We start from the raw sequence: 144,179 nt of genomic DNA on the forward strand, positions 1-144,179 counted from the left end.
AGTCACCTTGAATAAGCAATGTCATTTTGCCCAGTAAAATTGCATTATGGAAGCTGGAGACGGTCCTGTGATTTGTGTCCTCCTGACAGGGCTTCAGTGTTCATTAGAGGCAGCAGCAAGGAGCTCTTAGACTCACTGGAACCACAGACACTTGGCAGCTCTGAGCATCCCCACCCTTCGCATAATTATGCAACTTACCTTATGAAACGTTTTTGACAAAAAAAACGTTTCATAATTCTTTTAATATATTAGAGTCTTTGATACATTAACAATGGGGCAGGACTTTTTTAGTTTTTAATATTAAATGTTTAGTTGCCATTACTCTGAACGTTAGTTCCCAGTGCAGACACCTCATAAAGCGCTTTATAAATAAAATTGCATTTTATTGAAGTCTGAACTTAGGAAGGAGTACTTTATTCATTCATTATGTTTAAATTCATTTACAGATGGATGCAATTGCTTTATATTTTCTTGGTCCAGAAAATATTTCGGTATATTTTCAGTAACAAATGAGACACATGTAACTCTTCAAATACCCTGACTGTATTTAGACACGTTTAATGACTGCCTTTTGATCAAAAGCTGCTAGATGTTTTCTATCATATCTACCATAAAAACAACATTAAAAAAAACTGTGGTTAATAAAATACAAATATTTTGCATTATTATTATTTTTTTTGTTTTAAAGAAGCTTTTATTTCGTCACTGAATTTATAGCCTTATAAATTTTTTAAAAGTGTTGATTTGCATCATCTGCCTGTTCTGACTTCCCAAATCTGTTCGTTCCCTGTTCAGCGCTGTTCTGCCACAAATAACCACAAGGCATTTTGGACAGACCTGGCCTTTTATATTTCACATGATCAACACATGCAGAGAGAAGTTTTCTATGGGATTTATGTAAGATAACCATGAAAGAATATAGATTTGTATCAGGTGGACCCTGTGCAGATTAGGCCCTATGTTTTAAATCAATATCTAACTGAAAGACAATATATTTCAGCATTTTGATAGAAGCCACCATATTTTTTTCATGTGGTGGTATTTCAAATGACATGCCATGTACTCATTACAGGTTGGCATGCAGATAGTGTTTAATAATTGTTATTAAGACTTTCTGACACCAAGATGCCTATGAATAGTGAAGAGTACTAAGCTACAATAAATAAATAACGTATGAAATAATTATTTAAATGTACCATTAATACTGCACAAAGAACCAAAGACAGCAAAGACATTAACCCAGAGTTTTAGCAAACTTGTAATAAAATGTCTAATCCTGCCCACTGAATTTGATGGGTGAAGTTTACAGGTTAAATTATGTAATGTTGTGATCCAGAACAGGAACATGAAATGATTTATTAAATCATGAAACAATTACACCTAGCCTTTAAAATAAAATCAAAACATTTAATTGAGGCACATATAATTAATTCTGTATTTATTTATTTTGTCTGTATTTATTTCTAGTTTTACAAAAATAATGACACATTTAAATAATTATTTAGTAAGTTATTTGTTTATTGTAATTTGGCACTTGTCACTCCCCGTAGTTTCCACGCTTTTCTGCTGCATCCTGCTAACTGTGTAGTTACAAGATAAATATGGTTCTTAGTCCAGATTAGTGTCCGCTAGCTAAAAGCAACATTCCTCTGTCTCAAGTCATATTTACACATTTGTAAAACAGAACATAGTTTACTTATTGGATGTTTTAATAAAATGCTTCAGGCTAGCAAAGTCAATTCTGTAGGAAATAATTATGTCTTAATGTGGTATTTCCTCAATCCTGTTGATTAAATGTTTCCAGTGAAGTTTGAAATTTTCTAGAGTTATTTAGTGTGAGTTCATGTTACTGCAATAATGTTTTTTTAAAATTATTATTTTTATCTATGGTTGAGCGCTCTACAGATTAAATAAGCACATCACGCTTAGCCATGACAGTGAATTAGTATAGAATGTTGACATAGCAAATATGTATGACGTACACATTAAGTCATTTGACAATAACATTATAGATAAGCGCACAGATGGGTGCCTGCGTCCCATTAATTGAATTTCATACTGATCCTTGTTTATTAGATTCCTTTTCACAAACCCGATTGTGAGTCAGCAGATTCAGCATTTCAGCTTGAAATAATCACCGCCTCAGAACCAATGCCAGCTCATGAAATATAGAACAAGGAGAGACTCTCTGGAAATTGAATTTTTATTTAAATAAAAACTGAGCTTTACAAAAAAAAGTGATGCTGTCTCACATCAATCTAAATGATTAAAAGGCCTGGGAGGAGAGTGTGAGGATGATTAAAGAGGTTATGAGTCTTCAGTGGGAAGTTGTCTTTTATTAGAGGATGATTATGGATGTAGTGCTGGTATCTATTAATAATCTCACTAGATGTGACTTTCTTTCTCTTTTGTCTCCAATCTGTTCTTCCCTGTTCCCTTCTTGTACTTATTTGTCTGTAATTTATCTTTCCCCTGTGTCTTTTAGCCCAGCTGATGACGGTGATTGCTGGAGACTTTGAGGGTTATCTCCTGTTGTAACTCAAGAGTGCAGCATCTCTAGATCCTCTGATAGCCACAAATCTCCATCCTTCTTCATTCAGCCCTCCAACCTACCAGGAAAGGTCAACATTTAGAGCCACTATGGAGGACACGTACAATAACAGGACTTCTCTGGTTAAGGGAGCCAAGGACATGGTCAAGGAGGCCAAGCGGCACACAGCAAAGAAAGTCAACAAGGTGGTCGACCGTGCTGCGGAGGAGTACTCATCTCATCGCAACTACACGCGATTCCAGGACGAGGAGGACGAAGACGAGGATTTCTACCGCAACCAGAAAGGACACGAAGGAGAGAGTTACCGTGACAATGAGGAGGGCTCCAGCGATGCCACAGAGGGCCATGATGACGAGGATGAGATCTATGAGGGGGAGTACCAGGGGATCCCCTCAGCCGGAGACAAGAAGCATAAGGAAGGACAGGTGGCGCTGGGACAGCCAATGTCAGATGCAACGAGGGACCACAGTGAGCTGGAGCAGGAGAGGGAGGCAGATGAAGAGGAGCTGGCCCAGCAGTATGAGCTGATCATGCAGGAGTGTGGCCATGGGAGCTTCCAGTGGCAGCTGTTCTTTGTACTGGGACTGGCACTCATGTCAGATGGTGTGGAAGTGTTTGTGGTGGGATTTGTCCTGCCCAGTGCAGAGACAGACATGTGTGTCCCAAACTCCAGCTCAGGATGGCTAGGTAAGATCCCAGTTGGTGTTTAGATTTTGCTGTTGGTATATTCTACTGATATCATCCAGGAAGGCAGGCAAATGATCCACACTGTTAAAGTACTTATGGCACTAAATGTTTTTTTCACATTTTATCACCTTAGTGTCACAAAGAGCAATGTATATTATCGGAATTATGTATTAGACCAAAGCAAATTAGTGTTACTTGTTCCCTGAAAGGAAAATAACACATCGTCTCAAGCTTATTAAATTGAAATTTGAAATGTCTGATTTGCATTTGAGGTGGCAAACAACACTGCACCTGACCAGGAGGGATGTTTATACAGCTAGTATGATTATGAATCAGGGAAATGTGTTGCATTGATCCACACTGTTGCTGGAGCTCACAGGACAACGTCCACCTGACTGAAAACAATATCAGTGCAGGTTAAATGTCAACCCAGCTGAAGATTGGCTAGAATCCTAAATGTCGTGTTGGAAGTGTTTCAGTCCAATGGTCTCTGTGTGTTTTGTGTGTATGGGTTTCTGTGTGTGTGTGCAGCTTAAGAGACAAGCTGGTATTCCCTGTGTACTCTGTGAGTTGAAGTGGAGTTTCAGCGTTCCCAGTAGCTGCAGGTGTATAATCCATCACTGCAGAGCTGTTTACATGCATTTGACTTGCTGTGTCAGAACCAGAGTAGAGAGGACATTAAATCGGACTTACAGCCCTTAGATACTAACCGCTACAGCAAGGCATGACAATGCAAAACACCTGATGCAGACAGAGTCATGGAAACGTTGAAAATCTGAGTTACAGCCAGGAAATCTATCAAAGACGGGCATGCATACTCATATTTATTTTTATTGCTTACTCTTTTTTTAAGTCAGCTTAAAGAATTTGAACACAATTTTTTAGTGTTCAAAAGAGAAACAGAACAAACTGTCATGTTTTGAATTGAAGTGACAAATGTATCTGTGCAGCAACTTTATATTTTAAAAAGTGTCTTTTGAATTATTACTGTATACTCAATTCTTGTAGCAATATAAATCTAGTAGATATTCGTATTCTCTGCCTCCCCTTGTTTGTACCTCTCTCCTTTATCCCCTGTCATCCTCCATTCAGTGTGCCTCTCTTTTCATCTTCTGTTCTCACCCATCCTTCTCATCTTTTTTCCTCTGATTGCCCCCCTAGGCCCCTCCTCTAGTGATGATCACAGTAGGTGTGTGTGCGTGTGTGTATGCGTATGTACTCACATGATTGCTGTGACCTTGTTGCTACCCATTTTATGGCTAGTTTGTTGTGCAACTGTAGCATAGTTTAATCTGCTTCATATTTTGTGAGTGTTTTAAACATTGACAGTGAACAGCTAGTTATCTTCTATATCTGTGGGTGAACATACAAAATGAACAGATTTAAATGTTTCATCAAGTGGAAACACAAACCAAGCTAAACAGGAGTTCAAACAGTAGTTATAGTAGAGATAGTTTTCACCATCTCAAAGTTTGTTTTAGCAGTTGTATTACATGATGCTTGGTTTCCATGTACCGTTTAGCAGATTTAACATTTTGTTTTTGGCACGGTATGGAAAACAACAACAGAAAAATATGGAAGCAGTGTGAAATAAGTTTTGAAAAAGCAGCTCTTTTGTTTGATGCTTTGCAAGTCTTTTCTTCCATTAACATGTCCACCGTGTCGGTTTTAGATTTTCCATGATTTAGCGTGATTTTATTGAAGTGGAAGTACTGATTATATAATAGGAAAAAAAATAAGCCGTTTCTGCAGTGTTTGTTGCTCTGTGACTGAGGGCAGTCTGGACATTTCACTGACATGGAGGGATGGTATAAAAATACACAGGCAGAGAACTTGGTGATCAATAGACAAAGCACAACAGATAAGTCTGACACAATGTAAAAACAAATAAATATCATGATTTTGTTACATTTGATTTTTTATTCTTTTAATTTAAAGTCAACCTGTAACACTGGAATAATATTCAATATAAAGTACATACCAAAGGCATTTACCTCTTTGAACTCTTTCACATTTTGTTATGTTACAACCACAAATGTATTTTACTGGGACTTTATTGCAAAATGTTGCCTAAGTAGGAGGATAATTGAAAAAGCTCAATGTTTTTCAGGATTACATAGTTTGTATTTCGGGCTTGGAAAAGGAGGCAGATGAAAAGCTATTGTTGAAGAAAGCTACAGGAAATCCTGATGAGTGCTCTCAAATATAAGCATCACAAAAAAATGTGTTCTTTCTCATGCCATAAATGTCTTTTTATTTACTGAATACAGTTAGATCTTTTTTCAGAACTATAACAGTAGACTTGTTCCCAATAATACAAACATTTCCTGGGTTTTGCTGTGCAGCCTTTATTTCTGAATAACCTGGGTTCATGCGTTTCCAACATTTACGGTGACAGATGGAAATAAGGAAGTGGAATACCATGTGTTGGAGAGCAGGAGCGTGTCTGCATGTAGAGTTAGCTGTGAAGGTAATTGACCCATGCAAGTTTACCGCAGGCAAAAAAATTTTTCCTCTGCTTACCAAAACATTAATACATTTTAAAATAAATTAGTGACTAAAAGGCGAATTATATTTTCATTTTCTGGACAAAAGCAATACAGATATTGAGAAATGTACGTTTTGAAATGCTATGATTGACTCTATCTGCACTGGTGTCGTGTGAACCTCAGTTCACCATAAAACAGTCACGCAAGCACAAGGACTCAGCTAAAATAAAAGGGATAATTCACAAAAGCCTCTGCCGTTGGCTCAGAATGCATGATGGCATGGCAGGTTTGCAGGGGGTGGATGCTGTAAATACCATAAGCAAGAATTATGGATAAGGAAAGACATAGAAGGGAAGAAGAACCATATGCAGTGCAACACGTGAAAAAACGGGGAGGGATGTAACTGGAGAGAGCTATGAAGAGGAAGAGATTACCAACTCAGGAAGGAGTAATGGGGTAGGAGGTGTAGGCGGACTGAAACGATGAGGTGGAGACTGATAGTATGTAGTACACCAACCCAGTGAGGGAGAGGCTCAGCCATTATCTTTGACACAACAGACAAAGGGATTGCATCACCCTATCATTACTGTTTTCTTCTTGTAGGCTGACTTTTTCTTCCTGAGACTCCCCTCGGCTCATTTAGTTTCGCAAACTTGACTGTTTTTATTTCCTTTCATCTTTGTCTTGTGTAAGCTGACCTCGTGTACACTTTTTGTACTCTAACTTCTCTCTTTGGCTCCATTGCAACAGCACTCGTACTATTTTTCACTTTTCGTCCCAGTGTGAAGCCTGCTGGTTGAATGTGTGGAGCTGTGTGGCCCTGGTGCAGCTGAGCATGGCTAAACTGCAGTAAGATCCCAACATCGCTGCAGAGATTAGGCTGCTTGAGTAGTGCAGCTAGCTCTGGATTTTGTGTGCATGTGTGTTGAATTAAAGTCAAAGAAATATTATTTTTTTTATCTTCAGGGTGTTGGAGGGCTGGGCATAGAGAGGGTGTATGTGACGGGACTTAGTGTGGTATCTTAAAGAAGACAGCTGATGTCTCCAGCACCTTCTGCAACAATCCTCCTGGACAGATTTTGTGGCAACCCTGAGAGTGTGAAAATCCTTAAAATGAATTCCCATTTGACTATATTTGCGCCATTTCACATAAAAAAATATATTTTTAAAATTCTGACCTTTATTCTGAATATATTTATTTGATGAAAAAAATTACTTTATGTTAGAAAATAATTTTTATTTTTTATTTTTTTCCAAATCTCCAGTGGTGCAAATTTGCTTCCCTTAAAAAACCCTTTAAAATAAATCTAACTGAAAGAATTATACTTTAGTTTACTTTTAAAGTTGAGCAGAGTTTTGCGTATTTCAGTACTATTCAATAAATGTCTTTTTTCTTGGGGCAAAACTATGACATGACACATGAGGTCCATTTTTGCTAGCCACTCTTCAAAATTGGGAAGACAAGAGATCATGCAATTCAAGTGATGTGTGTTGATCTTCATGAGTTGATAAATGGTTACAATAAAATTGCTTCTTGCTTGGACTTTCCCATATAGACAGTCAAAGAGTGTATCTTTGATCCTATGGTCTTGAGAGCACCAGATCACAGGTGGTTCAGCACCACTAAATAAATCTCCTTTCATGATATTTCAGTCCCCAGACCCAAGTCTGGTCTGAGCCACAGCATCACAAAAGTAAACGAATTAGATTTTAGGAGTCCCTGCTTTGTAAAACGTAATTGTTTTATAGGTTGAATTAAAGAAGGTACAATCTTTAGGTGATATAACAAACTTTCACAGGACGACAATGTAAACAAATGTTAAGCCTTCCTGCAAAGCTTTATAATGGATTTCTGCCTCTGTCAAACTGCCTTATTTTTCTCATTTTTAACCATGCCTGTATTTGTATCTGGAGCCTTCTGCAATGACTGGCTGAACACTTCAGTTTTGCTTTACTGAAACAAAACTGGCAGGAGGGAGAAGGGATGAATCCCATCAAAGTGGCACGATGTAGTACAAATATGATTACATGCTGCTCAGCATAAAGGAGCCGCCGATGGTGCAAAAAGCAGAGAGGAAACTAAAGCAAATACTCTAAAACAGAGAGGAGATCAGAGGAGTGTAAACTCTGTAGAGACAAGAGAAATAAGTAAAAAACAAACTGGATGAAAGAGAAAGTGTAGAAATGGAACATAAAACAGAAAGACTGACAGATACAAGTACCAAGGCGATGCCACAGGGAGTACAACGTACAAAGTTATATGAATAAAACAGGATGGTTGTTTTTGTGTGGTGCTGAAACAGTTTGTGGTGCTATGAGTGAAGAGCATCAAAGCATGAAATCATAGAGGAGGTCGTGATGCAGCTCGGTGCTCTTTCGTCTCGGAGGGCTCCTTGGTGACGGAGCAGAAAACAACGAGCGAGGGTCTGCCCTCACCCTTCTGTCATGGTTGTGCATCTTTTGCTTCTGCCTGAGAAGTCTCCAGGCTCTGACAGACCATACGGGTCTCCACCTATAAAGTCAGGTGTGTATCTTAGGAGCAGCTTCATCAATGCAGAGATATCAAAATATTGAGCTTTAATCTATAAGCTTGTCTTTTGAAAAAGACAGCAACTAAAATTCACGAACTGTGTCAGCTGACTTCTGGCTGCATGCAGTCATCAATAACACGAATGTTGTGTTAATTTTGGGGTTCTGGTAAGTTTTTGAGGTTGAACTGAGAAAACATTATATAACTATTTGTTCCTAAGTGTTCAATTAATTAGAAATTGTCTCTAATCCACACATATTCAGCTCACATCCTCAAACAGATGCAGCAATGAACTGCAGCAATGTTTGATTAAATGTCTTTTTAGTTAGAGCCGGTTGAATTGGTTCATTTCCTTTACAAAGGTATTTCCATTTATTTTAATGTAAACTATCCAACGCCAGTTTTGAGGTGAATTTGGTATGATTACTTGTTTACCAAACACTTGTCTTCAAAATGACTTAAGGTGTCGCTCAGTTCACCTAGTAAAATGAACAGTTATTACAAGTTAATATAGATTAAGTTATCATCTACATATAGGAAAATATACAGACTCCGAAAATCTAGTGGAAGTTTAGGGGGAGATGGTGCATAATATCTTTGCAGGAGTCTCATAGAACACAAACTGAATTGTGTTAGAGGATGTCTGTGCTATTTTTGGATTATATTTCACTACAGTGCAGTAGTCTCCTCTTGGTTGGTGTCAGCCCTGCTGACAACATGCTGAAAGATACTGTGGAGCTCGACTGGGACAGAACATCAATAAATTCATTATGCAATTGAGTGTCCTGTGAGCAATGTACTTACAGCTCCACTGTTTGGAGGATTCTCAGGAGTCTAAAAGTGGCAGGAAATAGATCCTTTTTTTGGTCCACTCTGTACCTCCCTAAAATGTTCACTGAATGTTACATATTGTAAATATATGATTTTTTTAATCTCACGCAAGTCTGGTGCATCTACTGAAGAGGCCTGTTGTATTTGAAATTGAATTTATGTGGACTTCTAATGGGCAACTAGAAAGATGTCACATTTTTCAGCCAGCTCAGCTAAAAGACCTGCAGTAAAACTGTCAAAAAGGTGTCTGCTCTCAGCAGAGAATACACCTGCATGAATGAAGACTGAAAGTCGATGCTTTTTTCTCCTTAATACACTGCAATTACAGTTGCTTATAAATCAACTGCAAAGAAAAAAAAAATTGTCCAAATCAGATCTCTTGAAGTTGATGAATATTAACGAAGGTAAATGCATGTTAATGTTCATTTCTAAAATATAATGTTTCTTTCTGAAAATGAAGCATCTAAAATAGAGAGAAATGCAGCTGGTGATGCTCTTAGCAGCACAAAATCACACACAATAGCAACCGAAGCAGCACTATGGCCTTTTCTCCTCAGGGCAAATTCATGATGATCACTGAAAGAAATCAATGCTGTTTTGTTGGAGCATTGATCTTGTCAGTGATGACCAAGATTAAAAGAGAGCTGAGGGCTCTTTTGTTAAACTAACCTGGATTGTAGTTCACATTTCTCTTTTTATTGTTCAAAGTCTGTTTTTTTTTTGTCCTCTTCGTTCTGTATTTGTTGTCGCACAAGAAGATACAAACACCAGCACTTTTTTCTGTGTGTTTCTGAACAAATTTTAAATGAAAAAAAAAGCTTTGCAGAAATGGGTTTGTAGTAGAAGCAATCGTAACTCCAATACAGTACCTTGAAAAAGTATTCACCGGCCTTACAATTTGCCACATTTTGTTAAATAAAATTTTGTTCAATCAATATCCCTCAAGATGCATCAACCCAGCCTCTGAGTTTTGTTTGAGAACATTTGTGAACAGCAAAACTTCGAACCTATTGAGACAGGATTGTCCACCCAAACCAACAGACAAACACATAATATGAAGGAGCTGCAAAAATCCACAGCTCAGATGGGACAATCTGTTGAAAGGTTGCAAATGGGAGTGAAAGAAAAGTATTAGAAATCCTGTTTGCAGTTTGCTACCAGACTTGTGACACGTGGAAGAAGGTTTTATGTGAAAAACTAACTCTCCCCCTGGTGGAACATAGTGTTGGCAGCATCATGGTGTGGGGATGCTTTTCTTCAGCAGGAGGAGGAAAGATGGCCAGAGTTGATGGCTGAATGCAAATCCATAAAACGCCTCTGATTTGTATATGTGTATCCTTTTATATAGCACATCTTCAGCAACAAGGCAATACATAGTGCTTTACATGACTTAAAAGGAAATACAAACAAAATAACAAACCAAAGGAAAGAGCAAAAGAAGAAAAAGAATCTAATAATGTTGATCCAAACTATGTAAACTAGATACTCCTATTGCGAGTTGCTAGATAAGTATAAGCAAATGTTCTCTGGTCTAATTCCCTTTCTGGGTTGGAAGAAAAGGAATCTAAAAAGTAGTTGCTAAGGTAGATTTTCTGGATTCTAAGTTTGTTCTAATCCCTGTTCTGGGTTAGAACAGGGGTTACATAAGTAAGATACTTACTTACTTATGTAAGTAAGTATCCTCTGGACTTTCTGAGTGTGCTCTAAATTTGTAAAAGTAATGAGTACTCCACAGTTTCTAAGTGATAGTGTTCCTGCTCTGAAAGATTTTTTTCTGGATTCTAAGTTCGTTCTAATTCCTTTTCTGGATTCCAATAATAGGAGCCTCTCTGCATAATAATCTAAAAATTAATCTAAGAAGAATAATTTTACTTTCACAGTTGTTAGCCGCCTTCTGTTGGTCTTCCAAACAGAACTAAACGACTTTTGTGGTTGCAATGTGAAAAAGTGTAAAATGGGTCAAGAAACAAAAATATTTTCGTAATATTTAATATAATATATTGAATACATGACAGGTTATAATAACAAATATAATATAGTTCAATCTGTTAGTATATGCAGTGTGTAATTTGTAAAGGGAAATAAAAACGCTGCTTCGTTTGTTCTTTTTCTAGGCAGCATTGTGTACCTGGGAATGATGGTTGGAGCTTTCTTCTGGGGAGGAATGTCTGACAAAGTGGGCCGCAGACAGTGTCTCCTCATTTGCATGTCCACGAATGGCTTCTTTGCCTTCCTGTCATCTTTTGTCCAGGGATACGGACTCTTCCTTCTCTGCCGTGTAGTCGCTGGCTTCGGGTAAGTCTGATAATGTCAAGGTTAAGACGCAATCTTGTAAAGTAGTAGACGGCGACACTAAAGAAATCTGCTTCGACGTCAGTGGGGCAACTGGCAGCTCACTGATTTCAGTCAGTCAGAGATTTAATTTGTGAGACAAATAATTTAGATGTGGGCTTCCCAACTTTTCTTCATTCTTGCGTTCAAAAATATTCAGCAAGATTCCTTTGATTATACTTTCACTTCATTCCTTATTTTTGATCCTGTGAAACTTTGCTTCAATATTTATTGGTGTATCGTGTTTTTTTTTTAGTCTTAAACAATGTTTATTTCTCAGTCCGAGCCAACTATAAAGGGTGTCTTGCACTTACATCAGACACTTGACAGATTGTGATTTAATATCTTGGCAATATTGCTGTTTGTTACAGAGCTAATTCAGTATTTGCACCTGCATCATTCTCTCCAGAGACTCTCAGAGTTATTGAAACAGTGGCCAGAAGGAGATCTGTCCCTGAATGGAGGCACATTCATATTCAGGCTTGTTTTCTGCTATGTTATATGAAAACAGGCCAAACAGTTTCACAGAAAAAAAAGCAACACTACCAAAAATAATCTTTGCAATCTGACAAATTTGAATATCAATAAACATATCATAAAACAGATGAAGCCAGTGTTGTATTTGCTGATGCAAAGATCTGTGCAAACGATGCCTTTTCAGAATTTGAATATCAGGGACAAAGGAGACAATCTAAGTCCTATTATAAGAATATCCACATATACCACTATATCCCTACACAGCCTATGTTTTCATTAAATCTTAAGCAAAGCAATCAATGGTGGACCTACCTATTTAATCACTTTTTTGTTGCTAAACGAGTTATAGAAAGTATTCAGACAGCTTGAGTATTTCCAGTACTTTGGATTAATAGATGGACACAAAGTCTACATTACCATATGATGCCCTTTATTTTGTTGCACTTTTTAAAGTAAACCTAGTAATGAACACATCATTGCCATGTTTTAATGCTTAAAAAAGAAATGAAAGAGGGGTGCTAATTGCATTGTAAAACCTAGGTATTTTAGGGAAGTTCAACAATTTTTACTGATTGGTGCAAAGTCGCTCTTTCTAAAGGGATTTTTCTCTCATTCTTGCAGGATAGGAGGTGCCGTGCCCATTGTTTTCTCCTTCTTTGCTGAGGTGTTGTCCAGAGAGAAAAGAGGAGAACACCTCAGCTGGTTGTGTATGTTCTGGATGATTGGAGAGATCTATGCATCTGCCATGGCCTGGGCCATTATACCGCACTACGGTGAGTTCACAGGTCCACCCAAATAAAGGAGTCACTTATAGATGGAAAAAATAGCTTAAAATGAAATGGTTCTGTTAGTTTCTTTTAAAGACAATCAGCTCATTAATAGTAGAAAGCACCCAGACCTAATAAATAAAATAAAAGCTGAAGTATTCTGCCGGTTATGCTTTAAAAAAGCCTTGTTTTACAGATTGAGTGTAGCAGTACACAATTTAACTTAAGTGTCTGACTACAGTTACTCATCTGGCCCTGCTCTCTCCATAATTAAAGTTTGAGGTGTTTGTTTTCTCTGCCGTGTGAATCAATCAGCCTAAAAGCGCTCAGTGTCATCCAACTGGGAAAGTTGAGAGTCAGGAGAGAAATATGTGGAGGTTATTATAAAGACAGGCTGCAGGGGCTGCAGGGATGTCTGGAGATTCCAGTTTTAAATGTGAGGTCATTTCAGAATACGGCCATATTTCATTGAACCCTGGAGACTGCTGTTAACACTTTAACAATGATTATCATGTTTGTTAATCATTGTTGTTTCATGTTTGTTGGACAACTGTAAAAAATATGGGAAATTGTGGCAGTACAGAGAATGAGAATATTGTGCTACAAAGGTGTAAATGTGGCCTTGAAACCTTAATTTAATATGTAAAGTGGGGTGTGATAACATCAAATTCAGGATGCGATGAAAACAAACTTATTGATAAAGAATGCACTGTCCTGCCAGCTACTTTACATTTATTCGTCTTTCAGTTCTGAAGGAAGTTATTATTATTATTTTTTGCTTTGTGTTCTTTACTTCACTTAAATAAAATGTTTCAATGACTTAATTCAACTGTGCAATCCTGAAATTTTTTTTTATTGCAGTGCAAGGCAGTAAAATTAGTTAAAATGTTAAAATGTGTTTTGTACTTCAATGCCAGGAAAGTGAAAATTTTACACAAGAGCTCTGATAAGGAATACATGAGGATCATTCTAATACTCTAATACTTAACAGTTTTTGTTCTCCCAGTTAAAGGGAATAATATGATTTACCAATTTCTTCAAACAAACAAAGTTTCAGGTGATCCCAAAGGCTTGTTAGATCTTTAAATTTGATGCTATTAGATTAGAAAGCATATGGACCATGTTGAAGTCAAGGTGGCAGCATGTAGTAGTAGTTCTATTGCTTTCATTCTGCTTTATTCTTTTTAAAAGCTATCATTTATTCTTTTCTTGCTAACACATTGCAGCTTTTTTGATGATTATTTCTTCTTGTTTTGGATGTTGCATAGTTGAAAGGATTTTTACTTTTGGACAGCTGTTGTGATGCGTAGCCATAGCAGCAGGGTGTTTGTTTTACATTCAGGAGCAGCTGATTAACATTTCAAAAGATCAAATAAAATCTCAACTTCAGGTCTGTTGCAGTACTGACAAAAACAGGAGTTCCTACAGCTACAACGCTTTGGAGAATGTAGGATAATATGGGTTATAACAACGTTCAATTTCCCTTCGGGATTAATAAAGAATTTTTGAATTCAATTTGACATGAACTGTATTGCGTTTCCTGCACTGAATTATCCCCTCTATCATGTTTCAATAGGATGGCAGATGTTATTTTCTGGTGATTTTACAATTATCTCTTTGTGTAGAGCATGGTTTTCACACTAGAACAGGATGATTTAAAAAATGCTGTTCTGGATTTTGTTGAATTTAAATAGCAGAATAATAATAGCTAAAACAAATATTCTGTTGAAAGAAGGGATTAAAGAGTTTAGGTTGCACGTCACCTCATTAAGAGTTAACTAATAAATGCCGGTCTATCTCCCTCCACCACGTGTTGTTTTTATTTCTTGCCTGGTTTTAAACCTGCTGTTCCTTCCTTTTACTGGATCCTATCTCCTCCTGCTTTGTTCTCTCCACAGCTCCCCTCCTTTTATTACCACTCCTCTCTCCGTCTCTGCAGAGTGTTCTTCTTGATCAAGCATAATTAGATTTTTCTCCTTGCTCTAATAGGACAAAGCTACATCTAGAAGTGATTTATGACCAGCCTATGCTTTAGCCAACCTGTGACGTCACTCAGACAGAAGCGCAGTGTGTGTGTTGTGGGTATTTGTGTGCTCATGCACTGCTACACGTTGCAATGGGGGAGATTTTACGAGTACAGCAGACACACAGGTCTTTCTCTAGGAAAGTGAAAGAAATAAAATCTGACACTGGAAGAGGTCAGTTGAGTTAAAACACACACACACACACACCCCACACGCCCACGCCCACACGCACCGAGAGAGTGAGAGAGACCGAGAGGACCACTGATAGAGTTTTAGTTGAGGGCTTGTTTTATTACATGCTATTGCCTGAGCTCTGCTACATATTCTTTCATCAGGATGGGCAGAAGCACACTGATATAGAGTTAGTACGATAGCCCTCTAAAAACAGAACTTGACCCTGTCTTTAGGAGGTCACTGTGCTGTCAGATCTTTTGTTGTCATATTATAAGGATAGTAGTTGCATCACTGTGCTCTTATTCTTAACTCAGGTACTTACGTAGATTGTCTCTAAAGAATCTATGTATATTCTGATAGGTATAAAACTGCACACAAGTCAGTCGGCACTTGCAGTTTAGTTTTTTATTGTTGTTGTGTTAGTTAAAGAACGATCTACATTCTGTACCACCAATTTAAGGAGGCGTTTAAAATTTAACCCTGCCCCCAGTACATCCAGGCTCTAGCTTAAAGGCAAATAAAGTGAAACAAAACATTTTGCAAGGAATTCTAAAGACTAAAGATATACAGTATTTCCAAGCAACAAATTTAAAGGGTATGTCAGATGAAATATGAGGTGCAATGTGTAAACCATGACTGCCTCCTTCATGACTCTGCAAGGATAAGCTTGTTAGATAATGGAGGAATGGATGGATGGATGGATAAACCATGTTAGTGGTCTTCCATGCTCACTTTATCAATATTTTGCATGTTATAAGACTGATTGGAGCTTAATATAACCTATATGTTGAGAAACTGTCTAATAGCTAGCATGACAAGATTTAAATGGCCGGGCTTAATTTGGCTTTATTTTCAATTGCACATAAAGAACCTCATCAGATATTGTTGGAAATGTATTCGAACAAACACGTTATGAAAAAAACTGTGTTGGAATTTATTTTACATTATATATTATTCTCTCTTGACACAGCACTGCTCAAACTGGATGACAAAGTTTGGATCACCTGTAGAGGTGAGGAAAATAGTTTGACCTCATATAAGACCAAAGAAAAAGAGAAATTGAGAAGAAGCTCAGCAGATAGGAAGGTGTTCACATTGTTTTACGTGATATTTTAGGGGAAACTATAGGAATTCCAAGTATGAGCTACAATCTGAGTGGAATTGTGTGACTTAATTAAAAAACTTTATTAAGCAGGATCACACAGAAACTATTATCACTAAATACTTCATTTTAAATAACTCAGATCAGTATTAAGGGGGAAAATTAAGATAATTACATGCTGAGGATGGTGCAGAACACAACTTTGCTTGTATTTAATGCGTTGAATGAAATATGTGGACGAGAATATCAGCGTAGGACTCAAGCCTGGGGAAACCCTCCGGTGGAAGGTTGTAAATTGTAAGCCATGCCTCTTTGGTCCACCAATCACAGCAATGTGACATGAATATTTACACAACCTGCGATCCTCGGGTATGAAAAGGATCCACGAAAGGGGTATTCTTGATTGTGTTTTTATTGGGGAACCATGATATGAAACAAGCTTAAGATATTTATGCTTTACATGTATTTGAACCTCAGACAGTAAGCAGATATTTCCAAGTGTCAACTTTTTCTTCCAAGACATCAGGGCCCAAAAAGACGAGGTTTCAACATATCCCGAATACAACAAAGGTACTTTCTGCATGTCTATAAATTACATAAATCCAGTCCTACATATAGCAATTTTTTTTAAAACACCCCATTAAGCCTGTAGATGTAAACTTGAGACTGTAAAGAATGGATCCATCTGCCCATCTATCTGTTCATATTTAATTCAGCTATCCGTCTCAGCCTGAGACTCGGACATCCTCAGACAATTATGTGCCTAATTCCTATAATGAGATTTCCAATAGTATGAAGGGAACACTGTCCCTTGGTGGCAGGAAGTTGTACTATATTTCTGGAGATAGCTGAATCTGTTTCTTTATCTTAATCAGATATAAATATCAAAGAACTTAAAATGCTAAGCATGAAATTCTGTTGATGCAGTCAAAAATTGGTTTTGCCTGCATAGTTTTGGTGCAAGATTTACAAAAATAGATATTTTTTGTAGTTGTAGTATTTTATTTTCAATTCAAATGTACTACCTCTCCCTCAGGATACTGCTGCAGAAGTACCTCTATAAGAACGTATCTTGCATCTCCTTTAGTTTGCTTATTTTTATTTATATGTGAACAGAATCTGTGAAAAAAAATTTTTAAACTGTCAGCACATTCATCAAAAACTCTTGCAAATGGATAAAAATTTGCTTATGCTATTTGATGTGTTTTAGGGAATGAGGCAATAATGTACACTTTAATGAAAATTATTATGAGTGTACATTACCCTGTAGTTCGAGTACTAAAAATACTACCAAGCTATTAAACGAGCATAACATGCTAATGTCTTATTTATTTATTTTTTACTTTTGCAAGCCGTTTAGTTTTTACCTTGATAACAGTTGTTTTTAGCTGCTATCGGAGCTGGATTTTAACACACTGTGGGATTATTTCCAAACAGCCGTTTTCTGGCAGAACCATTAGCATTAACCCCCTCCCTACCCTGTGGCTCCCCTCCTACGCCTGTTGATGGATAATGGTGCCGCATTCCCTTTGGAGCTGTATCTCCATGAGCCACGATCTGTGGAGAGACGTGGGAGGTCACGACGAGGATGCGGGGCCCCGATTTTTCTGCATCCTGTGTAATTTTTTAAAAAAAGTGCAGTCACGAAGAGCACTCACAAAAGTCAGCGTGTGGCAGACTGTTCATGTTGAAGTTTATTCTTGCTGCTTTTAAACCTACTCACACATTTACAAGTCCATGGATAAAATGGGTTTCAGTGTACAAAACGCAACTAAAAATGTGTGACAAGGCAGCATATGTACAAACTTAAGGGCATTACTTTGTTTGTTGCACTTGCAAAGCTCCAAATTGTTACTAAACTGGAAAAGATGCAAATGTAAAATGGTTTCATAAAATATCCTACACTTTGTGAAGTGATTTTCACAATAGACATAAAAAACATGTCTTTGAAGTTGCACAAAAACTGAAAAACAATTTATGACTTGCATATACATCTATTTGTGTTTTCGTAGGTGGAGAGTTGACATGGCATTATGGTGTGTCAGTATAATCTCTATGCGGTTATCCATCTTATTTATTTCAGTTCTGGTATTCTCTGTTAGAGTGTAAACCCACACATTTACACGCACCAGTGTGTGTGCTTTTCCCCCTGCATGTTGCAATGATTAATGAGTCTGAGAGACTGCCTGTGGGCTGAGATCAGGTGCAACAAGATTTAACTCAGCAGAAAACACTCAATTCTATTCCTACGCATTCAATTAACCCGTCCCTGTGTGTGTGTGTTTTTTTTTACTTTTTCTCTGCTTACCCTGCAGACTCATTCATCTCTGAGTGTTCCCATCACTGTGCTTAGTCAGAGAGCTATCACGTAAATGTCATTTTTATTTCAAGTCATTTCTTTTCTCAGAATTAGACTGAAACTTGTACATGAGATGGTATTTACGTAGCACTTGGTTTCAGCACATAGTAAATATTTAAAATTGTTTTGTCATCTCCATACATACAAATTTTCACTCCCCTCACCTTTGCCAGGATCCCTAGTGGTCTTCTTTCCAAGTAGCCCATTGTTAGCTTTGATCCTAACTGCATTGTTAGTTGTTTTGAATAAAAGCATCTGCCAATAGCCTAAATATAAATATTTTAAACATCTTTATTTGAGTAATTTATGTTTACCTGTTTTATATCTAGAAAACTTTCTATGGCAAAATAATTACTTCCCAAATCCTAAATATGTGACAGAAAGACCCATTTGTACATTATGTTGTTTTATTTCTTTTCTGTTCAGCACTGCTGCCCACTGAGGGAACCTAAGGTTCTTTATTGATAAGACTCGATGAGATTTAAGGTAAATAAACTGATTTTGAAAATGACTCTTTCCTACAAACTGCAGGTTGGAGCTTCAGCATGGGGTCAGCATACCAGTTTCACAGCTGGAGGGTTTTTGTCGTCGTTTGCGCCTTGCCATGTGTGTGTGCTGTGGTGGCTCTTACCTTCATGCCGGAAAGCCCCAGATACTACCTGGAGGTAATGAGCCCTTTCTGGATAACTAAAAACCTATTATTGCTGGGCTGCATATACTTTGTTAGTCATTCCTAAAAAAAATGTTGTCCACAACTGTTTAAGGGTATAGATTTTTATAAATTTATAGATTTGACCAGACTAAAACAGTGTGACTCATGCACAACTGGCCTTCTGCATGTTTGGAAAACAAAAGCATCGAGATTTCTAACAGCTGGTTGTTCTGCTGGTGGATCACTATCCTGTGAAGCGAAGTTAGTCACCTCTGTCGTGAATCACCACTGACATATCAAAGGACCGACTTCATTTACAGTAATTGCTGATGTTAAGTGGTTGCTGGAAGACGCGTCCGGTAAATGTGTCTCGTCTTTGCTGTCACTCGTTTCTCTCTCCTTCCTGACAGGTTGGGAAGCACGACGAGGGCTGGATGATCCTCAAGCAGATCCACGACACCAACATGAGAGCACGTGGGCAGCCGGAGAAAGTCTTCACTGTGAGTGTTTGCTACGGATGTTTCACAGTCTCGGCTGGGTTTTTCCTATGCTTAAGGAAGCAAAGAGGCTTATTTTCTGCCACCACAGGGACAGGTTTGGATTCTTTCACTAGACAGGATCATGTCTGAATTACGACGGGGTCTAAGAGCCGTTTCTTGTCATTCAGACTTATTTGCTGCTTGGGCTGCACTTTGGGAAAGCTGCTTAGTCAAGACAAGTTTCTTGAATTAATTCTGCACTGCATATGCCTATTTTTGACTTCACTGATATTTCACATTGAGTCACATGGAAAGAAGAAATTATACTACATAATAAGCTCACAAATTGTCTAATTAGGTACAATAGTACTGTCCAGCACTCTACTGTCTAATTAGTACATTAGAAATTGGGAAAAATGTAAAATGTTTCACAAAAAACAATTTGCAACCATAGAATATGATCTATTTGTTGGGGTTTTCCAGAATAAACTGGAAAACCCCAAGTAGGATAATTTAAATGGGTGGTGTTGAGTTGCCTTTATCCCTCTTTACTCCGAAAACCCAAAATAAAACCCAGTTCAACCAATTCAGATTCAAATTTCACTACATGTTAACTTTTAGATGCCTTAATGGCTTAATGGCACCACATTACTTAACTGGTCTGCTTCACTTTCACAATCCAATCAGCACACTTAGATCAACTCTTGCTATTAGTGGCCCCACCCATCAAGGCTAAGCAGCAGATGTTGCAAAACTTTTTCTATGGTGGACTAAAAAATCAGAGCTTCACAAACTGCAGATCAATTTAAGTCTGCTAAAACAACATTCAATTTCAGTGGCTTTTAACTCGAGTTAAGTAGTTATGTGTGTGATTATACTGCAACTTTTATTGATTACTCAGATATTTCTTTTTGCTTAGTAGTTCAACATTTATTTTAAGCACATTAGTCAACATTTGTTATTTTTTAAATATGCTATATAAATTTATTGACTCAACATTATCATATCGGATCATATTGAAATAGTTGTTCTTGTAATACTTTAATGTTGAATTGCTGTGCGCCAATTATTAAAATATATTATAAGACATTTATGCACGTGAAAAATATAAAGACACAAACCTGAACTTAACTATTGTACTGTAAATATTTATGCTACTTTTTATTACTAATTCAACAGGTAAACAGGATAAAAATCCCTAGACAACTGGATGAGTTGGTTGAAATGGAATCAGAAACTGGAAACCCAGTTTCCAAATTTTTCTTCAGGATGAAAGCTGAAATACATGGGGTAAATATATTTGCTTTTCGTCCTCCTCTACTCTAATGACTTAATCACAATATGAATGTGAAACATAATCTGATTTTTTTTCTGTTTTGTTTTTAGATTTATCTAAACCTCATGAAGTGCTTCAAGTATCCTATGCAGGAAAACATGATGCGACTGGCTATAGTGTGGTTCACGCTGTCCTTCGGGTGAGGTGTTCTTCTGATCCAATCTTTGTTATAGATAAAAACACGTTTCTTTTGGGTCAGATAATAGCTCCAGGGCCACATCACAGTTCTGTCATCTTGATCTCTCTGCTGTTGAAAAGTTGAGCAGTCCAGACATGAATCATACTCCGCGTGATGATAAGGATCCACTGGAGAGGCGGAAAGACGAACAAATAAAAACCATGAAATCACTTTTTAAAAAATGGCGTCCACTGGTCTCCTACCACCTGATTGTTTTTATTTGTTTTTTTTTTAATCAGACTGTAGTCTAACCTCAACAATATTTGGTTTTACCTGATATTTGATGTGGAGCAAGACTATTGTCTTTATCATTGCAGGTATTATGGTCTGTCTGTTTGGTTCCCTGATGTCATCAAACACCTTCAGGCAGATGAATATGCTTCCAAAGTGCAGTTCCACAATAATGAACGCATTGAAGGCTTCACCTTTAACTTCACCCTGGAGAACCAGATCCACCGAAATGGCACATTTATTCATGACCAGTAAGATGTCTGCTCAACTACATGAGTAGTAGATTCAATATCTTTAAGAAGTGTCTATATTTAAGTATAACCATACTGTATGTCCTGTAAATTTAATTATATGTTAACCGCTGTACCAATGCTGATTCATTTATTCATAATATAATGGTTCTCATTTAGGTTTGTCAACATGAAGCTGAAATCCGTCACCTTCATTGACTCCACATTTCGTTACTGCACCTTTGATGATGTAACATCGGTGGGTTCCTTGTTCAAGAATTGCACATTTATTGACACTTTCTTCTTCAACACAGGTGAGAATTTTCCTTTAAACATAAAATGCTCTACAGACTGTGTCAAAATAAGATAAAACCGCACTTTACATGCACATGATACCACACCTCATGTCATAAAACTCATGACTGACACTATCACAGTTCTAAAAAAGTCTGTCCTGGTTTAAGAAGTTGCCTCTTTCAGGAAACATTTTGCATGTTTCAATAAAACAAGTCCAAAATGTTTTCTTTTCCATGCATCGCAGAAACATTGGTTCTTCAAAAAGGCTTTGCTGGAATCAAATTCAGACAAGGACTCAGTTTTTAACACATATATTTGCTATATTTGCTTCAACTGCAATATTCCTGCTAATGATAAAATAACTGCACTAAAATTAGCATTTGCACAAAAATGGGTTTCATGTTTTATCATCGCTTGTCAGATTACTAAGTATCCATAAGATTTGCTTTGCTTTGTTCTCTCTGCAGATATCGATGAATCTAAGCTGGTAGAGGGCACAGAGGTGATTAACAGCACTTTTACCCACAACAAGACTGGCTGCCAGATGACATTTGTTGATGACTACAGTGCCTACTGGGTTTACTTCATCAACTTTCTGGGAACACTGGCTGTTCTTCCTGGCAACATTGTGTCTGCTCTTCTGATGGACAAAATCGGGCGTTTGTCTATGTTAGGTAAAATAATGGGTTGGAAGTGTCATTGATTGGCCATTTTATTTAGCACAGTTGAAACCCGATATTTACATACACTGAATAATAAGACAAAATATTTTTTCACTCTGGTTTAAATCAACCCAAACTTATTTTTAAAAGTTGGCTAGGGTTGTCAAATATTAGTATATTTTCTAAATTCCAGAATAATGAGACTCATACTTTTATTCTTTCTTCAAATTCTAAATAATTTGGAGGAATTACCTTTTAAACTTTATGACTTGGATCCTCTGTCTTTGGAATCCGTCCTCAAGCTTCTCACTAGTTTACTGGAATTTTGGCAGATTAATGTTGCTGTTACTGGTCTGACCTGCCAGCAATTTTTCTATGGGACTAAGATCAGATCTTGTTGATGTCCACACCAAAATACAGACTTTGATGTCGTTAGGACACTTTGTAAAAGACTGTTTGGTCTGTTTGACCAAAGTTTAACCCACTGGATGATGTCTTGGCATGTTTTCTTTTTCAAATGTTGCTCTTTCCATGATGCTGCCACCCCTGAACTTTATAGCTGTGTTATTTTCAAGCATGCAAGCTTCATATTTTTTCTTAAAACTCCTGGCTTGTAGTTTCCAAACACTAAGTTTGTAGTTTCCAAACACTAAGTTTCATCAGAAAATTTAACATGCACTCAGGGACATTTGCTTATTATACTCAGGCTTTTCATCTCATGTTTGGAGTAATGACTTATTCCTCTTGGAGTGGCCTTTTCGTCCAGATCCTTAACTTAAAGACTTATAATACTGGGTCTAAAACAGGGTAGGTTTATTTGATTTAATCACATATATCTGTAAACTTTCTAGTTCTTATCTTTAGGTATTGACAGTTAAATACTAAACTGGCTGAGATTAAATAAAGTGCTTTTATCTGGTCACTTCTATCAGGTGGCTCCATGATCCTGTCTGGTATCAGCTGTTTCTTCTTGTGGTTTGGCACCAGTGAGTCCATGATGATTTTCATGTTGTGCCTTTACAACGGTCTGAGCATTTCGGCCTGGAACTCCCTCGATGTGGTCACTACAGAGTCTTTCCCCACTGTCAGGAGGTGAGGAGGAATGGTGACGCATTGGTGGACAGGCAGATTAATCAAAGATATTTTTTGATCCACTGACATTTCTGATTTTTTAAATTTTCCTTTTTACCTTTGTTTCCATTAACTCTCATTTTATTCCTGATGTTTCTCTCTGCAGAGGAACAGGCTTCGGTTTCTGTAACGCCTTGTGTAAGCTTGCTGCTGTCCTGGGGAACCTGATCTTTGGCTCGCTTGTTGGCATCACCAAGGCCGTCCCCATCCTCATGGCCTCTTCGGTGCTCGTGGGAGGGGGGCTGGTCGGACTTGCGGTTGCCTGACACTCGGTCAAATGTTCTTATGTAACTCCATCAACTTTGATAAGTCCTGTGAGTTCTCAAGAAGGCCAAAAGAGCTTTTCATAGGGAGTGCAAGTGGCTTGGTTTGCCCTGAGTGTGTTAATTTTAAGAAAAATTCAGGATTCTTTCCACATACTGTCATATTATAATAAACTTTATTTAGCTAATTGGAACTTACATGACAAACTAACACAAAGAGGAAATCTGAAAATTGTGGTCTTCATGATGATGTTTGTTTACTAATGTTCATAGAGGGCAAAACAGAGCAGTTGCATTTATTTGGAGATTAAATTACACACAGGTGGACTATATTTAGCAGTGTCTACAGTCAGCTGATTGCTCTGGATTGTATTAACAAGGATCAAAGAAAAGGAACTCTGTACTTCTCAGAATTTTGAAAATTTAGAAAAATCATCCATAATTTTGTCTTTCATTTTGACTATATTCTTCTTTGTGTTGGTCTATCGCACAAAAACCCAATACAAGCATTGACGTTTGTAAGGCAAAGCGAGTGGATATGAAGCACCATGTTGCAATGTTTGGATCTAGGTAGGAGCAAAGTGCAGATAACAGGAGGCAGCAGGTGGGGTGCAGAGGCTTTATTGCTAAATCCAAAAAGACTTGTTGGCAGGGAGCCAACCAGAGAGCTTGTGAAAGGAATCGCAGAATATCACAGAATGCAACAGAAGGATCCAGTGGAGACCCGATATGTACTGAGGAAGGAGTGCAGAATAATATGACCACCAGAAGAGGTAATCATGAGTAGGGACGGTTGGGTAAGCGAGGAAAATTAGGAGATATGCATCAGTTGAGCTGAGAGACAAGCCAAGGGAAGGAGGAGCATAAGTAAGGGAGAAAATCAAACTAAACGAGAAACGATTAGCTTTTATTAGCTGTTTTTAAAGGTAACAACAGCAACAAAAGGAACACTGATCTAAGGAACCCAGATCTAATACTCAAATAATAATAAACTAAGATGTAAAAGACACAGAATAAGGAAGACCAGATCTAAGTAAATATTAATGATTAAAACTGAAAACACAAATGAAGCTAAAAGTCCAAACAGCTACAGATCATTACAACATAAGGGAGTAAAAAGTTCTCTACTAAGCAAAAAGAAAAAACATGTTTTTTTGCTCTACCATAGAACTCAATTTGTCAACCACTGAAACAATTGTTAAAATGCAGATTTAAATCCATATTTGAATTCCAGTATAATTTTGAATGATCAAGAAAACAGTTAATTAGTCAGAATTTTTGAGTTGAAAGCTGCAATATTAAAATGCTTTTTGGTCATGATTTGAAAGAAGTGACACTTTCTGCACATCTCAGGTTTCCAGATATAAGGGGCATAGAAACAAAATGCTTCCCTATGTCTAGTTCTGGAAAAGTTGGTAGTAGTAACGTGACAAAATTTGAAAATGTCTAACATTTTTTTTTATACTTTAGCAATCTGCTGTACTTCTATTAAAGCCACTCACTAGTAAATCACATCTTCACAAACCCAGAATACTTATTTGAAGGTTAACATCTGCTCAGTTTTTTTTCTTTTGACTGATTGCAGCCTCCAGGTCCAGTCACAACCTTGCATAGAGACACCTCATGATGGAAGCTTGAGGCTTTTAATATTGATACAGTCTTATTAAGATAGGCCAGATGGGGAGAAAAGTGAAAAACAAGCTGTAATGAGCACAACCAAGCTGTTGTGTGACAACATGGGAGCTCCTGATCAGACAGAGAAGACTCATTGACACCTGGCTCACCTACAGCACTCACAGTCTGAGCACTGAACATTTGCGCAGAAAGTTGCTAGATACGTAAATAGTATTAGATGAGTAAACATCTTACATATTGACACATTTTTATTAATCTCTAAACCTGCACTACTTAATATTTTAGTGCATATTTGCTCAGACTAAACCAACGTTTGAGAGTAGATCATTTATTTAGGAAACCAAGCCATTTGCATAATCTCAACCTTGAATTGAAAAGTCTATAGTATAAATTATATTTTCTTGTACCATTAAATGTAATGTTAAATATGAGGATGACACCTTTATTACCTGGTGTGTGACAGTGTAAGCTGAAAAAGTAGTCGTTTTACTCCAGATATAGATATTTTACATTCTGTTTCAGAACTTTTTTGATGTACGTTTTGTGTTGAATCCTGTCTCTGTGACTGTTCCTGCCATTTTCTTAAAAAAAAAAAAAGATAAATACTGAATGGCCTTTTTTAGGATGTGCCTCTCTTTGACAGGATCAGTCTGCCCATAGTCTTGCACTTTCCAAAGGTTATAGGAATGAGAGAAATAAACCTGAGGGTAAATGGATATACTTTATTTATTTATTTATTTATTTATTTATTTATTTATTTATTTATATTCTGTCCCATACTGTCTTGGATTATTCAATTTCCGGTAATTTGCCAAAGTGTTAATACTCTGTGATAGACCAACGCCAAGTATTGCATAATTTTGAAGTAGATAGAAATTTAAAAATGATTTTCTTTAATTTATTTTAAAACATTTTGAAAAGTGTGACTTTCATGTATATAAAGTCATCTGGATCAATTCTTTGTAACTGCCAATCAATCTTTATTGACATGTCTCTTCCAGCTCTGCACCTCGAAGATCCTGTAATTAGCTCCATCCATTCTCCCATCAACACCGACTGGCTTTTATATCCCTGCTGAAGAAAAACCTCCCCAAACAATGACCCTACCACCACTATTTTTACGGTGGGCGTGGTTTATACAAATTGTAAATTTTCTGTTACCGTTAGTATTTTACTTGTAGGTCAAAAGGTTACATTATCATTTAGCTCTGATTTGTTTCTCCCCTGGTGCATTTTATTTTGTACACAATTCCCCCGCTGCCAGACGGTCTTGGTATGGTTCCAACACTGTACCAAGACTGTCTTGGAGCCGTCTTGGAGCGGTTCATTTGTTTTGTGAATGTGATCTGACCCCAAGTCGACACAGCTGCCACCTAGGCAGTCACTACAAGCCTGAGCAAAATGCCAGTCTGCTGTTTTTCATAGAGCATAGACCCCCATTCAACTTTAAGGATGTATCCTTAAAGTACATTTGAGAATAGGTATAAACAGACTCAACATTTTTGCCTAGTTTGTAACGACAATTTTTGTTTTGCTTTGATGGTGTGAAAAAAGAAACTAAACCACAAAATAATTACAAATAAAGTCGATGAATTTGGAATAAAAATATGAAAATTACAGGTGAGAAAACATCCTAAATTACACACACAGCTTGACTAATTTCAAATTGCCAAATTCAGGTGACTTCTTAAGGGTGTGGGTTTAACTGTGATTTATTGGTACCAGAGTAAAAGGGGCTGAATACAAAAGTATGGCACACTTCAAAATATTATTTGTAAAAACATTGTAAAAACGCATAATGATTTCTCCTCCACTTCAATTATTCAAGACTTTATGTTGGTTTATCACATAAAATCCCAATACAATCCAATGAGGTTTGTGTTTTTGATGTAACAAAATGTACAAATATTGCAAGGATGAATATTTTCACAAGGTACCTGTGTGTGTTATGTGTATGTTTGCAATTTCAAAACAAAAGTTGGTAATTTCAAGTAGATTGTTGTGACAGTTTCCTATAATGTGCTTTTAAAAAAGTAACACACTTGTTAAACTCATTATGTTACAATATTTTGTTCTGTTTCCTCAATTCTGAGACCTCCAATACACTGTTGAAGAGAAAATATGAACAGAGGTAACTTTAGGCTACGTTAAGGTCATGTTGCTATTTCCATAGTTTCATAACTCCAAAATTGTATTTTCTCACACACTGTTTCTCCTTTTGTTTGTAGGGGTAAACTGATATTCTCATTCTTTTCTTTCATTCTTGTTTGTTTAGTTTGTGCCTGTGTGTTTTCTGTATTACTCTATTTCCCCACATTTCTTTGTCTTTGTGGTATGTTGACTGTAGTTGTAGAATACTCTTCACTGAAGCCTTCTTACATAGGGCCACTTAAAAAAAAACAAAAACTCCCCTCAGGCCTCACTACTGTTTGTGCAACCTTCACATTTATCTCTATTTTGTAAAATGGGTTGAAAATATATACTGAAGTATTGTGCTGTTGCTCAGCCAATCGCTGTTGAACTCTTGGTTTAATTATTCTTGAACCAAGAGCATTGCAGTCAACAAAAATATAAATACAATGCAATCATTAATACCCAGCACTGCTGACTGCTATCTGTAGCATAAGTGTGAGACAGAGCGATCTGCCTGGTTGTGGATATATTAAAGGCTCAGTGGCAGATCAGGCGGATGGGATGGTTTGAGACAAATGATCTATTACCTGTCAGGACTGAAGGATTTGGTATAAAAGCTACATGTACTGTATTCGTGTGTGTGTGTACATAGATGACTGTATTGTAAGAAAGACAGAAACTGAGCAAACTGTGTTGGCGTGTGTGTGTGTGTGTCTATGTGGATGAATGAATGTAAATATTCTGTACATATCAAAGCTAATATATGTGAATTTCTGAGTTAAATGTGTGCAAGCTTCCTCTGATTCATTTTTCTCCTGGTAATAGTCCCTTTATTGTCCTGTATCTCTGTTGTACATCTATATGTGTGTGTGTGTCTTAGGCTTTCACCTGCTATTGCTCTGTGTGTGCGTGAGCAAACTTGCATGTTCGTAGGACCAACTCCAGGGTTCATTTCTTTTTACCTTTGTGATGTTGCTGTAAATTTTCCTGGCAGAAAGTGATGGCAACATTTTGAGTTTGTTGAGGAAAAATGTGAATGTATCTCTCTTGTAAGTTGTGTTGGTCCATTTTTACTTTTTTTTTTGAAGGTAGTCAAACGTATGTGGAGAATTAAGCCGTCAATCATATTGCAAAGGCAGCCAGAGGATGACTGAGATGTGTGTTCAGGTGTTTAAAAGTGTAAAAGAAATGTGAATAAATATTTGCCAAATAACTTCGCTGTGTACGATATGAGACACTGAGTCTGCTGTCTGGGCTGCTTTTGAACATATGCAGTATAATAAAAGTTATGTTCTCTTCCAAACCATGTTGTGCTTTCATTTTACTACCTTAACTTGGTAAATCATGATGACAACATAATATTTGTTTTGATATTTGTTGTGTTTTACTTTCACTTAGCCACTTACATTTTTCACCAATATGGAGTTCTGTTTGTAGTTTGCAGAAAACACACAATATAACTGACTAATACAGTTCCTTTGTTCAACTACTGATAGGTTTTGCACATGCAAACATGTAGAAAACCTTTCTCTAATTTTTTTTAAAACTGAAACTTGAGCGAGGTTTGTTGAAAGACTTCCTCATAAAAACCTGATTTTAAAATAAGCATTCAGATCTGAAAGTTATATCAAACTCGTACATTAAATTAAGAACTTTTATATGTGAACTGCCAGATGACAGAATGATGAGACATTTTAAAGTGTTATATTTTCTGTAATAGTGTCCATTAAGCTTGAATTATGCTGCCACCTACTGGATAAAAGTTGAGTAACTAAATACAGTTAATTGCAGCAATATATTCAATGTATTCCATTTATGTGCACTGTTTAGAAACAAATCCCTTGCACTGTCTTGTAAATACAGGTAAAGTGCATAACTCTTGAATCTTGAATCCAGCTTCATTCCCAGCTGCAAGTCTTATGTATAACTTTACCACTTTTGAAAACTTAGAGACTGAAATGTTCTAAATTTTTCCTTTTAAAATAGCTTGAGCTCAGTCACATTTAGTCACAGAGCATGAACAAATTCTCAGTTGGTTTATGTTTAGGATTGTTGTCCTAAGGTCAACCTCAGCCTCAACTAAAGTCATTTTAGGCATCTTACAATTTTTTTTTAAATTAACTTGTATTTAGCTCCATCAACTCTTACCAGCTTCTGATAAAAAAAAAAAAACCGCATCACCATAGCATGATGCTACCACCACCATGTGCTTTGGCGGGAATGGTGTACATGATGATGTGTAATTAGTTTCCTGCAACATATAGTGTTGCATCACCCATGATGAACTAATCCATGATTAGTTCATGGATTGGAAAATACAAATATATTTGTATTTTTTGTAAGAAATACAACCACATTTAGAACGACTTTTTTCAACCCAACAGCTGATTAAAAACAAAAAGAAAAAGAAAATCTTGAGCGAGATTGTAATGATTCCAGCCTGGAGTTTCATTCTTTAAAGTGTTATCACACCTTTTGGCCACCAGGTGTTGCAAAGGTGCTAAATCTACATTGACTGTCCCGTCAATCATCTCATGTCAGCTCGTAGTGGAGGACAGATAACGCAACCAGGAGCACTTTGGTCAGAACTCAGACAAAAGTAGTGGCTAAGCCATGGGGGCTTAACCACAGGAGGTCGTAGCGGGCACTTTATGAAACTTTTTAGTCTTGTTCTCGGCGTATTCCCGTCCACGCTCCGCCGTCCCAGCAGCTTCTGATTCATCTCATCAGTACATCCTGAGAGAGGCGCGGCTGCTGCTGGTTGTCTGGCTGAAACGTTAGCTTCTTGGCTGAAGTTGTTTCCAGTTCAGACGAGTTTACGAGTGGAGGAAGCGAGGCAGGATGTACCATGAGGAAACCACAATGTTGCAGAGGCCACGCTATGGAAGTAAGTTGCATATTTTCTATCGGGTTTTTGGCGTTGAAACGCGTTGACTGGGGACTTTACAATGAGGCATAAATGCAGGCTAATGATAGAAGGATATGATGAGCAGCAGGTGGTTCACCTACGCCTGATGGCACTTAGCAGCTGGATGCTTTTACAATACTGCTCTCATTATCTTTTATTTAATAGGAAAACATATGAAGAAACTAATTATTTGCGATAAAAACGATATAACATTTGACATTTAATTTCTCTTCTTCCCACATGGTGTCCCTGAATGCACCACCATCATTTTTACCTGTGTATTTGGCATGTGACAACACCCAATAAATCAGCATTTCCACACAGCAGGCTTTTTCTCATAGGTTAACCATTAACTTTAGACTTCTGCTGCTTTATTGAATGATTCTTGAGAGTCATTCTTGCAGCTGACTCTCAAGAATGCAGGTTAACTGATACGATTGTTTTGAAAGCAGCAAAGTACAGCATTGTGACACTGATCAATGACCATCAATATTTTTTTCCCCTGACAGGGAATCTTTGACACAGAGTTGGTTGCATTTTACATTTTCAGAAAAAATGGGCAAAAAACACAAACAAACCAAAGTTACCTCTGTCATGTGTTTTAACTTTACAGCAGTTATTCTGGGACAAGTCACTCCTGTATATGGTGATGTCATAACCTGTAGTTTATGAGTTTCTTTTCAGCATCCCTATCTTTTCCAGGAAAAAAGAGGGGGAAAAATGATCAAAGGGAACCCACTGCAGCCAAAAAAAAAGCATTAGTCATATTGACATCCCCCTGTGATCCTTTGACATACAAAAGCATCGAACCCATCCTGATAGTTAAATATAACACTCGGTGCAGTGAGGCTCTTCCAGGAAGTGTGTGACTGAGTCACTATAGGCTGTTTATAATGGCTGCTGCCACTGCCTCAGCAGTGAGCGCTCACACACATTTTTTTTCACCCATGTCATCTGCACAGCTGGGTTGGCTAGCACAGGCAAATAATATGTTGATTTCCGTGTTGGACCTTTCAGCCAAGTGGCGGAGGCAGCCCTGCACATGCGTGGCTTGTGTCTTTCCTAACACGTGAGGATTGTATGTCAAGCCTCTGCTAAGACTTGGCAACTGGATGACTCTGCAGGTGGCTACCAGAATTTTACAGCGTGAACCTAGAGAGGTTTAAAAGATTCAGACTGACCTCAAGCAGAGTTTAGTTTACTTTCTCAGCTTTGAGAATGTTTTAATTTCCACTTCATAGTTAAAGATGTAACAACCACATACCAGATCAAAATGTAAAGCAAGAATGTAATATAAAATGCATCATCTGCTCAATTTTATTTACTTTATTTTCATTTATAGTTTTTGTTGTTGTTGAGGTAAACCAATTACCAATTTTTGAAATAGATGCTGCATATTTTGGAGTATTGTCACAGAAATTGAGTGTTCTTCATACACATCAAAGAACCGGATGGAAAAATATTTCTTTTACCAATCGTGTCATTATGAAAATATTCACATAGAAAACCTCTTAAAATTTGTCTTTATGTAAAATTATTGATCCTTCTATGTCGCAATTGGATAGATATCTAAAGAGTTTGGAGCCATAGGTTACAGGTTCCAAATCTAAACCATTCTCTTTTTGTTCCTGTTTTATTTTTATAGTTTTCTTGGTAGGCCATGAATCTGCACCCAGGTCTAAAGCCTTTGACAGCCTTTAAACAGGTTTTCTTTCAGGACTGCAGTGCATCTAGCTCCATGTTCTTCCCATCAACCATTCATATACCTACTCAATAGAAGCATCTCCACAGCATGGTGTTGCCTTCATGGGTCATCTTTAGCATGGTGTGGCCAGACGATGATGTGAAGTTTAGTTTCCTGACACGCATTCTTTTGCACAGAAGCCCAAATGTTGGATCTAGCAGACACAAAAACAACAGGTTTTTGTTTCAGCTGATTATTCCATATGAACTGTGAGTTGCCATGAAGTGGTTGCTGTTTACTGGTTAACACGCCCAGTATTTTAAGTGAACTGACATACGTTTGAGGCTGATTGTTATAAATATGGCACAATTTAAGTGTATGAATACTTTTGCCATAGTAGTATGCTCAAATTAGGTGAGCAGAGCAGCCAGTCTTCATGCGTGCCTTGACTGCTATACTGACCTACCTCAATTTGTGTATGAGCAGAAAGCAGAAAAGATATTTTTCAATACTTTTTTTTTTTCCAGATTTGCTTCTCTTAAAGGAGCTTACAGCTGGGTTGGTTTGTGTGAAGTCCTTTATTGGCAGACTAAGAAAACCCTTTTCCTACTCTTAGTCCCTGGATCTGAGGTTGTATGTGCGCTCAGTCAGAAGTAAAAGGATTTAATTGGATTAGAGTTGAGGTAAAGTGCGTCGGGGGGGAGGAGGGGATCTCATTAAGCTGCAGGTGTCAGTCAACTCCCAGCAGAAGTCACTAGGCACCCTGGGTTTCTACCCATGCTATAACTATTTGGCACACAGTTTTTCATTGCCGCTTCTAATTTAAAGCTTCAAACCCACTTTTACAGGGAAATGCTTCCATAGTTTTAGTGATCTGGTTGATCACTAAAACCAAGCAGTTTTAGTGATCAACTAAACAACAAAAATGGAGCATCAATAAATTTCTGACTGAAGCTATCATGCAAAAGGAATTTGTGATTCAATCATTATTTCCAGAGCCGGGCCAAGATAATGCAAGTTAAAGGGCTGCTTAGGCCCCAACTCTATCAGGCCCCCCAAGAGCATCTTTTGATTTTATTTTGTAGTGATGCATTAAGGTATTCACATTTTACACATCTGTTCCAAATTTACCAACAAAAGTGTTTGTCAGCAGATGTCATTCAAAATATTTAAATGAATATGCCACACTTAATTACCACTGTGCATTTCAAAATGCTAATTAATTAGAGCATCTTTGCTTGCTTGCTTCTACTGTAAGGTTAAAATAAACATCCATAATAACACCAGTATGATATAAGCTAATTACAAACAACACTAATAATAGTAGGTACATTATACACATATCATAGCGAAGGAATGATAAAATATCTGGTGTTAACATGTTGGTATGGGGGGGCCCCAAATTAAAATTTGCTAAAGCTCCAAAACGTCTTAGGCCAGCCCTGACAATTTCAGTGTAAAACTTGTTTTATTGTTTGACTGCAGTTTTAAAAAAGCTGCTAAAAGCAACAATATATCCATTGAAATTGTTTGTAGGTTTTCAGATTATTGTTAAAAATCTAGTTGTGATGTATTATAGTGTGAATGTGAAACAAATAAAGCTGACCTGCCAAAGAATAGGACAGTAATTTTTTTTTTTTGTCTGCTTGTTTTTTTCCAGCGATTGAGGATGATGAGAGGCTGTCAGCAGAGCAGATGGATGAGAGGAGGCGACAAAACATTGCCTATGAGTACCTGTGTCACCTAGAGGAGGCCAAACGGTATGACGTAATCCCTTTTGCCCTGGTTCATCCTTGGCTACAATTTTTAGATGCCTGAAAGTTCAACAGATCTGTGTGAGGCCCAGTCCGCACATCTTTTTAAAACAATGTAGCAGAGAGATTCGTTTCTATAAAATAATGTCGTCCAGACTTGATTCGTTTAAGAAAGGTTTTCAGTGTAGAGCAAAGCTAAAAGCCTATGTCGGCCAATCACGATTCCTTTGTGGACAGATCTAAAAAGACGTGTGGGAGCGAGGCGGCCTACAAACCTGACTCATCTACGTCAGGTCTGTCTGGAGGAATAGCCTAAAATTAAAGAAAACTATTGTTGGAAGCATATGAAGCTATGCAAAAAACATTTGACTCAAGTCATACAGTTTAAAATTAAATCCTACCAAATACTCAATATGTATGTATCTTTTTGAATTTTAAGAAAATGAAATGTTTTCAAAACATTCCTTCTTTATCCCAGGATTTAGGAAATTGTAATAATAATCCTCAAATTCAAGAAGCAGGTTTCTAAATCAGAAAAAGTGTAGTCTGGTTCAATGTCAGACAGTTGGGAATAAAAGTTGTCTTTTTTTGCTGTTTATTTTAAAATCTGCATGCCCATTCAAAATTTAGAGCTGCAAGCTTTCAGGAGCACAATAGTGAAGTCAGTGAGGTGTAAACCTGATAGAAAAAGTTGTCAAACTGTAACAGCAGCACTGATTACATCACAAACTTTGATTTTTTTTTTTTTTTTAAAGAATTGGGCATGCCTCTCCGATTTCAAGTCAGCATAAGTCTTGTGAGTCTTACAGGAACGCCTGAACAAAGTTTAAACAAAACCACTTCCTGCCTTCTATTCAAAAGCATCCTACTGCACAGGAAGAAACAGGCAGTCTGCTTGTGCCTCTTCTGCCATCGTGACACTCCCTTTTAGACAGATCCCCCCTCAGCTACATTGCATCTCTTTGCTGTCTAGTGGCGACTTCTTTCTCTCTACCTTTGCTCACAGACATCTGAATGCACATTGACACCCTGGGCAGTCTGGCTAACCTGGATAATCTGCTTATGTCACTTGAAAGTGACGGTTTACAAGAGATAAACTGAGCAGATTCAGACTTTCATTATGGATTATGACACTTTTTATTGTTTACTGGTTGAGCTGTAACAGAATTGCTCAAAACGGAAAGCTGTCTGATGAAATACCAAGGCTAACCAAAGAGACCACAATCAGTAGTGTCACTTTCATTCACCTGCTTCTTGAATTTAATCTCAACTGCACTGACTTTCTGGCATCTTTATAAATTGTAGAGTGGACCTTGTTCTCTTTAATGCGTGCCAAGTTGAATTGGGATTAAACAGCCCTCAACCACAGGGAACAGGGGATTAAGCTCTGCGCTCGCAAGTCTGTCCTTTAAAATAAGATTTATGGTTGGAACAGCAATTTTGTTACAGTCGCTTCTGCTGACCAATCAAATTCTTCAAGGGATTTTATTTCTTGATTTCTGTTTTGTTGTCACGAGAAGAGTAACTGTAAATAAGACATCCTAGGAAAGACGGTTCATCCTATTTACTGTTTTTTAACCCAACATTAATAGTCTCTCCTAAGATAAAGAGGCCAAAACCATAAGCTTAGTGTTGTCCAAATCTTGTACTGTCCTACTAGATTATTGGTGCCCAAAGGTGACAGATACATTCAGAAACACTCTGCCTGCTGTAGCTTCCATGGAGAGAAAAACACAGAGAGAATATAAAGTTATTGTTAGCAATCACTGCACAAATGGAGAAGAGTAGGAAAAACAACAGAGAAAGCTAAAGCTACTCTAACCAAAAACTTTAACAAAAAGAAATGCTTTAAGTCTAGTCTGAAAGATATATGGAGTGCCTGCTTCTCAGACTAAAACTAGGAGCTGGTTCCACAGGAGGGGAACCTGATGATTAAAAGCTCTTCCTCCCCTTCTACTATCAAACCCACTGGGAACCATCAGTAAACCTCCTGTCTGAGAGCGAAATGCTCTGTTAGGAACATGTGGAACAATCTGATGTTTGATGAAGACTAATTAATGAAGCAAATGAGAAGATTAAACTCAAAACACAGAGATGCACTGATCAGAGAAGTGCCAAAACCAACATTTAGCAGATTCGAATTTTTCAGTAAAAGCTATTCATAAAAGTAGTTTGAAATATGTCTTTCTATGCTTTCTGCTGTAATATAGCATCTGTAATGCATGTAAAAATACAAACATGACTTGTTAATTTTCCTGTAACTAGTGGCTTCATTATGCAGCTATAATTTCAGGATCGAGCAACAATCATTCTGCTTGATTAGTTCAGTACTGAGAGGGTATTTGGTGCCAAACTAACTCTGATACACAGCAGATGTTTGAAACACATTCACTGAAGTTTTTGTCTTACCAATTCCATCTTGGGCTGCTACTTTTGAAGTTGTTGAGTCAGACTAAGGTCACTGTTGCATCACAGAATGTGTATGTACATTTTGCAAGTATTAAAAAAAAAATTTGAGGTTGAGAATTTCATTTAAATGATGAATGATTCAGTTGAGATCTTTAACAGAAGTCATAATAACCTCCATTTTCCTGACCTGTTTTGAACTGCGTTCCTATCTCGCATAAATAACCTTGTGTAAAAATTCCATATCTTTTAGTTTTTAATTCTAATTAGATGGTTGCTTGACTGCTCATTGATCAAAACGTATCAAGAAACCGCTAAAATCTCTGTACACCATATTTACTGGGTCTAGGGTCGGAATTAGTTCAGACAAGTTTAAAAAGTAGAATTAGGTTTTAAGTAGATTGAAGTTTTAGATATAAACAAAATCATTTTAAAACAACTTCTGTATTTGGTGCCAAACTTGTGAAGTTCTCTGTGTGCAGGAATAACATTGTTAATCAGCCAGCTACAGACAGAGCACAGACTGGATATTAGTGTAGTTGCCACAACCATCTATTTTAAAGTTATTAAGTTTGATAACTTTTCTTTGCATGGTCAGGACAATTATGTGTAACTTAGTATTCCAAGAAAATCGTCGGCTGGATTTTGCAAACATATGAAATGTCAGGAACCTGCTCCAAGATGAATGGGATGTTTTTATTTTCAAACAATCTGGACAGACGAGAAGGTTGTAGAGCTGGTTGTTCTTATTGGTGGCTACTTTGTCGTAAGAATGCGTAGGAGAACACAAAGTTGCATATTAAGGTTGTTCGGATCTTTGTTAGAAGATTACTTTTATTGTTTAATGTCTTAGATCTATAACTTCATTGAAGAGTTGTTAGTTTAAAGACACACCCTCCTAAGGACCACACATGCTCTGGTTTTTAACAAGAGACTTTGTACCCTCACTGGAGAGTAAACAAGAGATGATTTACGTTCGTAGCATGTTTTGTTGGCTGGGAACCTTTATGACTTGGATCATACAGATCCACCCATGTCATCTTAAAGACATGCCCACTATACAACATGTGTTGAGTATTTCTCATGATCCTCACATGTTGGAATCATGGTCTGGATCAGGGATACTGCACAAGTACAGTCTGCCTGATGGATTTGGTTGAGCTTATGCATTTAGTTGTTTTTGCTCTGTATTATCTGACACTTTTATTCAAAGATTCCTCTTTTTACCCTGCTGATTTTATTTTAGAAGTTCTTGCAGGAAGTTGTGATCCATATTTTCAACAATTGGGCTCTTTTTTGTCAGGATGTTGGATTACTTGCTCTTTTATTTAGGTGCCAAATAGGACTTCTGTAACTGGTCAAAAGTAAGTTTTGCCTTTATTTACCTGGACATGGTGGGTCCTCTGAACTTTGTTCTGATCTTGCCTCAACCAGTTCAGGCTATGCTTGGTTCATGTGCAGAAGGAAAGACTTTCATAAACAGTTTATCTTTTTTAATACTTCAGTCTGGGAAAGGCAGATAAAACAGCAAATTAATATTGTCACTTGATACAAGGTCTTCAGATGCATCACCCCAAGGCGTACACACAACTCATGACCAGCATGATGAAGCTATGTGACGCAAGCTTTCGCAGATTTCCCTCTGTGAACAAAAATACTGCTGCTAAAAGCAAACGAGAGTCATTTACTAATAAGGTGTCAACATTTGGAAATACCTGGGCTCTCCAGAAGGTGGTGTTTTGTTTTCCACTTTGGATCGCAGCTTAGACAATGACAGGAAGGCCTGCTTTTTTGGGACTGTTGTGAACACAACAACAAGCCTGTCCTGCTTTCAGGAGACAAGTCATTCTTTGTTTTAAGTACAGGAAGTGAAGTTTAACTGGATAAATGTTTAACCCATGCAGCATGTTCCTAGGGTGTACTGTCAAGCTTCAGTCAGCTCCTTTTTTTCTTTGTGTTTTTGACTATCATCAACATTATTTATTTTATTAAATTTGTCTTCTGTAGAAGATAAAATCAGACTATATGTTTGAATTAGCTGCTGCTTATTACATCTCATCATTCTTTTGTGCTTTTAGAGTTCTTACTTGGTACTCCATTTTTTTAATATGAAAATGAACCTTTGTTAACGTGATGCTTTGCATCCTAACCTCATTATGAACTGAGTTGCATCACTGCTTTGACTACATTGGCTGTGAATATACTGCTTCTATGTGTTTGTATATTAGTTGCACCATAGATACCATATTTTTCGGACTATAAGCCGCTACTTTTTTCCCACGCTTTGAACCATGCGGCTTATAGCCCGGTGCGGCTTTTCTGTGTATTTTTCTTCAACTTTAGCAGGAAGTGAATCATTGGAAGTCAAAATTGGAAGTCAAAGAAAAAAGCGCTAACTTTCATTGAAGCACACGCTAGCAGCAGGCACGACGGAGAAATGTTTTCAAACTCATACCTCCTCATCAAGATAACACGAAGAAGTTCATATGATGTCGCTTTTAAATTAAAGGCTATCGATCTGGCAGTACAGATCGATAGCTGCTGCACGTAAGCTCGGCGTGAACGAATCCGTGGTTCGGCGTTGGAGACGCAGGGCTGCGTCCTTAATAGCAGATTTATTAAGGACACAGCCCTCTGCTGCGTCCTTGTGAAAAACCGAGAATGGTGGAGATGCTAGCGGCTTATGGCCCTGTGCGGCTTATATATGTACTCTTCCAGTTTTTTTTTTTTTTTTTTTTTTTTAACTTTGTGGATGCGGCTAATAGTGAGGTGCGCTTTATAGTCCGGAAAATACGGTACTTGTTTGCATCAGTGTTGTGTGAATGTTGAACAATATCAGATGTATATGTACTGTGCCTTTCAAAAGTATTCATATTCAATGAGATTTTTCATATTGCAACCACAAGTTCCAGTACCTGTTACTGGAATTTTAAGCACATTCTTTAGGTACGTGGAGTGCTCCCACTTTCCTGGTAGGAAATTCGACTTTGGGGGCATTCCAGTTGATTATTATTATAACTTTTCTTTTTCTTTTTTTTTTTATAGAGACACACCCAAATAGACATGTAGTGATAATTGCAATAAAGTCAGGAACAGCAAAGTATTCCGTCAGGTGGACTAATCAGAAATACATAGCACATTTTTAAGAGTTTTGCTTGTAAAAAGCTTTAAAAACTATCATCATCCATTTCCTCCCACCTCATAATGACTGCCTTGTGTTGGTCTGTTGCTCAAAATCCCAATAAGACGCATAGGAAATTGTGGCTGTAATGTCACCACAAGTTGAAAGAGTTCAAAAGGATTGAATAGTTTTGAAAGGAAATTTATTGTGATGAAACATCTTGTGAGAATTTAAATGGGAGCCAAAATTGTAAACTCTTCAGTCACCTTTTCCTTTCCAAATATTAGCCTATGACAGGAGTCGGAAAGTAAAGGTAATTGCTGAATATATTTCATGGTAGGATTACTAATATAAAAACATTCACGTTGGGTGTAGAAGACAAAAGCAGACTTTCCATTTCAGTGTGTAGTTCAATTGTGCTTTATGAGTCATCTGAACCATTGGTTATTACCATCAGGCTATTTGAACACATTATTCCTTGGGGAGCCTGATGCACATACTTCATTGACTTTGATTTGAAAGTACACCGTGCACCTTAAAATGCTGACATAGTCTGGTAAACTGCCTCTGAGCACCTGCACAGCCTTAATGAATCTAAACAAGGCGCTCTGTGTGCATGTGGGAGAGACGGCTAAAAGTGAAGGGAGGTTTGATTATCTGGCAAGAATTAAACCCATAAATGCAACATAAGCAAGTTAAGTCACCATGAACTGCTGTGTCCTTGCAGCCTCGGGGTCATGAGCAGCAAAGTAATCCCTTGGTAAGATTTAGTGTTAAAGTTATTAGGATTGAAGTAAAAGCATTGTAATAAATAATAACATCACTTCCGAGCTGAAAGATAACGTGTAACATGCTTGTACCACAATGATTCACCATGCTCACAAATCATTCACTAGTTTTTGGAATTATTTTTTTTTTCCCCTGCTGATTTCACTGGAGATAATCTGGCAGAGACTGTGTCCATAAAGCAGCTGTTAAAAGGAAATTGCATCAATTTTAAGTGACAGAAGCAACCACAAAGCACTGGTAAATCTGCTCAACATTTAGTTTTCAGTTTGAACAAATGTTGTGGATCATTTTGTAATAATAAAATAAAATTCACTTTTTGCATTTTTGTCTCTATCAAATGCAGAGAGCTCAAAGGAGTGACTGTAAAAGTGTCTGCAGCCTCCTTTCCAAAGCATGCAGGACTCTGTGTGGGTGTTGTCTGTAACAATGCCCTTTTCCTCTACACTAGTGGTTCAACACAGTGTTTAATTTTATGGAGAATGAATCATTATGGCTCTTGCAGATCTGGAAATGACCTTTTAATATACGTTCTAGGTAGTTATTTTTTTTTTAACTCTCGCAATTCAAAGGACAAACTTAAGAAATTGTACAAACATTTGTTTGTATTTTGATTTAGAATTTATTTGGCTCTGCACAATTTCTTTGACATTAGTGTTACCATCAGATTTTAGATATATTTTGTGATTTAGTTATGGATCCACATAGCAAAAAAGTATTCCGGTTTTGTTGGAACATACAGGGCAGCAGGTGCAGGAAAATTCAATATTGACTCGTTGACGACATGGAGGCATTCAGCCGCCAAGTGTCTGTGAGCTGGAATGTATGGATTTCAGATGGTTGTGTAAAAACAGAATAGTAGCTGAAGCACTGCTTGGAAAGAAGTAAAAAAAAGTTCACATCAATTTAAACACTTCCATATTTTGATACATTACAACTACAAACTTCAGTGTATTCACTTGGATTTCATGAGAAAAGAAAAACAAAGTAATACTTAACTGTGAAGAGCACAGGAAAAAAAGAAATTTTAGTTTTCACATTTTTCTCCTACTCGAGTGTTTCTAGGGGAAAAAAAAATAGTTTTTCCACTTAAGTGGAATATAAGTTTTTTTCCACTTAATTTCCCATAAGTGGAATTTTTTATTTATTTATCTGATTTGTCAATATGTGCAAAACCACTTCTTTTGAAATTTCAGCTAAATGTTCTTTGGGGATATGTTAGTGTGTCACATTAAATCTAAATAAAACACACTGTGACTTTGAAAATGTTAAATGTTCAAGGTGAGCGAATGCTTCAGGAAAGTTATGTACCTGTTTTACATAACTAACTGGGCTTTTCTTATCCTGTGGATGAATTATTTTATGATACTGTCGTTTTTCATGTCGAGAGTTTACAGTAATTAGTTCAAAGCAGGTTTACGCTGAATTTGCTTGGGTCTCTTAAAACCTTTTGCATTGGTGTTTTTCTCTGCAGGTGGATGGAGGCCTGTTTAGATGAGGGCTTGCCCCCCACCACCGAACTGGAGGAGGGACTCAGGAATGGAGTTTATTTAGGAAAACTTGCTAATTTTTTTGCCCCTAAACTGGTCTCTGCAAAAAAGATCTACGACAGAGATCAGGCTCGTTATAAGGTAAATCTTTCAACTTCTCTTAATCTGCTTCATCTAATCAGATTATAGACTGCTTGGTTTCACAATCGTTTTACACTTCCTGACAGGATTCAGCCAAACTGAAACATGCAGCTTTTATGCTGGGAACTTTTACATTTTTAACTAACACGTTGAGTGTATTCTGGCATAACTTTTACATCATCTAATAGGTTATTGCTTTTAGCTGTCTCAGATTGAAGACTAATTGAGCACATGCTTTATTTCTAGTTCTTCACTGTTATGTTTCTTTTGTCCTCAGAGCAAAGGGCTACATTTCAGACACACTGACAACACAGTGCAGTGGCTCAGAGCCATGGAGTCAGTGGGCCTTCCTAAGGTAAGAAGCTGGTTTCTTTTTAATAGGCATTTATGTGAACATAGGCTTTCAAGAAGATCGAGTTAGTTTTGTTAAAAAATTTGAGAAAATTGGAGCAGTAGATTTATAGACTGATTGATGCAGTGTGTGCCGTGATGCAAGGACTGTAGCAGTCTGTCGTTTTGAAGAGAGAGCTGAGGTGAAACATGAAGCCCTCGATTTACCTACCAGTTGATCCACATTCCTGCCCTCACCTATGGTCATGAGCAGAGCTGGACTTTATGGCCCACCATGAGTACTTACGATATGCAAAGGTCCATATCTGCAGAACATACCTGCACGTTGTGTTGTTTCAAAGATCAAAATAAAGTGTAGCAGTCTTCAAGGAAGAGAGTAACCATGTTAAAAAATGTATACACTCTTTGTCTACTCAGAGACTTTCATCTTAGGAGAGTTGGCTACAGTGTCACAATTCCTATCTTGAAAGTGGAAGAAACACTGATGGAGATGAAATTTCATTGGATCAACCCAATGTGTTTCAAGAAAATCCACCAAATGGCTGTTGTGGTAAAAAAAACAAACAAAAAAAACTAGTTCTAATCTGATTTTTTTGATCAAATTATGACAGCCCTTTGCCCATAACGTACAGACGCCTCCCTGGTGATGTGTTCTGGACATGTCTCACCTTGAGGAAAACTCAGGACCAGTTGGAGGGACTGAGAGCACCTTGAGATTTTCCCAGAAGAACTGGCCCAAGTGACTTGGGAGAGAAGTCGGGGCTGCTTTACTTAGGCTGCTGCCCCCTCGACCTGACCCCTGCTTAAGCAGAAGATAATAGATGGATGGAATCTGAGACAGAAAAACAGCATGATAACCCGTCTCCTTCCTGAATATTGTTGGAGATCTTGTATTTGTTATTCTTGTACTTTTACCTTATTATTTAAAGATTAGCTAATTTAGGTCTACAAAACCTACTGGAACATTTGTTGTTCTGTTCTTACTGGAAAGATGAACAGAGTTCCCCTGTGGCAGCATATTAATTTATAGTACCAATTATGGTTTCTTATTTCAGATATTTTATCCAGAAACCACAGATGTGTATGACCGCAAAAACATGCCCAAGGTGGTGTACTGCATACATGCACTGAGGTAAGACTGAAACAGATTCTTTTTTTTTTTTTTACACTTTTTATTCATTTCTTTGTTCTTTCAGATAAAATAGAAATTAGTTACCGAGTAGATGCAAATAAAAAGTAGTCTATTTTATGCAGCTGTTTTCTTTTTATATTTTTGGCAGTGACACTTAGTCTAAATAAGATCATGTTACCTTTACACTTTTGTTGCTGTGAAAAAAATTATTTTGGACCGTCATGAAAAGATTTTTCCATCCATAAAAACAGAGCCAAGGAATTTAAGTGTAGCCATGTTTCAATGCTGAGTTTTTGTTTTTGCTTTAAATACAACTCACAAAATAGCCTAGGATAAAGTTTTGCAAGGAGGACCTACAAAATTAGGCAAAACCTTCTGCAAATTGGCTCACTGGGGGTGTGTAGACATAAGGATCAGACTGTAGTGTAAAGTCTGATGGAATCATGGATCAGGAGTTGAGATTAGTTAGAAATACCTTTACCCATGTAAAGATAAACAGTAAGGTAACCCAAAAGTAAATAAAGATACAGTTTAAAAATACAGACCTAATAAGCACCCAGGACCTACAGAAATACAGTCTTTTCAATGTTATTTGAAAAGCAGAAATGGTGCTGGGAAGGGATATGAAACAGAAACTGAAAAAAAACTGTATTTCTGCTCTGATAACGCAATGGGTTCACTTCCTGTCTAACAGACCTTTTACAGTTTGTGGCAAATGGATACAACTCATACATGACATCATATGGAAATAGGGTTAATTTGTAATACAATTTTCTGTTTCACAGTCAGGTCACTTTCTATGTTAAACATTGTTATGAACAATAAATTAAATCTTCCAGCTGATTTAAAAAATACTTTATTCTTTATAAATTTAAATTTAAGCAGTTTATTGTTTAAGCTGCAGAACAATTCTTGTTCTTATAGTTTCATTACTTGGTTTCCTTTTTGGTGCTTAGAAATGTGTTCAAGATTAAAAATAATTCTTACTGTTGTAAGCAAATTTGTCCTCATGTAAGCCACTTACTTTTGATTTGTGAAAACCAAATTACTTACAGGATCTATTTTAGTCTTTATCCATGTGCTCATCCAATTTGAGTTTTAGGGAGTGGGTTTGTGAGCTGCCTGGATTGTTTTCTGTGTTGTAGTGCTTCGGTCAGGTCCTGGGAGAATTGGTTTCCTTCCCTCCATATTCACACACGTGCACTTCCTTCCTGCATGTCCAACTAAAGTCCTGCATAGCAGGGAGACAAAGTAAAAGCAGTAGGCGTTTCACACGTGGACTGCTGTTAAAAACTGAAGTGAAACTAAAATTCACTTGAGAAACATTGTGCATTTTGAACTCTACTCTGGGCACTAATGGAAAATGAAAAAAAACAAACAAATCCTAAAATAATAAATTGTTTGTCTGGGGAGAGGACAGTCACTCCAACCCCTGTCAGGTAAGTTTTAGAGCTGCCTTCATTACCCCGAGTCAGCTGTTAGTACCGATATCTGAACCTAAATCAGCTGCCTGTGTGTCAAAACACTACCCTTTGTATAAGCAAATTTTAAATGGGTGTTTGAACCTCCACCCCCCTCCCTTGTTCCAAGGACAGAGTACAGCGTATGTTTACTCAGACACACACAAAGTGATCAAAGGGCAGAATAGTTACAAGCTGCTGACCTACAACTCCTCTGTTTAGAGCTGTCCTGATGCCAAACCTCCACAAATATCTATAATTCATCAACACTTATCAGATACCTGAGAGAAGATGAAAGTTTAATGCAGTTTCCAGTCACCTGCCTGTTGATTTCACAGCTTTGTATCCAGTCTGCTGGCTGTCCTCAGGTAGTGCACTGTGTAACACGATCCAATGCTACCCTCCAGTGGTGTAAGGCGGGTGGACCTCAGTAGCAACAAGCATGAGAGAAAAATAAACATGGGTTGTTTAACTTTGTGTCAGTACTCCTTATTGTTGAGGCTTCTGATTGCTTTTAACCCAAGTGCTTTATGTTTGTCACGATTTGTCTCAGCTTGTACTTGTACAAACTGGGGATTGCACCACAGATCCAGGACCTGCTGGGGAAAGTCGCCTTTACAGGTAAGAGCTGTTGAAAACATAAACGGCACATAAAATATATTTTTTTTAAAAACACTAAAACAACAGAAGTATCATTTTGTAAAATACAATGTCCTTAATGACAAAAGTGAACTATTTATTACTACCTTTTCAGGTAACTGTGTTGCTGTGACTGCATTACATAGCAATTATAGGCCCGCAAACACAAATACTGGTTTGAAACATCCATTTGTAATAAGTTTCTTCAGGACAACAGTCGCATAAAGAAGTCTGATTTGTTTTATTAAACAGGCTCATATTTTCACATTTATTGATGCGTAATGATGCCCTCATTGACTAAACAGTGGAAAAATACTGAAACTATACCAATAATACAGAGAGTTTGGGGAATTTTTAAACATCAATTGGAATTCATTGTGAAAACGATCAATCTAAATTCTTATCATGATTTTTATTACAATAAACAATACAATACATTCTCACCCCTAACAGCAGCCATCATAAACTGTTACCATGCAAGAGGACAATTGTCTTTTTGATCTAGTTTTCTTTGTTTTGAAATTTATTTTAAAAACATAAATCACGGGTGCTTTCAAGCATACTTTGTGTGAGAGGGTTCATTTAAACAGCTTGTTACTATTGGCTGTATTTAACTTAGAAAATGTTCTCAATGACAAATGACTTTGGTCCTATTCTGAAAATTCGTAATAAACTCTTTAAACAGTTCTAAAAACAACCTGCTACAATTAATTCACCTAATAAAGTGAAAGTATCTGGTAGTTTAATGAAACAATTTTGAAAATAATGCGTACTGTCTCAGTTTAAATTTTTTCCCCTTATAAGGGAAGTGTAAAATGGAGCCTAATGTTTTGAGAAAACATGTTCTTAAATCTATGGTCCCTCAGGAAAACTGTAAAAGTAAAATACATATCCCTTCATATAATATATTGCAGCATTTAATACTCATATTGTGACTTTCTGTCTTGTAGAGGAGGAGATCAGTAACATGAGAAGTGAACTAGAGAAGTATGGTATTCAGATGCCAGCTTTCAGTAAAATTGGAGGTATTCTGGCCAATGAGCTTTCTGTGGATGAAGCTGCTTGTGAGTCATTGTTGCTTTTTAAGAATTTAATGACATAAATTATCTATACAACTAAGACTAAATATTTTAAATGCACTCCTGCTGTAGTACATGCTGCTGTAATTGCCATCAATGAGGCAGTCGAGAGAGGTCAGGCATCGGTGACAATGGGAGCGTTAAAAAATCCCAACGCAATGCTGAGGAATACACGGGAAGTCCTGGCTGAAGACTACCAGGATACACTGAAGCAGGATAAGGCTCGGAAGCAGGATCAGTCATCAGGAAGGGTGAGAAGACGAACCTTTTAGCTCATTTCATTGTTTTGTTTCGTAGTATTTAGGTCTTGATGTAAAAGATAGAAGTTGTAGCTCTTTTTAACTTCTTGTTTAGAAATGGCGACGCTATCACAAATGAGCCAAAATTGAATTGAACTCTAAAGTATATGAATCTGAAAAGGAAACCTGGAATTATTTTGGCTTACCAGTAGAAACAGTTTTTGTCCTGCAGTTTTTATGCTGCATGACTATGACTGGCAGTAATGTAAGAATCAGCTAACTTTTTCTCCAACATAGCCCTTTGAATGTTTGCTGACTAGTTCTAAAAAGGTTAATGTTATAAACATTTTACTCATAAGACATGTCAATTTATGCTTTATGGAACCGATTAGTTAGATTATAAAAGTAATCAGTCTGAAAACACACAAAATACACTTCTTTCTTATTAGCAGCCTGACACTATGTCTACTTTCCATGGACTGAGTGTTAATAATATGATATAAACGTAGCTTTATGGACAACATCTAGATATTTTACTCTAAAGCCAAGTCACAAAATAAAAAACTAGACAAAATTCACTGTTTAAGGCCTAACTAATTGATTTTTATTTTTTTTAATGAATTATATGAGCGATCACATAATTTAACTGAAGTAGTTTTTCACTCCACATCCTCTGTTAGCACATTCCAGTCTCTGCAGTGTCAGCTGTATTTGCCAGACTTCAGACCTCCACTGTGCCTCCCATCTCTCCTCCCACTCTCTTTACAAATATTGTACAAACAGCAACTTTGCATTTTCTTCACATGACTTCAGATGTGATATGTGAAATATGAAAGCCACGGCAGCTTCATAGGAACTACAGTTTATGGAATAAATGTATGATAAATGCGAACCAGTATATATTTTTATTTTCTGTTAGCGATCTTCAGTTGCTACAGAAGAAAGAGATGTTTATGAGGAGCTGCTGACTCAGCAGGAAATCCAGACTTGCATTGATCACGTCAACAGTAAGGATGTGCACACATGACATGCTTATTTGTTTCCCAAAGCATTCATCTTTGCATGAAGACATTATTCCCATGTATAAAATTTATCTACTTTTAAGTGAAACACAAGAAAATTGAATTGGGATTTCTTTTTTTATGTAATTGTTGAATGAAAAGTATGTTGTGCATAACGAAGTTTTGTCTCCAGCCCAGGCAGCAGTGCAGAAAGTGAATGAAGCCGTGTTGCTCCAGGATGAAGCTGCTCTGTTGGCTGCTCTCAGACTTGAAGCCCTTTCCCTGCTGGGGGTCCAGGATGCAAACGGTGGCTGGTATCTGGAACATTTTACGGCTTGCATCCAACAAAAGTCAAAGGTACAATTATTTTGAGTCTTTTGCTGAAATTATTACATTTTAAGGCTTCAGTTTTTTATTGCAGTCTTTAGGGAAACTGCAATAAAATGGTAATCAATGATTTTGATGTAGCTGGTTGATAGAAGTTCTCCACTATGACCCTGAGTAGAATCATTTGGTCAATTAAGTTAATGTTGAGATCTGCGGGGAAAAACGACAATTTTATGAATTTCACTGAGTAAATACTGATTTGCTGATTCACTGATTTGCAGACATGTCAAAAAAAATCATTAACTCTAGGGAAAAAGTGTGAAAAATTCATAGCATAAAACATTTTTTTTATTGCAGTAGCATAATATCACAGTGAAAACAGTAAATTGCTTAATATGTCTATCCATTTCTTTACCTGCTTTTTCGTGGTGGTTTTTGTGGTGGGGCGACTGGTGCCCATCTTCAATGGTTGGCTGCATTTTTTTTTTTGGTGTGGATACAAAAAAAGAGTCACTGGTACCCCTAACACTTTAAATTAAACATAATTACTGCAGATTTTTAAATTATACCTTCCTTTTTTTAACCCAAGTTTTTAGAAACCTTTAATTAGTAATCAATGACTTTCTGTGTCACTGGGGTATAAATACGACCATGAACAGAAGCACATCGCTTCTATCTACTGCCTGCTAGGCTGGATGATGATCCATGTTTGTTCTGCCATTGCATACAGTGGGAATAATGATGGGGAGCTCTGTATTAGAGAGCTGAAGCAAAGAGAGGCATCATGTCATCCCCAAGTCTCCATAGTAACCATTAGAAGTTTCCTGCACAGCTTGATATTTTTATCCAGAAAAAAAATATTCTGTTAGCACAAGTGTACATTTCTAAAGTTTGTTAAACTCTTGTGGGTCTGTGAGATTAACAGTTTGTCAGGTGACATGAAGATTAAAACACTAGATGCAAAAGGGGGACAGACCTTCTCTTGCTGATTTAACAAATGCTGAATAACTGATTGAATTGTCTTACTAATATGTTTGAACCACAGAACGGAGGGAGGTCGGTAGTCCTGGACAAAGAAGAGATTCACAGAATTATCAGCACCTGCAATGATTTTGCTGAGGCAGAAAAACGAAGTAAGTCCAGTTTACAACTTACCCACTTTATTTCCTGGTGATAAAACTTAAAGATTTTCTCAATACTTGCTAAAATACAGAAAAAGATTACTAGTAAGGTTTAGTAAAATTCCCATTAATACTTATTTTCCATTCTGTGTTTCTATGTGAGATTTAATGTTCACACTACAAGAATAAGTCCAAGTCCTTTTATTGAAAATGTATCTTTTTGCAACAATTTACTGAACAGAACTTGAGGCAGTTGCACGCATCAACACAGCCATTCGTCTAGGCAGTGCTGTGGAGACGGTGGAGGAGCTGCTGAACCCCGAGGCGCAGCTGCCAATCATCTACCAGAGTGCTGCTAACCTCTATCAGGCTGAACTGTTCAGTTTGCAGCTACAAGGAGGACGGGTGAGATTGAGTTTAATACTGCAACTCTGTGCACATATAAGTGCTAAAACACTGTTGCGTTTAATAGCTTTTTTTCCGTTTTTAATAAAAGGCACAGTGTTTTTCAGTGATGATCTGTTTGTGATTCATCACTTTGTGTCTAACAGTCCGGACTGAGTCATGAGGAGCTCAGCGTAGCTGTGGAGATGCTGTCGGCTGTTGCGGTTTTAAACGAGGTGCTGGACACTAAAGACCCGCAGGCTGTTATTGAACAGCTAACAGACTCTCCTCTGGGCTTCACAAATATAGAGCATGACAACCTCAACAGGTATGATGGATGGGAGTAAATTACTGTAAAGTTTATTTTGTCAGGAAGATTTCTTCCTGGGTGTTAGGAGTTCAGTAGAAGTTTGCCAACCCCTGGTTATAGTGGAAATTAGTGAATTTTATAAGAGGAAGGAATTATTTTATGAAAAATGTTTTGGAACCTTCATAAGGATTCAAATGCAATTCATGATTCCTGTAAGGAATCTATTTTAAATTCTATATAACTCTTCTTTATAGGTATGCTGACATGCTAATTGAAGAGCGAGCTGAGACGCTTTCCAAGAGCCAAGAGTTTCTCACTTGGAATGATGTTCAGAAATGCATTGACATGGTTAACATTCAAGTCCAAGAGGAGCATGAACGTAAGAAATACTCATTTTTGGTTCTAGTCACAAAACGGAGCATGTTTTTTTTTTTTTTAATAATTAACCTGTGTAACCCTGTGTTAACATTGCTTTTAAGCATCCAGTGATATTTAAGAGAATAGACTTTTTTTGTTTTTTTTGTCAAACTTTCAGGTATAATAGCTATTGCAGAGATTAACGAGGCCCTCAACTCAGGAGATCATCAGCAGACTCTTGCAGCTCTGCTTCTCCCTACAGCCAAGCTGACAGGAGTAAACCCAGCCACATCGAAGCACTACCATGATGTTCTTCATTATTCTAAACATCTTCTCTGCCAGGTAATAAGACAACCACCTTGATCGAAATATTTAGTTATTTAGAAACGGGCATTTGAGACCTTAAAGTGCATATGAAAGTTTTAGCTTGGTGTAGCTTAAATCAGCAGGTTTTTAAAACTTCATCCACATAACTTACTGCGCAAAACACATGTTGTGTTTTTATTAGCTGTTATCAGAAATTCATCATCAACAGAAAGCTGGAAAACATCCGTCTGTCTGCATTTAATCTATATAATGTTTTTAACTCAATTCCAGGTGCCCCCACTGGAATTGAGTTACTTAATTTAATACACTTTTTTGTAGTATTGAAATTTATTTAATATGGCTGTATTACTGGCAAAATGAAACTTTTTCATTTACAGATTTTTTTGTCACAATGATTGATATGTTTGAACTGTACAGTGGTTTTCCTCATCTCTCTTCTTTACAATATTCGAGGAAACAGTCTTTTTTTACATCCTGTTGGAGATAGAAATATCCAGTATCATGCTATAACTGCTGGCCTCTGTAGTATCCAATTACAAGAGATGAATTGTATCTCTGAGTCTCCTGTCAAGGAAAGGAGCATGCACAGGAAGGGATCCAGGCAACTGTGGAAACAGCAGAGACAAACGGCTAATCTATAGTATCCATACAGTGTGTCGTCCCCACTGGAAAACAGGCGGATGTAGTGGGCAGCATGCAGAACGCCACTGGGGAGAAAACACACCAGGAAGATGATAAAAACCACAGTGCTCACTCTGGTGAACAGTTTCCAGTCGCAGGAACTTTGCTCCAGGTGGTAAATCACTGCTATGTGGGTGTAAATACAAACCATGAACGGTAGTAAGAAGCCTAGAAAAAGTAGGATCAGTTTGTATGGCACCAGCGGTGAATGGGAGGGTTCTTCTAGAGGAAGTACATCATGGCATGTCGTGATCTCCAGCCTTCTGATGTGGTAGCTCTGCTTGACCAGCAGCTCAGGCACAATAGCTGCTCCATACAGAAGCCACACAACCACGCACATCCACACTGCCAGGCTGGTTTTAGCCATCCTTCTGTACAGAAATGGCTTGACCACAGCCAGATAGCGCTTCAAGCTGATGCACGCTATAGTCTGAGCCGAGCAGTAAACATTTCCAAAAAATAAAGCTGTAATAAGCCGACAGGAGATTTTCACCAAATATCCAGTTGTTTCCGCTTAGGTGGTAGTGAACTCGCAGAGCAAGAGACAGGACGAGCAGCAGGTCTGACAGGGCCAGGTTCAGGTACAGGACCACTGTGGATAAAGTCTTTGAAGTGAGTCTGACTCTGAGGAACGCCAGAATGTAGATGTTAGATGGGATTCCCACGAGGATCGTAAGGATGTATGATGAAGGTATGATCCAAGTGCTGATGGCCCCTGTGGTGTATACTGCTGCTGAGCCCTCAGGCTCCACATCCAGGTGAGGGTTCATGCTGGAGCGGAAAAGGTCAAGCTGCTGGTTTGTGTAGTTAGATATATCAAAGAAGCCCCTAAAACTCTTTGGTGGAGCAGTCATTCTCCCATTTCCTATATTGAAAGAAAAAAACATTTAAATAGTTTTAATTAAATTTTATGACAACAATCCTGAACTTGAAATTGTTTTTACTCCTCATAATTTCATGCCGTTTATGGTCTTTTTAAAGCATAGATACCTTAAAATTATGCACATCATTCATACTCCCGACAGGTTTAGTTGTAAAGTTGTTTTTGTTTAACTAAATATATTTCTGTAGGAAATGTATCTCTCAGAAAATAGTAAACCATGTGAAATAAATATATATATTTTTTTACGTTTTATCAAAAAACAGACAAATGATTAACACCCTTCTCAATGACAAATGAAATTCTTAACTTGAATTAGACTAACCACATGCCATTGACATATTTACTAACCAGCCTTTTCAGTGTTTTCACTGTTATTTTGATGATTTAGCTTTGATGAGTTGCTGCTGGTGAGTGTTTGTGATTGTAAGGCCTCTTTGACATCACCCTAATCTTTAATGTCTTATAGAAATTCTCCATTAGAATCAAGTTGGGACTCTGGCTTGAGCTCCAAAGCATTTTGTATTACTTTGAGTCATAAGAAACCTTGATTTAATGTGGATTACTTTAAAATAAATCTGCAACAAGTACAAATACTTTTCAATTTAACCCTAAATTTGACCCTCTGTGAAGACGTTTTGCGGTTATCTTGTTAGTAAAATCAAAATTTAATTACTTACCATCGACCTGACTGGTCTGTGCCACCACTAAACATAACAGGAGTCCCCTCAGAAAGTTAGCCATAACGCTTCCAGACTGATTTTCCACGCTTCTCAAACCTTCTGTTCTTCACTTCTCTTGATGGTGGTTCCCCTCAGCAATTCTCCACTGGTGAATTTTGCTCTTCTACATCTCTGCAGCTCAACAAGTTGAATCGGTCGTTGTTTGTTTTCCAGTTCAGCTGTTCGTTTGTATGTGTGGCGTGCTTATCTGTGTGTGATGCGAGCGCTTTTCCTACTCTGGCCTGAAAACTGAATTCCCGTCTGCCTGTGTCAGGAACTTCCCTCTGACTCACAAAGGGTGAGGAGTGGCTTTGTGGCAGCCTACCAACAACTGTGAACAATAAGCAAATGACAATTTCTTTCAGCATTTCTTTATAAGGTTTGGTTGTTTTTAAACTTTTTATTTAATTTTTTTTTTGCCATTTATTATTGTTTCTGGAATATAGAATGATTAAAAAAAAATCTTTTTGAAAGATTTAAAATTTTCCGATTAAAAGCAACAAAATTTTGAACAGTGAATTTGGATACTTGCTGATCTCGCAGCTTTTGTCTCAGTATTTAGTTTGTTAAATTCAGACAAACAGCATCTGTAGGATGTCTTGGGGTTTTATAGCAGTAACTTCCTTTCTCAGGAATCTGTGGTCAAGGAGTAACCTTTGACTCAAACAGGGGACTCTAAAATTAGCCGGAAAGGAAACGGCCTCTAAGCTGTGTAAACAAAGTTTGTACTGGTGGGGATCAACAAAGAGTCGTATTTTCTCATTTTTGAGATCCCTAAGCTGATTATCATTTAGTTACTGTGATGCACATCACTTATGCAGTCAAATATAATGTGTGTTGTGCATTAAAATGCCATACCACAGATGCACTAATCAGAATTTTGTCACTGATTTCTAATCTCTGGTTTTTGTAAAGTTTTGGCCTGCCAATACCAATTTTAGCAGATTGTTCTTTAAAAACTATTTAAAAAATTATTTATATTATTTTACTAGCATACCTGTAGTGAGCTCAAAAATTATTAAACTGAATAGCTTTCTAGTCGCCTGTTTGAAGTCTTCTACTCTATTGCTCTCTATCTTTCTGAATACACAGCAGAGATGTCTTGACATGTCAGAAAATAGTTTTTTTAAATGGCCTCTGACGTCTCCTCTGACTCAATTTTAGACACATAACCAAATGCAGAACAAGGCTAATTTTGAGTCTTCTTTCCTCAGTGACTGTGTCAATGCGTTACTCTCAACACAGCTAGTTGGTGCTCAGATGGTGTGTTCACAGACTGGAAACAAATTTGTATTTTTGAGTTTCCAACCAGCTGATCACCAGTCAAGGCCAGTTGAGCTGGAAATTGTCCGATTCACATTTCTAACTTGAACAGAAATTAATTTAGAGTTTGCAGTTTATTTGACTTAAAACATTGTAGATTTTTAATGAACTTGGTGCAGTTTGAAAACTGAAGTGACCTTTCAGCTTTTTCCTTATTGTAGAGTTCTGGAGATGAATCTGCAGTGCTCTGGTTGGACCAAATCCAAGAAGCTATCCTAACAGCCAATCAGGATGAAGAAGAAGCCCTCACAAGTATGTCCTCAATAGTTTTGGGTCCCTCATGAACATCTAAACTAGTTAATTGTTGCTTAGTTGTTTTCTGTCTGTGTCAATCACACCTGAGTGTGTACACTGAAGTTTGTTTCAATTTGGTTTTGATAAAATAACTAGCATATTTTATTGAGTTTTTGAATCTCTACAGCAGTTAACAACTTACACTACTGCTTTAAATTTTGGCATAAAATTAAATGTATTAACCTCAACTTTTCTACACTTTTGCTAAACATTTGTTGTTTTAAACCTTTTGTGTTCAGCACTTATCTTGTTTTGCTTCACCTTTAACATACCCAACCCTGCTTCCTTTAATGAATTGGTCCTTATTCATTTGACATCCTTCCTCTACATCTACCTGATCTTAAATGTTTCTAGTGGCTGGAGCTGTTGCTCATATTAACGAGACTGTGGAGGAGGGAGACTCCCAGAAGACCTTGCAAGCTTTGCAGATCCCCACTGCAGGACTGAGAGCGGTGCATCCTGACTGCGCTGACGCATACCAAGTTGAACTGGCTCAGAGACAAACAGCAAATGCTAGTAAAGGTAAAGAAGAAGGCATCATGTAGTAGAAGAAAATACACCAGATAAATTTAACTTTCACCCTCATTCCGTTAAGTTTAACTTAACCTCACATAAGAGGTGATCTATGCAGCAAAACTGTTACGTTTTGCTTCCTGCAATAAGAAGGTTCATGTAAAGAGACGCAGTTTAAGCAAAAGCAAGGATCTAACCATGAATGTTTTATTTCATGAAAACAATATATATATGGTGGTTGTGGGAAAATATCCAGGTTACAGAGTGAAAAAATGAAGTTTGAGTAATTGCATGTTGATATTTTTACATTCTCATTTTTTTATACTAAATTGATGGATTCACAGGAGATGAATTCCTCTGCTTGTAATTATATTTCATATTAATTTTAAATTCATATTTCATCAATACTACACAAAAACTCATTTAATATAGTTTTTTTCACATCTCTGGTTGAGAGCAGTCGAGTGTAAAAAGAAAAAAAATCCAAAATCAAATCCAAAACCATTTGAAATGCAAACAAAGGCTTAAATATCAAACTTAAAGTCTGGGAAAATGTTCATAAAACCTGCTAGATCATGATTTTTTAAAATTCTTCCAGAACTTATTACTACAAATTTTATTTTGTACTCTTAAGTAGCCTCATCAGTTTCATTTGACCTAGATTTGTCTGGAGACTATTTTGGGTCATCATAACATTTATTGTATTACCATGAAAGATGCTGATTGTTGGGTAAACTGATCCAGAAGCAGTGGAAATTTGTGAAATATTGAATTGTCTACTTTGCTCCAGGCAGCAGTGATGGTGTTTGGGTCAAACACAGCATCAAGGACAGATACGACTACTTCTATAATCTGGAGACTGGGCAGGGCAGCTGGGAGGAGCCTGAAGGATTTGAACAGAAGGCAGATCAACTCAGCAAAGAGGAGATTCAGGTACAACTCTATGATTTTAGCAATTAATAACATTTTACACAACCAAGTAAGGATGTTTAATTGTTACATTCACAAAGATTCAGTAGCGAGGCTCAGATTGACATTTGGTCTCACTACTTCTGGCACTGACAAAACTTGTTTTCCTGTTTCTGTCAGAGTGCAGTCAACTCTGTGACTGCAGAATATAACCGGGAACAGCTATGGTTAGCAAATGAACCCTTCGTCACCCAGCTGCAGGCGAGGATCAGAGGTCACCTGGCCAGAAAAAAGCATTTGCAGAGAATGGAGTATCTACGCCAACAAGAACCTCATGTAGTTAAAATCCAGGTAATTAAATTTCAGAAGGTAGAGCATGGACTATTTTTACTTTCATCTTTTAATGTAGTAAAGTGTTCATGGACCAGCTGATGAAGCTCACATTTCAGCTTATGTGCTGTTCAGTTTGCTATAGGGGATGATGTAATAAGAATGTCTTTGTGTTATTGTGTAGAGGGCAATACGTCTGCTATTATACAAAACTATTACATACAGTGGCAATGAAAAGCTTACAAACACTTACATGGGCATGAATTTTATACCTTTAGGTATACGCTTCAACAGTCTTTTTTGTGGGTGGAATGTTCATTCAACAAAAAAATCTACTGCTGTCTTATTTCGGCAGTAGATTGTATTGCTGTCTCGTGGCATTTTTGTCTCTGACCAAACACATGAGGTGTTTAGGTTGTTCTGTGGGCAGCTGCAAATTTAGGTCATGCTTAAATCTGTCCATTTTTGACCAAAAGATTCTGTTTTGATTTTCAGCCTTTGAGATCTATGGTGATGTAAAACTGTCCTTCCTGTGGAAACTGATGCTGATATTCCATCTTCTCCCATTTTACTATCAGCTAGAGTTATTTTCTAAGCCAGGATTCGAATGCATAAAGGCTGATTGACATTAAGTTTCTGAAAAAGCCCTGACCTTGATGATTGATAATTTATGAACTTTGCTTCAAAGTAGAATCTGTTCAAACAACCTTAAAGCAATTAATAACTTACAACTTCTGTTTAGAAGAGTGGTCATCCAAATATCCATCCAGAATTATACATACTCTGTACAATAAATTGAAATTGATTCAAGTATATTTATTGACCATTTCACCCTGAAAAACATTTGACCCATAAAGAGTGCATGTAAACCCTTTTCTGATACAGTTGAGTTGCCATCTCGGAAACGTATAAATCCTGATCCATTTTTTTTACCACACATACATTTTAGATTTATTGCATTTTAAACAGATTTGATAAATTGTGCTGGCTTTTATAGGTTTAAAAAAGACCGATAACATAAGGAGTGTTTGTCCCTTTCCAACTTTACCAGCTGATCATTTAATGCCATTTATTAAATAATTGTTTCTGTTTTTTAATGCATCTTTTTCTATTTTTAGGCTTGCTTCAGAGGTTATAGACAGAGGAAAATCTACATAGCTAGGATCAATTTGCTTCAGAAAAGTGTTGCATCTGTGGTCAAGGTAATCTTTACCTTTAATAACGTCTTATTTTTTTATTTTTAAAATACATCTGCAATTAATTATACAATTGCTAAACAAAACTATACCAGCAATATATGTATGGCATCAGATATTTATAACTTAGTAAAAGTGTATTTAAATGAATAATTTTCCAATAAACCTGACAAAATATTCTGCTGTTTTCAGATTCAATCTATTGTGAAAATGTGGAAAGCAAAACGCAAGTATAATCAAAGGCTGCAATTCTTCAGAGACCATGTGAGTAATCATAGTTCACAAATGTGTTTTTGAATTTTCTTACATTTTTCCCTCTGTTAATATCACTCTGCTCTTTCTGTATATAGGTAAAAGAAATTGTAAAAATCCAGGCTTTCCTAAAGGCAAACAAAGCAAGAGATGACTACAGAACCCTAAGTGAGTCAATAAAACATATATACTTTTTAATCACAGCACCTTGTTTACCACTGCAGCTGAGCTGTTTTGTGATGTTAGAAATACTTTATTTTTTGTCAAAGTTCTTAATTTCATATTTTCTTGGTCTAACTAAATAAACGTGAATATAAAAAATCCCAAGTAGTTCTGGATGATCTTGTAGATACTAAAGTATTTAATATACAGCTACGTATATAAAACATCTTGAGTAATTGTGAAGCAAAACCCATTCAAGGATTTTTTTTTTTTGGGGTGGGGAGGGAGGAGATTCACATGCTGGAATTGGAGCCGAAGCTTTAAGATCCAAAACATGGGACCAATTACTCAAATAAATTAATGATCAAGAATGTTCTAATGTTTTCTTACACTTGTATGTGAAAAATTCATAACAGTAGAACCACTAATAGGAAACCTACGGTTCTTGTTTTTAACATTTTAGCTGGAGCCAGTAATCCTCCGCTGTCAGTGGTCCGAAAGTTTGTCCATTTGTTGGAGCAGAGCCCCCTGGACCTGCAGGAGGAGCAAGAAGTGACTCAGCTCAGGGAAGAAGTCGTCACAAAAATCCGCTCTAACCAACAGATGGAGAAAGACTTGAATCTGATGGACATTAAGATCGGACTGCTGGTGAAGAACCGGATCACCTTGCAGGTTGAGAACCTGAAATTGTTTGGATAATTAGACTGATGTACTGGAAGTACAACATGTATTAATTTAATTTAATTTATTATACAGGATGTCATTTCACATAATAAGAAAATGAAGAACAAGAAAAATAAAACAAGCAAAGATGACCAGACCACTGGAGATGGACTTGGGATTAAAGGTCTCAATAAAGGCAAAAGAAGGAAACTAGAAGCCTACCAACATCTCTTTTATCTGCTGCAGGTATGATGGCTCTGCAGCATAAACAAATGGATTTGAATTATACAGTGGCAAAAAAGCTTACCTTTTCTGTATTCAAACAAACACTTTTTTTTTTTATCCACCACTCTGTTTCAGACGATTCCCTCCTACCTGGCTAAACTGATCTTTCAGATGCCTCAAAACAAATCGACAAAATTCATGGACACAGTGATCTTCACTTTGTATAACTATGCTTCCAACCAAAGAGAGGAGTACCTGCTGCTCAAGCTCTTCAAGACTGCACTGGAAGAAGAGATCAAGTGAGAACTTTAACTCTGGCCTAGTGGTCATAATCTCAAATTTTCAGCTAATGATCCGCATTTATTGAATGTGTGTACTAAAGAAAAAATGAGTAACTGCTCACCTTTACTCTTAATTTTTTAATTCATCTTATCTTGATGACGGTACTGTAAAACTCCACAGCAGGACTTTGATTTGATACTCAATATACATCACTGTGGAAATACAATCGGTGTGTAACAAAGATTATGCGGCGTAAATGTGGATAAATAAATGCTAAAATTGTATACTTACCTACTTGCTTGAACAGAAGGTGATCTTAGAAAAACAATCTGAGAAGGTAAATCACTCACATAGTCGTAACTTGGGAGGACACGGTTTACCATGACAGATTTCTCAAGTCATCAGTTGCTTAAGTTGATATAGTTATTCAAGACATGCCATGATGTTGTTTTGCCAAAATCTAGAGTTACATGTATAATAACTAAAGTTGCCTCTCAAACACCAGAGACTTTTAATGGAATATCTGTAATGCACATTTATACTCTGGCCATTCTGAGCAACTCCAAATGTTGTGAAACACAGGTAGATCGGATCAACAGGTGGAACTTAGGTTAGATACCCAACAACAAATGTGACATCATCTTGACCTGTGTAGGGATGCACCATGTTGCACTGGACAGTCGGGTCCAGTTTGATGCTGTGCAACATGGTGGACTGATGTGGGTCAGAAGAAAGTATGCTCTTATTTAGCATTTCTAAAGTGTGACTGTTGAATAGTTGGATATTAACACTATTAAGCAATATCTGCAGACTTTGTGTGAAAAGCTACATCATACATAACATCTATCATTTATTAGTGTCACAAAATTTGTGGGTTGGGCGCATGAAATTATGTGAACAAGTATTATCAATATCCATTTTTTCATACCTTGTGATTAGCTACTAAATTCACACAATTCCTCAATAAATAGTTTTTTTTTTTTTTAATTCTTGTTTCTGAAGCACAATTTCTATCATGGGTAAAAATTTTTTTGTTTGTCAGTTCTAAGGTGGATCAGATCCAGGACATAGTGACGGGAAATCCTACAGTCATTAAGATGGTGGTGAGCTTCAACAGAGGGGCACGAGGCCACAACACCCTCAGGCAGCTGCTGGCTCCAGTAGTCAAAGAAATTATTGATGACAAGAGTTTAGGAATCAACACCAATCCTGTGGATGTGTACAAAGCCTGGGTCAACCAGCTGGAGACGGTGACCGGAGAGGCCAGGTAGGAGCAAAGACAACGGCTCAAAATGCTTAGCTTTGATTGGGTGTAATTTGGTTTCTGCCTTTATTTCTTCTTTGAATATATACAATTTCCTATTAATGCTTATCAGGCAACCATTGTTTTTAGTCAATTAAATTCTAAAAAAAATAATAATAATGAAACATTATTAATGCTTAAACAGTTCATAAGCCTGCTTTTCATTGCTCCCCTTTAGCAAACTGCCATATGAGGTGACTCCTGAGCAGGCCATGTCCCACAAGGAAGTGCGTAACAGGCTGCAGGCCTCCAGTGTGGCTCTGCGGTCTGCAACAGATAAGATGTTGAACTCCATTGTGTCCTCGCTGGATAATATCCCGTAAGTTTCAAGATCTGGTAACCATAACTGGCGTCTTTTAACCTTTTTTGTGTGACAAATTTGCATGTTTGTGACTGTGAATCTCCATTATCTGCTGTAGTATGTGTCTGTCTTTATGAGTTAATTTTATTTCTGCTTCTGTAGCCCCTTATCTTGCTTTTGTTCAGAAGGCTCTGCTTTTTGCCAGGTCAAATTTGCCTTGTTAAATAAAATTAAGATAAAAATAAACACAATTTTCCTCCTTTTCCATTTAAAGTTTGAAAAAGTATCATCTTGCTAAACATTTGACATTTTTTCTTAGCTTTTGTTTTTATTTTAACACATTTTTTAGAATTGCAAATATTTTTGCACTTGTTGCTAAGGTCTGACCAACCTTTTAGGGAAATTATTGGGGATTTAAGAACTCTACATTGTATCTGTTCTCTAAACTTTACCACCAGGTGGTGCTGTTTCACTAATGGCAACGTAGAAGGACAAAACACTGAAACCCTTCTCATACTTGAAGACCTAATTGTAGTTTTAATGGGCCATATACTGTACCTCCTCAGTTTCCCTCTTGCTGGGCTTGTTTTACCATTTGCCTTGTTGCATGTAACTGCATGTTGTTTTGTGTTTGATGTCCTACCAATGCTTTTTTGTTTTGCATGCAGTTATGGCATGAGATACATAGCAAAGGTTTTGAAGAACAGCCTCCATGAAAAGTTTCCAGAAGCCTCAGAGGATGAGCTGCTTAAGGTAGAAGCATTAATATATTGAAATCAAATTACAGAAAAACAGTTTTGATGCTTGATTTGTGACCTATATTTTGTATTAGATTGTGGGAAACCTTCTGTACTACCGCTACATGAACCCAGCCATTGTGGCACCGGATGGCTTTGACATCATCGACATGTCAGCAGGAGGCCAGCTTCACGTCGACCAGCGACGCAACTTGGGATCCGTTGCGAAGATGCTGCAGCATTCTGCTGCAAACAAGCTGTTTGAGGGCGAGAATGAACATATGACGCCAATGAACAACTACATATCTCAGACGTATGAGAAGTTTAGGTAAGGCGGATTAGATGAATGTGCCTAACCTTGCTGTACTGGGAGAGATTTGTACGACTTTATGGCCGTATTCCAAAAAATCCTGTTAGAGGAAAAACATTAGTTGCAAAAAAAAAAAAGACCTTCCTACAAAAACAAGGTCAGGAATAATAATAATAAAAAAAAACAAACAATGTGACACAGTGGATGCAGAGGTAACCCTGGCAACAGAAATAGCTATGTGCTGCATCAGCAGATTTTAGGCAGTCATCTGTCAACATTAACTTCACTTCCAAACGGGAAAGAGAACAATGTGAGTGTGTGTGTGTGGTGCCATCTGCCCCACTTTGTAAAAGCAGCTGACTCATCTTTACTGGAAATCCACTTTCAACTCAATTTTCCGGGAATCTTTCAGTTCGAACTATTCACCCTGTCTGGAAAATAGGTCATCAGATGTTTTGTTGCTGATGATTGTTTTTTTTTTTTTATTATTCTAGTGTAATGCTGTTTACTTTAACTCTACAATATGTTAGTGTCTGAGGCAGCCTAACTATTGATCCTCTCCATCAGGTTATTTTTCCAGGCTGCATGCGACGTTCCTGAACCAGAGGAGAAGTTTAATGTTGACGAATATTCAGACATGGTGACTCTGAGCAAACCAGTCATCTACATCTCAATAGAGGAAATCATCAACACTCATTCGGTAAACCCTGACAAAACACACCGATCCTTCAAAAATTCCTGCAAAAAATCTAAGCAATTTTTAAATTGTATTTCAAATTTCATTGTACGGTTAAGAAAGGCTTAATGCAGAATCAACCTAGAGTTGTTCTGAGGATATTATTTCATCTTTTATTGTTCTGTCTTCTTCTCACTGCATCAATACTCTGCTTCCTTTGTTATTTTTCCTCACGTTTTCCTTGGAAAACAATTAATGGTGAAAAATTTGGAATAAAGCTAGCTGTGTTCTTTGTCATAAGATTTGCTCTACTTAGGAACTAAATTGATAACTGTTAAAACTGATGTTTTCTTTTCACATTAGGACAACTTCATAAAATATTCATTCACTAAAGTATTTAGGGAACAAATAAATTTGAGTGGAAACATGTATTCCCTGCATATCCATTGCTTTAACATTCATTGCTCAACTATTAAAATATTAAGTAGTTTACCTCCTTGCTGTGATCTTGATTTTTGAATTCCAGCAACCTTGGGAGCACTCTGTTTATTTTCCTGGTTCTTTATGGTTTCTCTGTTGTTTAAGTAGCGAACTCCAGGTGTGTAGAAAAAAAACACATATCTGTTTTTACACAGCTGCTTTTGGAACACCTGGAGGCCATCTCTCCAGACCAAAACGACTTGCTGCACGAGCTGCTGCAGGACCTGGGAGATGTGCCTGATGTAGAGACTTTGCTTGGTAGTGTAACCAATTCTGATTTTATTTAATCCCAGTTTGTCCACATTTTTCCTAGATTTACTAACCATACTGCTGTATTTTCAGGTGAAGGCGCCGTAGACCCAGATGACTCAAACAGAGAAGCGGCTCTGAGTCAGCTGGCAAAGACTGAGATTTCTCTAACATTAACCAGCAAGTTTGAGCTGCCAGAGGGAGACGACAAAGACCTGAAGACTCTTATGACAAAGTAAATTTATGGTTGGAACTCTGCTAGAAAAACTGAACATAATAATTTTTCAAGTACTTAAAATTATTTCATTCTGAGGCTTCAGACCTGGGACACTGCTGTGGTTATAGAACCGTTGCCATGAATCACACTTAGTCAGCACTACTCTGTTAATATTCTGTGATCCACTGACTGTATTAGCATAGTTTAGTGCGTCTTTGTGGTTGTCACTCAGTCACATATCTTTGTTGTCTTTCCTGCTCCTCTATCATGTCCTGTCACAGAGGAAGGAGTAACAAGGTTAGGAACTATCTACCCTGTAAACCTGCATCCGTTTGGACTGCTTTCTGAAAAAATCCACTGCTCTTTTCCTTGTTTGCTCAGCAATATTTAATTTTTTCTTTTACTGACTGAATACACATGCCTTTTAAAGAAAACAAAAAAGGGATATCTTACCATGTAGAATGCAAAACAAAGTATTAATTTTAACAAAGTAGCAACTTGTCATCAGCCTTGTTTTTGTTTATCTTGGAAAACAATTGTAACTAAAATACAATCTACGAAAAAGTAAAGTAATAAAGCTAAACATAATGCAGAGTGTAACTGTGATAAGAGAACACTTAAAATATTAAGTACTTTAATTAAGCAAGGCTGATCTGAGTGCTGCATTGGACAACCAACAACCAAGAAAAGCCCAGACCAAAAAGATAAAACATACACAAACACATAAGAGACATGAAACATGTTTTGAATAAAACACTAAAAAATTAATTTATAAAAATTAGGTCACAGTCAAAGCCTGAAGAATAAAAGTGAGATTTAATACAGTTCCTGTCTGACATACAATGAGCAATTCTCAGTTTTGGTTTTAAATCATTACCAAGACCATAACTTTAGTCTTGTTTTAATTCATAGTAGCATTTTGTTCAATCTAAAGTTGCTTGTTTTTTTTTTTTCTCAGGACAAAAAAGCTGATAGTTGATGTGGTTCGGATTCAGCATGGAGAGACGTTACCAGAAATACTTGAGACCCCAGCTACTGCACCACAGGTCATATGTTCTCTTATCTAAACTCCAAAGACCAACTATTGTTTACCAAAAGGAAACATTTTATGCAGTTTGCATTATTCATTCTCTCTTTCAGCATAGTGCGATAACTTTTTAGAACTTTTGTTTCTGAAGGAGTTGGAGCATACAAAGATTGTCCAGCGCAGGGCGGACCAGGATGCTCAGACACCAGAGGGACTGAAAAGCAGTCCAGCCGTGTTGGAGGACAGTCAGCTGCCTCTGGAGCAGAAGAAGAGGAAAATATTGAGGAATCTCCGTAATCTTGAGCAGGCTGGACTCGTCACCGCCAGTAACAAATACCAAGACCTTATAAACGACATAGCGAAGGTTTAAAAGCACTTAATCCTTTTTTGTCTGAAAATACCGGCTTTGTGTTCTTCCTATAACTCTGTTCTGTATCAAAATCTAAGTGAAGTCTAAATCTCTGATTGACAGGACATTCGCTACCAGAGACGTTACAGGCAAAGGAGAAAGGCAGAGCTTACGAAGCTTCAGCAGACCCTGACAGCGCTCAACTCAAAAACTGACTTCTTCCAGGAGCAGATGAACTATTATGACACCTATATCAAGACCTGCCTGGATAATCTCAACCGGAAGTGAGTGTGGATGTCCAAAATGAAAACCTTTATAAAATAAGTCTTTTTTTTTTTTTTGTAGTGTATTATTTTTGCAGAATTGTTATATTTATGGCTGTTTTGTCTTCAGGAATACACGCAGATCCATAAAACTGGACAGCAAAGGGGAAGAAAAGGGCAGTAAGAAGTGGAAGCCACAGTCTCTGAAGTACACGGCGGCCAGACTGCATGAGAAGGGAGTCATCCTGGAGATAGAAGGCCTTCAGACAAACCAGTAAGTTATCTTGTTATGGTGACATAATCAAATCTACAGTGCTTTGCAAAAGCGTTCATATAGCTAGATTTTGTCATGTTACAACTGCAAACCTTAGTGTATTAAATTGGGTTTGGTTTTATGAAATAACACAACACAAAGTAGTGCAAATTTATAAAAATGATTCATGGGTTTTATAATTTTTATAAATGAAAATCAAAAAGTGTGGTCATCCTAAATCGGTACTATATAGAAATGAACGACCTTTCATTGCCATCATGTGAAATTCCAACAAACTGCATTGAAGTTTTTGTTTTGAACTGACAATTTGTGAACAAGTTTATGAATGTGCAATATGTTAAAATGCATTGCCTTTCAAAATTGAACAACACGCTGTATTACATCTAAGAACAGGTCTGCCTGTGCATGTGGATTGAGAAAGCACTTCAAGTCTTTTTTTGTTAAATAGATCTAGTATAATGATTTAAAACTGAAAGTTAGGTCTTTATAAGCATAGTCAAACCTTGAACTACTTTCAATCTTTTCCCTGAACCAAAGGCAAAGGTGTGAAACTGAATTAAAATGATAGTGATTTGCTTTCAGCTCTTTTTTTTCATTTTGTGGAAAGAAGGTTTTTAGGATAAGCTCTCCCACCTTTTATTCTCACTGCAAAATCATTGTTTATTCAGGTGTCGCCAGAAAGGAAATGGAGAGCAATTACATATCCACTGTCAAATCTTAAATGTTCTTTACAATTTAGAACAGGTAAAACAAATGCATATTGGAGATATGTTTTATGTTTTTATTAAAATTTGAGATTTTGCCATCAAAGATGTTATTTTCCTCCTGTCATTTTCTGAATTTTCATATTTATTGTCTTTCTCACCTCCAAAGGTTCAAAAATGTCATGTTTGACATTTGCCCCACGGAAGAAGTTGGAGATTTTGAGGTGAAGGCCAAATTTATGGGGGTTGAAATGGAAAAGGTCCAGCTTCATTTCCAGGTAATTATTTTCCAAGTGTGTCTTGAGTTCCATGGAGAATAGCCAAAAAAAGACATAACTAGACCAGAATGACAATCGCACAAGTTTCCTGTTTCTGTCAGGGGACGATGGCAGGAAGGTGCGTGGAAATGAAAGCACTGTTTTTGTTTTTTAGACTCTTCTCATGAAGCAATAAAAAAATAGATAAAAAAACAACTACTTTATTTTAGTTCACGAGCCAAATGTCTTTAAATCATTCATAAGTTTTTTACTTTGTGTCCAGGACCTTCTTCAGCTGCAGTACGAGGGCGTGGCTGTCATGAAGATGTTTGACAAAGCCAAAGTAAATGTTAATTTACTAATCTTCCTCCTCAACAAGAAGTTTTATGGAAAATAAACGTGGAAGAGAAAGCAGGAGAACTGTTGAGAGGAAACTACTTGTGCCTTCACTAAACATCTCGTTGTTTCATCTGCTTTTAATTTAATGGATCACATCCAAATGAAATGTCAATTTATTGTCTGTCCAGTTTTTTTCTGTCTTGATTGTAAATGTAATGTACTTTTAAAAATGAAATTGTAATGATATTCATGTTTTATATGTAAAAGACACACGCCTTCCAGAAACCTTGCATTTTGAGAAAACTGTCATGGTTTTATGAACGTTATAGAAAAAAGCCGCAGCACCATCAGGTGAAAAGTGATGTTGCAACCTAAAAATATGTAATTCTACAGTTTATCAGTGCCTTTAAAATATCTAAATAAAATATTTTAATTCAACATTAAAGCTACAGAAGATCTATTTTAATGTTGCTATTATTACTTTATAATTATTTCTCAATCTTTGACCAATGTCCAGAATAAATTACATTTGTGAATAATTTTTATTTATTCAACCCAAATACCTAAATTGGTATTTAGTTTTCTAAAGTTAATTCAAGGTTGGCTTATTATAAGGCCATTTCAATAATAAAGAATTGAGGAAATGGTGCATTTCAAAGCTTTTGCCATTTCAGGAGAAAAATATTTTTGGTCTCTGATTGATGCTTCCTTTCTAAAGGGGAGGAGATCTATGGGGCTGAGAAGGAGGAGGATCCTCATGACTCTCTAATTTGCTAAATGCTCACAGACAAAAACACTTTAGAAACTCATCTGGGAAACTGATCATTTCAGTTCACTGGTTATTTGGAGGATGTACAGCAACAGCATGTTCCCTCTAGCATTCGGCTTGCTGGTTTTGTCTTTAACTCAAAGCTCAGCACATTCAGAAAATGGTGAGTACTTCTCTTAAACCGCCTGACATAATGAGAGCATAATGTGTGCAGATTTAACATTCAAACTTTCATTCTTTGTATAGAGCGATCCTTAAAAATGAGTTAAGTTAACCAAAATGACATTTTTCTTTGTAAAATAGCATTGTCAAAATGAGAATAATGTACCTCAAATGTCAGTTTCCATTCACTACTGGTTGGTCAATTTGGACTGAAAATGAAGGTGAATTCAAGAAAAACAGTACATTTTATATAATGTATTGCAGGAATGTAACTTTCTGGTGCAGAAAGAATCCATTTTGAATTATTCTACAGAACCGTATGATTCTGTGTAGTTAAAAAAAAACAACAACTTAACATAATTCAAACGTTTAGCCAAAGTCCACTGTAATTCCCTTATTGTTTTTTGTGTAAACCATGCCCATCTGTTTATGTGGTGTAAATGTGATGGGACATGGAGAGCCATTTTCATTTAGTTTTTAGCAGTGCTCACTTGTATTCATCTTACTGTTTAAACCTCATTTTTTAAATGAATGTCTTCATCTTGGGGTCGCTAACAACCATTAAACAATGTTGGCACAAGCAGGTTGTATAGGAGGGACGAGAGCAAATCTGTTTCTGTCCTACCATCGTGAACTGTTTTTGCCAAATTGAGATTAAAAATTGTATGTGGAAAAGCATCAGATGCCCACTACTGCAGTAGAAAGTATTCACCCCTTTGTCAAATAAGTCAACATTTGGGTTATTTGACAAATTTTGCAACAAAAATTTTTATGTCAAAATGAAAACTGATTTCTAGAAAATCATGTTTAAATAAAAAAAGTTTACCTCCTTTAAAGTGATTGACCTAATTCAACAGAAGTCCAGCCAGGTGGTGCTAGAAGACTCAGTGAGTGGGACATCATTTGAATGCAGTGACAGTAGCACTTGACTTTCAGACATCTGTGTTTGGAAGTAAGCTACCATTTCCATTGTACCATTAAATATGACATTTTTAAAAATATATATATTTAGCATTTTCCAGCAGGATACAATCTAACCATTTCACCCGATCCCAACCAAATCCGACTTTCAGTATGATTGAATTCAGAGAGTATTTAGAAGTTGTTTATGCTAGCCAAATTGCACTCAAGTGACAGTGATGTATTTATACTTGAATAAATACATCTAAAACAGGTTGACGGTTATTTCATTATCGCTTTGTGTCTCTCTAAAGGCTCCATGTTGCTGCCTCGGACTTTCTCAGGTCGCTTTGTCCTGGTGACTGAAGAACCCATGGAATACATTGACCTGTCTGCGTTGGACAGTTTGAGTGATACTGTTGATGATGACGGCTCAGGTTCTGAGACGGAGCAGAAACTGTTGAAGAAACACGGCCAGCACGATCGCTTGCAAAAGCACCTTGTCGTCTCTGAGGAGGCCAAAGAGTTTCTCCAGGGTCACCTCGCGACGGCATTCGTCCCCACTGTTTACATCCTGGTCTTCATCACTAGCGTGCCTCTCAACCTTCTGGCCATGGTGATGTTTGTCCACCGAATCCGTCCCAGAAAGCCTGCAGTGATCTACATGCTGAACCTGGCTTGTGCTGACCTTCTGTTTGGCCTGCTCCTCCCCTTTAAAGTCGCCTACCATTATAATGGCAACAACTGGATCTACGGGTCCTTCATGTGCAGGGTGGTGACAGCAGCTTTCCACTGCAACATGTACTGCTCCGTGCTGCTCGTCATGTGCATCAGTGTGGACCGGTTCCTGGCCGTGGTTTACCCCATGAACTCCCTGATGTGGCGAAGCCCTCAGACTGCTGCAGCCGTCTGTGCAGCCATGTGGCTCCTCTCCCTGGGAGGAACGTCCCCCCTCCTGATCTCAGAACAGACACTATATTTATCAGACCTTGGGATTACCACCTGTCATGATGTGCAGGATGTGGAAACCCTGCAATCCTACTATCTCTACTTCTTCCCCGTATACTCCTCCATCTTCTTCTTCATACCTCTTGCCTTCACTACTGTCTGCTATGTTCGAATCGTTCAGGCTCTGGCGGCAGCCAACTTGGAGAACCGCTCCAAGAAGACGCGGGCAATCGTGATGACTGTGGTGGTGCTGCTTGTGTTCGTGGTCTGCTTCGCTCCCACAAACATCATCCTGATGATTCACTATGTTCAGATCAGCCACACATCCAGTGACGGTTCTTACCAGGCGTACCTGCTCTCTGTGTGCATAGGAAGCCTCAGCTGCTGTCTGGATCCTCTCCTCTACTACTACGGCTCCTCTCAGTGCCAGAAGCAGGTGGCTGCAGTACTTAGGTGCTCACCACTGGCACCAGCAGGGAGCAGCATGGACACACGCAGCACGCAAAAGAGTGGATCAAGCACCAGATCCTGCAAGATGGAGGGCATGTATAGTGGTCATTATAACAAGCTGGTGGCTTAAGGAGCCTGTTTCTGAGAAATAGTACAAACTTTCACAAAAGTTGTCATAGCTTTTAAACTTTTTAACATTTGGTCATGTTCTAGCAATATTTAATGTATCATTCTGGGAGTTTCATGTAACACAAAGTGGTGCATAACTTGGAACTGGAAGGACAAGGACATGTGGTTTCAGTAAAATAGATGAAGCTGGAAAAGTGAAACACGCATTTCTTTCCAGCTTCTCAGTCAAAAGTCTGAAAAACATCAAGTCTTAAAGAGTATGTGTCTACTGGCTTTATTCATCAAGAGGCTAAAACTTTTGCCCGTTCTTCTTTGCAAAACAGCTGAATCTCAAAAAAAAAAAACTTGGGATGGAGAACATCTGTGCAGAGCACCTCTTCCCAATCCTCATGTCCAGACTTTGACTGGACCGTTTAGTCTTATCTACCTGCATTGATACAAACCCATCTATTCTATCTCTGGCTGGATTTCAGGGTTAACCCGTATTTGACTCCTCTTTTTCATTAACACTGGTTAGCTGGTTTTCAGTTGTTCCATACTTTTAACATTTTTGTATGATGGATTGGACTACGATGTTCACAGAGCAGCTGTGGTTATACTGAAAATAATCATACACAGGTGAAATCTGTTTACTATATGGGGGTGTCATAGTAAAGGGGGTTGAACACACGCTGCATTTTTTATGTGTAAGAGAGAAAGCCACCCTTCCACTTTACACTTATGCACAACTTTATCATAAAATCTCAAAACATGAAAGTTTGTGTATGTAATGTGACGACATGTAAAAAGTTCAATAGTGCTCAAGTTGGATAAAATAAATTCTTGGTTTTGGTTTGTGGTTCATACAGAAAGCTTTTACACTGTATCTACCATATAACACTGTCACTGATTTTGCCTTCCTTGTCCACTCTGTCAGGGAATCAAACCATCAGTATCTGTTTTAGTATCACACAAATTACAAGTTGCAAACATAATGTCATATTTTATTTTATTTTTTTGACAATGTGTAATTATGTACAGGAACTACGTAAGTAAAAACAAACAAAAATGTAATTTGAATCATTAAATGTTTGTGGTTGTAGATTATAGGCTCTGCATCAGAAGAGTAACGCTCCTGCTGTTTTTTCATTCCTCACTTTCTGAATGTTGTGATTTTTAATTCAAATGACACTGACATAATATGGCCAGATAATATCAAACATCAAATAGAAAATTTCTCTTCTGAGAGGCAAATTAGTTCATTCTTTGATTTTGACAAAACTTAAGAGTTTCTATGATAGTTTAATGTAACAAATTTATCACCTTTAGGTAATTAATTTAAAAATTATGTTAGGGGAGAGCTTTCACTAAACTGTGAATGAACTTGCTGGTGGAAGTCCACCTCAGTTTGAAGATCTCTAATGGAAAAACAGCGACAGAGTCAAAGATAAAACTGTATATTTGGGTTTCTGAATGGATGTTGTTGGGCCTCTTTGACTCTGCATTTTCTTTTATTGCTGCTCAACTTTTTGTTTCTTTGTCCGGACACAATTCTGTAAGACAAAAGAAGAGAAGAACGATGCTTCATCGAATAAACAATACATTTAAGTACTAACAACACTCATGTCTGAATTCTTAATTTCCAGGTATAAGATCTCCACCTTGTGGTGGTTTCTGCATTGCCTCAAGACACAATCTGCTGTCGAGTCACTGACCTGCTGTGGTGTCGTAGCTGTGAAAGTTCTTTGGGAAGTTCAGACACTTTGCTTGCTTCCTAAAATGTTCTACATCTGTGGGATGTATTTGTCCTGTCCTTGCTGTGAAAAAAGGAATAAATATAAAATATGCATGTATATTTCAAAATTTTACAGAGGTATGCAGCGGACAGCGTCTCTTACTAAACTGCATGATGTATCTGCCTGTGATGTCCACATTACGAAAAGTATCTGTCCACAGCAGGCAGTCAGAACAAGTCTGCAGGAGGTGTCCTTTGTGGTCCGACAGGTTTTCTGAAAGTGCAGGAAAAAGTCGAACTTATTATGAAAGCCCATAATCTGTTGGAGGCAGATTCTTTTTTTGTTTTGTAGATGAAATGGAGGGCTGATGTTTGTGGTTGACATACTGCGAAATGTGGCTGTGAGTCCAGAGACGGTTGCATTTACTTTTCCAAAGATGCACCGCTGACTGAAAAACAATATGACAAGTTTTCTGAGGCTTAAATCAACCTTACTTATGCATAACACTGCAAACATTGCAACATTTTTATGGCTGCCAGAACATTTTGTCATGTTACAATCATAAAATTAATAGCATTTTTTAGAATATTTTGTGATTGACCAACACAAACAGAGTAGTACATAAATGTAAAACAAATATATATTTTAAAAGATTGGTGGGAAGTTCTGTCTATTAGGACTCTGTGGAAAAGAGTCAGAAAGCCTTATTAGCAGTTATCAGTTAGCCAGCACTTTTATCATCAGGTGGGATCAAATCTGAACCTTTTGGCCCACATGGGAACTGTAGCGCATCACAATGAATTCTCCATCCTCACTAAAATGTGGTAGTGGCAGCATAATGTGAGAATGTGGCTGTTCTTATTTTTTATTTTTTTTTTTTTGCCAGTTGTTGTTGATTCTTGCTGTTGTGTGTGAATTGTGAGACAGTTATTTTTTTGTTTTTGGGCATGTGCACCGACTGATGGCACCCTTTGAATTTCGTTGTCCTTGTGACAATGACAATAAAGATTTATCTTATCTTATCTTATAATGCTGTTCTTTGACAGGGACAGTGAGGCCGGTCAGAGATGACGGGAAAATGGATGAAGCTAACTACAGTTCAACAATGGGGGTAAAAAAATGGGACAAGCTGTTTCAAACTTGAGTCTAATGGTTTAGATAAAGTATATTTATGTATACGTAAGTATATTTTGGAAAATGTCAAAAGTGAAAAACAAAACTTGAGGATACCCCAGAAGACCAACAGCTGTATCTGCAGTAAAAGTTGTGTTTACATGACCACTCTGAATCAGATGTGTTCAATACACACTGCACACTACAAAAAAAGAACCATTAATTTTTTCATTTCCACTTAACAATTACAAGGTAGATTTGGTTTACATAAAATCAAAATGTACATAAAATCCCAAGAAACTGCATCAAAGTTAGTAACTAGACAGACTACTCACAAGCAGAAATCCCCCCATCGCAGGGTCACAGTCAGGTTGTCAGAGGTGGGCTGCAGCTCAATCCAGGAACTTTTCATGTACTCCAGTGCTTTGTGGTATGTCACTGGGTCGCCTGCTCCCATCACATAAATCCATTTTCCAAATAACTTTAACCAAAATGTGAAAGAAACACCCACAAGCTAAATGATTCCCTGAAACTGTTTTAAAAAAATCATTTGGAGAGGAGACAAAAAATGAGCAGGACTCACCTGTTCTGGCTCCTCTGGCATGTAAGGTTGGACCAGCTCCTGGCAGTCCGGAGCAGACGCTGCACTCAGGGAAACGAGGGTCAGCAGAAAGCCGACGACAGACAGAGCCATGGTCAGACAGCAGATGTTACTGATCCTGCAACAGAAACCTTCTGATGCCGACTCATTTCCCTCCAGGCTTTCAGACAATAAAAAGGAGTTGTTGTGTAAGTGCTAAAAACAAGGGAGGAGGGGGGTGTTGTACTTTCAAACGCTCCTGCAAAGCCTTTTCAGGAAACACTCAGAAACATGCAGATTTCTTTTGGACAGCTCTGAAAGAACTGCTCAATGGTCCTCTGTTGCAAACGCCGTAGCTCCTGAATGAACTCCGGCAGAGAGCCACAACCTTTCAAAAGTCCCAATAAAGGATCAGACTGAGTTTTGCATCAGCAGAGGAAAAGGCAATTGTCTGTTGGGCATCTTTCTCTCTCCCGCTGGGTGTTACCCAGCGACAGTCTGTGTTGCTCTTTGGAGCTGCATTAGTTTTATTGAGTAGGGAACTCGGCACAAAATGATCAGACTGTGAAGAATGGAAAAATAATTTACCAGAACATCATTCAGGGGGATTAAAAACTGCTTTTATTCACCGACAAGTACATCAACCGGGAAAAAAATAATACAAATTAAATCAATTTTAATGAGATTTAATTGTTCAGGCTAAACTACAACGAGTTGATCTACTGCAACATGATAACGCAGCTTAGTGCATGTTAAACTGGATCCATGGAGGCTCCCCACAGAGCTGGGACAACTGTGTGCTTTAATTCTCAGCTGGTTGATTCTCGGCTTGATCCTTCTCTGTTTTCCTAACAGCAGGTGATGTTCTCTCCCCCCTGTCATCTGGACACAGATCTGAAAAAAAAGAGAAAAAACAAGGAGAAAATAATCACAAAATAATTAACTGTTTCCTCTGAGACTCATCCTACTTTGAGGACTTGGAAAAATGGCTGACCTGTGCTTACGAAGTGATACTCCGGGAGAAATCCAAGACATTCTGCTTGCTTTTTGAAGGTTTCCAGCTCAGACGGCTCCAGAGCTCCAGTGCGAGCTTTAAAGAAAGGAGACATGTCAAATTGTAACCCAAAACACACTGCGTTTCTGTTTCAATGACTTGGTAGAAAGTATAGGTAAACTTTCTCACTGAACAGAAACAGGTATCGGCCTTTTGATTTCCCGTCAGGCAGTAGGGTGGTGTCCTCAGACAGGAGGCAGTCGCTGCACGTCTCATAATACTTCCCATCATGATAGGAAGTGTGACCATTGATTATAACTGTAAAACATGGGAGAAATTACTCAGTTTATCCTGCATGTGTGAAGAATAAAGATGCTTCCAAAAGCAAAGCTGCAAAAACAGCCCAAAAATTGTTTGTACATTAGCTTGTAAAATCCACCTAAACCTTTTAAATGTCATTTGTAAGCATGACATACCACATATAAACGAGTCAGTAAGACAATGTTTCAAAATACATACAAGTGGTGTGACTTGTTATTCCCGATATGGAGACATTTGCTGCACCCTGAAGGCACTTCTCTTCACTACTGTGATGAAAAACAACAAAAATCAACCCTTTAATTCACACAGGAGATCATAAACCATGAGGTCTGCATGGATCAGTAACGCGTATAACTGTCCGATAAGGACATTCAGCAGAGCTCTTACAGACGATCGGCCCAGTACAGGGAGATGACGCCGCTGTCGGAGGTGGGGGACAGTTCCACCCAGGAGCTGTGCACCGACAGCAGGTCGGTCTTCAGGTCGTGCTTGTCCCAGGAGCCGACGTGGAGCAACCACTTTCCATAGATCTGCACATACAGTCACTGCACATTTAACTCAGTTCTAATGCGCTTTCTTCATTCTTTAAAAAGCGAGTTATTGCTGTGATTTTGAAGAGGTCTGATTGCAGCCTTTTTTACTGACTAACTAAATTCTAACAGTGTGATTAGTCTCATATAATACTTTTATTTGTTGTATTTCTTTCTTACCTCACTTATCTTATTCACCCACCTTATTGTGTTGACTATTGATAGTATTATTTTTCTAATATTCCAGGCTTTGTTCGTTTCATAGTGCTACTGTAGATGGTCTGTCTGCAAAACCTGTAGGGTTTTACAGGTGCAAAAACAATCATTTCTATTACTTTGAACACCAAACGACACACTGTGTCTTGGAAATCACAAGTAAAGAAAGAAAAAAGGAAAGGGAAAGAAAACAAACAATAACAAAAGAGCTAGAAACTTTAAAACAGTGGTTTTACATATGTCCTAGAAACTGAAGTTTTCATTGAGAATAATAGAATAAAAGAGTGATTAAGTAAAAAGAAAAGAGAGATTAAAAGTTTTTCGATATCATAATAGGTCCTTCCTTGGAAAAGTGAATAGACAAGTACAAGACGTCGTGATGCAGGCTAATATAAAACTGTATCTATGGCAGAATTTAACAGTCAGACACTTAAAGCTACATTTTGCTTGAAATAATGTTTAAAGTAGCTATATTATTCGTAATGTCTGCTTTTATAACAGAATGTGAAGCACAGAATATGAAGCACAATGTTGCATGGTGTTATTTTCAATCAAAATCACTCCCCACTCTAATTAATTATTGAAAATCCTCTTTCTGTGTGTTAGCTGTACCCTCCCAATAAATTACTGAGTCCTTTAATCAGCGCGAACTGTCAGTAGTCGGTGTTTGGAGGCTCTTCACTCATGTCATTATCTCCTAGCAAACCATGTCAGATATACTCACAGGGCTGTGGCTGTCCAGCACCAGAGGCTTCACCAGCTCCTTGCAGTCCGGCTCGGACGCGACGGCGCTCAGGGAGGTGAAAGCCAGCAGAGCTACAACCAGCTGTGCAGCCATGGTTGGAGACAGCAGGCAGCCGGGGAGCAACACTGATGTCAGGGATCCTGCTGCCAGCCACAGACCCCTCAAAGAACCGAGGGACGCCTTCTAACAGGGGGATGGGCCACACACGCAAGATGGGAGCTTTGTACCAAAAGATGTTCATTACCCACCCCTCCCCTCTGCTTGTCCTTATGCATCCCAAAGAGCTGATATCTGTTTTAATTTCTTAATAATAATAATAATAATAATAATAATAATAATAATAATAATAATAATAATAATATGCTGTTCCCGACACACAGTCACACAGATGCACAGCTGAATACACGTGCTTGGTCTCTGTGGGAAACAAATGTTTAACTTTTCGCCTCCACTCAGCAGGAGTTTGAGTCCTATTTATCTTGTTACATAACAAGCAGCTGGCAAAGTGTGAATAGCAGGACCCCCACATGTCTCAGTATGTGAACAGAATGTCGCACAAAGTGTCAGGCACTTTCAGATACACAGAGACACAAGCACATGGAAATTCCCGCCCCCCCAATTCTGGCTTCATCTCTTCTGTTCCTAGCAACAACAACAAGAAAAAAATTAAATTGTTGTAAAAACGAAGGAAAAACTGACCAACTTTTCTTATTTACTCTGTATCAATAAAATAAGTTTTAGCCTCCGATGAAACTCAAAAACAAAGCACAATACAAATAAGCTGAATTTTCTCGATGCACAGCGCTTTTCATTTCTGAAAGGGTCGACATGGCTGGCTTGGCGCAGAGAGAGAGGGGAAAGCAAAAACAGACCAACAAACTCTGCTTAGCATTCATGTCATGATCCTTAATATTAGAACCAAGATGGAGACATTTTCTGATCTTGTGACGGCTTTGTTATTGTAGAATATTATATTTCTGCATCTCAGGACTCTTGTTTGTGATAGCAATGAGAATCTGCTTTGAAATTTAAACTCTAACCTCACTACAAAGCTCTGTTTGTAAGCATTATATCTTGTAAAGCACAAACTGCTGCTTTGACAGTTCTTTAATTATTATTTTTTGTAGCATACAGCTCTGTCTTGCTGAATGATCTTGTATGAATAAATTGTCCAACAAGTTGCAGTTCTGTCATCAAAAGGAAACTATTTGTGCACATCTTGGCATATCTGGCTAACTGGAGTAGGAAAGGAAGGCAAAAGCTGGAAGGATAAAGACACTGAAAAACATTTTTATAAAAAGGCCCACGGTGAATGGAAAGCCAGTGGAGAGATTACATGTTGTTGTTTATTTTCCTTTATCTCTTTTCTCACAAAAGAACAGAAGATGCTGGTCCTTCCTTTTATGCTCTGTAAATCTGCTTATTGAAACCTAAAAGACTTGTCATAAAACCCTTCGCTCACAGAAAAGACAAAACTTGAATTAAGGCTTGTCACAAAGTATCCTACAATGCCACTTCCTTTCATGCTTAGTCAGACAAAATCGTAGAGTTTGAAGTGTAGTTTGTTACAAGCAGGTTTCCCACACACTTTTCATGTCAAAAATCCATTCTTTTAATTGTATCTAACACTTTTTAGCCAATTTAAAACTAAATGCAAAACCTAAAAAGTTATTCCCAGCCGATACTTGTGCATAGGTTTGCACAATCAACAGATTGAGGGATGGATGATGGATGGATACTGTTCAGACATTTTGACAGGGCATAAAGTCAAGAAACATACATTTGTCCCTCACTAAATTTCTTTGTCCATACTTATCCAGGCCTATAAAATTGTCCAATCAAATTTGAGACATTTCCAGATTGGTAGAAGCTCTACTGACAAAATAATGTTCCTCATAGGTGGGATGAGGTACCTGTAAGGTAAAACTCACAACTTCTTTACCGTGAAAGAAAAGATATCAGCATAATAATTTCTGTTCTACATGCATTGCTGAGGTTTATCTTGAAATACATTGAACAGACAGCAGTGAATGGTTTGCAGCAGACTACATAGTTTATTTCCAAACAATTAAAACAAGTTATGCTTCAGAGAGTTAACTAGGAAATCACATGTGAATAGTGATTAGATCCAAAGAGTTCAGGAACAGCAGGCAGGAGGGCGGAAAGCAGACGGTAACTTGTGTTCTTCTATTGTTCTTCTGTATTTCCCTCTGTAGGTACAGTGGTAGGCTCCCTTTCCTCAGTACAAAGGTCTGAAACACAAAGGAAGTCAAGTTGTGTTAAATACTACATACTTCAGACAGCTAAGTACTGACAGAAAGACCGAATCTTACCAGTAGTCTCCAGAAAATACAAATCAGGTAAGAGGTTCAGACACTTCGCCTGTTTCTTGAAAACCTCAAGATCGGAGCCATCCAGTTTCCCTGTCTTTGCTGATATTTGTGAAAGGAGAAGTTGAACATTACTACAGGTTTACAAATAACTAATAAATCTGTTTTTTTGGATTGTAATTGTTGAAGAAATAAACCTGGAACTCACTGAAGATGTAGAGGTTTTTGCTTTTCCTTGTCTCCCCGTTCACCTCGGCCACCTGCGTCGTCTACCCACAGGGCGCAGTCAGCGCACGTCTCCAAAAAGTGCCCGATATGCTCATATGTGGTGGAGTTATAATAAACTGAACCAGATGAAACATAACATTAACATGTTTTGCTACGAGAGTTGGTAATATAACGCATTAAAGCAGGGATCTACTTACAGATCATCTTGGTCATGTTTCCTGAAGTGCTGGAGTTAAGGGCCCCACAAACACATTTTCCTTCACTGCCAAAGGGAATTAAGATAACTCACACTTTAAAATGTTATCTTAGTAAAGCATTGTTATTAAAATGATGCAATTGTAATTTCCAAGTGAATATACATTTTGTCCATGTAATGCAAACTGAATTCATCGCTGTCAGGTATGGTGGCGAGTTTAATCCAGGAGCTGTTCACAATCTTTTTTGCATTCAGGTTCTGTTCGCTGTCTGACTGCTCCAGCATGTAAAACCCATTGTCCATAAATCTGTTCAGATGAGAGAACAAGTGTGAAGTTACTTTTCAGGAAGACATACAGTATATTGTGATGCAAGAAAACCCCCAAAGGTAAAATCATCTAGTTGCTGATTTAATGATTTGTTGATTCTGAGCAGCTGCTGTCCTGCTTACCTTGCTTCGGTCCTCCAGAGGTTTAATCAGTTCATCACAGCCTGGATCAGATGCGGCAGTCAGAGAGGAGAGAGCCAGCAAAGCGAAGCAAAAGTGAACAAACATGGTGGGAAGCTGAATGGAAGTCAAGTGGATGCGGTTGCAAGGACAGGACAACTGAGCTCTTTTGGGAGGGCCTGGATTAAGACTAGGAGACAATAATCACGTAACAGAGAGAGAGAGAGGTTTGATGTGGGCGGGCTGTACGGAAATGGGACAATGTGATATAATCATTTAAAGTTTACAGCCAGAGACCAGCTCTAATGCCAGGTGCTTCTGGACCCCTTCTCCATATTGACTTCATCTAATTTATTCTTGAAAAATGTCACATAGTAAAGTGTTTCATTTCATCTTTCTGTAAAGGAACAATATTTTTATATCCATCTCAGAACTGTATAGAACCAAGACCCGGCAATACCTGATTAGAAAGCTGCATTTTATGAGATTTCATGTGGTTAAACATTTCATAAGCACAACATTAACAGCATGTCTGTGATATTTTAGCCCAAGCATCAATCTCATGAGTTTAATGAACTGTGCATTCAGTCAGTCTGAGTCCCTTTAACTCAAACTGGCTGCACTGAAACAAAGAAGATGCTGTTGTATATTTTACTGCGTTTTCGCAGTTATGGATCCAAACAACAAATCCTTATTCTGAGCTTCTACAGTAGCTTTAATATTTCCAAGTTGATACCAATATCTAGACATGTCACTTATTGTTCTCATATTTCTTTTTAAAACTATTCGTAAGAAACCAATTTAAAATTCACATATTTGTATTTAGTGTAATTTACGAAAGGAGGATAAATAAGACTAGTAATAATAAAATAATACTATGCCTCTAATACGGGCTTTAATTACATCCTACCTTTGTTGACCTGTGTAATCGGAAGTATCTTTTGGCCTGAAAGTCATATTGTAGTTTCTAATGCGATGAATTAAGTCTGGAATAAATGATCATGAGTGATATTTCAGCTTACATAACATTTAAATGAATGCTGATTAAGTAATTGAGATGAAGTGAATGCACTCACTGCAGGCCAGTCCCTCATTTCAGAGGAAACAGGATCTTAAAGAAGAAGATGTAACCAATGCATTGCTTACATGCAAACAACACAAATACAAAGTGTGAATAACATGAGTTATATCATGGAGTGTTTCACATATTGGCCTTCCAGGGTTTTCCATCCAAAGCTAATCATGTTCATTTGCAATGTTTAAATTTTCATAACCTGTTTTTCGTTCCTAAGTACTTGGAAGGTGAAAATAAATTCAACATGTACGCTGAAAGAAAGCAGAAACAAATCACAAGGACACAGGTTGCTTTCAGGAATAAAATGATAAACATTTAATCACATTAAAGACCACGCTTTAAAGTAAAATTAAGCTTGCAGGGTGAAAGAATCACCTGACTTATTCCAAAAGACGAAAAACATATATTTGAAGTATCCTCTAGATGTTTCTAACAGTAATGTTTAAATAAAGTCAAAACAATATTTTCATATCAACTGAATACATCGAGAACATAATATTGGATTTGCACCTGACAAGAGATTTCTGCATAACTAGAAACAATTATGCATGAGGAGTCTAACTATGAATGTATATCTAAGCAGATTTATTTCAGACTTCAGAAACAGTAACAATGAAGGGAATGAAGGTGATAACTTTATTGTTCTTCAGCGTTTGCATTTGTTGAGGCAGCGATAGGCTCACTTTCTTCAGGACACAGGCCTGAAACAGAAAGGAAATCAAGACTCATTACATATTAGAAAACACAGACAGTTTTGGTACAGAGACAAAGAAGCAATTTTACTTGTAGTTTCTGGAAAATAGAAATCTGGAATGAGGTTGAGACACTTGGCCTGTTTGTTCAAAGTCTCTTGATCGGATGGATCCAGTTTACCTGTCTTTGCTGAAGGTTATGAAAGGAGAAAATGGATATCATTTCAAAATCTAGTACAATTTTTTTTTCTAAACAAATAATTTCAAACAATAAAATAACAATAAAACAGAAAACTCACTGAAGAGGTAGAGGTTCCTGCTTTTTCTAACTGCGTCTGTCAAAGCCTCGTCTGACCAGAGGACACATTCTCCAGATAGTTCCCAACATGCACATAAGCAGTGAAGTTAAAGTGAACTATAAAAGACAGAGCAGACGGTCAAACTTTGTTCATGCAGCTCTAGTATTTATTGGTTACGGCCTAAAGATGTAAAGCACTTTGAAATGCCTTGCTGCTGAAATGTGCTATACAAATAAAATTTGATTGATTAATTGATTGATAAAGAGCACTGCTGTCTACTTACTGATCACCTTGGTAGAGTTTCCTGAGGTGCTGGAGTTAGCACTACCATAAAAAAACAATTTCCTTCACTGTTAAATAGAAATAAGAAAATAAACATTAAAGATGTAAGATAATATTCTTCGGTGACAATCATTGTTTAATCAACTAATTATAATTATAGTAACTTTTAAAGGACCACAGCTTACATTTTGTCCACATAGTGCATGATGAATTCGTCACTATCAGGTATGGGTTAGATTTTAGACCTGGAGCTGCTGGAGATTTTGTATGAGTTCAGCTCTTCTTCATTGTCAGAAGTTGCATTTTCTATAAACCTACATGTTTATAGGAAGAGTGATTTTTCAGGAAAGCTTCCACAAAAAAAAAAAAATTGGTTTAAAAATGCGAAACAACCATAGTTTTCATTTTCAAACCAGATTATTTTAACAAGAAAGTTATCAATCCGTTCAGCAAATTCTGACATTTCTTCTGTTCCTTGTGTTGACTCAGATTCTCTTTGAATATTTCGACACTTCACCCCAATCAGTGGTTTGTGTTGTGTGAATGCATGAAACTACAGACCCACCAAACTGAAATAAATCGATGTCATTGTTGGACTGAACAGGACCTGAACTATCAATGGGGCTTTTTGGACAAAATGGTACTAAAATCTGCTTCACACTGTCAGTGCAAAGCACTGCTTACCTTGCTTTGGTCCTCCAGTGGTTTTATCAGTTCATCACAGCCTGGGTCAGATGCGGCAGTCAGAGAGGAGAGAGCCAGCAAAGCGAAGCAAAACTGAACAAACATGGTGGGAAGCTGTAAGTGGATGGTGCTGGAAGGACAGGACAACTGAGCTCTTTCAGGAGGGTCTGGACAAAGACTAGGAGACAATATCTTATGTAACAGAGAGAGAAATGGGAGTTGGCAGTGGGAGGTCTGTGCAGCAATGGGACTGTGTTACATAATCACAGCAGTGACTCAGATGCCCATTTATTTAGGTCATTTTTTCTTTCAGCCGATATTTGTGTGCAGAGGACAATGTTTAATATCTGCTCACAATTTGCAGGGCACTCACATGGAGTTCTTTGCAACTGGCCTGTTGGATGGACATTTATGGGACTTTCCTTTTTAGTCTGCAAAATTTGTGGAGATCATAATCAAAATAGATCATGCTGGTTTTAAAACTATGAGTTTTATTTTGTTTCATTCAACGGCAGGTGTAGTATTCTTCAAGGCTTGCTGACGGCTTTAAAAATTACATAATAGGACACAAAAAGTTTTTTTTTTCAAATAGTTTTCTTTTCTGCTCCTCTGATACTTTGTATCTCTTTAAACCAAATGTACACTGTGCCGTAAAATCTGTATTTGTTTGCACATTTCATTAGTGTTTAAACCCATAAAATTAGGTTATGTTTTACAAATTAAGATCTGTTTTGGGGTCATTTAGAAACAAGATTTGCAACCCAATTTATTGTCGCCATCAACCTGTATTTTAAAGTGGTACCATCATCAGTTTATCTGACCAGGTTTATTATTTCAGAGTTGGGTTTCACTGATATCCTACTGCATGTCAGTTTCCTGCTGTTTCAAACATCACTGCTCTCAGGGGCAAGCAGCAAATCTGTGATGACATAAAGTATCCTTTAGGTGTTTTCAGGTTCTAACAACCATAAGACAAGATTAAGACCAAACCAAGACATGATGATGTAAACTGCCTTGTTGCTGAAATGTGCTATACAAATAAACTTGATTGATTGATTGCTTGATGACATAACTTGGAAGGAACATAATTTCTGCTAACGAGCTGCAAACATTCACTTACAGCCACATCAATACAATGATTAAAAAGACACAAATGACTAAGGGAAGAGAAGCTTTATACCAGCAAATTCGAAACCCATGAAACTTCTCCGCTTATCTACAAAAACATAATACAAGAATAAAAAAGAGAAAAACGAACACATCACAAATGAAATCCCACATAGCGTCACAAAACAGAAATGCAATCTAATTTACAAACTTATCTTCTTGTACTCCCACTTTATGGCTTCAGTCTAACACGCGCGCACACACACCCACACACACACAAAATAAGATTAAAATGTCTCTTTTCAGCTGTGATTGTGGCTTATCAGTCCATTACTCCCACTTCAGTGATTCTCTGCAGAGTAACATTCAAATAATAATTACATCAAATACACATACAAGAGAGAGGAGCTACATTTGTGACCTGTACATGTTGAAGCATGGAAAGGAGCATGTTCACACAAATATTGACCTTTGTACATAGTGGCAATCATGGGCACTGGAAAGTTTTTTTTTTTTTGAATGAGTCAAAACAAGCTTTTAGCTTTTTGTACCAAATCACATTTTAAAATCATATTAAAATCACAGTTTAACCGGATGACAATTGTTTAGGAGTAGTCAGTGCATTCCGAGATTGACATTTGCCATTCATCTGTGTCTCAGCTGAATACAGAGAATTAGACCCACTGTGCATTTCGTGGTTCCAGGATGTAGACGCAGGAATACTGTGAAGCAATATTAAAAGCAGAAGAGGTCAGAGAATCCACAAAAAAGACAGTATTTTACTAACTCTTGTTCAGATGTTGTATTGCAGGTATGCCTTGAACAGAGCCCAAAGTCCAACACTTTGAGCATATAGCTCATGAGTTACATCACAACAATGATTTTCAGTTAAATACAGAAAGAGGCCAATTCCCCTTGCTTGGAAAGCAAGTGACAACTTTCTAACTGCACAGTAGTATTGCCTGAAAACTATAATCAATTATCTTTGCTGCTCTTCCAAGTTATTTTTTTTTCTTTTACAAATGAATTAATCAAAGCATAACACAATCCATTACATAGAGGTCAAGTGGATATATTTAAAAAATAAATAAAAAGTAATGGTGGCAGTCTTTTGTTTCAATAGTGACTGATTATTGTTACAAAATTATATTCAGAGTGTGTTGAAATCGAAATTTGGATAATTGCTGATTGTAATCTTCTCTTATTTTACCTGTTTTGGTGAGACAGACAGAAGGATGTGTGCCATATTTGTGGTCAAGTTCAGAAAATATTCAAAAGCATTTCTTCAAAGCACAAATAAATAAAATGATGCAACGCTGTAGACAACGTTTCACGGGTGTTGAAAACGTGTCTTAAATAACTGCAAAAGACTGAAATAAGGCTAAGAGGCTTGTGACTGCGGTGGGTTTGCATTTATGTTGTAATAAAAAACAGAATTTATCATAAAAAAGCTGAAAATATGTTTAACAGTTAGATAAATTAAAATAAAAACAACATTCTGGATACTGTGGTTTGTTTCCAATTATCTTCAGTAGAATGTATTCTATCAGTCACTTGTTGGATGTGCATATCCTGCTCCATACACATCGGATGTAAATATACAAAGAGTTCTCCTCTCGCTTGATTCAGTTGGTTTCCTTTGTACTGTCTCGTAGTTGTAAGAGGAAGAACTGATGAATGTAGCAGAGTCACCACTTTGAAGAAACAGAAAAGAAGCGACATGGGCAGAAACCACGGAGGGTTTGGGGTAACGGGCGCCTGGAGGTCGGGGGGCAGCTATGGCGAACGATGAGTCACTGGCCTAAATGATGTCAAATCGTGTCTCTCTGCTTCATCTGGATCTCCCCAAAGACAGGTTTGTGAGCGACTGAGAAAAACCTGCTTTCTGAGTCTTCACACGCTCATTGTCATGTTTGGAGAATACTGCTGAAAGGAGACAAGGAAAGAGAAGAGAAGTGTGAATGTTACATTCATGTGTAATAAGAAGCCAGTCAGGATTCACAACTGTTTTGCGAAAAGTATTCATAACCATTTTCACATTGTATCATTTTACAATTACAAACTTGTGTTATGTATGAATTGACTGGTCAATGCAAAGTAGCACATTCTTATGGAGTGGAAATAAAAGAATACTTGGGTTTATAAATAAAAAAATGAAAGGAAATACCAGAGCCATTTTTGGTATTTCTCTCTCAAAAAATTTATATTTAAAAAAAGAAATCTGGTGTAAACAAATTCCTATATATAACTATATGGAACCTACCACATTAATTAAATGTTAATAAACATGCATCTTTTCTGTGAAGGCCTCATAGGTCTATTGGAGAACATTGGAGAATAAGGAAGGGCAAGAATGCAACCTTTCATAATGTAAAGGCCACGCACACACAAAAATGAAACCATGAATCTCTATTTCTTCCACTTTGAAATTATGCACAGCTTTGTGTTGGTTTATCACGTAGAAATAAATAAAACTCATTAAAGTTTTCAATTGTAGCATCAGAAAATTGAGCTTTTGCTTGAACTGTTTTTCTTCGATAACAAACTTTCTCTGTGGCAACCTAAAAGCTAAAGTCAGGAGTCGCTGAGCTTGGCAAAAAGAGAAAGTTTGTTTCTATCGACTACTAATGTCAGCAAATCAAAGTGCCACATTGTGTTTGTGATTCAAAGTTACTTTGTGGATCTTTGTTATCGCTGTGAGACTGCTAGGCAGCCAGCAATAGATTGTACAACAACTCACTTGTTTGCAGCCTAGGTATATCAAGTAAAAACAACATATTTGAAAAAAAAAGTTACTCTCAACTTTTCTGAAACATCTGAGGAAAACCTCCTGAACAATAAGTAACTTACGCTTTCATTCTGAAATGGATTAAGGAAGTTTCCTCCCATCTCTCCAGTCCTCTCTGGGTGTCCCTGGTTGGTTGCTCATACTTAGGTTACCAGGAGAGTTCTGTGAGGAGTAAAACATGTTTAAAGAAAACTGTAATTTCACGAGCTAGAAGAAAACACCTCGAGTGCTTTACTAACCTTGGAGAGACTGTCCATGTCGCTGGACCCTGAAACACAGAGTAGTATATCATAACCCTGCATGGATTTTATGTGACGCATCAGGGACAAACATGATCACAAATGTGCAAAATATACAAATTGCTCGTCCTTTTACCTAAAGATCCGTTCATGTGATGCGGCTCCATCCCTGCCATTCCCCCCAATGGACCGTCACTCCCGCCTCCCATTGGGAACTGAGCCGCATGTATGCAGGAGAGACAGAAGCAGCAAAAGACACAAATCAAGATCTGACCTCATTCTTTAACAGATCATACTGTAGAGCAAAGAGATGAAAAGGTCTCACATTCGGCCGGCTTCCACCAGGAGGGACTGTGTTTATCAAGGTGTACATGTTGTCACCAGAGTTAGTTGAATCTAACAGAACAAAGAAAAAAATCGTAAAGGGAAAGATCCTCAACATACAGACATGAAAAGATGGATGCAAGGCTCACCTGCTGGACTCGGCATTATTGGGGTTCCAGGTGCACCCCCTCCTCCTGGAGGTCCCTGGAATAAAACGTTTGTTTTTTGTTGTAGAAATTACCAAGCAGCAGGCCATACAAAGAGTGCAGCACAGTCTTATATCTGTCATACATACCACATAGCTGCCTGGGGATGCAGACGAGTAGGGAGTCTGGGAAAAAATGGAGAAGAAGAAAATCAAAGTTATGAAGTCAGAACTTTTTAAGGCCTTTTTGTTTGAGGACTTACAGAGTTTGAATTTGGAGGATTTGGCCAGGGTCTGCCACCTACTGGTCCCCTGCAACACACACATACACACACACACACACACATCGGTATTCTGCTTTTATGCAGGCCTTGCTGTTTCTGCTCAGAGTTGGCAACAACAACGTGTTCTGATGCCAGAAGAAAAGGTGGTGGGAACAAGAAGGAAAAAAAGAAAATAACTTTGACAAAAGAAGATAAAATAGTGGAAAGCCAACTCCTAGATCCACAGTAAATAACCAGAGAAAAGAGTAAAAGTCTGAGTGTGGGACAGATTTAGGATATCTGACATTTGTCTCGCTCTTTAACTGAGAGAATGTGTCATTTAATTTACAGTTTGAAATGCAGACCAAGATGTGCTCGAGCAGCACAGTGCTACTTTTATGCCAGTACCCGTAGTTTTGCACATTTTGTCAAATTCCACAACACAAGCTACAATTTATTTATTTTTTTATTTATATCCCTCCAGTGGGTCTTTTGTGGGCTCTAGTGTCCCTTATATGATAGTGGGCTGACAGGAAACGGGGAGGGAGAGGGGGGAAGACATGCGGCAAATGTCGTCGGGTCCAGGAGTCGAACCCGCGACGGCCGCGTCGAGGACTCAAGGCCTCCAAATATGGGTCGCGCTAACCGCTACGCCACCACGGCACGCCGCTACAATTTATTTTATTGGAACTTTATGTGATAGACCAACATAATGATCTATCAGATATACCATTATGCAGTCTTTTGTTTCACTCTGCTTTTCTACCATTCTGCTTCTATAAAGCAGAAGGGAAAACACTCTGACAGCGTTGTGTTTGTCTAGTTTGTAAAATTCAAATAAAATACATGAAGTTTGCTGTTTTAATGTCACAGATTGAGAACAAGTTCAGGATGTTGGAATACGTTTTCTACTAGTATTACATAATGATGTGTCCATCACTCACATGCTCATACCAGGCATCCCAGGACCAACCAAAGCATTCAGCGGGGGTCTCATCCCACCTCCATAGTTCTTAAGAGCAAAGAAAAAACAAACAGACACTCAGAAACACATTGCTTTGTGTAGATCCTCGTTTGATGGTTTCCCCATACCTGGGGCCCCAGAGGTACCATTCCTCTAGGTGGAGTCATCCTCTGCATTGGTCCCCCCATGCTTGGATGCCCTGAGACATGAACATCACACAGTCAGTGTTAATTTGAGACTTTGGACTGAAGGTTAACAGGATTATCAGATCAGAAACATTTTCAGCAATCATTTACCTCTAAGCTAAAGGCCACTAAATTGTGCAATCTCTTTGTCAAAACACTAGAACGTCACCATACATATTTTACATTTGCTCCTTAAAAATTAAGGAAAAAAGCAGCTTCCTATGGTTGTGGTTATTCAATCCAGTAAATTTGAATAAATCTTCCAAGAGATTTGGAAAATTTCATATTTGAAATTCAGCCTATATCTGACAGCCCTGAATAAAAGCCTTTTTGCACAGCGAGTTCTATGAGAGTCAATTTTGCTCTCCAGTGATCAAAGACATAATTATGCAACCAAGCTGACTCTGATGACAAAAATTGCCTACCACTGCAGGAGTGTCACTTTTCATCTTTTTTTTTTTAAAGTCAAGCAAGCTTTTAGCTTTGTCAAACTTTTTAAACCGATTTTTAAAATTGTATTTGATCATTTGTTAGAATTTCAGGTGATTTGGGTTTTGCAAACTCACAAGGAACCATAGAGATTATAATTCTCCTGCTGCATTAAAATCAGTTTTGTTTTGGAGCAAGTATGATTGATAGTTATAAACTTTGTCTGTAAGCTTTGAGTTTCACTCCCATGCCAACACTTCTATCGAGCATTGATCTCAAAGAAGATACTGGAACAGAAAAGTGAAGTCATGCCAGCTCTGTGTATTGTAATAGTAGGGACCTTGCTGTCTTGTGGGGTCCATCCCGGTAGGTAACATAGGCTGGCTACCTGGAACTCCTCCAAGGCCCTAGAGAGAGAACAACATCCACAAATCAGTCACATCATCAGAAATGCACCAGAGACTTCTTGTAAAACAAAATCCAGTTATTGTGGCTTGCAAAAGAGTCAAGAGCCCCACTTTTTTTTTCTCTTTTACCCTGAAAAGTGAGTCATGCATATTTATACAGCCTGATACCTCTAAATAAAATCCAGTTCAGCTATTGTGTTCACAAGTCTTATTAGTTAATAGTAAAGATAAGTCATCTGCGTGTAAATTTAATGTAACTGTTCTATGAATGTCTCAAAGTTCACTAATGTTCTCCAACATTAGTTACCTAACATAATTATGGTGACCAAGAAACACTAGCAGTTAATATCTTAATATCTGGCAGCAGAGATGGTATTCCACAGTAACATGTCCTGGATGACACCACCATTTGTTGGTGCTAATCCAGCCAAGTTGCTTTTGCTGCTCCTCTTTAAATCGCTGTTAGAAAGCACGGCCAGAAAGCCGGATCATAGAGACGTTGAAGTTGGGGATATAATCTTTACCCATTATGACAACTGGGTGTAGTTGTTGGAACTTCCTCCTTCTCTCTCTGCTCTTTGGTCCAAGAGTGGCCTGGTCAAAATCTAGACCCAAACCCACAGAGAATCTGTACAAAGCCTTAAGAAGTGACACTTTCCATTCATCCCGGCATAGTTTGAGATGTTTTGTAAAGAAAAATATCAGTTCTAGATGCAACAAGCTGATAGAGACGTACCCAAAAAGACTAGCAGGTGAAATTAATTGAAAATTAAATACTTATTCCCTTTAGTTTTTTTTCACTACTCTGTGTTGGTCTATCTGCGATGTGTCAAAATGTGAAAAAGTTTAATAGGTATGAGAAACTTTTGCTATAGGCCTGGAACTGCAGGTGTCAGAGCAGCCCTCACCTGATTGGGTAGTCTGAGGGGCGGCCGGGGTCCTCCAGGGTATCGAGGTGACATGAAGGGCTAAAAAACAGGAGGCATATAAAGCATGAGTGTGTCAGATTTTCAACAAAACAACCATCAGGATAACATAAAACCTAAAAACAAACAGCTTGAGTTGTCAAGCAAGAGGATGACTTTCCTAAAAGAAATGTATACAAATCAGGGATGACAGTACAGATAGAAGACAGTATAGATAATATATACAGACCAACCCAGTGAGTTATTTTTGGCTGCTTTCTCATGGAAAAATGGGAAGCCAACAAATTTATTGGAATAAATTTGCCCAAAAAGTCCTAGGCAACAAAGTCTGATGATTTTTGACAATAATGTCCATGTATTTGTTAACTTTTAAGGTTTTGGCAGTTTTTGTCGCCGCCTTCTCATTTTAAGTGGGTTTTCACTGAAGTTACACAGACAGCAGCAATTCTGCTGCTGTCAAGTTAACTTCAGCGTGATCAAAAAGGCCCTCCTGCAGTGTGTATGTGTGTGTGGGGGGGGGGAGCAATGCTGCAATGTTCCACTAGAGGGCAGTAGTCTTCTTTCTTTGATCAGGATGAATAATTGAAAGTAAGAGTAGAATTAGATCAAATCTGAAATATGTTTGGTAATACTGTACATTGAAGTACCAAGCCAGTCCATGTAGATTTGAAAGCCTTTTTAAAACTAATAAATCTTAAGAAAACCTTTCCTACAATACACAACTCATCTTCTGTCCAGACTCATGTTTGATTTTCTAAATGCAGGAGTGGAAAATCTCTTGCAAAGGCTATTGATCTGGATGTCTGAAGCTGTCATCTGAATTTGACTGATAATGACAGATAATCGATCAAGGAGCGTAGAGTCATCCAGAGCTGACATGAAGCACTGCTGCAAGTACTTACTACCTCGACTTTATTTCCACTTTCAGACCATTTTTCTTTACATCATGTAGGTTAGCTTACACATACAGAAACTGAGACTATAAAAGGCCTTTGTGTTTAGTGCCGCGAAAGATTTAGAAAACTACAAATCCCACAAACTGCACCATTGGGAGACGCTTTCTTTTAGAGCAGTTGTTCTGCACTTTCTGAAATGCCTTGTTTGCTGTTGAGGTATTTCCTCCTTTGCGAGTATCATTCTGAAAAAAATGTACTTAATGCATGTATACACTGAAACAAATAATGAGTTGTTGCCTCATCACTCTAGTTCTGATACGGGCGACATGGGCAACAGCCCAGGGCGGCATCCTGTAGGCGCCAGCATGAGCAAAGCACTCCCAAAAAGTATGTAAAAATTATAACTCTTACGTTTTGCTTGAAGTAATTTTGGAAGACAGAGAAAAATAATAAAAGAAAATTGGCTAACAATTTATTCTAAAGACCTAGGAATCCCAAATGCCATATGTTTACTAAAAAGTAAAACAAAACAGGCCGGGGTGTGTGTGTAAATGTGTGCACTGCACACCTGAAAAAATCCTGGAGGAACCGGCCCCACTGGCATGCTCTCTCCTGGGGGAAGGTTCCCTAGGACAGGGCTGGGAGCTGCAGCAGCGCTCTAAACAGGTCAAACACACAAAAACAGAGTCTTAAGGAACCTTTTTGGCCACATACGGCTTAAAAACTGCAGTACATTGCAAAAGTATGTACACTTGGATTGGGGTGAAAGATAATCTTTCAGCAGTGCCATGATCCTAAACAGACATAAACATACAAACCCCAACCCTACAGTGGAATGGTTTATATCAAATAATATTCAAGTCATAGAATGATCTAGTCAAAGTTCAGCCCCAACTCCAACAGAAAATCTGTGCCAAGTCTTTAAAATGATGTTCAAGGCCCTTCTCTCAAAAGACTCGTAAGCCTAATAATATTTATTCACCTCAAGAGCTAAGATTTTCTCAGTTAATTGTTTGGACATCCCAGCAAGTATTTCGAAATGAAAGGCAACAAATATCAAATGAAATTTGCAAAATGGGTGTCTTCTGTAGCTTTTCTTCTGTCTCTCCCTTAATGGGGTGTTTCCTGTTTCTACCGGTGCCCAGCGATGCAGGCGCAGGTTTATTTTTGTACATTGCAAATTTTTTTTGTGTTGTTGTGCTTGTCCCAGACGGGTGGCGCTGGATCATTTCAGCAGAGCCTCCCGACTGCTTCCTGTGGTATTGTGCTACTAACCCCGTGCTACCACCAAGTCCTGGCCTCTCGCCCGTCCTATTCAGGAGTTCAGGGCAGGAAACATCCAGATGTCTAGGCAAAGTTGCAGGCAAAATTCACAACTGTGTCTAGATGAAAACGTATGGAGTCTGTGTACATGTCCTTTGTATCTGCTGTGAGTTCTGTGTTTCTGATCTTCTGTCTCGCTGTGATGGATGGATAAAAAGAACTCTGGTGAGTTCAGTCAGCTGAAGTTTCCTCCAGCTGACTTTTTAGGTCAGACAGGAACAAGGTTTAATCAGAGCCGAGATAAAAGCAGACTGACGACACTCCTGTATCCTGCACTGCTCCACCCCGCCACCCTTGCTGCTCCCTCTGCCTCCTTCACATCTCTCCGTCATTAATGTTGGGCAGCAGGAAGCGGGATCCGCAGCAGCTTTTGGATTTCATGTTCTGCTGCAAACATAGCCTGGGTTTGTCCCAGCGGACGAGTGTGCAGATGGACACAGATGGCTACTGTGTACTTCCATTGGTTCAGCGATGACTGGCTGGATTTGGTTTGTTTTTGAGCTTGTGTGTGTCTGTGTTTGGGTCTAGTGTTTAACATCATGCACATCATGCTTTTTGTAAGTCACCCTCTTCTTGTTCTCACACTCTATTCCCATGCACTGTGGATTACCCAGCATGCCTTGGCTCCCCAGCAGCCTGGAGGTCTGCTGAGTTTGCCGTCACGCTCAGAGGAAGAGGCAGGGAAAGGAGGACAAAAAGAAGATTACAAGTGTATGTGTGCATGTGGAAGAAACTGTGTGCAGGATCAGAAAACTTGAAGGAGAAGAGGAAAAAAAAACAAACATCTACCTGAACTGCTGACAAAGCAGCATTTTCTGAATACAGCAACTAGCAAAATGTAAATAGCTGCAACAACAAGAAGACAGGGCATGTTGGCTCCCCCAGACCAGCGAAACATTCGATCTTCTAAAATAAAGAAGGAATCATAAATTCAAGCAGAAAAAAATTAAAGGTTTGTTCTGATGGCATGGATAAATTGTGGGAGTCCACTGGTTTCCATGGAAACGAACATGTACAACTCATATGATGGAACTTTGAGATCCCATTGGTAAAATCATTGCCTGTCACACAAACTGGAAACTGATAGTGAAGATGTGTGAGAAGGTAAAAATGATCTTGCATTGAAGAAGTATAATCAGTAATTTTGTGTAGTGAGTCAAAGCCAAGTGAGGACATAAGGCTCTGGATGAACTACGTTTTGTTAAAAGAGGAAGATCCCTTTCTCTGTATACTAAAAACATACAAAAAGAATGTAAAAGGAGGGGCTAATTGGTGTCCTATTGTTCAAAGTATTGATAGTTTAGATAGCAGTGGCAGTGCCACAAATTATTTTATTAAAAACAAATATTCAGTTGCATGAGATGTTTGTCCCACTTACTGATTATATATATTTGTTTTTTTAAATAAATTCTTACTGCAAGATTCTCCAACAGCAACAGAATATAAATTTATTTTATGGTCATTATGCTTCTCTACCAGGTGTGCTAATAAATGTTCGAGCACTGCAGGCTAATTTGCATCCTCACTGATGTAATGGAGAATATTAGTAACATACTAATTCTCTTAGAGCATAAACATTTGACTCACTTCAGCATGTAATGAGAGTTTTGAAGAAAAATGGATTAGTATTGACCTACTAATTCTTCTAAAGCCCACTCATTTGTTCATATAGTGTAAAAGTAGCTAAAAATAAAAATAAATAATGACTTCAAACCTCAGAAGTACCAATAAATGATCACAACATAAAACTATGTTGTAAGTAATTCTGAAAAGTTCAGTGAGCAAACAGTCCACCAACTTGTACTGATGTGGAAATTCTCCCTACTGTCACATAATCACATAAATGCAATTTATGTTTTTGAAAATACAGTAATAAAATGCAGCAAAAACTATTAACCTGGTAGAAAGTCAGTTCACTGAGTGAAATTTATAGATTGATTACATAAAGTGTGATGTTTTGATGTCTTTATTTCTGTTAATTATGATGATCTTCCACTTTCAGTGACTGTAAACACAGCATTTAAGATTAGAAAATTCCATCAGACCAATAAAAACACTTATTTAATACAGAAATGCGTTAATAAAATGTATCTTTAATACCTGCTTAAATAATGTCATTTTCAAAAGGTGTTTTAAACCTTACAAACAAGTCTCGTTAGAACATATATTCTAAATTTTTTGAATATAGCTGTATCTACATCTCCCAAAGGCTGAATGCTGCAGACACTGATCTATGCTCACATTAAAAAAAACCATCCAGACGTAACATTTGCAGACAAGTCACACAATATTTTTTTTTAACATTAGTTTTGTGTTTTGCCAATTATCTTTGCAAACCTTGCAGTTTTTTCCAGGCAGCGTTGAGTGTGACCTGGCTGTGATTGCTGCTGTATAAACAAGGTGCAGACATCGTTCAGCACCAGGAGGAGAAGAAAGGAAGACATTCATTACTTCAGACGCAAAAGAAAAAAAATGTTTTCTATCCCTTAGCAGTGCAATATATACGAGCAGGTAAAACATAAGAACATATAGAAAATTCTTGTGTAATCACAAGAACAATTTAATCTAGAACTGTGGTTAAAAATAAAACTCAGTATGGACAGATTTCTTTTTACCCATTTTGAATGTCAGTGAAGATGCTATCAGGACTCAGAGATTGATGATTTATTCTAAACTAACCACAGTAAATAGCAACTCCAGCTCTGATGCACTCTGAGTTTTATGCAGCTGGGATGCCAATGTAGACACGTTCACCCATGAACCTCTGAGGGTTTACATTTCAAATGCCTAACGTTTCTGGCAGGATGGCTGTTTTAAGGATTTTTCTGAAAAGCAGGCTTCAATAATAGGCAACTGTTAGAGAAGTCAAAAAAAGTTTTTACTATCTTTGTTATTTTAGAGTATTTTAAGGTTTTGTATCTTTGAAATATGTAGAAAATTGTTTTGCATTTGGTTAAAATAAGAGAAGGTAAGAAATGATTCCTTGACTACTGTAAACTAGAGTTTTTTGGGGGGGTGGAAATCTAAGAAAAGAAAATGTAGAATGTTCTCTCCCAAAAACGCAGCTTTACTCAGATCACAGGAATTGAATTAAACCTAGCGGCATTTGAACAGCTTTAGTTTTTCATTTTAAAACAATGTCAGTATTTGATTTGTTAAGCTCTTGTTTGCCAGCTCTGTGTAAATACCAATTCCCAGCCAAGCTCAGCTTATTATAGCACTTAACCTCCGTCAACACAAATGGCCCACAGATTGTTAAACACTGTTAATGAGTCCATCATTTGCACCTCTCTTGCATGAAAGTTTGCCATCTGAAGAAAAAAGTGCAAAGTGAGAAGAACAGCAGCAGAAAAAAATGTGTGGCAGCTGAACAGATCATCACTATAAGATGGTGGAACTGGGTAAAGAGTCTTTAGGTAAATCTCTGGGTGAATGTAAACTGCAGATTTTTTTTTTTATCACTCTTGAGCTGATCAAGTTCACTGCACTTTCAATTTGTGCACACATTATAACAGCCATTACAAACCCTGATTGTTCACAAATTAAATTCTAAGCTGTTAAATGAAAACTAACTTATATTTGTTTTTTTACACTTCATTAGATTTAATGAAGCAAGTTGTTTCAACCCTCCTCCAAGTTATCTGACCAAATATGTCCTTTTTTTTTTTACAGTTTTAACTCTCTACTCTTTGTGCATTTGAAGCTTCGCTCACTCCTTGCAGATTTTCTCTCCCTGAGCCATCCCCCAGAGAGAACCACAACGACTTGACTGAAGTGCAACACTTCTGACAACGAGCTGATCTGCAATTTTGTGCAACGTTGTACACAATAATCCATGCAATCAGTTTTCCTCATCAAAAGCTGTTTGCAATAGAAACTGAAGCATTGCAGAGGCACCAGTCTGTTCTCAGATAAACACCTGCATCTTCTGGTAAAAAATGTTTGTTTCATAAATTATTCAAAATACCATCCCTGAGGCAAGTATCGCATATACGCAACAAGACAGATCCTAGTGAATACAACAGCCACACGAATGGATCTGCAGTGATAGTTCAGAAAACAGTCAAATGAGATTAGTGTATTAATGATGTAAAAAAATAAAATAAAATAAATAAAAAAAATCAGGTGATCAAGGATTTTTATACCAGGGAAGACAGTATTCTATTTTCCCAGACAGATAACTTAAGACCCAGTTAAATATTTTTGGTAAATACTGTCTTTGAAAAAAAAAAGTCTAGGAATGTTTGAACACTGTGCTGTTATTTGTCTTACAAAAGGATGCAAACCCTTCATGGTATTTTTTCATTTAGTAACATTGAAATCACAATCTTTTTCTAAGGTTTGTAGTACTAGTGGTATTTATTGCTTAGTAGATGGACAGGAATGGGGCAGAGAGAGAAGAAGAAGACATGCAGTAAATGGCCAAGGGTTGGGACTCCAACCAGAAACAGCTGCGTTGAGGACTTTAGCAGCAGCATATGGTGAGGCTGCTACACCATGGAGCCATGTGTGGCAACCCGAAAACCACGGTCTCCACATTGTGTCCTACTGGGATGTGATGTGACAGACACAAAGTAGGATGCATTTATGAAGAGGAAGGGAAATAAAAATGCAAGTACAACTTTGAAAAGTGTGTCAGTGCATTTGTTTATAGGCCTTGTTATTTCAACACTGTAGAACCGCCTTGAACTGCAATTACAGCTGCAGATCTTTTGGGGCATGTCTCCACCAGCTTTGTGCATCAACTAGTTTTCATTTGTAAAATATCTCAAGCTTATGAAGATTCTATAAATTTGTAATAAATGTAGAAATCCATATATCTTTTTCATTCAACTTTGCTGAACTTATTGAATTTTTTTGGCTGTATTGTGACAAAATGTGAAACAGCTCAGGGGTTATGAGTAGTTTCTCAGAAAACAATGAATCGCGTGATGAAATCCAAATAAATTACTTGGGGAATAAGATTCTGCTGAAGACATAAAACATAAATGATCCAATGCTGTAATCACAAATAACTTTACAAGCTCATTAGCTTCTTTTATGGAGCATTTCTGCCATTATGGAAGGAACATGTTCAAACATCCACTTTCAATTCTGAAACAAAACTACATTTCAACTCTATTCATTGAATGTTACTCTACTTCAGCTAGTCACTTTACAACTTCATTAGGCTTTCTTTATACTGAACTCATGGTACACTAACCCCATTACATCACAGGCACAGTAATACCGAATGAGATAACTTACAAATTCTTCCACCCCTATACGTGACCAGATACTGTCCTCTTTAATGTGTATGCTTAATGCATCTGTATATATGCGTGTGTGTGTGATGGTGGGGAGTCATTTTCATTCAATACTGCAGAGACTGAGAACGAAGCGTGGGCGGAATCTCAAAAGACTGTCTGTGTCTATCTTCCCTCGTCGTCTCAACCTGCATCGGTCGCTGTCTGCTTTCTCCACTCCGCCGTCTCTCACGAGAACACAAACCAGGCCGATCTCACTTTTGTGCTCATATATTGGCCCCTTACTGTACCAATGACTTCACATTATGAGCACATAAATAGAAACATGCGAGGTCGTGCAGTATTACGTGCTTTTGTCTGGCCGAAGTCTGTCTATTTGATTTCTGTTCTTTAAATAAGAAGTCAACAACGTTACACCTGCTCTGACCTTTATTGTGTGCAGTGTATCTTTTTAGGATATCTATCCACCACATGTTGTTCAGCTACAGAAATTAAAAGTAGAAAAGATAAAAACTTGAAAACTGACAAATCTAATTGTATCTTAAAAATACAGTTAATCATGAAACCTATACATATAAATCCAAGGAAGCAACAGTGAGCTAACAGTCTTCCAGTTAAATTGGCTTGTTACAAGCGAAAGGTTTGCTGCAGGGCCCATCAACAAAATTTGTGTAAAGCCCTGAGACAGCATGAGGGCCAGACTGGGATTAGCCATATTTCTGCTGATGATGCCTGAAACAGGCTGCCTTTAATAAATGGCAGCTGCCATGCTGTTTTACTAGTTTTTACTTTTCCCTTTTTTTGACTGAGACGCTTTGTGACTTTATTACTTAATAATTGTAAGGAAGAAATAGTAATTCATCAGGAGACATCCTAAATGAAAAAAATATGCAAGCTTCATAGGTTTCAGCTTAGCAGAAACAAAAAGCAGACTTTGGTTAAATTACAGGGTAGAACGTATTGGGTATGCAAAGGAACTTACTAGACAACTGGAATATTAGCAGTGGCTAATCACACCACTCGAATGATTGATGCCAGTATCAGGCTTATTACACAAGCTTAACATGTAGTGACAAAGTATTGTAGGTTTCCCCCCGAATAACTCATAAATCTAAAACTCCTTAACTAAGCAAAGATTAGGCAGCGAGCGTTTTTGAGCTCAAGTGATGTCTATTTCTATTTTTCTATTTTACTTAAAATCAGTCTAAATTTGAACTTGAAAAGTCAAGAGGGAAATCTAAACGCAATAGTGAAAAGAAGGTTTCATTTAACCAAAAACCTAACCAGTTCCTATTGATTTCCTGAACTCACCTGAATTGTGGATTTAGTGTTTGAGATGGAAAAGCCACTGCTGTCAAGCTCTGAGTGGTGATAAACATTATTCCTAAAATTAGACGGTGTGTAATTAAGTATTTATACTTTGCAGGGCAATAAGAATGAGTTTGTGGGCTCGACTTGGACTGGGGTCGACGGGTTGATGATCACGCTCCATTTTGTGAAAGCAGAGCTTTTCATGTAAAACTGCAAAAAAGGAGATTTGCTAAGATTGCATTTCAGATATTCAAAAGAAAATCAGATTATACATTTTTGACACCACAAATGTCTTGACTTTGACTGAATATCAAGAATATACATTGAAATGTATTTCAGGAAAACCTGTAAGATGCATGCATACTTTCTATTACTGTTCAGTGTCATTCATAAAGCTTCCTCTTTCCGCTGTAGCAGGTTTTGTGTTTGTTTTTTCTTAGAATATTAGAAGATATTTGTTCTATTAGAAAAACTGATTATATTACTTAAAGGTATGTTTTCCTGATAACCCCTATAAGAAGTGCATTTTTTTTAAAAGGGAAAATTAATGTTTATCTTAAACTTACACAAAATTTTGTGTTTTCTTTAAATGTTTAATGGACTTTGTTTAAGAAGAAGGAAGAATTCATCCTTCAGACACATTTTAAAAACATATTATGACACTACGTTATTCATGTTCTAGCAACTACAACTCTATGAATAATCCCAGTTCACACACATTTCCCTCCTCTGACCTAAGCCTTAGCAGACAGCCTTTCCTATGCTAAAGTAAGCTTGATCCTGCACATTTCAACTCTAGAAATTAAAGTGTTATGATTTTGATGATGACAAGTTAACGACTTGTCATAATGCCATTTAAAGTGAGCGTGCTCATTCAGCAGATTAAAAACTTAGTTAGCTTTTCTAATGAGCCATAATTAATTTGTGATCAGTTACAACTTAAAATAATGATTTAGATCAGTTCTGAATGCACACTTTAATTCAGATCTATTCAGTCTATTTACAAAGCACTAAATAAACACACTTTACAAAAAACCTTGAGGCAGACACGTGTCTGTTTATTCTTAATGTTTGAGTTTCCTGAAAATATGCTGATCAAATAATAATGAAAAAGTATTTCTCTAAATCTATTTCCAATTTTACCTTTTTAATAAGGAGATGATGTTACCACGGTCAGAGCTGTGCATGGTGACAAAGAAAATGGTCGCACGCTGAGACGGACAACAAAGCCACAGCTCCAAAACAACAAAAACGACAAAAAAAGGCCCAATCCAAATGAAATTATGCTTTATCACTTTTGTGGAGAAACTGATTGCAACAAATAACTGTTTTTCTTCACTGTAATTTTTATTACTGTATTTCCGGGATTATGGCTCAAACTTTTTTTTCATAATTTGACTGTTTCTGGTGTGGCTAATATATGTTTTTTTTTTCCTCCTCGTGACACGTTTTTATTTGACTGATGCATTAAATTTTAAATCATACTGACGGACATGAAACAAGGATAAAACACTTTTGTCTCCAGCCACAAGGAAAGCTGAAAGCGAGATGCCCCGAGGTGGAGGAATGAGTCCACAGAGGCTGTGTGTCTCGTTGTTAGCGCCAGCGCTGCACGGCCGTTCTGGACCACCTTGATTTAGAGTACAGATATCAGAGCATCAGAATCTGCCAGTAGACTCTCAAACCAAGGTTGACAGTTTTCACAAGTTTGTTGAAAAGCAGCTAACAGAATACAACTTGCCACCGGATTATATCATTAGCATAGACAAGGCCCCCCTCGCATTTTACAATTTCTAAATAAATGCAACTTAAAGTCCAATGCTACTATATTATTTCATCTTCTTTTTGAGTGATTCGGCTAATATTGCAAACTGACTTATAATCTTGAAAATATGACATATGGGGCTTCTTCAAAGCTTCTGCAAAGTTTTGTCTTGTTTTACTCCGTGGCTCAGCATTCTGATCTTGGCTCTGTGGCTTTCTTTAGGAAACTTCTCAATTGCATCTGAATCTGGAGTGAAGAACCACCAAGACATCCAGAGGACTGTACCAAAAATAAAAGCACACTTTAATTCAGATGTTTTTGTTGCACTTCTAGAGCGACAAAACTGCTAACAGACGTGAAGGTGGTTTAGAGCACATGAACAAACACTTCTGACCCAGTAAAGAACCACTAATATAAGTTGTATGTCTGGTGATTCTAATTCTGAAAACTGACAAATGCAGTTTTATAAAAATTTAGTTTTTACCTATTTGTTAAAACTGTCACAATGTCCTTACAGTCAAATATGAAAGAGATAATCCATGAAAAAAAAAATCAAGCTCCTCTGGCTGCTCCCTGCTATTTGTAGAAATGCACTGCTGTCACAGAAAACATTGTAGCTGCAATCATCAGATTATTTGAGCTGAAGCATCGTAACATCTCTTCTACACACCCTGTCTCGGCTGAGAAACACTATATACCTAAGCCCAAAATTATTCATACCCTTGGCAGATTTCTTTTGACTTCATGGAATATTAATATTTTAGAGTGGCTTAGATGTAAGATAAGCTAGACAAACCTTGATACATTATTATAGTTTTTGTAGTTTACCCTTTGTTACAACGTTCATTCATATAGTTTAACATAAGTTATCAATGCTACACACTACAACTAGTACATGTGCCTTTAGAGCCTATTCTGCACTCCCAGTGGATCGGCGTGGTTCCTCCAGGGTGTTGGGTTTCCGCAGCTCCAATCGGAACTAGAGTCAGTAAACACCTACGAGAGCAACGTCATTTGAAGTGGGACTGGATGCTGATTAAAGCCAATTCCAAATAAACAAAAATCAAACTCTGGCATGCGTCTGAGTTTGTTGTGTTGTGTGAATGAAGTTGCTTAAGGACAGCTTAAAATGGTGTAGAGTGGTTAGTGTTAAGTCTGTGGGCCACATGGAGTACATCAGGATGTTTAAATGACAAACCACGCAGGAAGGAACTCCATCTCTCCTCCCTCACGCTTTTTCCCTCTCCCTCCATCCTCTCAAATGCCATTAGTCCACTTCCTGAATGAGGGAGGTAGGAATGGAAAGGGGAGTTGCTGTTATTCTGCATAGTATACAGTCTCACTCACATGAGCATATATGTGGTATCAAGATGAGCACTAATTTAAATGTGCATATTAAAAGAAAACAAGACTTAAGAACAATGTTTTGCCAAACATTTGATCCAAAAAATAGCCAAAAATGCTCCACTGAGCGCTTACATCTACTCTTCCAGGTAGGAAGAGTAGGCCAAGGCCCTGGACTACACTTAGACTCATTAACACACATCCAGAATCAATGATTACCAAAACTAAAGGCTCAAATTAAAAAATAAACATGGGACTCTCTGATATTCACTGCTCCCTTTCTTAAACAACACATGCCATATTGTATACCAGGAAAAAAAGTTGCTACATGAACAAAAAAGGGCAATTTATATATAATTATGCCATGACTTCACTGTTCAGCCGTACTGTACAAAAGCAGCTAAATTACACAACAAAACACTAAAATCTGTTGAATCACTGTCACATCTCAACTCGTTTTGTCATAATTTAATAGACATCATGACAAAACAGGGTTATGATCATGATGTAAATTAAAAAAATACATTGTCAAAAAAATAAAACTAATAAAAACTCCTTATCCCAAATCATACCACATTCATATTTAGAAACAAACAAACAAAAACTATCATCTGTCAGCACAAAACAAAACAACAAAGGTTACAAGGTATACAAAAAAGTAGACTAGAATTAGCATTCGTTTTAGTCATTAATTTGCTGCAAACTTTAGGATACTGTAAAAAAAATTAGACATTTTAAATACATTCAAGGTACAACTGATTGCATTTACCAGGATGCAACCACAGTCTTTCATGTAAATGCTTCTTTTGATTAACAACGCTTAAGTGTGTTTTAAATGACAGAGACTCCTGTAACTTTTGTAAAACAATCTCAGAGTAAGAAAGAGGAAGAGGATGTTACGTGAAAAATAAAATGATACATTTTTGAAATTTTCCAGCTGCTTTCTGCTGCCTTTTCTGTATTAAGTTCTCCACATGCTTGCTGAGATTAATCAAAAAAGGAAAAAGTAAATAAAAAATTAACAAAGCTTTAACAACATCAACATGTATATGATTCAACCATACAAGCTCTAAATATGTTTGAGAAACAACTACAAAGGAGGGCTGTAAACTTAAAAATGTCAGACTTTTGCAAAGATTAAAGATACTTACTTAGCTACCACGGCTTATTTACTTTATTGGTTAACATACGATGTGAACTTGAGGTTTCTATGTTAGCTAGTTTTATATCATATTTTTTATTACTATAACAAAATACAGTCTGGCCTTATAATATATAGATCACTGTAATTAGTTCTAAAATATTACATTAATTGTTAACTTAAATACATAAAATAGGACTGAACTATCTAAATAATTACTTTCCTACGGCTGACAAGAGACAAATAAAACACACATGAAAGAAAACATTCCTAAATATTCAACTAATGGTTTTTGCATCCTTATATCTATATAAGAGCGCATAATTAGGGTGTAGGGAAACTTAAGTTTGTGTAGAGGTTTTAAAAAATCCAGCCTTCCCTTTTATGCATTTCAAAATTAATCTTTATCCAATCAAATCCTTGCAGTCCTCATCACCTCTGGCAAACATTACCCTGTTCAACAGCATTCCCTGCCACATTTGACACTCTCCTGTGTAACATTACAGCTGATTACCTGGTAAAATGGAAGCAGAACGCTAATCTACTTGGTCTCACTGGGTGACTGCAGGTACGGTGATATGAGCTACACAGTGAGATGGCAAGGAAAGAGGGGGAACATTGGCCCTGTTTCCCTCATTACTAACATCATTATCGACCCATGTAAACATCCCCGAGGCTGCAAGGAGCAGCATGAGGGGAGCCACAGGTTGATGCACTGTCAGATACTCATACAAAGCTGAAAATGATAGTCACTTTGTGTCTGGGGAGTCACTACTCCTGCTACTATCTCACGTAGTTCCACAACAACTGAAGAGATAAGCGAGATGGAGTGAACACAGAGGAAATACAACACAAGGAGATTTAAATGTCACAGCTGGAGATGAACAAGAGGGACTATCAAGGTCTTTCCTATCTAGCAGATCATAGCAAAGGCAGAACACTGACTCTGAAATCTACAGATGGTGTCTGGTTTATCACCATTATTTAATTTATTTTAAAATACCAAGCTGCTAATTCTGAAAGTGCAAAGTTCATGATGTTTCTAGAGGGACACTAAGTGAAAAAAAAACCCTGCATGTTTAAAGGTTTCTCTAGTGCTGGAAGGCCAGGCACAGGAGAAAACAGTAGATAAGAATATGGATGTCGACAACAGTGAAAAAGCCACAGAGGTTAGTTGGGGTCAAAGAGATAACGTGCCAGACTGATGGAGTCAGCATTCTCCTTTTACTCTTCTGCTTTCCTGGTAACGTTCAGCCGCAATTTCAACAGCTCAGTCATGATAATTTACCTGGCTTGCCAGCAGAAACAACCTTTGAAGGTGCTTCAGATCTTTCACATATTTAACTGCTTCTTTAGACAGGCCAGACATGATTGTAGAGAAAGTGGAAAATTACTGAAATATTTGGTTTAAAAAACACAGCAATATCCACACCTGTGCAACATGTAGCATATTTTTGGCCACAGAATTTAATTTTGACACTTGACACCAGAGTCTGAGGTCTTCCTGACAAACAGTACAACATGGAAGTGTCTTATAGAAGCAGTAATTCAGAGTATCACAGGGAGCTTTGACAGGCCTTGATGATGAACATACTATTAATACCATTGTTGGGACACAGCAGGGGTGGTTATATGTGTATGACGCACAAATATGAGCCGTGTAGCTCATATAGACGCCTATAGGGATATTAAGCTGTGTGCCATTTGTTGTAATTTTACTGACTTATTGTGAGATAGCGTAATAATTTCTTAGAAAGATTTTAACTTCTGAAATGCATGCATGATTTGTAATCTGAAAAAAAGGCTTGACACAACCTCTTATTTTAGTAGTCAGATCAATTAGAATCGGCTAGGAAAGTTTGCGAATTTGCTCTAATCATTTTTTCTCTTTCTAAAATTGTTCTTTTTAACTTTTTGGGGTTGAAATAACTATAACACAAAATCCTGTGTTGAAATGCTTATTGCAATAAATACTCCATGACAAAGGAAGACTATTGAACTGGTGTTATTGGGGAGAGCCTGCATGGCAAATCACTGAACACAATGCAATGGACATAGAGATGGAGACAAGACTTGCAAAATAATGGCAGGATATACGAATATATTTTTTGTCTCTTTAATTGATAATAAAAAAAACTTACAATAATGTTCAGAAGATTATACTGAGCAGTCACATAGCTTCACATAGAAGAGGCAGTGGAAAGTGATGTACATATTGTGGCGTGCTTAAAAAACAACTACATACAATGCTAGCTGGACATATTAGCACAGATTGTCAACGTCCTTTTCTGAAACATTAGAGCTTCTGCAACTTTTCGCTCTGAACTTTTCACAGTGATGAAGTCACCTCCTTAGCCATTTATCACAGTTAATCAGTGCGTCCTCAGATCCATTTTATAATTTTAAACATAAACAGCCACTAGTGACGACTTGAAACCCTTTCTGTGGTGTTGTTGGAGTCTTTGTTGTCTCAAATGTGAAATCTCATAATGAGCTTATTCTTCAAACAGACGTAGTGGGCGATACTGTGTGGCCCCTCTCCAGTGAAAGAGAAAGAGAGAGTGTATGTATGTGAAAAATTTTGTGATGACATAATTTATAATCTTCTAGTGACTTTTAGGATAGCCAGCAGATAATCTCCTCACTGTTGGAAACACCGTCAAACGTTGACCTAGCTGTTACCTCGCTTTCCATATATGGCAGGAATTACTATTTTTGAGATCCAAAGAATGTTCATGTTGGGATGGAAAAAATGCTTTCCCAAACACTGGTTTCAAGCCCATCGACATTTTACACACACGCAATATTTTAATGCTCTCATCCATTGAGGTGGATAATAACATTGGATATCACCTTTAAAGACCCTCATTTCAAAGAAATGCTCTCTTTAGACGCTGCTGCTTTAATCAAGCTGTAGTATGATTATTAGTTCAAATGAAAAGCTTCTAATTGCACCTGTTCTTCATTTTGGAAACAATCAGTATTGCTGCAGACAAACCAATAATAACTGCTCCATCCTAAAGCTCCGTCTTCGGCTTACTCTCTCACCTTCCTTTCTTTCCTGTCCTTATTTAACCTCTCCACTCTGCAGCATGGGTTCATCTTTGCCCCAGCCCACTGCAGAGCAGCAAAGCATGCACAGATCAGCATCACACAAACACTCCATCTTGGCATGTTTAAACACGCATTTGACATGACTCAGCGTAATCCACCAGTGGAAAACACACTCCTCTGAGACTGGAGGGTTGCGTGCGACAGGCTAACAAGAAAAAAAGAAGAAAAGAAAAGAAAAGAAAGAAAGCACAGCAACAGACATTCAGGCAAATGTGAAGCAGAGGGCAGAGGGAGGCAGAGGGAGTAAAGGGTGCAACAACAAAAAAAACGCTGATGTAAAAGAGAGAGAATGGAGCAGAGCAAAGAAGGACGGAAACAGAGCAAGTGATTATAATGACTTTTAATTTTATTGTAAAGAGACACTAGAGTGGATTCAGATCTAAAATATAATGATTTTGTAAGAAAAATGAGCTGAACATCATGATGACCCTTTCTATCTTGGTAAACTTGTGGAAATACCCATTCTTTTTTTTGCTCCCCTGTCTCCCATCGCACTTGGCTCCCTCTTCATTGCCATGGCAATGATGTTACAGTGAGTCACCTCCACATCTCCCTCCTCCTCCTCCACACAGCCAAGGAGGAACATGGGAGCGAGAGAGGGAGACAGACAGAGAGATGTGGACAGAGAAGACAAGAGAGAGAAAGAGAGAAACAGAGAGAGAGAGCTGGGGGTGCAGTTTCCGTGGAAACAAGAGCGCGGGGGTCTCTCCCCAAACCCCATTGGTTCCCTGCTAGTTGGAATCAGCTTGCTTCCCACAACATATGCAGCCAACAGAGTTACTGTTTCTGGGTCTCTGTCCACTCTCCTTGTTTCTGCAAATGTTTGCAGATAGGAAAAAGAAATGGTCAAAATCTAGTTTTCTCTTTCATTCTGCAAATTTCTAGTGTTAGTTTTATTCAGTTCCCCCCTGAACAAATCACATTATTCCCAAAAAGAGATTTCTTTAGGATAATGCTGCTTTCCAGAACAAGATTTGCAACTCTTTAAGCATTGTTTAATCATACATTACAACCAAAAAAAGCAAAATCCCACAGTTTTTCATTTTGTAAAATTGAGAGTCTATACCACAATTTGCTCCTCTAGCCTCCCATTAGCAATGTGAACTCATCCTGCAGGGGTTGGAGCATATTCTATCCTTTTACCTCTCGGCTGTTATGTAAATATGAAAAACAATTTCCATGTGTGAGAAGGAGAGTATGAATTTAGGATGTATGAGCATGAAAAACATCGTTTTCATCAAAGACTGATGCTCTCGGCAATCGCTCTTGATCTATCCTTCTCCTCCGACTGTGATGTGTCTGCCATCTCCCACAGTGATACCACACAATGACACCAGGTCCCTCCACCCCGGGTATAATACGCCTCCTTATAACTCTGCTGTCAGTCTGCAGCACACTTCATGTCTGCTTCTTCTCAGCTTCATCTACCTCTCTTGTTGTTCAGCTTCAACAGTTTAACCTTGTGCAGGACGCCAAAGACGGACTTTCACTGTTGCTGTTTTACAAGTAAAGAACTTCCCAAAACTCTAGAGATGCATTGATCAGGCTTTAAGTGGCCATTGCTGAATAACAGGTTTTTTACTTATTTATGTAAAAATTATTGTAACAGAAAAATGAATTTGCACATCTCTCTTGTTGTGTATTCATTTATTTATCAGCTCTTAAAATCAAGTGGTTGAAGTCAACTGAAGTAGCTTACATTTTGCTTTCCAGACTTTTCTAGGAACTTATCTCATGTTTACACTCCAAGAAAAAAAACAAAACTCCACAGTTTGATGCCAAGTGACGTGGCAAAAGATCTCCACAAGTACTTTTCACTCACAACAATCACTTTTTCCAACCTCCGACTTGCTTCAGTTACTGAACATTTTTATCTTGAGGCCGCACTGCCCGACCAGTACGGCTGCCAGATACTGATAATCTGCTGAAATCAGATGGAAGAACTGTTTCTCTGTGGAACCCGTTAACAGTCATTGGCCCCACCGACACTTTTTGCACCTGGATCTTAAGAATTAATGTCGACTGTGAGAATTGTGTACTGGTGGAAATTTACTCCAAGCTCCTCAGTCAAGCACATAAACACACACAGCAATACATTTTCAAATCAAGAAAGAAATTATCTAACGCAAATGAATCTGGAGTTCTGCTAAAAGTTGTACAAAGACAGAAATAAACTGAAAGGCTTAGATCACACATAAAGTTATTACTAATGGTAATCCATCCAGGCGTGTCTTTCAGGTAGAGTACAAGGTCTTGCAGAGTCTTTATAATTTCTGATCATTTCCTCATTCTGTAATATAGTAAACTTTGCTGCTACCAAATCTGGAAAGTGTGATTTGCATATGTTTTATTTATATTATAATGCTCATAAATAAAATCAAGTCCAATTAATTACCTTCAAAGGTAACATGTTTGATGGTGTTTGTAATTTGAACTAAGCATAAAGCAGCTTCTGCTTAGGCCTCAGATATTTGTTAGAGAACATTAGTGAGATAAATAGAATAACTAAGATGGAGGAAAGTTCTGAAGAAGATTTACGTAGAATTAGGTCATAAAACCTGCATCTGTATTTTTAAATACCTCACAAGCACTTTGCATTCCACTAAATGAAAATGGAAAGACTGTGGCACTTGCAAATAGCCAAAATATGGCCATCAATCTTAGGACAGGAAAATTTCTCTGCAGAAAACCATCAACAGTAACTATTGAGGAGCTGAAGGGATCCATCAGTCTGATAGGGAAACTGTTAGGTCAACTATTAGTAGTGCACTTCAAGAATCTGGACTTTGGCCCTCAGAGGAGTGTCAACAAGAAAGCCATTAGTGAAAGAAAGTCAGAAAGAGTCCAGCTGAAAGTTTATAAAAAGCCACATAGTGGCCACAGCACAGGAACATGCTCTCGTCAGTTTAAAGCAGAAGGGAAGATGAAGCTAAACACAAAGTAATCCGTAGAGGCTACAGAAAACTTGAGACCATAACAAACATTAACCCTGCAGAGGGACAAAGTCTTAAAAAAACAGACTGGTTAATAAAAGACCCTGTCAAAGTCCAGGCCTAAATCCACCTGCGAATCCGTGACAAATTGATGTGCAGAGGTGCTCTCAACCTAATCTAAATAATTTTAATTCAGTTTACAATTACGCTCTACTTTGCGGTGTTAGTCTTCCACATAAAACCCCAAGTAAATACATGAAGGTTTGTTGTTTTAAAGGTGAAATGCTTTTGGAACTACATGTTCAAAATAACAACACGGGCATTAAGAGTCTAAATATGAGCACAGCTTTGTGTCTCATTCCGTAGAGTTAGGTTTTGACTTTTGTCTCTAATAAGGCCATTTCCGGGGCAGGAATTTAAAAATAACTTGTTTTTATGACTACAGTGGCCAGAGCAAATGGAAATTGCTCATTTAGTATTGAGTACACAATTTACAAAGCACTTAACCGAACTGTAAACGGCCTTTCTGATGTCTGCAGAGCCTTGTCCCAGGACAGAAATCAATAACATTTCTTCTGCTTTTTTTTCTTTCATCTGACTTTTCTTTTTCTTCTCTTTTAACATTAGACTAATGTCCCAGAAGGCTCAAACCTAGCTGTGGGAACAGCACCTCCATTAACCAATTTCCAAGAAGTAAATAGAGACAAGATAAAAATCCAAATGAAACTCCTCTCTAAGAGAAACTCAGAAAGCCAATCACAGAAGCAATAGATGGTTAAAAGTGGGATAAATGAAACCGATGACGGTGTGATAATTTCACCAGTTGTAAAATAGAAAGGAACAAAAGGGCAATTCATGTGAGCTTTAACATCTCCCAATAATTAATTAGGATTTTGCTCTTTAATTAGCAATCTGAAAATAATTACTAAAACAAATGTCTGCTAGACATCTCTATTTGTTTTGATGTTGATAAACTGACAGGGAGACACAAAATCTGAACCAATGTTTGCTTCTGCTTTCCTCTCAACTTCCACAGTACTGTAGGTGTCCACTCCTGGTTTAAGTGAGGGACGGATACGAGCCAAGGCAATCTGACTTGGATGTGCGACACTCAGCAGCACTGAAACAGTTCATTGAATGTGACTTTGCTCTAATTGCAACTGTACTAATTGTAATTTCCCTGTTACATCCTGGTAGTAAATGTAAGAATAAGACACTTCTGATGGCCTTTTCTATTGATTTGAAGATGCACTGATATATCCTCAGTGATATGTTTTTGAATTAGGCTGACTCTAATCGGAAAGTTAAAACATTTCTAGTATTATCAGATTGAATCAGTTGTTTTTGTTGGTTGTCTCCCTATTCTTGTTAACTATACCAGTGCTCCTTTGCTTTTTCCTCCCCAGGATGTTTGTTTCAGAGGGCTGAGGTTATGCTGCCCTCCAACTTTAATTCCCAGAGCCAGAATGACATCATCACATCGCTGCCTCATTCAAGGAGTGCCTATTCATCACCCTGATCATCATCACCAGCATCAGCAGCTTCACCTGCATGCACACCCATACGCAAAGCGCACACACCTCACTGGAAGCAGATAAAAGACAAGAGAGCCTCTGCCAGAAGCAGACAACTGCAGGCTGCAAAGAAAGAAAGAGGGAATGAGGAACAAAGAGCGAGAAGATCCTGCTGGGGTAGGCAGAAACCCCTGAACTTTGCACTTCCAACAATATATCTCAATAAAACCTCTGTAGACAAATCTGATGAGTCAGACTTTAGGCTGCAGAAAGAAGAACAACAACATAAAAAGAAGAGAGAGAGAACCCCTGCATCCCGTCTAAAACATAAAAGATTCACAATTCCTCCCTCAAACATCCAGAGCTCTGTATTCGAGTTAGAGAGCACAGAGCATGATTATTTGTATAATCCAATATTTCTTCTTTTTTTTTTTACATTCATGTGAGCATCATTTTGTGTTTTAGTAACTTAATCTTTGACAATAACCTGAAGTCAGAAACATCAGTGCAGGACTCACGTAGTCATGGAAGGCCTTGGCTTCACTGGAGTGTTCACACGTGTCTCTCCTCTCTGGAGCTGCACAGTAAAGGTCCCAGAAAACACTGCAGCACACAGGAAGTGATGCAGAGTCAAAAAATAAATATCAAGAGAGAAGGACAAAAAAAAAAACATAAGGAAAGAAAAAAAATGTTTGGTCTTTAATGTCAGAAAGGAAATAGAGAACATTAACACATTTGCTTGAAACCTAACCTTGAAACCTTCGTTCTAAAGACAAACTTACCACCACCATGAATGGAGGAACCCTGGAGGTTCTCCTAACGTGATGTTCTTCTCCCATCGGATCTTGACAGACACAAAGAAAGAGAGAGAGAGAGAGGTACTTCAGAGGACATCCTGTGTATAAAACATGTCTGACATCTGAGTGACATGCTCTAAAGGATTGAAAAGGGTGCAAGGAAATATCTATAAGATGTGCCATTAGGTAATTATGTTATGAATCTCTTGGATTCAAGAGAAGAGAAGTGGGTCTATGTGTGCCCTCGAGCTTATCGACACATATTTGAACGCGTGCGTGCACAAATGAGTGTGTGTGTGGGCGTGAGCAGGCGTGTGTGTCTCTTGAGTCGGAGTGTGTACAGAGCATAAGGTCAGAGACATGTACCAGCCTGAGGAATCCACTCAAATCTCTGAACACCCCCACACACAAATCAGGCGGCTCCACAGCCGCCTTTAATTTCGCTTTCAGATTATTTCAATGTTTAGGCTTTCCCAAACGTAAGGCCTATTTCTATCCTAGCTTAAATATGTAGTTGGATGTTATTTACTTCAGAAATGATCTCCATCCTGAAGATAATTTATGTTGACACACAAAGACCACAGTTCTGGATCTAAAGAATACAAATCCATGCAACTATCAGTGGCAGACGACTCCGATAAGACCCGACACTTATTTTGTCTGAGGGTGTCTCTCAGACTTTTCCTTCCTAGAAATGTTTTATCAGTGCCAAATAATAAGACTATTGTACCACCTGCTCCACCAGCAGCATGACTAAGCACTAAAGTAACAGGAAAAACTGAATCACCACAGTTTCAATCAGACTGTCCTGACCTCAGTTCTCGATCAGATGATAGAATGGCATGCTTTGAAGTCTTTCTCAGGGAGGGTCAGGAACTGCCTCCATTTGTTTATTCCACATTCTTTCAGATCCAGCAAGCAGTTTCGGTAAGTTCATCTGTCGGCTCGAGATACCGGCAGGAAATTTTCCTTCATACTTGGAAAAAAGTAGTTCTTTTTTTTATTTTACAGCTGAGTAAATAGCACAAAATATATAATTGTAGGAGCTTCAGCTCAGTCCAAATAAGATTACAGGCAGTTCATGTTAGGACATTCTCTTTCACACTGCGGTCATTTGGAGAACGTTTAAGAGAAAGAACGGTGTGTGCCCACATATCCTGTTTTTTTGTGGTCTGAAATCCTTGGAGGTTCTTTCATTTACCTTCAACATGCTACAGTGAGATTCCCTCAGCGTGATTACTGGCAGATGTGGATAGGCATTGCCCAGTTACGGTTTTCTGTTTACCTAAATTAAACTGTCTTACCCTCTTAAGGCTTAAGCTTACAGTATAATATACCTGAGCTGCCGGTTAAATTTAAAAGCATTAGCTGATTTTTTTTTCATACTGCTGCTCTATTTGGTTGCAATATCACATGTTAAGTGTGGGCATGAGGGCCTAATTCGCAAATATCATCCAGGTATCTTCGAGGATACACACTAGAAAAGATAACAAAAGAGAAGAATACACCAGGTATTTTGAGCCACGCATTTTCCTTTTGCAATGCACTTCACAGATTTTGGAGATGATTCCTAAGTTAAATTATATGAGGTTTAGGGATTCCAATTCAATAAACTATATAATGACAATGTACAACACTAAAAATCAACTGGTTTGATACATTTGGTCACATCTTTGTTTCTGTTTGTAGTCATAAAAACACAATTTTTATGGTAATGATCTTAACCTTCTGGTTGACATTTATCCAAATCGCAACTTTTAATGTCAACATACCAACTAGCACAGAAAACATTTATGCAGTGAGCCTCATTTTGATAATTTTTCTATTATTCTCTGTATATTCACAGTATTTTTAAGTGTGTACTTTGGAAAGCATTTTTTTAGCATCCATTTCAGTCATCAAAAATTGGAGAGATTTGTAAAATGTAACAGAAAATATTTGTTTAAAAAATATCAGCATTAGCATGGACAGTGCCGTAAGCAGTAAATCCCACTACTCCAAAAAGAGCTGCTATTTTAGCTAAATGCTTACCCAGTTCGTTTGCACTGGTGGGCATGTGAACTGTACATCAGCAGCCGTGTTTATACTTTATGCATCAATAGCTAATGTGTTCCCACGCTTGAATGTAACACCACCTATCCTTTGCATCTTCTGCTTTTGCAAAACTGTGGACAATTGATATGGCAGAGAGGAAAAAGTGTCAGTGTGAGCACACACACCCCCCCACGCGCACACACACGCACTCACACGCACTCACACACATGAAGTCAGAGTGATGAGAGTCAGTGCCAGCTGATGAGGTAACCTTTTCCACCCTCTTCTCTCAGTTGCTCTTGTCCCTCTGGCTGATGTACAACAAGCCTCTAGCTGCTGTCTTCTGAATTGTAATTTGCAATAATTTACTCCCAGAGCAGAATGATCAAGTGGCCTCAGTTTCACCTCGTCCCCTCTTAACCCAGCAGAATTAAACTGAAAATGAGATTGCATCTCAGAGCAGAAAGAAGAGCCATGAACACTGTGAAAGGCAGGGTGAGGGGAGGTAAAGGTGCACCCTAAACATCAGTTTTAGGCATCAAAAACTCCTCTCATGCTCCTGTACAAGACAAACTAAATGCGGCGTTAAAAAGCCTTTTTGCTGCACCAACCTGCTGGCACAAGCCCAAAGCTGAGCCGATTCACTTCACTGTAACGTTAACTGGACATATCAAAAGAGACAACCCTAGAAACATAAAGTCTGTGGCCCGCTGCCTGACAGACACAAACACAAAAAGCATGTTTGTGACTTACCTCTGAGAGAAAGGTCTGTGCTGACTTCTGTGCTCCTACATGCAGCAGGTACTCATACACGTAAAGAGCCAATCTGTGAAAAGAGAAACGAGAGAGGATGAGCCTCAGGTTGTTTATGATGAGTGTAAAAGCTTTTACATGGAGGCAAAATAATTTGTTCTTTTGCATTTGGAAAATATATGGTCACTTATAAAACTATTTATGCCACTTGAACGGGCACATTTTGTCACATTACAACCACAAACTTCAATTTATATTATCGGGGTTTTATGGTAGAGACTACCAGAAAGTAGTCCGTAACTGCAAAGTGGAAAGAAACATGTTCAATTACAGCCCTTCGCTCACTAAATAAAATCCAAATGAACTGAGTGCCTGTAATAGTCCCCAAATTAGAATATAGAGTCGGTCTATGTGTAATTTCATCTCAGTATAAATGGAGGCGTTATGTGAAGGGCTAAGCGGTTTGTCAGAGAACAAACAGCTTCATGAAGACCAAGGAACACAGTAGGCAGGTCAAGAAGACCGATTTGGAGAAAGCAGGCTATAAAACACTCTTCCAAGCTTTTAACATCTTAAGGGGCCACTGTTAAATATCTCTTCCAAAAACAGTAACAATACAGCTGAACTGCAAATCTACCAACACATGACGGTCAATCCAGACTGGAGGATAAGGACGACAATAATCAGAGAGGCTGGAAAGAGGCCTATGGCAACTCTGAAGGAGTTCCAGAGATCGACAGGTCATGTATGAGAAATTGTTGAATGGAGAACTCTTAGTTGTAAAGGCAAAGAAGGGGTCTATGCTGAAAGAAAGGTGTAAGAAGTCTCTGCTTACTGTCAGCTATATAGATGGCATGTGTAAGACCGTGTTCTGGTGTGATGAGACCAAAACTGAACTTTTCCTATAAACCACACTGTGAGGGAGAAGGTCAGAGCTGAAGGGAAGATGAATGTAGCCAAACACAGGGTGCAAATGTTCTTAGTTATAGATGTAATTGCAGCAAAAGGTAGTTTCACAAAGTGTTAACTTACAGAGCTGAATAAATATACAAGACAAACAATTCATTATTTCATTAAAAAAATAGAACAGTGAACAAGTTTTCTCCAGCTAAACAATTATGCACTACTTTATTTCGATCTATCACATAAAAATCCTAAAAATGTGTTGTAGAGTTAAATGTGAGCAAACATTTGGATAAAAACAAGCCCAGAATGCAGCACTATGGTCCCAAAGACTCTAGTGGTTAATCTAAAACCAACAAATTTAAAGAAAAAAAATCAAATAAATGGGGCAGTGACGATGCTGTGAAGACCTCATCTACGTTGTCTACATGGACTTCCTCCCACAGGTTGGAACAGAGTGAGTATTAATTATACCCTTGATTTGTAAATCAATGATCCTCCCAGTGAATCTGTGCTGGTCCTTTCTTAAAAGCAATTTAAATGCCTGTGGGACAGGTTGATCCAATAGTCTATAAACAGTACATAAAAACTGAGTAGGATCCACAGCACCATACTCAGTTCTGTTAAAATCTATGTGACACTTGGAATTAATAAAATATTAAAGGGAACAAAAATAATGCTTACTCTAAATCAAGAAATAAGTTAAATGACATCACGCCTTTTATTTTGTCTCACAGAAGAAGATGTTAAATAGCTCTAAATATCAGATTTCAGATGTGTGGTACGGTGTTTCAGACTCCTTCAACATGTACAAAAGATATGTGGGAGTCTGGCTTGGTTTGTGATCAAACTGCCTGCTACAGCATCAGAAGAGAAAGAAGGTGAGGTTAGAGCGTTATTTACACCAGTCACATTCTCAGGGCATATCTATAATAAGCAGGGACATAAAGCTATAGCTGGTACATTAATAAAGTGTCTATGGCGCAAGTGGAGAGACTTGGAAGTGTGTGTTCTTCAAAGTGCTTTTATTTCACAGCTACAACCCTCTATACATTCAATTAGTTTACTTGAAAACTTGCAATATATCAACTGGTGTTTAAAGTTCAGATTTAGACTCACTAATTTTGTTATTGTCTACATAAAGTAAGAAAATTTGATGTTATGTAAAAGGAAATGTTCAACAGCTAAAACACGTTTTAGACTTTGCAAAGCAGCACAAGCTATGACCTGGGACTTTTTATGTTTGTCCTTGTGTGTTGGTGTTAATACTGAAAGTCATGAGAGATGTTCACACTGGGACGACATCTGTTCAGGAGCCCCCACTGAAAGGTGCTACCAGCTTGGCAACCCTGATCCAGACTCTTGCCTTGAGGTAAAAATAAACTCAGATGACAGACTGAACATTATCCTGCTTCTCTCACAGGTACAATCCTCCTTCGTCCATCTCTCTCCATCCCATTTTTCTTCCTCTTTTCTCCTCTTCTCTCCTTCAGTTTGTTTTTGGCTGTTTTCCACAAGTTACTCTACTCGTATGCATTCTTTTTTTTAAAGGAAGACAGAACAGGAAGCTATCTTTGCTTTTGTCTTTCCCTCTGTCTTTCATTCTCTTATTTCCTTTCCCTTGTGGCCTGAAAGTGATGTTTAACCAAAGAAACAGCGACAGGACATTTTACAGGGACAAGGTTAACGGAAAAATGAGAGGATTGACAAAACTCTTGACACCTTGTCAACCGAGCATGAATAAAAGATGTGCTCTTTTTTTTTTTTTCCAAGGCACTGTACAGCTCAATGTTCAAGGAACAAACTGTTTTCTGTCTCTCTGCCCTGCACATCGTTTTCCTGTCAACCCATCAAAATCTGTTCCCCCTCCTGTGAACCGCAGTGCCGACAACAGCAGCGTCAGTGTAGAGCAATTTAACATCACTGATAGAGGTCACATATCTGCAGTGGATACTTTGTCATCAATGATGAGGATGCTGACAGGCTGCATAAATGAATTCAGTGCCTCAATAGGAAATATTAGGAAACAAAAGCACGTCCCTAGGAGGGATGCAGTGAATTGTATTTAAACATAAAAACACATCTCTGCCACCTTGGAGGCAGACTAAGAGGTTTAACCTGTAATTGATTTCACAGAGTCTCTAGGATGTGACCTTTGCAATTATGATGGGCGAGAGGAGATGGATGTGAAGGAAGTCAAAACAGGTGAGGCCAGAGGTATGGATCATTCTGACACTGTAAAATAAATCAAAACACTAGTGAAGCAGAAATAAAAGATTAATGCAAGCTTAAAGACAAAGGTCAAAAAGAGAAATAGAAAAGATGGGCTGAAGTTTTGATGGATCTCAGATTCGCATGACCCACATGTTTGTGGTTATTTTGGCACTCTTTGTGAGTTTATATACTGCAGCTTAATAATCATGATAGAAGTGGGAGAAAGAAGAATAAATAATGTGTGATTTTCCAGGGTTCAGTTTCAGCTTAAAGACTAAAGAGTTTAACTTTAGAGCTCAGCCATGTTAAAACACCCAGCATCTCACTGGCTGGCGTCAGGCGCTCCACACTGAGTCCAAAACATATTCATCATCTCTGAGACACAGAACCCATCTCCTTCCTGAAAGACATCTGGACATTACATGGTGTTTATACTCACTGTTTCAACAGACGAAAGGAAATTTGGAAATTCTTCCTGATCTTGTGGCTGATTTCTTTCTATTTTCTCACGATTTCAAAATAAGGAAGAAGTCTGTCTGATGTATGGCCTTAAACTGCAGCCAGGTGGATCTACTATTAAAATATTCTAAACTGAACATTATGTGAGATTTCCTAAACTGTTTGAAGGCATACTTTAATTCTCCAAACAATTTTTTCTAGAATTATTTTAGGATTCTATAAACAAAATTGCCTAACGTGTTACAATATTGTCAGAATCAGAGATTTTAATAGTGGGGTCAAACAATTTCTTCCTTTAGTCTCTCATTTTTTAATTTATCACAAGCCAACAATAGGAGCAGCTGATACAGGACTGATGAACAGAAAGTAACAAAACAGTATATTTTGCTAGCATTCCTGTAAGTTCTAAACTTTACTTAAAGCTTTTAATATTACAGTAATATGCTTTGAAAACAATACAACACCCTTTGGTCCTTGTTGATCTGCCCCTTGTTAAGGTCAACCCTGCCATGCTAACAGGAAAAAATAAGTACATGGAGCTGGACTGACAAAGCAGTGAGCAGAGATAAGGTTTAAGCACAAGAGAAGGGAGAGACGTTGAATGTTAATAAGATGCAAAATGTGGACACATTAAAAGGAAAACAATTATTCTAGTACATTAAGCAAATGATCAACTTCAATTTTCTTAGCAAGCAACAGGGTTAAACTGAAGAATGCTTGTCTGTAATCTGTACAAGCTCTATAGGGCTTTATATGCTACCCAGATCTTGTGGAAGCACAGTCAACGTTTTCATTATTATCCGTTCATCCATGCAGTTTGTAACTGACTTATTTTCTCTCAAATTCCAGTAGTCAGGTTTTTAAAGAACATCCTTTACCCAGCCCTTAGCTGTAAATCTGACCAGACAGCTGCAGCGAGCTAAAACAGTCAGGAGTTGATCTTAGTTTAAAGCATGCAGCTTGCAAAAACACCAACTGGCTTCTGTGCTGGGTTGTTTTGAGGCCAGTGGGCTGCTTTTGCTTTTACTGAAAGGTTGTGCAAAGAGATTTTGAAGCTCAACCACAGCGTCAGCTTAAAGCAAATACATGAACTTCTTTTCCCAGGATCAGCATTTAAGGAGACCAGTAGATCACTGCTAATCAATTTACCGCTGAGGCGATCAAAGTCTGGCAGCACTTCAAATCACAACGGGCATTTGCTTCAGTGATTGGATTCGCCTATTATAGATCAGGCCCGGATTATTTCACCCTTGTTAGAGATGAAATGGAAAAGCGCTTATCTGAATCGACATGTTAAGTGACATATTTACAGGACCTGCCACTATGCTGACATAAGAAAATGTAATTAAATGCTTAGTGTAAGCAAGAAGAAAAACAACAAAAGTCGGGATACATTTTTGGAACAAATGCAGCATAAAAACAAAAATCTTTCTAAGCAGGCTAAAATCCTATCAAACATTAATGTTGAATCACACATCTGTAACCACGCTGAAAAAGTCATAGTAAGTCATTTGAAATTTAGTCTTTTTGCCAGTAGTAAGAGGAAATGATCTGTTCTCAAAGTAAGTCCTTGTCCCAATCCGTTCACCATCCCTCCCTGCATCCTTTATCAGTTCTGTTCAAGACACCAAAACACTAAAACTCCTCCACTTGAGCAGAAAACTGACCCCCAACTCGTAGGAAGCCGTCCACCATTTCCTGGTGGAGAGCCATGGCCTCAGGCTTATAGAAGCTAAACGTCATGCTGGTCTCTTAACGCTACCGTCATGCAATTAATCAAATTCATTGTTCAATTTAGCTTTTTGCTCCAAGCAATCACAAAAACAACCTAATCTTCAAAAAACTATTATTTTTAATATTATTTCAGCATGTTCCTTGTAGTAAGTATCTTATTTTGCAATGTCTCCCGTCTGATGTAGCTGAATTCACATGCTTAGTGCAGTCGTTTTTTTGAATAGTCAGCAAAAGTATACATGGCAGAAAGAGGACAGGGGAGCAACAACAGCTTCACAGTGAACAGCTAAGAACTGAGGCATAGTCGGTACAAAATACAGCTTTTCATAGCTTTTTCATAGCAAAAAGTGAGGGCCAAAGAACAACAACCAAAATGGCAGAGGAATGAAAGGCCATCTGTAGTAACAGCATTTAGCAACCAAAAGAAGAAAGTGTGTTTATTTCTGTGTATTATTCAAACACTCGGTTTGTAGCCACAGATGCTTGATAATGTGCAAGATTTGCTACTCTGTTTTGTCTGCATAACTTGACAAGACAACAAATCTGTTCAGCGACTTAAAATTCATAGATGCAGGGATCTATGAGTAACTAATACGGAAAGTGCTAAAGTGTACTTTGCCTAAGAATGGCAGAGTATATTTGTCATTCTTAGGTAAATATAGCTTACTGAAGTAATTTGTGAACAGATTTATGTGGTAAAAACACATCTTTTTAAAATGAATCTTTCAAGAAGCACAAAAACAATTATTTTCATTGCTTATTTTTATACTACTTAACATGGTTAGGGACTTTGCTATTTACCAAGTGCCATATTTGTGTTATTTTTCCGTATCCAATGAATAATTTTCTAAGCCCAGGGACCCATCATCCTTAAAAATCGAACCCTGCATGGGACCACAGAACAGAACGAACATGACAACGACTGGAGCAACAGACCACCCGTATGGTGTCTCTACAAAGAGGTCAAACACATGTTAACACTCCTGTTACATTAAAGTATCCAAAAATACATTCAGTTTTTTAAATTTGGGTAAAATATACCAAGTGAGTTATAATCATAGACTACTGAATATAAAAAAGTAGGAGCACGAAATAGCCAGAGATTGAACTACACAACTCTCTTTACGTCCAATATGGAGTCAAATTAGCAAGATATTTGACAGAATGAAGAGTGGTAGAGACTAAGATAAAAGGATGTGAGACAGAGGAGCTGGGATTAGAGAGAGAAGGAAAAATAAGATGGGTTGAAGGTTCTGAGTGATATTGGGTGAATCCCTAGAGGAGTACTCTTTGAATCTATAAACTTTCATATTCTAATGTCGAGTTTTCTCACTGAGCCGGTTCTCGGTTAGCCCAGCATCCCTGCTGTGACTTCCTTCGGTAAATTAACACAAAGCGCCGTGCTGCGAATACTCAGACTGAACCAGACAGCTTTTCTACTGTTTTCAAATAGGAAGAAAAAAAATTGCTTGTCACATGCACAAATGAAGTACTGAAAATGATCAATATAGCAAGGTTAATCTATCTATATGGGACAAACTTGCTCATATTTTCCTAAACAAGTGCCATGGATTTCTAGAAGAGGTGATTATAATTGCAAAATAACCTAAATTCAGTGAGGAAGTTAAATAATGCGATTATCTCTTGCATATTCATCTGACATTACTGTTTTTTTTTTATTTTATCCTTTCACGACAAAGAATAATGTCTATAGAATTACATTGTAGAGCATCTGCATCAATGTTTTTGAAGCACTTTGTTTTCAGTGAACAACCAAACCAACACAACAAATCATAGAGAAAGTTCAAACAGAATTGCTAAAATCCCCTACAGCAATGATTCTCAAACTGGTACAAGAATTTCAGGATCAAAGTCATACAAAATAACAATAACTGTAACAAACAAAAATATATAAATACATTAATACTTGCTTAATCTGAAACTATTCAAGGGTATGACATACACATTTATCCCTTGGATCAAGAAAATACATCAAATTCATCCTAACGCTGCCATTGCAATATTGTTGACGATACTGATTGCAACAAATCTAATCTTTTCATCATGGATGTATCTTCACAACTCTCCCAGAGGTTTAGGATCTAGATTAGCAAAATCTATACAAGTCAAGGGCATTGATTATGGTGAATGTCACCTAATAAATTATTGGTGAGCAGAGTTTTAATGCAAAGCACCTGAAACATTATGGCCTATAAAATATTGCATCTAAGCAATCTTTTACAGTTGCAGAAGCAATGCAATAGATTGTGTAGTTCAACTGAGGGGGAAGTTACTAAAATAAGTTTAAGAACCTAATAAAAATAACACTTCCAGATTGATACTAATCACAATACATTTGCAAGTCCATCTTTATCGACTTTAAATTAGATAAGGCTTTGGGTCTGCAGTTCTCCAGTTGGGAAATGCCAGGATTTTTCCAACTTCTTTCATTGCTATGTTACATAAGTTTGCAGCATATTTGACTGATGCAATACAGACAGTGACAGCTGTAACTGCAAGTACAAAGGCAGCAAACTTTTACCAAACTGGGGCAAAGATAAACAAGTTAAATATATGCATCAGCTGTATCAATCCAAAACTGCCAATAAAATGCAGCCTCACTGCTGCGCATCTTAAACAATTGATTCCGATACATTTTTGCCAATCACTGAAAAATATCAGGTTCTTTTTTAAAGAACTTAACTTTCAGACGCAGACTGAGACTGAGACTCTTGGACTCAATCTCCAGAAGCAGTTAGCAACTAGGGCCCCTGACAGCTTTGGTGAGAACAGAGCGGGGACCCCGGCGCTAAAATAAAGAGAGTACAGCAAGTGAGTTGCTGATCCTGCACAGGACAGCCCTGTGCGCGTGTGTGTGTGTAAGAGAGAGAGACAGAGAGCCAAACACTCTCCCTGATTAATCAAACCCAGCAGCAGGGCTTTATGTGCCATTAAGAGTCCTGCTAAATGACTTCACTTCATTCATTAATGTGGAGCATCCTCTGTGGGTGAAGAGGCCCCTACTTGCCAAACAGACAGAAAAACAGACATGTAAAAGCTGGAAGAGACGCTGGCGGGGCAGCAATGATGGTGGTGGCAAGATAAACAACGACAAATATAGACCCATTACGTTGCTGAATAATTCATTGTATGTACGCAGGGTTCAGGAAAACAACGGAGGAAACGAACAGGAGCAGAAACAACCATGGGGATTATGGAGCCTTTACACCGAAGTGCAGATTCAAGACAAGACGTTTCATGCACACACCTTGCCTGCTCTAACTCCATCAAAGGTGAATCACTTCATATAAATTATTGGGTTAAAGTAGACAAAACAGCAACGTTTTTGTTTTTTTTAAGTCAAAACTTTAGCTTTACTGAATGTAGAGAAGGGTTAAGCATTTGTATGTGGAGGTGATGCGCTTTAATAGCTTCCTTCGAACAACTCCATCAACTTTTGCAAAAAATAATGTCAGCCTTCTTAAACTCAAAAATAAAGCCATCTGGGAGGATCTGAAATGATGAGATCTATATACACAATTAGAAAAAAACTACAGGACAGATTAATTTGAACAGCTCAGGAATGGAGACCCAACAATATGCAGGAATGTCTGAATTCATTGGAATATTATTGAAAAGTTTTTTTATATTATTTCAATAATTCTGTTAAAAAGGCACATTACATAAATTCAGTACAAACACGGTAATAAATTCAACAGTTTCTATTCATTTTTATGATTATTATTTATTGGAGATGAAGTGTTAAGAAAGGCTGGGTGACTTTAACTATGGCTTTGTTGACTCATTGTGTCTCTTGCTCTTGACAATACTCCACAGAGTCTCTTTGGGTGTTTAAGTAAAGTAAAATCACTGGTCAAGTACACACAGTAATACCTTGGTCATGTAACAGATTATATTTTAATAAAACATATTTTGGGATTTCACCTGTAAGCTAAAATATTCAAAATTAATGGAGACAAATGTCTTGAATGAACCGGTTTGTGTGTTTTTGAATCAAAATGGTGTTCTTTTAAGTGATACTCTAATTTATTGAGACCGTCCTTGTGGATCTGACAAAAAGAGAAAGGTTGGGAAAAAAAAATCACCATTCAAAGAAAAGATACAGAGGCTGAAGTGAATGAGAAAGACATGAAGGATAAGGAGACTGAGAGGAGGAGAAAGACTTATGTGAGAAGTAAAGTAAAAGAGTGATGGTGAGTGTAAATGATTGATGATATAAGCTGAGGAAGGAGGGGAAGGGTTGATGCTGCAGCATCTGAGCAGAACCAGGGAAAGCAAAATAAACAGCTTTCTACTGACTGTAACGCTGGATTTTCAAAATTACAACAAAAGTCAAAGAACAGCACACCTTTCCCCTCTTTTATGAAATAGTCTTCATACCTTTGTTTTGTAATGTAAAAAGCTTTCATGAACAAGGATCCAACATAAAAAAATAAACAAAGATGAAGTTCTTACATCTATTTTTTGTAGATGTAAAAAACATGCTTGACATTAATCACCTCCTGGCACTGCTTTGCAGCCATCTTACTGGCTATCCCCACTGATGCTTTTCTAATTGGCATTTTTGCTGATGGTCACAAGTTAAATCTATATTCTCCATTACCTTTGCATAGTGTCCCCTGGGATTCCTCTAATGGCTCATTCTGAAGACAGACCACTTGAATGAGAGTTATTCATATCAAGTAAACTCCCTCTATCTTCAATGCTGACTTTCCTCTGACTTCAGCTTCTGCTGCTTTCGTACTGAAAGTAGAGAGAAGCAGTTAACCTTTCACTGCATCATTGAGGATTAACAAAGCACATGTTGTAATCCAGCATAAAAAAAAGCAGCTCGAGGTGAGACACATGTAGTCAAATAAATGTTATTTTTTCATGTTCTGTTTTGTTGTTGCTGTGTAAATGTTTGCCACACCCGTTATTCCTCTTCAACATTACATAAAGTGATGAAAGCTGGCAGATCTTTAGTCACTCTGCTCTATCATATGTTATCACTAACACAGAGCTGTTGCACATACATATACACAACACGATAGGGCTGAACCCAGACTTTACACACCGACAGAAGCTTTGACTTCTACTTTAAGACAGAGTATAAAAGGCGCGACGCATGACAGGCATGGGAAGGGAAACACACAGCTTCCATATGTCCCTCCTCTCTGCGTCAGACTGTTGCTCCAACAGTTTGATGTTCTAGTAGAGGAGCGGTCACCAGGGGAACACGCCCAAAGTCACAGGTGTATCTCACCTTCAGTTCAGTCTGCCTTATAGAGACTACAGCTGGACTACAGCCATTAACTAACACTTTTGCTCAGAGACTTGTTTAATTTCTGATAAGTAATTTTTGGAGGCTGATAAGCTCTAACGGTTTATTCATATCTTGTTAGTGTTAGATGTGCTTAATGTTAGTTTGTGTTGTAGGACACATCACCAGTTAGCAAATATTTCATGATGTACTTTGTAAGACAAAACAAAAAGGAATTTATTTAATTGTTTATGACTTTATGAATGTGATATGTTTAATTCCAATTCTGAATTAAATCCAATTTAATTCAAATTTATTTACTGGAATTTATTAAGTAATAAATAAAGATCTTCAAAAAAAATAATTTACTTGACATATAACAATTTCAATATTTTTTTATTAGATATTCCATCACTACTAGCTTAAAGTGGCAAGAATATAATCTAGAAACTGTTCTAAACAGGATAACAAAAAAATCCAGTTTTTATTATGTTTCTCAATGTCAAATAAAGCATATATAGTAACATGAAGCATGTGACCACACACTATTTCCACATATTAAGGATAAAAGGCATTTTTGAAACTGCCTAAAGATTTATTCTGTAAAGAATTAAAAATCATCCTGATTTAAATGAAAATTTGTCACTCAGCAAAAACCTAACTTGACTTCAGTTAATCCACAGAACAGCAGTCCTAAATAAACTCAGGTCACAATAACAATGCTGCTCCCTTTGTATTTTTACAAGATTTGTTGCTAATTTGGCTAATAACATATTTTTATGCAAGACAAAATTTAAAGGAAATAGTTTGTCTGTTTAATCAATTGGTTTGAATGTCCTAATTTTTACTGTTATTCTTTAACAGTATTACTACTGTAGTACAGCTTTACAATGGAAGAATCCAAACATAGGCTGACTGGCTGAAACTGCGATAAAAACATATTGAAAGTGGTTCCAGTGAAAGAATTCACCAAAGGTGAAAAGTCACACATAAAAGTACAAGTCAAAAGCACGAAGCTCATATCCTGACGGAGAGGGAGAGCATTCCTTGGATCACCTCAGAGCAGACCTTGTGTTTACCTTTCATTAACTGGAAATCCCACAACTATCTCCTCATACCTTTGCCCTCAGGACAGTCTAGGACAAGGTGAAAATAAATGCTTTGAGAACTACTTTAGAAGCAAATATTATCACAGCAAAGTTTGAGTTGTAAGCTCTTTTAAGGGTACCCCTCAATGCATAAAGGACAAAAGACAAAGTGGCACCTTGTATTAAAGCAGAGCTTGACACAAGATGTAGCTGGAAGCCAGAAAATGTGTCTTAAAAAATTTTAACTACTTATTATACTTCGTTAAATTTCAAATGTTTCCTTTTTTCTTTAATTTTATTCCATTTCGCACTAGTTATTATTTCTTATTGCAAGGTTCCCTTCAGCAAAAGGGTTATTATTTTCAATACATAATGTTGTCTAGATGGAATTCAATTTAAACTGATTAGTTTGTTTGTGTGGCAGTTCAAATACAGGCGACATTAAACAGGTACGCCACGACTTCCATACTGACGACAACAAATTAGAGCAGATGCAATTAAAAACTTGAACAGACAATACATTAAAAACGAAGAATCTCCCCCTTCTGCCCGATGCGGACCCAATCAGACAAAGTGAAACAGCTTTAGTTCAGTGAGCGGTGCACAGACTCCACTGTCTCACAGAGCAGACAACAATGGCCAGAGCCGAGATAACAGGAAATGCCTACTTATCCAGGGAGGGAGAGGCAGAGAGATGATGAGAGGGCGTGACGGGTATGCTCGTTGTTTACCAACAGACTGAGCTAAAATATATATATATATATATATATTGTCCTGTCTATAAAAATCTGGCATTTATTCAATGTTTTTCTACAACTGTAATTTGTTTGCAGAACATGTAAAGTGGATGAATCAAATAAATCCATCATTTTCTTAATTTGAGTTCCATTTCATTGGCTTTGATTTGTTTAGATTGAGTCACCTCTCATAGGGAGTTTGTTTAATTTCACAGTTGAAAGAACGGCAATGATTTTTCCCCCCCCATTTTTTTTCTTGTTCAACTTTCTCTACAAGCTATTACAGTAAATCTCCAACACAATCCAGCCATAAAGTCCAGAAAATTAGACACGTGTTTACAGACAGAACTTAAATGGCAACACCTATTGATCATACAAGGTTAATTACCATGTTATTTAACATTTATTTATGTTATTTACGTTTAGAGGCACATTGAGCTGATCAAAATGTAACCAAAAATCTCCAACTGTGCTTGCTTTCCAACAAACTCGTTACAATATTTCATAGCATGTACTAACAGCTCAGATTGGATAATTTACCTGTAAAAACGGATGTGTAAAATGTCCTTATCGGACTTCCAGATTTCATCAAGATAACTTCTTACTCCTGCATGCATTTCCTAGGAATCTCCAAAATATGAAGACTATATGACAATGCTTGTTGTTAGTGATGAGACAGTGTTGTGCATGTAGATGGTTGATTGTTTTGGTTCCTCTAAGTCATGGATGTAATAGAAAAGATTAGTAAAACATATTCTTCTAATTGGCTGCCTAATGTAACATATGTCTTGCATTACTTTGCATATATCTATGATTGGCGAAGTCAAGCAAAAGCGTTTGAGTAGAGAATCATCTTCAAGTTCACAAATACAAAAGCACTGAATGAAATAAGAGGTGGAAAGGCCTGATCAGCCTTTGAGAATCAGTGCATAAAGATTTTTTCTGTAGTTTGCTTACATCATATGCTACGCTGCATTTTTTTATTATTTCAGACTAAAGTAAAGTGCTCAGTTCTTTTTCTCTCTTTGTGGTACAGGAAGTTCTAATTTTTCCTCCATTTATTCTCCCCTTTTGAGATTAAAACATTAGATGTTCAATCAGCTAAAAAAATCTGCCCTTTAACTTGAACTGTAGTATTGGAGCCTTTTTTGCTCTTTAGATGAGTTTGTGTTTGGTTTGTTTTAATAATTATTAATGAGTAGTAGTAAAGATGAAAATCTATTACATCATTTATCATCATCCTGAAAAATTATCTTATTTGTAGAGTTGTATTCAATTGAGTTATTTTCGTTACTTTACCTCATGAAATTATGGAATCCTCTGGTCACACAAACACTTTCTGTCGCGTTTAAACACATTTGAACAGTAACAACAAGTTTTCAAGGAAATTTCAGCAGCTTTAAAACAATGCTTTAAAACTTTTTGATTTTTGTTGCTTTGATGAGATGAAATCACACGCTAATTCCAGATCCATACACCATTGTTCAGCCCATCAACTATTATTAAAAGAAAATTTACAAAAACATAGAAAGAAATAGATGAGAGTAAAAAGCACACCACAGTAACTTCTGCTGGGCTTTAATATGTCTTTAATACTCTTTAAAGAATAGAGGAGATAGATCTAAAAAGCTGATATAGATTAAAGCCATCTGAAGCAATTTGGGAAAGAATGGAAAATGATCATGCATGCATCTCTGCTGAGATTACTTAAAATATATTTCTATTAAGAATCCAACAAAGAGGGAATACTTAAAGAGGCCATAAAGTCAGCAATTTAAATACTCCAAAAGTGAACTACTTTGTATTCATTGGGTAGAAAATGCGATTGTGGATTTGAGATGTTTTATGTTGTTGGAGGATAGTGCATTCACTGAATTTAGTCCTTTGCTTGAGTTAAACATGGGGAGAAGTGCAAGACACTGAGGAACTGAGGTACGGTGAAGGCAAAGGAAAATAATCTGCGTTTTTAGGGGTGAAAATTGGAGAGAAGTATAGAGAGAGAGAGAGAGAGAGAGACTGTCTGAAGCAGTTCCTAAGCTTGGGCGTCACGCATGCTTAACCTTGCGCCAGAATCTGTGCGATGCGTCTTGCATGTCAATGACAGAGAAATAGCAGCAGAGAAGCTTCCAATCAACCTCCAGTATACTTGGCAGGGGGTGTGGGGGGAGTGCACAGCAGGATGTGCAGTTACGCTAAGGTATTTAAAATTACAATGTAAGTTACACTGGTATAACATAGAGCAGTGGTCGCTACCACTGAGAGCGATGCCATACAAATTACGAACTCTGGAAAAACAGCAAGCAGTGCTACGTGTCATGTACTTCGAACTTTTTTGTATTTTGCTGCAGTACAATCACAAACAATGTATTTTATCACGATTTTTTGAAATTAACCAATACAATTAGCCATGTATAGTGAGATGTAAGGAAAAGGTTACATACAATCTAAAAATTGTGGTATGCATTTATATTCAGCCCCCGTGAATATCAATATTTTGTACAACCAATTTCTGTTGAAATTACAGGTGTAGGTCTTTTAGAGACTAACATTTTTACCCATTCTTCTTTACAGAATTGTTCTAGTTCAATCAGATGGGATGATAAGATTGTGAACATTGACTTTCAAGCTGTGCCAAAGATTTAGGTGAGAACTTCAACAGGGTCATAGTGTAGTATTTTTCATGTGTTCCTAAGGACTTTGATGGTCTAGCAGTATACCCGGACTTGTGTATTTACTAAAAAATGCGACCTGTAAATAAAATTGCTCACCCTGGATTTCATGGAGGAGCATCAGATTAAGATACATTTAAAAACGATATATCCTTTTCGTTTGCTATTTATAGATAAATAGATAAAAGGGTGTATGACTATTGTTGGACAGAAGCTTAAAAAAACTCCAAGAAATTCTTTCACCTCACCCGACAGAGAACAGTTTAACTGAGCCTGCATGTTCACCGGACAGCTTTCTGTTTTGGGAGAATCTTCTCAGGTTACAGGAAGTCTCAGGGAGGGAGAGCATCTCTTACTGCGCTGTGGTCTTAGGGCAAAGCTGAACATGTTTGGAATCACCATGGGCAACAAAAATACGTCCTGACTAAACCACAGGAGCAAGCACTAACAAGAACAAAGCCAGATAGTGGTTTCCAGTCAAGGTCGGCAGAACCTCGACCTCATGCATGGCACACAGCTCTGAATTCTTTACTCCCCAAATGTCAGTATCTTTATCCCACTGCTAAACTTGGTACACTCACCACTACCAAAGATAATGTAAGAGAAAGAGCAAAGAAGAAGACAGAGATGAAAAAGGAAGTGACTGCATTTCTAATTAAAACAGGAGCTTTCAGGGACAAGGATGGGGTCCCCAGGGAGTAACGTGGTGTGATAAACTCACTCATCCATAAACCTCTTTTATTTCTTTTTTTTTTTCTTTTTTAAGGGTTGTGATGAAAAATTACCAGGATCCTGAGCTACCAGATTGAATCAGAACACTTCTGTCACATCATTTCACCTTAAAGACCACAACCCATTTTGCAAACGTTTTAAACAAGGCACTGTGTTGCCTGCCATCCTATTTTCCTGCCTGCGTCGATCCCAGCCTGTCTCCTGTTTGGCTCAATAAAAAAGGGCCCCTGCTTTGATAGCACTTCTGTGGAAAGTTACATCTCTGACAATGGGGATAAGAGGCAGACAGAGGGATGCTCGAGGATAAAAGAAGACTAGTAACAGCCTCTATACATTAAGAAAGCTGTTTTCTATCAGTCATTGCTATAAAGGGGAGAATATGAAGGCTTTTTCTTTTAGTTTTTCTTGTAATTCCAGACAAATGATAATCTGAGGCTCTTCAGTTGTAGTTTGAATTTTGTACCCTCTCACAAAATATCAGAGCCAGTGAAAGACAACAACAGAGTGGCGACAGTTCCCCGTGTTCTCTCCACTGTTCACAAGCATCCCTAGAGAGCTGGAGAGGCTATTAACTGTGTAATAATCGCTGGATGTTGTAGTTTGCAATCACACAGAGGCAACATGACAGACAGACAGACAGATAAAGGATGATTTTTGAGGGCCCAAACATATGGGTAAAGTGCTACGAACAGACGCCCCAGACGGGATTAGAAATTTACACATACACATACAGTATGGAATCCATTAAAAGTCACAACAAACTTGTGTTGTTGTATCTGGACTAAAACTGAGAGGATGTTATTTTCAAAATAAAGTCCAGCAGGTAGTTCATCTTTATGGGATGCAGAAACTTATATAACCCAACTGAGCAAAATATAATAGCCTTTATTGTCACTGTGCATCAGAGTACAACAAAACTATGGACACAAAAGAGAAAAAAAAACATTCAATAATGCAAATATGTACAATAAAAAATAGGAACAACACACAAAAATGACAAAATAGTTCAAAAAATACACATAAACTAACTTCAGACAGTGCATGCTCAACAGAACAATTAGGATTTCTGTCCTAAGTTACCGGTTTTCCTTTTTAAATGATTTGTATCCAGATTTCAAACAAAATTTGACTCGGTACTTGTTGATGTTTTTTTCTGTGATTTTGTCGTCTGCATCTCCAGTAAGCCAAGCAACTGTGTTGCACACAAGTTTTTAGCAATCTGGGCCTATATACAAATGCACAGCTTGCAAAATTGTATTTAAGGCTGTGCCTGTTATTTTATTGATGTAACAAATCTGTGGTGTTCCTTAAAAATCTAAGTGCCTCCTTTGAAAACCAATCTGTCTTGTCTTCTGCAGCTTCCTGTCTGCCTCTGTCAAGTGGCCTGCTCTGCATACTGTGTTCAGACAGCTTTCATGGTGAGGTTGAGCAGCTGGAACAATAGACTCAGGATGCAGCAATTAGTTTTCATAATCCAGGACATCCACTATAATAATCCCATTAATCTAATTACATCAATATTTTTTTTATTTCTTAAACTTTTCTCCAGAAGTAACATTCACCTCTCTGTGAAGCATAACCCTCAATGACCCCCTAACCCAGCATGCAGCTTGTGTTTATGCTGATTACTTCAGTTAAGTTCAACAGCAGTGATTGGTCAACTCTATCCAAACTATATTTTAATAACAAACATGACTGACAGAACGTTTTGGTTTTTTTTTTTTAACATTTCGGTATGCGAGTAATTTAAGTGGAGTGATGATAAATGGATGTTTTCGGCTCCTTGCAGAGTTTAATGGTTTAACATGGAACAAATTACCACCATAAATGCCAGATGCCAATATTGAGCAGACAGAAAAGACATTTTCTTAAGCTGCTGAATGATCTTATCGTATTTCTAATGCATTTTTCACTGAATTTATGTTTGAACAATCTTTTAAACAAGAATGTGGGTCTATAGCTGGCTGTTTAAAGTGGTGTCTGTCTGTTTTGTTGTGCAGACATTATGTGACGTAGCATACCACATTTGTTTTACTTTTGTATGGTTTCAGCACATTAAAAGGTTCATGTGCAATCTTAGTGCAAAATATTTAAAACAAACTTATTTGTAGGGCTGCAACTAACGATTGGTCTAGCAATAAATGTTCTGCGTGTGCATGAGAGGGTTCCCTCCAGTTAAATCACTTTCCTCCCACAGTCCAAAAACTTTGCAATTAGTTTAATTAGTCTCTTTAAATTTTCCTTCGATGTGTGCATGGCTGTTTATCATGAGTGTCTCTATGGAAAAAGAGTTGAAAATGATCAACAGCTTTGCACAGCACACCACATATTCTGTGCTTTGGATCCATGTATCCCTATTAAAAATACATTCTATTCTATTCTGTTTTATAAAGCATTTGAAAGAAATAATCTACTCAAAAACATTCAATAATTTAATTTTAAAAAGTAATTGTTGTTAGTCGCTGCTTTACCTGAATCATAAAATTTCACAATGCTTAAAGTGATAACTTCAGGTGAAGAGTGACAAGACATAAGTCTATTGAAGTGCGTGTCAAGTCGCATGTGTTTTTGTACACTAAAGATAAAGCAGCGTCTGTTTTAGGTGATGTGTAGCCAGAAATTTTAATACTCTTTTTAGCTGAGTTGTCTCAAATTAGAGCAGCAAATTAAAGCTGACCCGGAGCAGCTGCAGTTGGGACAAATGATCAGGCGCTGATCAGAGACTGTAGCATCATGAAGGTCATTGGTGAGTGGCTGTAACACTGATGAAATACAGGGTAATATTTTAATGTAGACAGCTTTGATTTTATTAACTTTAAGTACTATCAGTATCAACAACGCCTAAAGTCAAGTTAGTATTGGGGAGAAGAAAATCCTAAATAGAAAAAAAAAAAAAAAAAGAAGTTCCATATTGTTTTTCTAGAAATATATTTATCCTCTGGGTACAATATTGTATTTATGCTACAAATTGCAATCCTGTTTGTTCTAATGAGCACATCTGTGATAGTTTTCAGAGCCAATGAACAGCATACCAGTGTATGTGTGTATGCAGATTTATTTTTATTGTAGTTCTCCTGTAATGCGACTCACAGAGAAAGCCAGAGTGGCAGCCTGAATTGCTTCTGTCAGATAAACACTCCCAGCATGCACTGCTCTGCCTCAGTCTGTCAAGTACTGCATTGGCAGCCTACTAGAAAGATCCTGAGGTGTTTCAGTTGTGAAGTAGATGTGTGTGTAGAATGATAATCCTTACCTAAACCAACAATCCATTATCTTCACCAGATTGATGAAAGGCAGATGAACTAGAAACTTAGCAAAACGACATATATCGTAATAGTATTAAAACTACAAGTTAGCCATTTCACATACTGACTTAGAAAAAACAAAGTGAAGAGTTAAATTTGGGAGGGTGGGGGGATTACATGGTACAAGACGTGCTCTAATAAAAGTTCAGAAATAAAGACCCTCCAAGTATTCTTGTGCCTCCCAGGCAAAGTTTGCTTTTTGTTTCGCAAACAGAGAAAGGAGGAAAAGAGGAATGTGCACTATGTGCTGCAATGCTGCTCAGTCAGGACCACAAACCCAGAGCTATGTGGAATGTGTCCTCTGACAGCCAGTGACTGAAACCTACACTCATTGAACAACTGCAGTACACAGTCAGTGGTTGTGTACTGTCACTTCCAATCAAAATCAAATGCAGACCATAACACAGGTACAAACAGAGGAGGGGGGTGGGAGTGCCATCTGAACGCTATGGAAGGTATTCTTTGGACACACAGGTGTGAAGACTGCCATATACTCTGTGATATGCTGACACAAACACATGCAGGCTGGTTAAAGTTGGATATCAAGGTTTCATGAAACATTAAGGCTGTTTTGTTATTTACTTTACTCTATCTCCAGGATAGAGGAGATATTGTTGCCTGCATTTTGGGAATAAAACTACAGTAGAAAGTACTGATATACAAATGGCGAGGCAACGTTTGCTTATTTTGAGGATCTAAAAAGATATGATTGACACAGTGGCAAATATAAATACATACATGTCTGTCTGTCTGGGTGTATGTCGCGGGTGTATATGTAACTAAACAAACATACATACATATCTCACACACCACCAAAGTTCCCTCCAGAGAAATCCTCTATGGAGAAATCCATAGAGGCCAGCTGCTTTCAGAGCTCTACATCTACATGGGCTAGATGCCAGAGCCCCTTGTCTACAGGGGTCCATTCTAAGGTCAATACGACAACACTGTAAACTAATGATCCAGCAAATTCCCTCAGTCCCGCTCTGTCTCCTCCTCCTTCGTTTTCCTCAATCTGTTGCTACTCTCCGTCTCTCCCGCTCTCCGATCCCCTGCTGCGCCGCAGAAATGAGAAGCAACTGAGGGCTCAGCAGTGGCGGGCCTGCTCTGCTTCTCTGATACAGACCACAGATAAACAAGTCTGCTTGTTAACAGACAACAAAACTTTGCCTCGCTTGATTTTCCCCCCTTTTTCATCTAATGTCTCCTTGCTGCCCATTCCTTTCTTCTCCTTTGTGGCTTTTGCACTAACAGCCGATCGACCGTGACTTGTACGGTGAAATGTAAACACAGGTAATGAGCTGACCTGCAGCAACATTACTTGAATTATTAACTGGGAAATTTATACATTATTTGCATAGTTTTTTTCCTCTCTCTTATTGTGAAATTTAAGATGGTATCAATAAATATATATGTAGGCAAATACATATAAGAAGTTTATATACTTTTGATATATTAGGGCTATACACTTTTAATTATTCCATCAGTTTGTTATAATATGCTCACTCAAAGTGGGTAGAATGGAATATGATTGTTGAACAGCATTATAAGTACATTGATTTTCATGTGGTCAAATTTTCCTAATTTTTTAAAAATCAAACAGAAAATATTCAAAGCCAAAATAAATATGGGGAAACAGAATTTAAAAAGTTTTTGAGCACTGTGCAAGAAACGTAACATACTCATGTTTTTATCTAAACTATTCTATCATACTCAGGTTATAAAGCTTGCTTGTCCTGCTAGAAGGTAAAAACCCAGTCTCAGTCCTTCCCTTCCTTTAGCTCCCTTCATCTTCCCATCAACTCTGACGTCTTTCTCTGCATCTTCTAAACAAAACCACTCCCACAACATAATGCTGCCACCACCACATTTCACTGTGGGGGTGTTCATGGTGATGTGCAGTGTTAGTTTCAGACCACTTGTGTCTTGCATAGAACTAAAAAATGCTTTCATTTGGCCAGAGACGTCCATAAACCTTTTGCAGGTTTTCCCAAATATGTTGGAATTTTTTTTTCCAACATCTACTTTTTTCTTACTGCTCCTCAATAAAGGTCTGATCTGTGGAGTGCAGGACTACTACAACAGATTCTTCCACTGGAGAGGTTTTGGCAGTATGGCCACACAAGAAACTAAAAGACGAGTTCGGCATATCACGAAAGAATGAACAGTGTTCATGTGAAAAAAAAACGTTTATGCGTTTTACCTATTGCTTGATATTGCTGATGAAATATAAAATGTAAGTTGTCATCAATATCAGTCACACTGTTTTCTTTATATACAGAACATACAGATGTTATTTGTCACAAACCCCATGATATGAAGGCATCGCTGTACGGATGTGTCTCTAAGCAACTTCTACAGAATAAGTATCATTTCCTTCCAGCAGAGATGCAGCGTTCACGGGAAGTGTCTTTCTGGCCTGCAGCAAGCTTTCCATCACTGCCTCAGTCAGAACACGCAATAAGCCAGTGGCAGAGCAGAACCCACTGTTCAGTCCTTTTTATATCGATCTAGAGTAAAGAACTTGGCTAAAGGTCTGAGATGAATACTCATCCGTTTACCTACTGGATTCAAAACACACAACAAATGACCAACAGTCATTAATCGTGCATTAATGTAGCCTTTTATAGACTTCTCCTTGGATTTTACCTAAACAGGAGACACAGAAGCATTTTTAACACACACACATACTGTATATATGTATGTTTAAAAATGACAGTGTAGCAAGTGATTGACTTCCTCACAATCCAAGTTCAGTCCTCAGTTCAGGAGGGCTGAATCACTTAGCCTCATCATTAAAGCATCACCCAAAATAAAGAAAAAGGTGAATCATAGAACTTCATAATAACAATAAAATGGATATCTGTTCAAATTCAAGGGAGCCAAAGGGTGATTTTCGATATTCTAAAAATAAAAATGTAAAACACCCTTGTCTATTTTAAGTCATCATACTAATGGTAGTCAAAACTCACTGAGAAACTGTCTGATTACCATCAATATTTCACCTCAAGCAAGCTTGGATTATTAAAGTCTTTCCTCAGGAGAAGAAATTATTTCAAATAGAATTTGCAAAAATAATTGAATCCCATGTTTCTTACATAAAGCAAAAAACATGATGTTCATATAAAATGAGTGTTTTCATAAGTGGACCACAAAATTAACTGGGGTGTCTTTTTTTCCGTGTTAAACTTGAACCAGGCTATAATCAAACAAAAGATGTAAACTGCAAAGTAGGAATCAGCTGCAAAATTTCTGTGTTGTATGTGACCATGGTTTGGTCACCTATTATAGGTGTGGGAACTTCACTTCACCTTAAAGTTAACTATATGAACTGAAGGCTCATGCCTGAACCACCAAAGTTATCGTATTATGGTGGGCTGCTTTTCTGTTCCTTGGTTTTGCAACACTGTGTAAGAGCCTTCTGCGGGCAAGAAGTACGTCAAGCTGCGTGGGTTTGCAGGTACACCAGAAATGAGCAGAGAAATAAAGTCACATCTAAGGCCATTCTGTCACTACTGACTTTTGTCGCTGACAATCGTACAGGAAAGCTCAGCTAGAAATAACTGCTCAAGAACTTCACAGTGCTTAACATGGGCAACAAAATAGCCTCATTAGTCCATCAGAAAGTCTTTATATGAGCATTGTGGAAAATGCAGTCCTTAGAGAACAAGATGTAATTCTATTAAATATCTCATTATGCAATGACATACGGTAATTAAGATACTTATTCATTATTTTTACCTAAAAAGAATTTGATGAATGAATGAGAACTAGTCCGTGTGACTGTGAATTATGTGTGAACTTACAACAAGTTCATGTTAAGGGTAAACTGGCACAACATCAATGATAATCAGCCTGGTCAAATTCTCTTCAATTACTGGTCTCACACACCATCCACCCTGTCAGAAAGGTAATTTACTGCCTTAATCTTTTATCAACAAACTCTCTTATGTTGCCAGGTTTACTCTATCCTTCCTTCAGTTGTAAATCACCAAGTGGATTTTTCAAGTTTTTAAGTGGTGTAAAACAACTACAAAAATTGTATTTCAGGCAAACACAAACAAACCCAATCCTGGCGATTGCCTATATTTAGTTTTGTTCGATTCTCATCCCCCTTCAGTGCTCCGTCTAGGATTTCTACCATTGTACTTGTTAGGATTTCTACCAAGCCAATCATTGAACAGAAGGAAAAGTTGTGAACGATTGGTGTTAATTTTCTGTGCTCTTTTTGAATTGCAGTCCGCCTCTGGTTGTAGTTTGGAAATTATGGAGGAGGAAGTGAATGAGCTCACTCAGTCTGCGTTGGCCACATTTCCAAATACCAAGCAATTAAAATCAGGGCAAGAGGAATGTATAAGACATTTTAGATATGGTCCAACTCCCCACGAGGTTGTTTACACTTTAGAGCATGTGCAATTTCTGGTGAGCTTGTCTTAAGCTGATGCATTACATATATCACTGCCAAACGATGACAACTGCATAAAATCAAATCCAATCATTTAAACCTTCAACACAGTTCACACATCCAGCAAGCAATAGCCCAAGGTCCAAACACTTTGTACAAAATAAGCCTAGAACCATGGGCTGTTATTTAGCAGGCTAATAAACTCTAACGTTTCTACAGACTTCAATACGAACATATTTGTTTCTCTACAACTTAAACCAAGGGTGTCCAAAGTGGAACCTGTGGGCCTTTTGTGGTGCTTTGACTGAATTTGTGCAGCGATCTCAAACTACAGTTCAAGAGTGATACAGAATTGACCCATCCAGCACAGGCGCTCGATGCAGATGGAGACCTTTTATTTGTAATAATAGTAAAATTATGACAGACATAGTTTTATTAAAATGGAAAATGTTAAGTACGACACAAATATAATTTTTTTTAACAACCAGGTGTTTATAATAAGTAGTACCATGTTTATCCAGTGACTTTTACTGAAAAGCTGACTTTGCTGCACCAAGCTTTTATGTGATTTATTAAGCTTGGCTAAACACAGCTAACATTTTGAAAGAAAGTGATCCGAGATGCCTTTCTTTTAATACAAATTTTTTTTTTTTTACTTTTTGGATCTACAATAAATAACATCCCTTTCCTGCAAAAAAGGACAACTTTATTTACTTGATTTTTTCTTCTTTTTTTAGGTTTGTTTTTATTTTTTTGGTCCTTGAGTACGTTTGACTCAAAGTTTTGCCACAAGTGACAAAAAGTTTAGACACCCACAGACTTAAACAAAAAAAAAGTTCAACTGGATAATTAAAAAATGCACATCTATATATATAGATGTACTAGAAAATTGGCTAAATCTAAAATGTTTATATCGGTGCAGAAATAAAGGGCACTAAAGAATTAAAACCCACAGCCTTACAATGGTGATACACTAAAATGTTTAGCCTCTAGCTCACAGAATCAGACATAATACATCACTGTAGGTTAAGTATGCATAATAACAATAAACATTCTTTTATATGAGCAACTTTAAGAACTACAATACAAATAGCTGAATACAGGGGCACTTACATAAAGTTTTCCAAAAGGTGAACTGAGGAAAGGGGGCACTAAAAGCTTCAGGTTGGTATACTAAACCCAGTGATTTTATGATGCTATAAAATCTGGTAGAGAGCAGAGCTGCGATGTTGTGATAGCTATTAAAAAGTTTAAATGCTACACAAAACAAAAAAAGACATAAAGAATAAGTACTTATATGAATAACTCACTTATAAAGCTAAGTAAAATAAAAAAAAACACTGAACAATCTTCTAAAATTAGTCACGATGTTAATTGGGTAATTTACAACACATGCAAAGAAGTAAAAAAATAATAATAAAAACATTCCAAGTTTACGTTTATCATTCTCATGAACAGATGTTTAAATTGTCAAGTTCCCCTTTTTACTTGAAGCTACAATAAAAGCTCCTGTCTGACGGGCATCCTGGGTCAAACTCAATTTGAAGATAATTAAGCGCAGCTCATACATAACAAACACCATTTCAGATATTTTCAGGACAGCCGAACAGAACAACATCTCGGTCTGCTGCCACACATTTCACCCATCGCTGCAGGTGAACTGACCGGCGTTGTCTTAGCGAAGCGACCCCCAAAGAGCCACACAGCGGCTTCTGGGAGCCAAACGCTCCGACTTTCTCTTTGCTCCAGTCGACTGTGAGCGAGCAGAGTTTCGCTCCGCATGCTTACAAATAAACTATTTATGCAGCTACCATCAAATCCATACCAGTGTCGCAATGCAAAAATACACCAAATAGAAATATTACCAATGCATGTTGGATTAAAACATGCGGAGGAAAGCAAAGGCGTCACAAAGAAGGACGCTGCTGGATTTCAATTAAAAACGTCTTAGAATAAATAAATTTAGAAAACCCTGTAGCTTAAACTAAAGACCGCCTTTATAACCTTCCATCCCTACCACCGTCTTGACCTCCTGACAAAATGTCTATATTTTCTTAAATAAAGGAAGCAGTGAACTTTCCAGGGCTTGCAGAGCGCTGGGCACAGAGCTCCGTGCAACTGAGTGAGTCTCCTTGCGCCCTCCCCTGCCGCAGCTCAGTGTGTGACTGCCCCCCGGCCGCTCATGAACTTCCCTCACAGCCGCTGTTTCCTCCCCCATAAATAAAACTTACTTTTCTCTGGCTTGGCTGTCGGACGGCACGTTGCTGCTCTTGCCTTTGGCGTACATGCTTACAGAGAGCCTCCGATTGTCACGCACCTGTCAACCCATCACAACCTCCTTGGGCACAGCCCCGTCACCATAGCGACACAAGCAGCGTCGACTCCCATTGGATGTCCCGCTGTGCAGGACCGCCCGCTCGCCAAACAACCACCGCTGATTGACAGTTTTAGCCCCGCCCACTTTAAATTAACCCCACCTCTCTCTCTCTCTCTCTGTCTCTCTTCTTTCTTTTCCTCCCTCTCTCTACCCTGTAGATCTGTGTCTCTTTCTGTTTGTCTGTCAGCGTCTCTCTCATTCCTTCAGTGACTGGAAAGGCTTTACTGACATATAGAATCCGGCACACATGTACTTCTAGAAAACATGCTCACATCTGCAGTACCTCCCTCATATTCTTCACTCTGAGCCTAGTGGGGGATTTGAAACCGTCCAACAAGGATTTTGAACGACTGGCTTTGGCTGTTCCCTTTATAGTCAATCACACCCTCTGCTGACACACACACACACACACAGCACAAACAGCACATTTCCATTATTGTTTTACACACAAGTGTAAGGTCATCCATTAAAGTGTGGAGCATGGTAGGAACCAGACAGAAAAAGCATAGTTTATATATTGCTCCTGCAGTGTGAATGGATTCTGGTCAGTTCCAACCTCCCTTTTGCCAATTTGTACCCCTACTTTTTTCCCCACATGTTGCAGTTTGTTGCCATCATTGCTTCATCCATTTCAGGTTGATTTCCAGTAAAAAATATTAATTTAATGTTGTAAATTGTACCACGTCGAAATCCCAGCCGTAACACTGTGCTGTGCTCTGGCTGCACACTACTTACTATTTGATGGTTCATGAGATGCACCATAAAGCTGTTTCAGAAAACTGGTTGATCACTGACTGGTTGAAAGCTTCATACACTTACCTTCACTGGAGAAAGTTAAGGACTCACCTAGCAGAATTTTCCAGTTCAAGACCGTTTTAGAAAAAAATCTAATTGAAATGTATATACATGCTTTACATGTTATAAAAACTTGTTCAAGCATTTTGCATGTGCAATGACCTTAAGCATACATGTTGTGGATGGTGAGACTATGCAGCAGATACCAACACAAAACATTTTGATCAACATGAAGACAAAAGCAACCGAAAATGTAGGAAATGTGTAGCAGAGAATTATACAGTATCACTCTCATGGATGTACATTACACCATTTGCAACTTGTTCAAAAAATTGAGAAGCACCTTTTTTGATTGTACGTAAGTGACACAATAGTTTAAAGATTGAACAAGTACTTTTGAGAATTTAAATTCTGATCCAAAAAAAAAAATGACCAGAGCGACTAAGAAAAATGCACCTGAGCTTTTTCCATAGGGTGAAGATGCACCTATATCTATGGTTCTCCTCGTTCCAGATAGAGTGAGGAGCTCCATCATTTGGGTGGTCTCAGACCAGAGCAGTTGCTTCTAGACACTGAAAGGTGTCATTTGATGTGTTTCAGGTATAGAATCAGATCAGAATGATTTCATGATGCCTTCATGTGGAGGTTTTCTGGACTTGAAAAGCCAGAACAAGTTGGAAGGACTTTATTATGATTGTGGCCAAGCAACACCTTGGGTTCCCCAGGACTGAGTGACGCCGGGGAAAGGAAAGCTGGAGTTTTCCTCCCGATCTCAGTTAAGGGGAAGATAGTTGATGAACAATACACCAATTGCCTTACAACAATCTAACATCTCCAGAACCAGTGGTGTGGGTGTGCTTTCTGATATGGAGCATCAAGTGCTGTGTCATACTCCTGTCCAGTTTGGCAGTTAACAGACAAGACAGTTCACTGTGCTGCCATAATGTACTCGAAATAGTTCATCCAAGAAAAAGGGATACAAGAGAGAAAGATGAGCAGAAAAACTTAGTTTGATGCCATTCAAATGTTGTGAATGCCACCTTGTAAGACAGACTGTCATACAAGGTGGCTGATTCCCAGACAGAAGTGAGTTGTGGAAAGACACAGATTGTTGCAGTGTGATTGTATGAGCGTGCGTGCACTAAGGGTACAGCACAGGGGCAGCAGTGTTTATGCTTACGCAATGCTCCTGCGATGTGACCTAGTTGGAATGGATGTATGCTGCCTCATTCCCTCCTGTTTTCTCTCTCTGTGCCTGTCTCTCCCTCTTCCCCTTAATGTCTCATCCATTTTTTTTTCCTGGACTGAAACATATCACGTTCTCTTTTCACCTCTTTTTGTTTCACCCCTCTTCCTCCTCCTCAAACATGCAAGCGCAACCCCCAAACCGCGACCCCGGAAAAAAAAAAAATGTAAAAAAATGTGTGTTTCAGACGATCCCAACTTTCGGTTTTGGGATCAGTCCCCGAGGGTCTATCACCATGACAACCAATCAGAGGTGATAAGCTTGAGTTTCAGAGGACGGAGGAGGAGAAAAGAAGACAGACATAACAGAACAAACTGAACTGAAAGTGGAATATAAAGAAAATATAAAGGTTATTAGGTCATCTTTGGGAAAATATGTCATATGAAGACAGAGACAGACAGACAGACAGACAGACAGACAGACAGACAGACAGACAGACAGACAGACAGACAGACAGACAGACAGACAGACAGACAGACTAGATAGATAGATAGATAGATAGATAGATAGATAGATAGATAGATAGATAGATAGATAGATAGATAGATAGATAGATAGATAGATAGATAGATAGATAAAAACTCAGTAAACTGTAATTCATATTCTTATTTGTTGAGAATAAATCTAATAGTCAAATTCAGTTGTTTGTTGAGAAATTCCTGCAAGATATTTATTCCTTTGCCTTTTTGAGTTTTAGTGCCCTACCTGACTTTTTCTGAAATGCAGCGAAACCATCTACTGCAGGCGGTTTTGTGTTGACCATATGTCAAGTTTTGCTGACAGGAGGACATTCTGTACCAACCTTAAGAACAAAATAATTAAAGTAAATTCTTATGTTCTCCTGATAGTCTACTACAGTCATCTCAAACCTGCAGGTCCAGAGTTATGTGCAGTTCTTTGACCTCTCCGCCGTGGCTCTTAAGAAAAAATCAAATTAGAAAAGTTTTTAATTATAAAGGCAATAAAAAAGGGTGGTTATACATTTTGTGATATATCTGCATCAAAAATTTGCAACAGAAGGGTAGCAATGGTAAAAAGCTTTTGGGAGGAATTTTATGGGGGGTTTTGCTTCCGTCTTTGTTTAGTTTAAATTCTTTAGCTTTCAGAAATATTTTCAACACGTATTTATAAACTCTATCTTGTTTTGTGGCTCTAGACAAGATGCAAATACCAAGGTGACCAGAGCAGGAATCAAGCTGGCAGCCCACCAATTGCATGGCGAACTTCTACTGCCATCGCCCTCAGGGTCACATGCATAATATAACTAGACACAAAATTCATTCAAGATTGCACAAACTAACCAAAACATGCATGCTTTGGTTAATTTGCTGATTGAATCTGCCATTAGGTGTAACGGTGTTACAAAGGGATACAAGAGAACGGTTGTTTTTTCTGTGCGTTACTATTATGCCTTTTAATGGATAGGTACACTGTACAAGGCGGGCTCCATCTCTTTGACATTGACTTGAAGAAGAGCATTAACTTCCCATGGCCTTGCAATGTCAAAGCTGCATGAAAAATTGAAGAATGGATAAGGTCTTTTCCGTCTTGTCATTGGTAGCACTAAGCTTAGACAATGTGCACTTGATCTTTGGAATTGAAAGATCAAGTCTGTGAATCAGCCCTGTTGTGTCAAATCAATCCAGGCCTGGATCACTTCATATTTGTCCAGCATTATGTAAATAACCCAGATTGGGTTGATTTTCACCCAGAAATGTTTACAGTGATTGGAAAAGTAAACTGAATTGTCACATAAGAGTCATATTACTAGAATATTGAGAGATATATATTTAACTAAAATAAACCGTAGGAATATAATTACTATTATTATTTCTTATCCTTTACCAGAGCATTTTTTATTTCCCTTTTAATGCCACACACACCTTCCCTATCTTTTCAACAACTGCTTTGGAGTTTTGGCAAACAGTCATTGTTAACTGAGCCTGTCGATGGGCTATGTAATCGTATATTTCCACTGAGAGTGTCAGTTAGTGAGGACGCTAATTAGCAAACGA

The 144,179-nt window shown here is 37.7% G+C and overlaps 6 protein-coding genes across 7 annotated transcripts; 3 read left to right on the forward strand and 3 right to left on the reverse strand.

The window, feature by feature from the left end:
- Window positions 1-2,640: 2,640 nt before the first annotated feature.
- On the forward strand, window positions 2,641-28,852 carry sv2ca (synaptic vesicle glycoprotein 2Ca). Its single transcript, XM_032579210.1, has 12 exons — window positions 2,641-3,238; window positions 11,203-11,383; window positions 12,518-12,669; window positions 18,854-18,987; window positions 19,385-19,474; window positions 20,633-20,743; window positions 20,840-20,928; window positions 21,285-21,449; window positions 21,609-21,742; window positions 22,193-22,399; window positions 23,320-23,479; window positions 23,625-28,852. The coding sequence occupies exons 1-12, from the start codon at window positions 2,641-2,643 to the stop codon at window positions 23,782-23,784; spliced, it is 2,181 nt and encodes a 726-aa protein (XP_032435101.1). The 3' UTR covers window positions 23,785-28,852.
- A 1,233-nt stretch (window positions 28,853-30,085) lies between these two features.
- On the forward strand, window positions 30,086-66,922 carry iqgap2 (IQ motif containing GTPase activating protein 2). Of its 2 annotated transcripts, XM_032579175.1 has the most exons (38): window positions 30,086-30,436; window positions 33,802-33,901; window positions 41,683-41,839; window positions 42,117-42,194; window positions 43,246-43,322; window positions 45,336-45,403; window positions 46,372-46,485; window positions 46,573-46,751; window positions 47,659-47,746; window positions 47,934-48,097; window positions 49,113-49,200; window positions 49,430-49,593; window positions 49,740-49,900; window positions 50,137-50,261; window positions 50,418-50,581; window positions 54,334-54,424; window positions 54,821-54,988; window positions 55,770-55,912; window positions 56,069-56,239; window positions 57,337-57,420; window positions 57,607-57,678; window positions 57,765-57,834; window positions 58,292-58,500; window positions 58,585-58,737; window positions 58,852-59,015; window positions 60,041-60,265; window positions 60,480-60,620; window positions 61,271-61,355; window positions 61,435-61,667; window positions 62,217-62,349; window positions 62,961-63,063; window positions 63,148-63,289; window positions 64,230-64,317; window positions 64,450-64,662; window positions 64,771-64,931; window positions 65,041-65,184; window positions 66,058-66,166; window positions 66,429-66,922. In XM_032579175.1, exons 1-38 carry the CDS (start codon window positions 30,391-30,393, stop codon window positions 66,540-66,542), a joined length of 4,989 nt encoding a protein of 1,662 aa, XP_032435066.1. In that variant the 5' UTR covers window positions 30,086-30,390; the 3' UTR covers window positions 66,543-66,922. The 2 variants fall into 2 exon arrangements, with proteins under 2 accessions (XP_032435066.1, XP_032435067.1); XM_032579176.1 differs by lacking the exon at window positions 33,802-33,901.
- Window positions 50,882-53,097, reverse strand: f2rl2 (coagulation factor II (thrombin) receptor-like 2). Its single transcript, XM_032579178.1, is given in 3 exon segments — window positions 50,882-51,734; window positions 51,736-52,112; window positions 52,808-53,097. Coding segments are annotated over 3 exon segments (1,110 nt in total). The 5' UTR covers window positions 52,872-53,097; the 3' UTR covers window positions 50,882-51,065.
- Window positions 66,923-67,029: 107 nt separating the features above from the next.
- On the forward strand, window positions 67,030-70,227 carry f2r (coagulation factor II (thrombin) receptor). The gene is made up of 2 exons (XM_032579177.1): window positions 67,030-67,416; window positions 68,630-70,227. The coding sequence occupies exons 1-2, from the start codon at window positions 67,335-67,337 to the stop codon at window positions 69,841-69,843; spliced, it is 1,296 nt and encodes a 431-aa protein (XP_032435068.1). The 5' UTR covers window positions 67,030-67,334; the 3' UTR covers window positions 69,844-70,227.
- A 3,621-nt stretch (window positions 70,228-73,848) lies between these two features.
- On the reverse strand, window positions 73,849-76,258 carry LOC116730160 (uncharacterized). The gene is made up of 6 exons (XM_032579180.1): window positions 76,036-76,258; window positions 74,953-75,095; window positions 74,764-74,831; window positions 74,434-74,562; window positions 74,245-74,340; window positions 73,849-74,144 (listed from the first exon to the last, which is right to left on the reverse strand). The coding sequence occupies exons 1-6, from the start codon at window positions 76,147-76,149 to the stop codon at window positions 74,053-74,055; spliced, it is 642 nt and encodes a 213-aa protein (XP_032435071.1). The 5' UTR covers window positions 76,150-76,258; the 3' UTR covers window positions 73,849-74,052.
- Window positions 76,259-83,447: 7,189 nt separating this feature from the next.
- On the reverse strand, window positions 83,448-140,207 carry ssbp2a (single stranded DNA binding protein 2a). Its single transcript, XM_032579179.1, is given in 18 exon segments — window positions 83,448-85,322; window positions 86,247-86,288; window positions 86,290-86,346; window positions 86,424-86,452; window positions 86,560-86,638; window positions 86,749-86,819; window positions 86,897-86,951; window positions 87,043-87,078; window positions 87,156-87,204; window positions 88,100-88,167; window positions 88,248-88,318; window positions 89,074-89,140; window positions 90,049-90,108; window positions 91,531-91,620; window positions 111,172-111,256; window positions 111,436-111,497; window positions 114,238-114,310; window positions 139,978-140,207. Coding segments are annotated over 18 exon segments (1,083 nt in total). The 5' UTR covers window positions 140,034-140,207; the 3' UTR covers window positions 83,448-85,289.
- Window positions 140,208-144,179: the final 3,972 nt, after the last annotated feature.

This window comes from Xiphophorus hellerii, chromosome 12, assembly GCF_003331165.1.
Source record: "Xiphophorus hellerii strain 12219 chromosome 12, Xiphophorus_hellerii-4.1, whole genome shotgun sequence".
NCBI classification, from domain to species: Eukaryota; Metazoa; Chordata; class Actinopteri; order Cyprinodontiformes; family Poeciliidae; genus Xiphophorus; species Xiphophorus hellerii.

Coding starts and splice junctions, on each gene's coding strand:
- sv2ca (XM_032579210.1), top strand. CDS start 2,641: ATGGAGGACACGTACAATAACAGGACTTCTCTGGTTAAGGGAGCCAAG. Junction 21,743..22,192: donor CACTTTCTTCTTCAACACAG/GTGAGAATTTTC, acceptor TTCTCTCTGCAG/ATATCGATGAATCTAAGCTG. Junction 22,400..23,319: donor CGGGCGTTTGTCTATGTTAG/GTAAAATAATGG, acceptor CACTTCTATCAG/GTGGCTCCATGATCCTGTCT.
- iqgap2 (XM_032579175.1), top strand. CDS start 30,391: ATGTACCATGAGGAAACCACAATGTTGCAGAGGCCACGCTATGGAA. Junction 62,350..62,960: donor AAATCATCAACACTCATTCG/GTAAACCCTGAC, acceptor GTTTTTACACAG/CTGCTTTTGGAACACCTGGA. Junction 63,064..63,147: donor TGATGTAGAGACTTTGCTTG/GTAGTGTAACCA, acceptor CTGTATTTTCAG/GTGAAGGCGCCGTAGACCCA.
- f2r (XM_032579177.1), top strand. CDS start 67,335: ATGTACAGCAACAGCATGTTCCCTCTAGCATTCGGCTTGCTGGTTTTG. Junction 67,417..68,629: donor CTCAGCACATTCAGAAAATG/GTGAGTACTTCT, acceptor GTCTCTCTAAAG/GCTCCATGTTGCTGCCTCGG.
- LOC116730160 (XM_032579180.1), bottom strand. CDS start 76,149: ATGGCTGCACAGCTGGTTGTAGCTCTGCTGGCTTTCACCTCCCTGAGC. Junction 74,832..74,952: donor CTGTACTGGGCCGATCGTCT/GTAAGAGCTCTG, acceptor TTTTCATCACAG/TAGTGAAGAGAAGTGCCTTC. Junction 74,341..74,433: donor CCGATACCTGTTTCTGTTCA/GTGAGAAAGTTT, acceptor CTTTCTTTAAAG/CTCGCACTGGAGCTCTGGAG.